This window comes from Setaria viridis, chromosome 6 (genome assembly GCF_005286985.2).
Source record: "Setaria viridis chromosome 6, Setaria_viridis_v4.0, whole genome shotgun sequence".
Classification (NCBI taxonomy): domain Eukaryota; kingdom Viridiplantae; phylum Streptophyta; class Magnoliopsida; order Poales; family Poaceae; genus Setaria; species Setaria viridis.
In genome coordinates this window covers 22,365,883-22,494,120 of record NC_048268.2, presented here as the reverse complement: position 1 = coordinate 22,494,120, position 128,238 = coordinate 22,365,883, and the positions used below count along the sequence as shown (strand labels likewise).

At 45.7% G+C, this 128,238-nt stretch overlaps 5 protein-coding genes, 1 long non-coding RNA gene and 1 pseudogene across 7 annotated transcripts; 4 read left to right on the top strand and 3 right to left on the bottom strand.

The window, feature by feature from the left end:
* Window positions 1–15,209: 15,209 nt before the first annotated feature.
* On the top strand, window positions 15,210–15,533 carry LOC117861815 (uncharacterized). The gene has a single exon (XM_034745345.1). The coding sequence runs from the start codon at window positions 15,210–15,212 to the stop codon at window positions 15,531–15,533; it is 324 nt and encodes a 107-aa protein (XP_034601236.1).
* Window positions 15,534–47,776: 32,243 nt separating this feature from the next.
* On the top strand, window positions 47,777–51,547 carry LOC117862266 (uncharacterized). The gene is made up of 9 exons (XM_034745799.2): window positions 47,777–48,085; window positions 48,167–48,244; window positions 48,776–49,309; window positions 49,427–49,529; window positions 49,878–49,978; window positions 50,089–50,263; window positions 50,558–50,728; window positions 50,821–50,921; window positions 51,054–51,547. Exons 1-9 carry the CDS (start codon window positions 47,816–47,818, stop codon window positions 51,105–51,107), a joined length of 1,587 nt encoding a protein of 528 aa, XP_034601690.1. The 5' UTR covers window positions 47,777–47,815; the 3' UTR covers window positions 51,108–51,547.
* Window positions 51,548–69,504: 17,957 nt separating this feature from the next.
* Window positions 69,505–74,144, top strand: LOC117861089 (lipid phosphate phosphatase 2). Its single transcript, XM_034744572.2, has 10 exons — window positions 69,505–69,774; window positions 69,932–70,058; window positions 70,168–70,238; window positions 71,462–71,683; window positions 71,790–71,877; window positions 71,958–72,067; window positions 72,173–72,266; window positions 73,206–73,394; window positions 73,497–73,556; window positions 73,643–74,144. The coding sequence occupies exons 4-10, from the start codon at window positions 71,468–71,470 to the stop codon at window positions 73,813–73,815; spliced, it is 930 nt and encodes a 309-aa protein (XP_034600463.1). The 5' UTR covers window positions 69,505–69,774; window positions 69,932–70,058; window positions 70,168–70,238; window positions 71,462–71,467; the 3' UTR covers window positions 73,816–74,144.
* A 3,516-nt stretch (window positions 74,145–77,660) lies between these two features.
* On the bottom strand, window positions 77,661–81,609 carry LOC117860443 (uncharacterized). Of its 2 annotated transcripts, XM_034743734.2 has the most exons (10): window positions 81,211–81,609; window positions 81,049–81,095; window positions 80,861–80,963; window positions 80,544–80,630; window positions 79,615–79,698; window positions 79,388–79,441; window positions 78,266–78,346; window positions 78,094–78,139; window positions 77,916–78,001; window positions 77,661–77,816 (listed from the first exon to the last, which is right to left on the bottom strand). In XM_034743734.2, exons 1-9 carry the CDS (start codon window positions 81,451–81,453, stop codon window positions 77,949–77,951), a joined length of 798 nt encoding a protein of 265 aa, XP_034599625.1. In that variant the 5' UTR covers window positions 81,454–81,609; the 3' UTR covers window positions 77,661–77,816; window positions 77,916–77,948. The 2 variants fall into 2 exon arrangements, with proteins under 2 accessions (XP_034599625.1, XP_034599624.1); XM_034743733.2 differs by having other exon boundaries at window positions 77,661–78,001; window positions 81,211–81,606.
* Window positions 81,610–81,926: 317 nt separating this feature from the next.
* LOC117860445 (uncharacterized) lies at window positions 81,927–102,851 on the top strand. Its single transcript, XR_004641493.2, has 5 exons — window positions 81,927–82,176; window positions 84,857–84,976; window positions 89,461–89,964; window positions 90,385–102,077; window positions 102,498–102,851. It is a non-coding gene; the product is annotated as an uncharacterized lncRNA (long non-coding RNA).
* Window positions 102,852–111,739: 8,888 nt separating this feature from the next.
* LOC140223212 (uncharacterized) lies at window positions 111,740–112,240 on the bottom strand. Its single transcript, XM_072294751.1, has one exon. The coding sequence runs from the start codon at window positions 112,238–112,240 to the stop codon at window positions 111,740–111,742; it is 501 nt and encodes a 166-aa protein (XP_072150852.1).
* Window positions 112,241–119,878: 7,638 nt separating this feature from the next.
* On the bottom strand, window positions 119,879–127,135 carry LOC117861814 (uncharacterized; annotated as a pseudogene).
* Window positions 127,136–128,238: the final 1,103 nt, after the last annotated feature.

The window sequence follows — 128,238 nt, the reverse complement described above, 5'->3', positions numbered from 1 at the left end:
GGTTTCTACTGATTCTTCTGTAGTTCTATTGGTTGCTAGCTCTTGGATATCAGGAAGTGGTGAATTTGCTTGCTATAGCCAACCAAATTCAGGGTGTTAGTAGAAACAAGAGTAAGTGAACAAGAATATACCTCTGAAGCTGATGGAGATCCAGTTGGTGATACAATGGTCTTCTTCCTTTTCTTCCTGCTCAGTAGCTTGGATGACGGATTGTGCTTACCTATCACGAGAGCCTTGGGTAGATCAAATACTTGGGGGGCATCGGCTCCTAGGATTGGTTCTGATGTGGGAGGAGCATAAGCAATCGGCTTACCATTTAAGCTCACGAGGGGAGTCTCGGTGTCATTTTCCTGGAAAATTTGGATGATGTCATAAAGTCAAAGAAAAAGAATGTAAGGGTGAAATGTGCCAAAATAGTTACCTCTCCTTCAGATGGTACATAATCAGGGAAAAGCCTCTTGCAATAGTGATCCACTGCTTTGTTCATCAAATGACTTTTCCATTCATTCCACCATTGGTTGAAGGATTCATATGATATTTCAGTACCAATCCAGTTTTGCAGTTCAAATGAAGGCAACAATGAAATCAGTGTAGTCAAGCTTTCATATTTTGAACTGTTGGTGACTATGTCCCTTGCTTTCACTTTATCAATAAAAAATAGATAGATTGGGACTTGACCGAATCCAAGTTGACGAGCAAGGGCTGATGGATGATAGAATTCATAAGAAGGTATATGAGATTGGCCATTAGCAAAGCCAGTCTAGAGGATACAAGGAACTACATATGTTTTGAAAGACAGTCTGAACAGTTCAGTTGTGCAAGACTTTGAAAAAATGGAGTTCTCCGGAAATTTGAACTGGTCAATATCTGCATATGCGCACCAGGTTGTAGCGTTTTCTCCAAAGCCACAGTAAAAGAGTTTATAGAATTGAGCTACTTCTGGTGCCGATAGTGGACAACCTGTAATTCTTGACAATGCTTCTCCATAAGATTCACATCGGCGCTAAGATTCTTCTTCTTCTTTGGTGTAGTCATTAGGGAAAGTGCATGAAAAGAGATTTATTCCTTGGCCTTTAGCTATGTAAACAGTAAGCCAGAGCTAAATAAACCACCATGGGCTGCCAGTCCCGATGACTTCGGCAACTCTCAGTTTGATGAATGTCTAGTGCATCAGGCGATATACGGATCCAGGCAGAAATTTTCCAAGAGGAAGTTTTTTGCTCTTAGATAATATTTCTGCAAACACCAGCTGTTGGGCCGATAGTGGGTCTACAAAACACAAATATCTCCAGCCACATGTTTAGAAAAAGGGCATGTTCTTCATCAGTAACTGAATTAGTTGCATTACTATAAGAGAAGATGTAACCAGTCCAACTATTCATATTTTTTGATTTGACCTTATGGGAAGGTCTGATCCTTAGGTGAAGGGGTCAATTGGAGTGGTGATATCAAGACCTGTTAGCATAAACAGAATTAGCAGAGTTAGAAACATTGGGATGTGATTGAACAGGAACACATTCATAGCATCAAACCAGAAATATGCTTCGGTTGCTACTAAAGGCTCGTTCTTTTCCATCTCAGCTAAAGAGAGTGAGGGATATGGGTACGCCATGGGTCCCTACCGATCAGGATATTAGCCGGACCTGACAAGTGGGCCTGCCCGACTAGGGTGTGCGGGCCGAGGACATGAAGTTACTTGGAGTACACGTCAAAGACAACTAGACATTCCAAACTGCCCGGATATCATGGAACACGTATTGTAGTCCGACTCAGATTACCTTCCATGTAACTACCGAGTAGATTAGATTCAAACTGACTTGTAACCCTATGTCATCAGCCTATATAAGGCGGGCAAGGGCGCCTCCCAAGGGCATCCCATTGCATCAAATCTCTCAAGCAATACAAGCCACCAAGCATACAAGATGTAGGGTGTTACTCTCCGGATGTCCGAACCTGTCTAGAACCCTCGTGTCCCCTGTGTTCTAGCAATCACCTTGGAGTTCTTGGTTTCACAGTTACCTCCACCTACAAATCAACCACTTGGGTAACCTCCTGGTGGACTGTTGGGCTTATAAATCTGACAGTTGGCACGTAGGGGTGATTGTGAGATCCTCCTAGCGACCTCGATGGGATCCTGCCCTAGCGTTGTTTTTCCTGAGAGCATGAAGGATTACCTCACCAACCCAATCCAGATTTGCTTCAGGACCGTGCCGGCGAACTCCGATCCTGCAGCTTCTTTCGTCGACTCGGCACCCGCCATGTAACACCCCGTCCTCCAAAGCCGCATCGCCCAACCCTTCCGAGGGGCGGGCACGCGTACACATAGCACCCTGCTTACACTTTCGTCCTCGCTTCGTGTAAAAGGGTTAACCCGAAGGTGCTATGGCTGGTTGACGAAGGCTTATAAGTTGCCTCCACCCTTGCTAAACTAGCAATGTGGTACTAAACATGCGCACCTACGCTAATGGGCCACACTGAGCCAACCAAATTGGGCCGGGTGTCACATTCACCCCCCCTCAAAGAACCCGACGTCCTCGTCGGTCCAACTCACCCATGCATGGGAAAATGTCCAGGAACGTTCCCTTTAAGCGCACGACCGTACGTCCAGTGCCGGCGCAATATGCCATGCCGTGTGTCCCATCTCAGGCCCACACGCGCCATGCGCCATATGCCCGCACACTGACCCGTACGCGCAACCGCGAGGGTCGGCTCTGATACCATTTGTAACACCCCGTCCTCCAAAGCCGCACCGCCCAACCCTTCCGAGGGGCGGGCACGTGTACACATAGCACCCTGCTTACACTTTCGTCCTCACTTCGTGTAAAAGGGTTAACCCGAAGGTGCTATGGCTGGTTGACGAAGGCTTATAAGTTGCCTCCACCCTTGCTAAACTAGCAATGTGGTACTAAACATGCGCACCTACTCTAATGGGCCACACTGGGCCAACCAAATTGGGCCGGGTGTCACACGCCACCAGCTTGGCGTCCGTTGGATCTACTCCAGCAGAGCGAAACCTCCACCCAAGGATCATCTGTTGGGATACGTGGTAGGCTACGCTAGCGTAAAACAAAATTTTCTACCGCGTAAACTAGGAAAACTGTCGTATATGGATCACGGGATTATCACTCGACGCACTGGTGTGGAAGATGTAGAATCACATCGGGGCAGCGAAGTCGATCAGCGTAGTCGAACACGTAGTCGATCACGTCGATGTCGAGCAACTCCTCAACAGCTCGTCCATGTGTAGCAAGGTCGTCCTCCTGCCACGGCTCGTCGTGGCTCGTCGCCGGCTCGTCCAAGTGCTGCAGGTGTAACACCTCCAAGGTATCCACACGTGCAGGGAGGAAGCATCGCAAGTGAGACTGCTAGGTCCACGAGTTGCAACAAGGTGAGGGCATGGGAGGCGCGGTAGATGTGTTTCTAGCCAAAGGGATGAAACCCTAGGGCGCCCCACCCCTCTATTTATAGAGGTTCCTTATGGGCCTCTGGGTCCGAGGCCCATTAGTACTTCTAAACCTGATCCAACTCAAATGATATCCGAATTGGGCTTCCGGCCCCTTAAGTGTGTGACCCTATGGGTTTGGATACGTATAGACATGGCCCGAGTACTCCTACTAGGCCCAATAGTTGGTAGCGGCCTCTAGCAAGACGTGCCAACTCCTATACGCACACGAAGATCATATCAGACGAACCGTCACAACATCACGTACATGTTATTCCCTTTGCCTCACGATATTTGTTCTAGCGTCAAGCCGACCGCTCTTTCTCGATCCTGTGATTCGGAATCCCTTTGTAGGTTAACTCTTAACCGTACGTAGCATCACCATGCATTTCCGGATTTGATCACTCGAGGGGTCCAGAGATATCACTCTCAATCAGAGAGGGGCAAATCCCATCTTGATTTACCATGACTCATAGCATGCTTCCTGATAAACCCGAAAGCTACCTTTTTAACTACCCTATTACGGTGTAGCGTTTGATAGCCCCTAAGTAAGTTGATCCACATCTTGAGTATATGCGACAATCTCAGGTCTAAGGACAAAGCGTACATGTTGCGTAAAGAGAGAACTACTTCTCATGTTGGGTCAGTCCTAGCACATGTCTCTACATATACCTACATTATTAGTTTGACATCTCCATGTCCATGACTTGTGAAACATAGTCATCAACTAATACATGTACTAGTCTAATATTCATGTGTGTCCTCACATGAACTCTGACTAGGGACAACTTTAGAATAACCATATAAGTAAAGAGTTTCACGTACAATTCACACAATTGCAAATCAATTCAAGTAGCCTTTAATGGATATTCAAGGAACACAATATAAAACATGGATACAAATGGAATATCATCATCTCTATGATTGCCTCTAGGGCATACCTCCAACATCATCATGCTGCTTGCCCAGCAGGTCGGCAATCTCTCTCTCTCTCTCTCTCTCTCTCTCTCTCTCCGAGAGGGTTCCAGATCTACTTACTATCGCTGCTAGCCCACCCATGCCCTCCGACATGATCACGGGGCTAGATCGCATCAGCAACACTATTGCTGAGCGCATAGATCTATCCGAGGTGGAGCTACACTCAACAAGGTCGATGCAGAGTCCGTCCCGCGTCCCCTTTGGTTTGCGAAACTCAGGTGTCGTGTTCTCCGCCAAGCTCGACCAGGCTTTCCAGATCCAATCTGGAGACCCGCTCGAACCCACCTAGTTTCTGGACTGTGGTGAATTCCAGGTGCCCTGCATCGTCGTGACACCAAACCCCTGTTGAAGCAATGATGAGAGCAACTCTTCCATGCCAGATCGTGAAACCTTCATGGTCTCCGCCGACGAGCCACCCAGGGATGGCGAAACTTCTTCTCAGGAAGGAGACTGCAGCGCCAGGAACCAGAACCGTGCGGCACGGTGCCAACAGGAGCAAGCTAACATCCAGCAGCAACCCGCTGCTAACGCGGAGGTAGCAGGCGACCAGCACCAACCATCGCGCGATGATGGCAGCAACGTCGACCAAGGTCGTGCCCGGAACAGATGTAGGCGCCCTGCACATGCCCGCTATCTACTAGCCGACCTCGAGGAGGCCGGTCACAATGTCTTCATGACACCCCAGGCCAATCTAGGGGCTGCAGTTGCTGACCCAGAAAACCTTCCAGACTCAGACCAAATCCGGCAGATCCGAGCGCGTCTTCAAGTCACCAACACCCAGATCGAGGAGCGGGCCCATAGCCGATTCGCACAGTCTCGGTCCACAGCTACCCGGCACTCTCGAAGCCGGTCCGGCAGATCCGACTACCGCCGAGGCGACCGTGTGGGATGTCGGCTAGAGCCAGTCCGCGAAGAAAATGTGGAGCAGAATGCCAACCCACCCGCCAACAACAACACCAATAATAACAACCACGACAACCGCCACCACGGCAGGAGAGGAGACCACGAGGACTGCGGCCAATCAGGTCGGCAACGTGATCTCCATGAAGAATTGCACGACCTACGTCACTACCGCGACCTCAACAACTACCACAATGAGCATGAAGAAGTCAAGCTCCAGCGCCGCGCAGAGTACGATCGCGACTACAACACTCCTGGGCACAACCGCAACATAGAACGCGAGGACCGCTGCCGCTAGGAAGATGAGATGCGCCGTCGTGCCGACTACGATCACATGTACAGTGCCCTCATAGACGCCTATGACCCGCCCAGGTGCAACAATGGTAGATGTCCCAGGGCTCCATCTGTCGAGTACTAGCTCGACGACGATGAAGACACAGTGATCGATGGCTTCACCGCCTTCACCCCACGCCTCAGGGCTGTCAATTGGTCGGCCGCATTCAAGCCGACCATCAATGAAATGTATGATGGTCGCTCCGACCCCACCATCTGGCTCAAGACATACAGTATCGCAGTGAAAGCTACCAATGGCACCTACGACCAAATGTCAGCCTACTTCCTGGTGGTGATGGGTCCCGTGTTGGGATACGAGGTAGGCTACGCTAGCGCAAATCAAAATTTTCTACCGCGTATAACCAGGAAGAACTGCCGTATAAGGATCACGGGATTACCACTCGACGCACTACTGGTGCGGAAGATGTAGATATGCGTCGGTGCAGAGAAGACGATCACGTAGTCGTATGTAGTCGATCACGTCCAGCAGCTCCGCAGCAGCTCGTCCACGTGCACAGCAAGATCGCCTCCGGTGCCGCGGCTCGTCGTCGGCTCGTCGTGGCTCGTCGGCGGCTCGTCGATGGCTCGTCCAAGTGCTGCAGGCGCAACACCTCCAAGGTATCCACACGTGCAGGGAAGAAGCGTCGCAAGCCGGACTGCTAGATCCGCGAGTTGCAACAGGCGAGGGCGTGGGAGGCGTGGCAAGTGTGTTCAGCTAAAAGGTGTGAAACCCTAGGGCGCCCCCACCCCTCTATTTATAGGGGTTCCTGATGGGCCTCTGGATCCGAGGCCCATTAGTACTCCTAAACCTAATCCAACTCGGATCAGATCCGAATTGGGCGTCCAGCCCCTTAAGTGTGTGACCCTATGGGTTCGGATACGTATAGACATGGCCCGAGTACTCCTACTCGGCCCAATAGTCGGTAGCGGCCTCTAGCAAGACGTGCCAACTCCTATACGCATACGAAGATCATATCAGACGAACCATCACAACATAATATACATGCTATTCCCTTTGCCTCACGATATTTGGTCTAGCTTCAAGCCGACCGCTCTTTCTCGATCCTGTGATTCGGAATCCCTTTGTAGGTTAACTCTTAACCGTACGTAGCATGGCCATGCATTTTCGGATCCGATCACTCGAGGGGCCCAGAGATATCACTCTCAATTAGAGAGGGGCAAATCCCATCTTGATTGACCATGTCTCATAGCATGCTTCTTGACAAACCCGAAAGCTACCTTTATAACTACCCTGTTACGGCGTAGCGTTTGATAGCCCCTAAGTAGGTCAATCCACATCTAGAATACATGCGACAATCTCAGGTCTAAGGACAAAGCGTATATGTTGTTTAAAGAGAGAACTACTTCTCGTGTTGGGTCAGTCCTAACACATGTCTCCACATGTGTCCACATTATTAGTTCAACATCTCCATGTCCATGACTTGTGAAACATAGTCATCAACTAATACATGTGCTAGTCTAATATTCATGTGTGTCCTCACATGAACTCCGACTAGGGACAACTTTAGAATAACCATACAAGTAAAGAGTTTCACATACAATTCACATAATTGCAAATCAATTCAAGTAGCCTTTAATGGATATTCAATGAACATAATATATACAAATCATGGATACAAATGGAATATCATCATCTCCATGATTGCCTCTAGGGCATACCTCCAATAGTCTCCCACTTGCACTAGAGTCAATCTAGAAGGCACCTAATACCCATAGCTCTTACATGCGCATCATGCTTAGCCTGCGGGAGTGGTTTTGTCAACGGATCAGAAATGTTCAGATCCGTGTGTATTTTGCATATCTTGATCTCACCCCGGTTAACGAAGTCTCGAATGAGATGAAATCGCCGCATTACGTGTTTGTTCTTCTGGTGGTTCCTTGGCTCCTTTGCTTGCGCAATTGCCCCATTGTTATCACAGTAGAGATTCAATGGGCTGGACGCATTCGGGAACACACCAAGCTCAATGAGGAAATTCCTTATCCAAACACCTTCCTTCGCGGCTTCCGAAGCCGCGATGTACTCGGCTTCTGTCGTAGAATCGGCCACCGTCTCCTGCTTGGAACTCTTCCAACTAACAGCACCACCATTCAGCGTGAACACAAATCCTGATTGTGACTTTGAATCATCTCTGTCGGTTTGGAAACTAGCATCGGTGTAACCTGTTACAACGAGCTCCTCCTGACCTCCATAGATGAGGAACATATCTTTAGTCCTTCTCAAGTACTTAAGAATGTTTTTCACCGCTGTCCAGTGACTCTCACCTGGATCAGATTGGTGTCTGCTTGTCATACTTAGCGCATATGAAACATCTGGGCGAGTACTTATCATTGCATACATGATAGATCCAATAGCCGAGGCATATGGCACTCTACTCATGCGATCCCGCTCATCAGCAGTCGAAGGACACTGAGTCTTGCTGAGATGTATGCCATGTGACATAGGCAAGAACCCTTTCTTTGCCTCTTCCATGCTGAACCGCTTCAACACTTTGTCAATGTAAGTATCTTGGCTTAAACCTATAAGCCTTCTCGATCTATCTCTATAGATCTTAATGCCCAGAATATATGCCGCCTCCCCTAAGTCCTTCATCGAAAAACTATTTTTCAGTGAAGTCTTTACGGACTCAAGCATAGGAATGTTATTTCCAATCAGTAATATGTCATCCACATATAAGATTAGAAATACTACAGAGCTCCCACTAACCTTCTTGTAAACACAAGACTCTTCTTCGTTCTTGGTGAAGTCAAACCCTTTGACCACTTCATCAAAACGAATGTTCCAACTCCTAGATGCTTGCTTCAATCCATAAATGGATCTCTGAAGCTTGCATACCTTTCCAGCATTTTTCGGATCGACAAAACCCTCGGGCTGTATCATATACACGTCCTCAGCTAGGTTTCCATTCAGGAAAGCTGTCTTGACATCCATCTGCCATATCTCATAATCGAAATATGCAGCTATAGCTAGAATAATCCGAATGGACTTAAGCATCACTACGGGCGAGAAGGTCTCGTCGTAGTCAACTCCTTGAACTTGTCGAAAACCTTTTGCGACAAGTCGTGCTTTGTAGATGTGAACATTTCCATCCATGTCCTTTTTCTTCTTATAGATCCACTTGCACTCTATGGCTTTAACACCATCAGGCGGGTCAACCAAGTTCCAAACTTGATTGTCTCCCATGGACTCTATTTCGGATTGCATGGCACTCTGCCATTTTTCGGAGTCTGGGTCCATCATTGCTTCTGCATATGTCGCAGGCTCATCATTGTCCAACAATAATATTTCTCGCATTTCGCGGAGCCTTGCCGACCTTCGTGGTTGTGGCGGTGCTTCTCTTGCCATGGGTATCTCAACTTGTTCTGCTACGTTAGCATCACTCATTGATTCTTGCCCGATTGGCTCATCTTGAATTTCTTCAAGATGCACTGTCTTTCCACTCTTTTCTCCTTTGAGAAACTCTTTCTCTAGGAAAACCCCGTTCCGAGCGACAAACACTTTGCCTTCTGATCGGTTGTAGAAATAATATCCCAAAGTTTCCTTTGGATATCCCACGAAAATGCACTTATCCGACTTGGGTGTGATCTTGTCCGACTGAAGTCGCTTGACAAACACTTCACATCCCCAAATCTTTAGAAAAGACAAACTAGGAACCTTTCCAGTCCATATCTCATATGGTGTCTTAACTACGGATTTAGATGGTACCCTATTTAGTGTGAAAGCTGCTGTTTCTAGAGCGTATCCCCAAAATGACAACGGTAGGTCCGACTGGCTCATCATTGATCGAACCATGTCTAACAAAGTTCGATTACGTCGCTCGGACACACCGTTTCTCTGAGGTGTTCCAGGCGGCGTAAGTTGTGGAACAATTCCGCAACTCTTTAGATGATTGCTAAACTCATGGCTCAAATACTCGCCTCCACGATCAGATCGCAAGGCCTTAATTTTCTTGCCACACTGATTTTCAACTTCATTCTGAAATTCCTTGAACTTTTCAAAGGTTTCAGACTTGTGCCTCATCAAGTAGACATAGCCATATCTACTAAAATCATCAGTGAAAGTTATGAAGTATTGGAATCCTCCTCTAGCCGTCGTGCTCATTGGTCCGCATACATCACTATGTACGAGTTCCAACAAGTCTACTGCCCTCTCAGGAAATCCTGTGAAAGGCGTCTTAGTCATCTTGCCTAGCAAGCAAGCCTCACATGTTTCGTATGATTCAAAATCAAACGAAGTTAGAAGTCCATCAGAATGGAGCTTCTTCATGCGCTTTTCACTTATATGACCCAAACGACAATGCCACAAGTAGGTAGGACTCAAATCATTAGGCCGAGGCCTTTTAGCACTTACATTACAGACAGGTGAACCATCAAGATTTAAAACAAATAATCCATTCACAATGGGTGCAAAAGCCATAAACATATTATTCTTAGAGATCACACAACCATTGTTTTCACTCGCAAATGAATAACCATCCTTCATCAAACATGAAGGAGATAAAATGTTTCGACTTAAACTAGGAACAAAATAACAATTATTCAACTCCATAATAAATCCTGACGGGAGGTGGAGTTGCATCGTCCCGACGGTCAAAGCAGCAACTCTTGCATTATTGCCCACGCGGAAATCAACTTCTCCTCTTTCCACGCTTCTACTTCTTATCATTCCCTGCATCGAATTGCAAATATGAGCAACCGATCCGGTATCAAATACCCAAGAATTAATAACTGTATCAGCGAGAAATATGTTGTCTATAACATTAACAACAAGCGTACCTGAGGTAGAAGTACTCTTACTTCCGCCGTTCTTCAACGAAGCTAGGTACTGCTTGCAGTTTCTCTTCCAGTGACCAAGTTCATGACAGTAAAAGCACTCTTTATCTGGAGCAGGTCCAGCTTTAGCCTTGGGCGGTGGGTTTGGCTTGGACGTTCCAGCCTTGCCCTTCTTCTTCCAAGAATTGCCCTTCTTCTTAAAAGTAGGCTTGTTCTGTACAGCCATCACATGGCTGGTACTAGCGCTTTTCTTAATGTCTACCTCTGCTGTCTTGAGCATACCACACAGCTCATTCAGACCCTTCTCCGTCCCATGCATATGGTAGTTCGAGATGAAGTTCCCATAGCTAGGCGGAAGAGATGAGAGAATGAAGTCAGTGGCCAACTCTTTGCCCATTGGGAAGCCCAGCTTCTCCAATCGCTGAGTGTAACCAACCATCTTGATTACATGTGGTCCTACTGCTGCGCCTTCTGCTAACTTGCACTCCAGAAAGGCTTTGGACACATTGAACCTTTCGGTCCTAGCCTGTGTCTGGAACATGTCCTTGAGCGCCACGATCATATCGTAAGCCTCATGATTTGTTTCGAACTGCATCTGCAGCTCGGGTTCCATGCAAGCAAGCATAAGGCAGCTTACCTCAAGATTAGCATCAAATGCCTTCTTGTAAGCAGCCTTAACGGCAGCAGATGCATCATCAGCAGGTACTGGTGGTAGTGGGGTGTCTAGAACATCTTCCTTTTTCTCAGCCCTGAGAACAATTCTCAGGTTACGGATCCAATCCGAGTAGTTTGTTCCATTCAACTTGTCCTTCTCAAGGACCGAACGCAAAGCAAACGATGCGGTGGTGTTGCTAGGTGCCATTTAATCTACAACAAAAGTAATGCAAAATACACTAAGACAAACGTATCCATGATAGAGCAAATTACATTAAACTATTTTAACAGAATCTACTCCCACTAAAATCAATATCCCTCTATTGAAACTTAGTGATTCAGGATCCACAACTAACAAGTCTACTAGTGAGCTTTAGCATCACCGCTAGCAAACGAGGTAGATCGGTAAGCAACTTTTGCTAATCATATCACATATGACTCCTGTTGTTGGGTGACATCTCTATGTCTCGGCGCCCAACCTTTATGCCCCAAGGTCCTTAACCGTTAAGATAACCTCGTTAAGCAAACCAACCCTTATGCGTGTAAGTGTCCGACACAAACCCGTCTAGTCAAGGAAAACTAGTGGCACCCTAATTTCATAGACCCACCACTAATTGTACAAGACATGGGACGGTGCAAGTTTTAGTTGGGAGGGCATACTAACTTAAACTTTGTGAGGGATCGTTCTACTTCTAACATCACAGCATGCAGAAAGTAAAACATAAAACAGAATAGCATTCACACAGCTTGTGACACAGTATGGCCCGTTTTCATATGGTGATCTCCATCTCCATAGAACCTGTTCACCATGGTGATCTCCATCTCCATGTTCCATGTGCGCCATCCTTCTGGTGATGAGTCCTCCAAGAACTAGAGCATGCTATTACGCCTAATAGCTAGTCTAGTAAAGAATCTAGTAATGAAGATTACATAGTTGCTTGGATCATCACAGATTGGTACGCAGACCATTAAATACAATAAAGTGACAACACATATGGCTCCTGCCGTGTTGCCGTACGCGCGACACGCAGGTCACGAATGAGTTACACACATGCATCACATACACAAGGGGGCCATACTGATCACAAGATACATACATACATCCTGCAAAACAGAGTTAGGCGTCCTAACGTTCCAAACTTCGGAGGCCCGAAACTCCATCTTCCAAGCCGAATTTGGGAAATCTAATTTCGCCGAAAACGGCAAAGCCGTTGAAATTCACGTGTAACTTTTTCTGTAGATCAATTTTCGTATAGAAATCGCCCCGATCCGAGATCATACCGAAAAGTTACGGCTGATTTACCGAAGCATGCGCATACGGCAAAATCCCGACCCCGGCAGTAGATCCCATCTACCATTGCACATCTAATGCGCCTGGCGTATGACCCTGGATCTCGATTCGACCAATCATATTGATCTTCCCTCACTGCAACTGGGTTTACGTGTATCACTTAACTCCGATGGCGGAAACCGACCGGTAGGAGTATGTCGTTACACTACCATTGCAGCAAGGGCACGAAATCAGGACATAGATCAAACAGAGAACTCGCATATCTCCATATGCACACATCCCGAATCCAAAACTAAGCAGCTACGGCTCTGATACCACTGTTGGGATACGAGGTAGGCTACGCTAGCGCAAATCAAAATTTTCTACCGCGTATAACCAGGAAGAACTGCCGTATAAGGATCACGGGATTACCACTCGACGCACTACTGGTGCGGAAGATGTAGATATGCGTCGGTGCAGAGAAGACGATCACGTAGTCGTACGTAGTCGATCACGTCCAGCAGCTCCGCAGCAGCTCGTCCACGTGCACAGCAAGATCGCCTCCGGTGCCGCGGCTCGTCGTCGGCTCGTCGTGGCTCGTCGGCGGCTCGTCGATGGCTTGTCCAAGTGCTGCAGGCGCAACACCTCCAAGGTATCCACACGTGCAGGGAAGAAGCGTCGCAAGCCGGACTGCTAGATCCGCGAGTTGCAACAGGCGAGGGCGTGGGAGGCGCGGCAAGTGTGTTCAGCTAAAAGGTGTGAAACCCTAGGGCGCCCCCACCCCTCTATTTATAGGGGTTCCTGATGGGCCTCTGGATCCGAGGCCCATTAGTACTCCTAAACCTAATCCAACTCGGATCAGATCCGAATTGGGCTTCCAGCCCCTTAAGTGTGTGACCCTATGGGTTCGGATACGTATAGACATGGCCCGAGTACTCCTACTCGGCCCAATAGTCGGTAGCGGCCTCTAGCAAGACGTGCCAACTCCTATACGCATACGAAGATCATATCAGACGAACCATCACAACATAATATACATGCTATTCCCTTTGCCTCACGATATTTGGTCTAGCTTCAAGCCGACCGCTCTTTCTCGATCCTGTGATTCGGAATCCCTTTGTAGGTTAACTCTTAACCGTACGTAGCATGGCCATGCATTTTCGGATCCGATCACTCGAGGGGCCCAGAGATATCACTCTCAATTAGAGAGGGGCAAATCCCATCTTGATTGACCATGTCTCATAGCATGCTTCTTGACAAACCCGAAAGCTACCTTTATAACTACCCTGTTACGGCGTAGCGTTTGATAGCCCCTAAGTAGGTCAATCCACATCTAGAATACATGCGACAATCTCAGGTCTAAGGACAAAGCGTATATGTTGTTTAAAGAGAGAACTACTTCTTGTGTTGGGTCAGTCCTAACACATGTCTCCACATGTGTCCACATTATTAGTTCAACATCTCCATGTCCATGACTTGTGAAACATAGTCATCAACTAATACATGTGCTAGTCTAATATTCATGTGTGTCCTCACATGAACTCCGACTAGGGACAAATTTAGAATAACCATACAAGTAAAGAGTTTCACATACAATTCACATAATTGCAAATCAATTCAAGTAGCCTTTAATGGATATTCAATGAACATAATATATACAAATCATGGATACAAATGGAATATCATCATCTCCATGATTGCCTCTAGGGCATACCTCCAATATCCCGCTCTGCTCCTGTGGCTGGAGAACCTTCCTCCAAACAGCATCGACAGTTGGAGTCAGCTCGCTAGAGCTTTCACCCAGAATTACCGGGCTACCTACAACAGGCCTGGCAATATGGAGGAACTCGGCCAAGTTCGTCAGAGGACGGGCAAAACTATCCGGGAGTACGCCAACCTCTTCTTCGAGAACCGCAACAAGCTGGCCGGTGTTGAGGACCGTGACATCATTATGTACTTCCGCTCCGGTCTGATGGACCGCACCATGTTCTGCAAGATGTATGAGGCTGCCCCAAAGACGGTCGGGCAGATGATGGAAGTTGTCAACAAGCAGGCAGACATAGAGGAGACGGCAAAAGTACAATTCCAAGGCATCAAGCATCGCCCGAGCAATGACTATGATTAGCCGATCCATGATGAACATCAAGCACGTCCAGAGTCCCGACTTCGAAAAAGGGCCACCTGAGGTCCTCATTGCTGAAGGCGATCCCACTTGGCTGACCACCTTCCTCCAGAAAGAGTTTGACAAAACCCTCAGTGCTCCGTGCCCCTTCCACAAGGACGCGCACCATAATCTTCGGATTGCACAATCCTTAAGAAAGAGCTCAACACCCGGGTGGAGTGTGACGACCCTGGTCAAATCTTTCGAGTTAATCTTAATCCGAGTCCCTAATCCCACTGACTCAGCTTCCCTGAGCTTAAGTGCTCAACCTCCAGTTCCGCCGCGATGACTGCGATAACCTTGACAACCAGCACTGTGAGGAGCACCGCAACCAGCCCAACCTAGATGCCCATCGACCCGACGCTGACCAGAATGGCGAGTTCCAGCGATCGGAGCAACAAGTCAACATCATCATGCGTGGCCCCAACGCCTACTGCAGCATCCGCAAGAGGAAACTGCATGAGTGAGAGGTGCACTTTGTCTCCATACGGCCAGTGCAGTATCTGCGCTGGTCTGAGCTTTCCGTAACCTTCTCGAGGGAAGATCATTAGGTCCACATCGTAGATCCCGGGTCCTACCCGCTGGTAGTCTGCCCAACCATAGATCGGGCCCTACTCCCCAAGGTGCTGATCGATGGTGGCAGTGGCCTCAATATCATCTTCACCAAGACATTAAAGCACATGGACTTCAACTTCTTGCGGCTCCAGCCTTGTGAAGGACCCTTCTACGGCATTGTCCCTGGCAAAGGGTCCTACTCGATTGGTCGAGTTTTTTTGACAGTCACCTTTGGCACACAGGCTAACTACCGCAAGGAGTACCTCACATTTGATGTGGTGAACTTCAAGACTTCCACTCATGCCATCCTTGGTAGGCCCATGTTGGTGAGGTTTATGGTGATCCTGCATCACACCTACCTCATCCTCAAGATGCTGGCTCCAAACGGAGTCCTCTCCATCTATGACGACATTGAAATGTCTTACAAGTGTGATACCAAGATAGTTTAGCTTGCGGAAGCCCTGGAGTACTTAGCAAAGGCCATCGCCATGGTAGTCGAGGCCTAGAAGATGGACAAGGACCAGCTCATGATCCCAGAAATAGAGCCGACACCCACGGTGCTGCAGCCCGACCCAAAGGTCAAGAAGATCTGCCTCGGCTTGGAAGACCCGACCAAGACGGCCCTCATAGGGGCCGACCTCTCAGAGAAATAGGAACTCGCGCTCACAAGTTTCTTCTGGGAAAACTCAGGCATATTCGCATGGAAGCCACCAATATGCCTGATGTCTCGAGGGAGCTGGCTGAGCACTCCTTGGACTTGAGCAAGACTGCACGGCCGGTCAAACAGAAACTTTGCCGCTTTGCCCAAGATCGCAAGGAGGCCATTAGGGTAGAATTAAATAACCTCCTAGCTGCCAGATTCACCCGTGAATATAAACATTCCAACTGGTTAGCAAATACAGTTCTTGTAAGAAAGAAAACCGGTGAATGGAGAATGTGTATTGATTACACTGACCTCAACAAGCACTACCCTAAGGACCCTTCCCTCTTCCATGTGTCGACCAAGTCGTAGACTCTACGGTGAGGAGCATCCTACTCTGCTTACTCGACTACTACTCGGGCTATCACCAAATCTCCCTTGATCCTGTCAACCAAGACAAGACGGTGTTCATAACGTCCTTCGACATCTACTGCTACAACACCATGACCTTTGGGTTGAAAAACACCGGTGCCACCTACAAGAAGGCAATCCAGGGTTGCCTTACAACATAGCTACACAGGAATGTCGAGGCATACGTTGATGATGTAGTTGTGTAGACCAAGGATGAGGAAAGCTTCATAGCAGACCTCGCGGAGACCTTCAGCTTACCGCTGGAAACTCAACCCGGGCAAGTGTGTCTTCGGTGTCCCGTCTGGAAAGCTCCTAGGCTTCATGGTCAGCCAGCACAGCATCGAGGCCAACCTCATCAAGGTGAACGCAATCAGAAACATGGAGAAACCATCCAACAAAAAGGGCATCATGAAGCTTGCCGGTATGATGGTGGCCCTCAGCCGCTTCATCAGTAAACTTGGAGAAAAAGGCTTGCCCTTCTTCAAGCTGCTCAAAAAGGCAGATGAGTTCGAGTGGGATGACAAGGCCAGCAAGGCACTCGAAGAGCTCAAGGCTTTCCTCATCACTCCTCCCCCGTCCTGACGGTCCCGGCCGACCAAAAAACACTGTACCTCTACATCTCTGCAATGACGCATGTTGTCAGCGCCGTGCTAGCTGTGGAGCTCCAAGCCCGGCCATACTCACATGGTGCAGGGACCGGTGTACTACATCAGCGAGATCCTCAGTGACTCCAAGATCCACTACACGCAGGTTTTGAAATTGCTCTACGCAGTTCTGATCTCGTCAAGAAAGCTGCGCCATTACTTCCAGGCACACAAAATCCGAGTGGTGTCCTTATACCCAATTGTTGAAATCCTCCACAACAGGGATGTAAACGGTTGAGTTGTCAAGTGTTCTGTGGAGCTTGGCGAGTTTGACCTTGATTTTTTTCCCACATCATGTGATCAAGTCGCAGGTCCTGGCCAACTTCATGGCCGAATGGACGGAGATCCAGAAGCCGTCCTCCCTAGAGAGGCCAGAACACTAGACTATGTACTTTGACGGTGCCCTAAACCTTGAAGGAGCCGGCGTGGGGGTCCTCTTCATATCCCCAAAGGTGAGCAGCTCAAGTACGTGCTCCAGATATACTACAAAGCCACCAACAACGGCGCTGAGTATGAAGCTCTCATCCACGGCCTCCGTATCACCGTCTCCTTCGGAATCAAGCGCATTATTGATTATGGCGACACCAAGGTTGTCATTGAGCAAGTCAACAAGAACTGGGACTGCTCCAATGAGTCAATGGATGCTTTCTGCAAGGAAATTCGCAAACTTGAGGCCCACTTTGATGGTCTTTAGTTCCACTATATCCCCAGGGACCATAACGTCGCCACCGATATCCTGTCCAAGCTAGGCTCTAAACATGCGCACGTTCTAGCTAGCGTAATCGTACAAGATCTTTGGAAACCTTTCATCAAGGTCCTGGACCCGAACCAGGTCAGCGACACCAGCGCTCAGACTCCGGCCAACCCAGCCAATGCTGATGTCATGATGATCGAGGTAAAAGAAGGCTGGTGTGCCCCATTCATAGCCTTGATCACCGACTAGATATCAGCAGAAGACAAGGTAGAGCATAAAAAATTAGCTCGGCGGAGTGCAAACTACGTCGTCATTAGCAGGGAGCTCTACAGGAAAGTTACATCCACAGGCATTCTGATGAAGTGCATTCTGCGTAGCGAGGGCCTCAACCTGCTGCATGAGATTCACTTGGGAACGTTCAGCAACCACGCCACTCGGGCACTTGGTCGGCAAAGCCTTCTGCTCTGGTTTTTACTGGCCAACAACGGTAGCCAATGCAAAGGAGCTCGTCCAATGGTGCAAAGGGTGTCAATTTTTCTCCAAGCAGCAACATCTACCGGCTCAGGCTCTGCGCACCATCCTACCATCCTGACCCTTCGTATGCTGGGGGCTAGACATGGTCGGACCCTTCAAGACTGCTCCGGGCAGCTACACACATATCTTCTTGGCAGTTGATAAATTCACCAAGTGGATTGAGGTCAAGGCTGTCAACAGCATCGAGTTGGCTAAAGCCGCTCAGTTCATGGAGGAAATTACATACCACTTTGGAGTGCCGAACAGGATCATCACCAACCTTGGCAAGCAGTTCATAGGCTCCGTGTTCTGGGATTTCTACCAAGACAACCTTATCGATGTGTACTACTCCTCAGTAGCGCACTCGTGCTACAAAGGTCAAGTCGAACGTGCGAATGGGATGGTCTTCCAGTCCCTCAAGTCATGCATCTTCGATGCATCCAAGTACGCCACCAAGTGGCTACGCGAGCTACCCCATATCATCTAGAGCCTACGAACTTAGAAGAGCCGGGCTACTGGCTACATTCCTTCTTCATGGTGTACGTCTTCGAGGCTGCCCTGCCATCCGACGTGGCCTTTGGTGCCCCACGCATCCAGTACTATGAGGAAGGCGAGGTAGAAACAAGTCAGTAAGTCGATGTCGACAGCCTTGAAGAGCATCGTGTGGTGGCCCTCATCCAGCATGCACGCCATGAGCTGCAAATACGGCGCTACCACGATCGGAACGTCAAGGAACGCTCCTTCAACATTGGTGATTTGGTGCTTCACCAGGTCCAGTCCACCAAAGACATCCACAAGTTGGCCACCCCCTGGGAGGGCCCCTTCATCATCAAAGAAGTCATTTAGCCAGGCACCTATCAACTCCAATGGGCGAATGGCTCCGACGTCCCCAATTCGTGGAACATCGAGCATCTACGATATTTCTACCCTTAGATCTAAAAGCTATGTACTCTATTATCCCCTTATATTGAATATATAAAACTCTATTGTTCTTTGAGTACCTACTGCCTTACTATTCCTTCTACCCGAGCTGTTCCTGACGCTCGAGGGCTGTCCGACCTGTTCAACAGCCCGCTCACTCTAAAGCTCGGTGGCTACCCCCAGGCGCCGACTTCTGGGTCATGCATCCTTCTCCTCTCCATCTCAAGGCAATATGACTAACTCGTGTGGTTGGCATCCCAGCTCGCGAAACCTAGACAACTTTGCGTTCACCCCTCCTACAAGCTCGAGATCCGGTCTCAGCAGGGTGCTGGTGAGGCAAGGCTAGGCGCTTAGTGGCTGCAAGCCTCAGCTACACATTGTCCTGTCATATACAGCAAAGGAGGGATGGAGCTGCTTTTTTTCACATATGATTAAGTCCATTACATCACATGTTTCATCATGCAGAATAATACAACTTAAGGTTTCCTTTTACAAGTCCAAATCATTTACAATATTTTCTACCACATCTTGGTATTGGTCCGCCAGCTTGGGAAGCAAGTCCTCATTGAAGTCGGCCACAACTCCTATTGTAGCATGCTCCAAGGGCAGCCGCAGGAAGTGTGTCGCCAATAGAGCGAAGGCGTTCTTGATGCATTCCACCGCAGTGTCCTTCAGCAACGTCTTGAGCCGACCAAGTGCAGCCTTCAGACGGTCAAGCAGTGGTGTTGGTGCAGTCAGGTCGGCCTCTGGTTGTACCATGTCCATTACATAGCTAGCCACCTTGCGTAGATCCTCTAGCTCTATTTCCAACTCTGCAATCACATGTTGCTCATGTTGAAGATTACTCACAACAACCTCTAAGCAGCGCTCGGTTTCCTTGCGTGCGTTGGCTTCATAGGCCAGCTTCTGTGATACTACATACTCACGATTGACCACTATATCATGCTCATGCTGAAGGCACGCATTGGAGTCCTCGCACTCCTTGAGGTGCTGCTGGAGTCTCAGCTCCCTCCTCACGGCATCTGCTTACCCAAACAAGTCTACATCAGCACCAAGATTACAAGGACAAAACTGAGTGAACAGGTTGGCGCAACATACCTCCCAAGTGTTCGGTTAGCACTTCTTTCTCAACGGCGTGATCCAGGTCCTTGCGTAGGAGCTGCTCGACGGCCTCCTTCCTAGCCTTCCTGAGCTCAGCCTCAAGACACTCTACTTTCAAGTGATAGTGCTCGGCCCGCCGAGTCGCTTTCACCCTCTTCTGCGCGCATGCGGCTAGACCTTGTTTTACATTTCAACATCCAGAGTCCTGCAAAGAAACTAGACTTCAAACACAAGTTGGGCAGCATACTTAAAAAAACTAGCTCGCCGACGTCCAAGGATGCCTGCCGCAGCCGGGTAAGGTCTTACTCGTCCTGCACCGCGTCCCCTGCTAAATTCGCATCAGAGTAGTCCTCAGCGTCAGAATCATCTTCATGGAGTACACCGAGGTCCGCATCCTCGGCAGACCTCTCTGGCGGCAGGTCATCCCTAGGCAGCTCCTCCTGTTGGGGATTGGCTCTAGCCCCCTCATCAGCAACCTACTCGACCTTAGGGTCGACCATGGCAATGTCTGTAGCCTCACTGCCGGCCTCATCTTTTTGTGGCGCTGGAGGTGGCACAACTTCTCCAGTGCGATCCTCTTTGTTAGCTCCAGCCTCCGTAGGCGGCGGATGCTCCACAGTGCAACCGCTCGTCGCCTCGGTCCGAGCCGAGCAATTGGTCAGTTGCGCGCTGGCCTCCTCATGTAGCACGACAGTCCTGCATTGTTGGTGACCATAGTAAACTTGGCGAGATAGGCAGCAACAACATCCACAGGACAGACAGTACATAAGTAGATTGTACTTACAGGGTGCTTTTGTTCTTCGCCCGGTACTTGGGGCGCTATGGTGGTGGTGGTGCTGACGTATCTTCGCTAGACCCACCGCGGATCTTCGCTTTTAGCACCTCCTTGACACGTGACGCGTCAGCCATGGTGGTTTCTTGGAGTTCCGACTTCTTCTTCTTCATAGGCGAGCTTGGCATGTCAGATTCCTTGTCCGCTTCACTGGCTGACTTGGCCACGGAGGTCATGCTCAGGGTGGCTTTCTCCTTCCCCTTCCCCTTCTTTCTGGCCATCTTCCTCTTCATGAAGCTCAGCTTCTGCAATTTGGAGGCGGGCTGCTTGCGCACGGCTTGCCGTGTCTGACGTCCAACCGGCTAAGAGCCTTGGGCCTAGCTGACCTCTTTTGTCACGCCTTCATCTGACCCAATGGACGAGTCAGACTCCCACTGTAGGTCGGTGGGCGACACGTTGGGCTCATCAGTCAGGCGGATCTTGGGTCCTCATTGCTCGACCCCTCCAGCCATCATTGCTGGTGGAAAAGAATATAAATACGTCGTCCTTGTCAATTCACAGATGCATTCAAAAACATCACACAAGGACATGCAGTACGCAAAATCAATGCCATTGACAATCTTACCAGATTGGATAGCGGCCTCTTCAGCGAATAAGCTTTGGGGCAGCTTCTGTTCGGACACCCGGTTGACAATCTCTTCCTTGGGTACCTTGCACTGGACCTCCTGGGTCGGGTCCTTTATCCTTGAATATTCATATGCCGGGTGCACTCGGTATTTGATCGGTTGGATCAGTCTTTTGCTGAAGTTAATACTAATAGCCCTAGTTGTCATTCCTCGTGATATTAGGTCGGCGATCTTTGCCAGCAGCTCATTCACCTAGACTTGCTCTTCTGAAGTCGGCTGATTTGACCACTCGGGCATGACCACTGGTCCGTATCTTGTACGCGGTGGCAACTTAGAATGCTGATTGGCAATGATGAACCATTCTTTATGCCAACCTTTGTTGGAATCCTTTAGTTGTAGATTAAAATATTCTTGTACCTTCTTCGGCCACAACAAAAAACCACAACCCCCGATGACTTGCTGTTGTTTTCCCTTGTTGGCCACAATCATCAGTTGATACAGATAATGCCACAGATCGAAATACGGGGGGATTCCAAGATACACCTGGCACAGGTGGATAAAGGTAGCAATATCAAGAATGGAGTTGGGATTCAGATGTACCAACTCAATCCGATAGTAGTACAGAAGACCCTGGAAGAAGTCTTCGCATGGGATCCCAAACCCGCGCTCGAAGAATAGTGCGAAGACCACCGTCTCCATCTTGTCCTCCAATGGGAACTCCAGGCCGCCGGTCAAATTCCAGTCCAGCAGCACCTACCGCCCAAGGAGGCCCCGGTCGACGAGTGCCTGGATGCGATTCTGGGTCATCACTGACTTCATCCACACCATTGTCGAATCTGGAATGTTTGCCTGCGCCATTTCTTTAATCCCCAAGCTGGCAGATTTAGATCTGATGGTGGCTAGGGTTTTGATGCGCATGCGGTGGTGCGGCGGCTCGGGCGGTGGTGGCGCAGCAGCTCGAGCAACGGCAACCGAATGCACGCAAGCAGAATGGGACTTACGGTGGTAAGGCCTAGGGTTTGCGAGCGCGGAGCTCAATGGACTATTGCGGCGGCGCTGTGAGTGTTTTAGATGGAAGTGAAACGACACTGTTGTGGTGAAACCACCCAAATTAACTTGGCTAAAATGCACTTAAGTCACCTGACATGCCATCATGCACTTTAAGCAAGTCAACTCGGTCGTCCGTCGGATTTCATCCGATAAACCACTTACACAGGATCGAGAAGCATAGCTCACATGAAGGTGAGTAGCACAAAGGTTACAACATTCCCATCACATTAACATAGTTCAACATTTATTACATCAGAGTTTCCGAAATTCAAACAAGCTTGCAAGGTTCAACCAGACGAAGCAAACAAGCGGAAGCTAAACGACGATACACGATATCATGATGAAGCCGATCATGACATCAATAATCCCTGCCCTCGCTGTCCGAGGAGGGATCCCACTCGACTGTCCAGCCCGGAGGGAGCTAGGTAGGCCAAGTGGTGCCAGCAGCCAAACTATTAACACCACTTGAAAAGTTAAGCCACAACAAGGCTGAGCAACTAATACTTAGCAAGACTGACCCGACATGTGATAACTACTCCACCAAAACCTAAACATGCAAGGCTTTTTGGCTTTGGGTTTGGTTTGCCAAAAGTGTCTATAGTCGGTCCTTACTTTTAATATTTTAGCTCAAGTTCTACGTTCTTTAACCAGTCTAGATTAGCAACTTATACTAAGAAAGCATAGTTTCCAAACAATTAAAGAACAACCATCAAGATTAATATCATCATCATGTTCCATCTTTACTCAGTGCAGAATAGCGATCAAGCAATCTCAAACTGTGAGAGACAGACGAATCGATTCGAATTTATTAACTATGCATGGCAAACCTAATCTCACGACATCCGCGCACCACGAAGGGTCGCTTCATTTGTTAGCCGTCCCCATCGATCCCCAGGCACGTGTCAGGGCCAAACTTCCCTTGGCATGCAATGCTCGACAGTCCTGACCTCTTGCTGCACTGTGACCGCACTTGCACCCACATGATGCACCATGGGAACCTCGTTCCAGGGACAGCAGGAGTATAAGCCACACCCCAGTTCAATCAGGTACTAGGCTTCCCTATCCCATACTAGGTATGAGATTAGTACTTTCAAACACTTGATCACAAATGCCGACACATTTCAACCTTAGTCCATTTTTATTTTAGACAGACGGGGCAATCCACCAATCACCAAAACAGTTCACAAGGTCCTGCCCCGCCCATCGTCCTTATGGTTGTAACATAAGTAAATAAACAAGTCCTATAACTCATGAGCGACAAGAAATCACTCGACTTTTACCGCGCCCTATTAAGCATTGCATCTATGAGACTTATTATGCTAGTGTTCAGATCAGAAGGGTGCTAAGTTCATGCATCTAAGGTGTCATTCAACTCCTATAAACGTAAATGCATAATCATAAGCATCAACATATTGCATAGTTTAAAAATAGGGAAGCATGCTCCAGGGCTTGCCTTCAGGAAAGGTTAGCGGTTCCTTGAGGTCTTGATCTAGCTCGGGCTCGCCCTCCAATTGATGAAGTTCCATAGCAGGTTCTTCCTCCAGTGCAGGGTGGAGCTCGTAGGTTCCGTCGGTGAGATTAGCTTCTACACGACATGCACATGCAGGAGTTTAGTTTCAACCAGACGCAAACACAAACAATGCACGGCATGGATTACAGTAGAAAGGAAGTTGCCTATAGGCCACATTCACCACAGAGTGGGATTTATCTATTTAGCACTTTTCTTCTATTTACTATGATTTAAAAGGCCTAAACAAGGGATAAAACCATAAGATATTATTTACAATAGTAACATGAGCAAACTTATTTTTGTAAGAAACTAGACAGAACAAGGATTCTAACAAAAGTGATTTGGTATTTTTCTGATTTTTCCTCGATTTAAGATGCAACTTCCAAGTTCTTGTCGATTCAAAATGAGTTACAAGTGTCGGGTCAGGGAAAACTTACTATCTAACCCTTAGACTTAAGGAATAACTGTACCGGGATCCTCAGATTTAACACAGAGAAGTCCTCGGAATTTACACAGATACCCTCGGTCAAAAGAAAAAGACACAACCGAGCTCTCGGGTGAGGCGGACAACACTCGGGTGAGGTGGACAGGGTCGGGCGAGGCGGACAGGGGTCGGCAGCTCACCTTCGGTCCTACGGATGAGGTCTTGGGGTCCTACGGAATGGCGAAAGGCGGTAAGCTTCGGGCGGCGGTGCTCCGGCGGCGGTGGTGCTTCTCGTGGACAACAAGCAAGCTCTAGAGCTGTGCGAGAGGACGGTGAAGCGGTTGGTGGTGTCGGCCAAGCATGGGGTCGGGCAGAAAAGGGAGCTCACCGAGAGCTCAGGCGGCGGCGAGTGCGGTGGAGAAGAACATAGCAGGTATTGCAGCAAAGGCGGTGATCGCGAGGGGACTCCGGTAAGAGGCTTTGGTACCTTTTTATAGATGCGCGGAAGTGTTCGGAGGAAGGAAACGAGCTCGAGCGAGCGAGACAATAAGATCGAGGGAGAAGGAAATGCTCTGTCGCGGTGGCGATTGGTCGGCGCCTCCATTGGCCGGAGAAGCGGAGCTCCGGGGACAGGATCCCCCAGGCATTGGGCAAGGAAGATAGCGTCAGGCAAGCACGGTTTTGCTGGGCGGGAGGATTGGGGAGGTTGAGCGTGTGTCTGGTCACATCAAGCGCCGGATTGGGGGCGGCGGCTCGGCCGGTGTCCAGCGGTAGCGTGGCATGCGAGGGGAAGGAAGACGCGGGCGCTGGTTGGGCGAGCGGGCAAAGGCGTGGGACGACGGCGGTGTGGCGGCTTTTCCGGGTGAGCGGGCAAAGCCCTGGTTGGCGGGCGTGGATGCGCAGTAGGGGCAAAGGATGTGCTCGGCCGGCGATTGGCCAGCACGACGCTCGCCCCGTCTTGTCGTGGCCGCGGGTTGGGCGTCGAGGCTCCCGTCCTGTCGCTCCCCCGCCAGGGATAGGGCGCCGGCGAGCTGCCGGTGGACGGCGGCCATGCAGCGGGCGACACGCGGGCGAACATGCCTGGGCGCGCTGGCGTTGAGGCAAGGTCGGGCAGCGCACGCTATCGACATTGGGGGGCCTACTCCTCGCGATTTTCAAACTAAACATTCGAAAACCCCTTAAGCAAACTTGTAGTACTGTGGTTGTAGTTCAAATTTATTAAAAGTCTGACTTGAGGTTAGATAGGAAATTGTGAGATAACAGGTTGCAAAGTTGAAGAAAAATTTGAATTCCAGGACTTAGGTTGTTTGCAGGGTTTTATAACACTCCTGTTTTGATTCTTGTTTTTGACCTTCTCCCTCTTTGAATTAGCCAAAGTGTCTTTAACAAAAGTTGTTTGAAATTAAAAGCTTTACAACTCTTATTTGGGAAAAAGATTTAAGTTTGTATATAAAAACTCAAGTTTTAAATTTAACTCCAAAAAGAGCTTTTTAGGGTCAAAAAGGACATTTTACCTCTTTTGCTTAGTGATTAACAACTTGCTTAGGTTTAAGTACACCTAATTAAGATAGAGTTGTTACAACTGTGACCCCTTGAACTTTTGAGGGGGGTGATGGCGTAACTTACAGATAAAATTTGAGGGCCTCCCGTTATTGCGACGCAATGTGTCCGACAAAATATGCGGGTCTTCTGTTAACGCGGCATGCGTGGGACGGAATCTACGGGTTATCCATTACAATTTCAACAACGTGGCTTTGCAACCCCGCCAGTCCTCGTCCTTAGGGGCTGGGTGCCTATTTCAGGTCGGCGTGCCTCCGCGGCCCCGCCAGTCCTTATCCTTGGGGGCTGGGTGCCTATTTCAGGTCCGCATGCCTCCACGGCCCCGCCAGTCGTTGTCCTCGGGGGATGGGCACCTATTTCAGGTCAGCATGCCTCCACGGCCCTGCCAGTCCTCATCCTTGGGGGCTGGGCACCTATTTCTAGTCGGTGTGCCTCCATGGCTCTATTAGTCCTCGTCCTCAGGGGTTGGGCACCCATTTCTAGTCGGCGTACCTCCGTGGCTCTACTAGTCCTCGTCCTCGGGAGCTGGACACCTATTTTTAGTTGGTGTGCCTCCGTGGCTCCATCAGTCCTTGTCCTCAGGGGTTAGATGTCCTATTTTCAAGATGGTGTGCCTTCGTGGCCCTATAAGTCCCCTCAATCGGACGTAGGGGCATATATTTTCTTATATACAACCATATTCCCTGGAATGATTCCTTGCGATACATGTTACAAATGCCTGTGGCAATTCTAAGATAGTTGATATCCAGGATACCGGTTAAGAAGATACAATACATAAAAAGTTACACGGAACACCTAATGGTGTGCTCAAGAAGGTGGCGGGGTTCATGATACAGCCTCACCACGAGGATTCTTCTAGCATCATTATCTCCTGACTTCATCGAAGAGACTGCAAAGGGAAGGAGCATCCTAGTTTTTCTCACGAGAATTCTTCTGGCATCATGCTTCTGGGCGGGTGCCACTCCTATCAAAGACTACAAGCTTCCAGCCTACGAGTGCTATTATTTGGGCCATGGCTTTTCACTCCGAATGCTGATCTATTTATAGCCTGGTTGCTCGTTTACAGCTAAGGTGCTACAGTAGGTTTGTGAGGGTTCATGCCAAGATTCTCCCGATAAGGTTGCATAGTTTTCACGTGATGCTTGGCCTGACCTCCATAAAGGCCGACAGGAATCTTGCAGTTGCTCAGGTGGCGCAGTATTTGTGGACAAGGCATCTTTGTCATGTCCCCATCATTGCTCCAGTCCTTATCCTCAAAGAGATGGGCACGTACTTTTGGTCGGCGGGCCTCCATGGTTGTGCCTATCCTTGTGCTCGGGCACTAGGATCTACTTCAGGGATCAACTTTTTTATTCTGTGAGCATTGGACCGATTATCCTAATCGCTTCAATGCTCGGGGGCTACTCCTATAGAGTGCATCTTGCGACGCCCTCCATATCCTTCACTTTGACTTGTTGGATGCCTGACCTCCATCAACTCGGCACTCATCTTTGCTCTGCGCGTTGGCTCTGCGTTCGCTCAGATTTTCTTCTTTTTTGAGCACTACACAGCCTCTCCGTCACCATGACGCCATCGTAGCTTCAACTGACTTCATTTCAAGCTTCACTATAATGACCTCAAGTTCCTATTGGCCTACACATCGCTCGGGAGCTTGAGGGATATGGGTACCCCATGGGTCCCTACCGACTAGGATACTGGCTGGACCTGACAAGTGGGCCCGCCTGACCAGGGCGTGTGGGCCAAGGACAAGATATTAATTGGAGTACACATTAGGACAACTAGACAGTTCAAATCTCCCCGGATATCATGGAACACATATTGTAGTCCGACTCAGATTACCTTCCATGTAACTACCGAGTAGATTAGATTCAAACTGACTTGTAAACCTAAGTCGTCAGCCTATATAAGGCGGCCAAGGGCGCCTCCCGAGGGCATCCCATTGCATCAAATCTCTCAAGCAATACAAGCCACCAAGCATACAAGATGTAGGGTGTTACTCTCTGGAGGCCCGAACCTGTCTAAAACCTTCGTGTCCCTTGTGCTCTAACAATCACCTTCGAGTTCTTGGTTTCACAATTGCCTCCACCTACAAATCAATCACTTGGGTAACCCCTTGGTGGACTGCGGGGCTTATAAATCCGACAAAGAGTCTAATGCAGTGGCTGATTTGGAAATCCTCCCAATTTGCTTTCTTTTCGTCTAGCATGCGAAGGTACCAGTTTCTCCAACCAGAGATTTTGCTTGGCCATGAGCAAAAAGTACCTTTCCAGTCGGATAATCTCATCATGGCCTGTTTAAAGGGGATCCTCAAAGTCTCGGTGTTGATAAAATCTATTGGATCCTCGCTACCCATGGGTCCTAGGAAGTAGGTTGATTGGACATCAGCTCTAGGGATCAATAGATTGTTCCTAAGTTCCTAAGGGGGGCAAGGATAAAAAAGGAATGAGGGTTCATTGCACAGTAACTAGATCGGGTCTAGAGAAGTAAAGGATGGTGAAGATGCTTGGTACATGTGGAATGGAAGACATTGTCGCCATTGATGATCTGGAGCATCTTGAAACTGGAGCTTGACAGTGATGGATCGATGAAGTAGTCACCAGGCGTGTGAAGGGGAAAGATTCAATTTTTGGCTGTGGTGACGAAAAGCTTCTATCGGCTTGGTGAAGAAGATAAAAGGGACCAGAGCGGTTATATAATGATCTTTGCAGGGTGAGTCCTAAAAAAGGGAAATCCTATCATAAAATTCGAAAGAAGAGATCATGATTGCGGCAACGACTCTTTTTAGTTTTGGAAAGATATTGGCTCAGAACCTATGATAAGAGAAGAGAATTTTGGAATGTAATATTATATTCTAATATTTGAGAGCATGTAATGACACCGGTTTTTGACTAGAGTCAACCGCTGTGGATAATATTTTGATAGCCGATGAACAACAGAAAAAGAGACCATTGGTGACTTCACGTTGATCAAGATAAGCCATGGGAGGCTAAGGTTCCAGAAGCCAATAGAAGACTGGAGAAAGACCAATCTGAAGCGAAATCGACTCCACCAAATAAGGGAAAGCGTGGAGACATACCTTAGGTAGTTTTTAGAAATAGCTGTAATAGTCATATAGTAATCGACTAGGATGTTAGCATGCTCCAGGGTATGAATATAAACCCATGAGCTTTGTAATGAATAATCATTAATCAACCAATACAACCTTTCGACGCCACGCTGCCAAAACTCTAGGAGTAGGAGTAGAGTAGATTCAACGAGTTCCTTCCTACGCGCACGGCTGCATCAATTTCGATCTCAGGTGAGCTTGTAAGTACCATCACCCGATCATCATGGCCTCTATCAAAACTTTCTAAGGTAAGTCTTTTAATCTGATATTTGGTTGTGTGGCTAGTTATCGAGTTATCTTAGATTGCAAGTAGAACTTTCTAGGCTTTATCCAATATTCTGCTTGTCTTCGACGGTTGCTCACAGTTATCGAATGGCTTAGATCTGGTTAGGTTGTCTTTATTGGCTCCCTTGCCTTATTTAAACGTTCATAGTTATTAGATTGTATCAGCTGGTAGATCTTGCATGCTTTTACTGCTTTATATATGCTAGGTCTGATAGATCTTTACCCCTACCCCTCGTATTGCTAACCATCGGGCCTTTGACTTGAGCACGCTACTGTCTAGAGCCGGTGCTTCATCCGGGTCTTATCTGTTTCTCTCAGAAGCATGGTGACGTCATTGAGTTGATAGGGGTGCATACGAGGCCTCGCTGTCATGAGCTTGTCTGACTAAGTTAGTAAGCTGAAATTAATGCCCTCTCACCGTGTTACCTTGTCTAAGTTCAATGTAACACCTCTAGTGTTAGCATAGTAATTAGGAGCTAATCATATGTATAATCATGGTCATTAGCATATTTATGTGTGCATTTTGGTGTGATTCGACTTATGTGAGCTTTGTTGCACTAATGATGTGTTTACCTTTGAAACCATAATTAGAGGAGGAATTAAGCTAACTAGTACTTTAATATTAATGAAAATGATGAAATGTGAAAATATTATATTCTGCTCAATAATAGTTAAGGATGTCAAACAAACCAAGAACCAATCTTAAAGATGTTTTGAAAGTGCTGATTAATTCAATTTTACCCTGTTTGACCAACCATTAAAAATTACTTTTCAAAACACTTGACATTTGACCAACATGAAAGCTACAGTATGGAGTGTGTATTTTCATCTAGGTATATTGTGGTTGTATGAAAACTTTGTTTAAATGTTCAAAACTTTGGTCAAAATCCAGTCAAACCACTGTTTCAGCCTTCATCCGAAAAACTAAGTCCTGATTTCAGCCCAAACATGCTGCGAGGCTATTTTGATTTCTCAAAATTTTGTATAAGAACTTCCAAAAGTTTCTTTATGAAACTTGTTGTTCTATGCCAAAAAGTGCATGCAGAACAAGTTTGGTGGGTTTCAACAACTTTTGGGTTTCAAATCCACGTTCAAACTTGCCTAAACATTCATTTTGAACTTCTAGATGTGTTGTGAAAAACAAGGTTTTTCCACAGTTTGGGCCCTTTTATCTCACAAACCGTTGAGTTCAAGGACTATCACCCTCACTGAATCTTGTTGAGAATTGCATAAGCTGAAACTCTTATATAGGGCTTTGGGGTAGTTTATGCACGAGAATTGCGAGTTTTTGGTGTTTGAAACAGTCGGGCACGTTTCTGCACTTAGCTGTTTTTGGGCGACGACCTCAACGGTTAGTTGCTCGTGGCCGACCGGCCAGAACAGTCACGCCACGTCGTCGCCGGCGTACGGCCTCGCCCCACTCACGCCAACCCGCGCCCGCGTCGCCTGCTGAGCCCTGCAGCGCCGTGCCTCCCCCCGCTTGCGCTAACCCCTACCGCCTTGCCTACAGCGCGCCGCGCAGCTCAGTGCTCCCGCTCTACGCCCCCGGCCCTTAAACTCGCCCAGCCTCCTCACTTCTCCTCCCCACCACACTCCACCATTGCTAGAGGGTTTTACCTGTGTGCCATTATGAAAGTTGGGTCTAACCTCCGTGCCCCTAAAAAGTTCGTCGACACCTGTATGCCCAAGTGCAACTTGGTTTGTCCCTCCATGCCATTCCGTCCCTATTCCGTTCGGTTTTGGCCGTTTGAGAGCTCTTACAAGCAGGCCCAGGCAGCGAAAATGTCCATTCTACCCTTTGTCCATTGGATCTGATACACTGGAATTATATAGTAAGTGGCTACTACATCTCTACTGGCCAAAAGAGGGGCCAAAGTGGGGCGAGCCGATCAAGACAAGGCAGTTCTTGCACTGGCCAAAAGCTTCACTGGAATTGTACTTCTTGAGCGTGTCGATGCAGTTCTTGCACTGGACGTCCGATTTGGGCGCCTTGGAGTAGCCATCGCGGGAGGAGACGGCGTCGGCGACCTCCTACCACTGCGGGTGGCGGAGGCTGCTGCGGCCGAGAGCGACGAACCGCTCCCCCCAGGCGTCGATGAGCGCGGAGGTGGCGCCCTCGCTCCACGAGTCCTCCCTCCCGCCGCCACCCCCCGCCCCCACCCCCACCCCCTCCGCCGGTAGTGGCGTACAGGGATGCCGCGGTCCGGTGGATCGGGAGCGCGACCGCGTAGCCGCCCCCCGACGGCATGGAGGCAACGGTGATGGGGTCGGCGACGGGGAGCGCGGCGGAGGGCGGGCCCCCCAGGGAGGAGGCTGGCGCCGGGGAGGCGTCGGGTGACACATCGTCGTCATCCATGGCGGAGGATCAAAGCAAATTCGGCGGCGAGATGAGCGATCGGATGCGATCTGGTTTGGGTAGGGTTGGTTTCGGTGGTGCGGCAGTGCCGGCGGCGTGGGGTTGTCGTGCTTTGAGGGGGATCCGGCTGGGACTCAGCACGGCAAGGGCAGCGCGGGGCGCGTTGGCTTGGGCCAGGCCGGGAGGATGGGCCGGCGTAGGTTAGGGTCTCTTTAGTACCAACTCTCTTTAGTTCAACAGACCTCCTTTGCCTAAGGGAATTTGAGTCCATTCTCAGTGCAGTTAACCACCGTTAGCAGAAAATATGGACCGAATGGCATGGAGGGACAAACCAAGTTGCACTTGGGCATACAGGTATCGATGAACTTTTTAGGGACACGGAGGTTAGACTCAACTTTCATAATGGCACACAGGTAAAACCCTCCCATTGCTAAGTCATCAAGCCGCCTCTGTCACCGGTGTCGTAGGACATGCTCCGGCCACCTCCACACAACTCCACCTTGCCCAAGCCTTCGCCACCTCTTCAGCTAGCTCCTCACACTTCCCCCACCGCTGGTCGTGTCTCCACCGATCGGGAATCCAGAGTTTCCCCATCTGCCATGACCAGCCAAGCTGAGCCCCTCCACCGTCCCTCCACCTCCAACCAATCACCCACACCTCCACCTAGCCAACCCTCCCAGCTCCCTCCACGACTTGTCCCCACCGTGCGCCGTCCACCAAACCGCCTGAAATCCCCGTTTCCCTTGCCGCTCGAGCTCCTCCGCCGCTACACCCACCTCACCAATGACTCCTATCCTCCGGCCACCATATTCGCTAAGTAACTCCACAAAATGAACGTAGCCACGTAGGTGAGGTTCTGGTGCTCATGCTTGCACCAATTCTTAGGTTTAGAGGAGTTTCCACGCTTAACCCCGGAGCACGCCGCCGGTTCCCGTCGCCGCCCGTGGCACCCATGGCTAGGGTTTGGAAATCGGAGAGATGAGACGGAGGGTAGGTGTGCTAGATGGTGGGGAAGATGTTGGGGTACTCATCGACGTGGGGGAAGCCGCTACCGCACTGGCGTGGCCTCGCCGCCACCATCCACTATGGGCGCGTAGGAGCACCTGAGGAGGAAGAAGGAGTGAGGGGCATGGGTGTGAAGTGAAAATAACTTTAGGGGGTATCCAAAAATGTTCAGGGTTTAAGCGCTAAGTGGGAAAGTTTCAAGGGGCCTAAGCGCTAGATCCAGGGGGCTAGTTGTAAAGTAAAGGGCTGCTCTGTTAGGGAAGAATGTTCCTAGGGGTCTCGGTGTAATAGTATTTTAGTTATTCCTCTTTTAAATCAGCTGAAATTTTAAAATGTGTATAAAATCGCATAAAACCGATAAAAATACAAAATATAATTTTTTCGGCTTCTGAGTCAGTATAGTTTCATATAAAAATGACTTTATGCATGTCTCTATTGCAGATCTTGCTTTATAATTTATCATGTGAAAACCAGTTTAATGCTTAAAGCAATGTGTATTGTTCCAAAAATACTGAAATTGGTTTTGTTAGCTTCCTGGTGTTGTGTATTTTATAGATCTGCAACTTGAACTCATAGTACATGTAGTTTTAATACAGTTTTAGAGTTACTTTCTAAATTGCTAGCTGAGTCTTGTTAAAAGCATATCAAAATATAAAAACTATAAATGCAAAGTGAACTTGGTTAGTTTTCTGATGTGTTTTATCTAGGAAAAATACTAGTTTGTTTCACATGTACACTTCTGTTGCTCAATAAAATGCATGTTGTTAAATGCCAATTAATTAGAATAAATAGCTTCCTTACTCTAAAAATTCTGGAAAATTCACAGTAGGATAGATTTGTGTTAAAAACTAATCTGTCAAGTTTGAAGCACCATAAGACAAGTATAGAAAAAATTTATGCTTTGTTTCTTTTTTCTTCAGTTTAATAGTAATAGGTTGTTAATAATTTTTCCAGTAGTCAAATCATTCTAAATTTTTGGTAGTAGGATGTTGATCTATTATGTTTGCTTCTAGAAAAGTTTCAATACCAGAACGCATGTCTTGAATTATTTTTGAATTATCCTACGTCATATAGCTTTTAATATGTTGGAAATAATCCCTAATAGAGTAGTAGCATAAACTTTGGCTGGTTGCTGCAGTAATACACTTGTTGTATGATTCAGTTGCTGCATCCCTAACATTTCATTGCATTCTTGCATTCATATAGAGCCAGTAGCAGAAGGAGCGGTGTACGAGCTAGTCGTTGAGGAGCCGTAGCAGCAGGAACAACCAGAAGCCCAGGCCCAAGGCCTTGTGAATGCTAACCTTAATGCTTAGGAAGGCAAGCCCTGGAGCATAACCCTTACTTTCAAAACTATGCATTGCCATGTTTTACTTAAGTATTGTGCATTTATGTTTCTGGGAGTTGTATGAAACCTTAGATGCATGCTCCCTAGGCTTCCCTAGTTTATACTAGTATGGGTAGGTCGATAGCACTGCCATGCTAATAGGACCAGTAGAAGTCGAGTGATTTCCTATCACTTGCGATAATAGGATCTTTTGACACTTAAGATGGCTCCTGGAAAATGGTTGACATGGAAATGATTGGAGACTGCGCGGGGCCGGGTTTGTTGGATGATCGTAATGTTATTGTATTGGTGGTTGCCCCATCCGTGTCATTTGAGGACCGTACCGTTGTGGCACACTGATCGGGGATTGAACACTACTAATCACATGCTGGGAGAAGGAGGTAGTCGAAACCGGTAAACCTAGTACCTTCATGCGTGAAAGTAGATTGAGATTGATATCGTACCTTTGTCGAGTACTAGACTGGAATCCATGGCTGGCCCTCTGAGGTACTGGTGGATTCTTGAAACTCATGGATGACCCTGGGAGATATCTATCGGTGGGGACTAGTATTTGAGGAGCTGTGAGGCAGTTCAAATGCTAGCGTTCGCGAATGGGACCGTTGCCATGTGCCGACGGGGCAGCAGCCCGTTTGATGGCATATATCATGTGATTAGGTATACCTTGCAAGGGATAAAATCGAATCGATTCGTCGTGACTCGCGGACATGAGAACCTTGATCTTTCTGTCTCATCATAGTAAGAAGTGGAACTTGTGGATGAGGAAATGAATATTAATGATGGTTATTATTGTTGCTTATCTAATCAGTTGTTTTTCCACACTAAATTGTTGTGTTTATGCAAATCTAGAGAATAGCTTCTATCATATAAAACTTGGCTAAAATATTGAAACCAAGGACCCACTCTTAGTTGCTCTTTGGCAAAAAAAAAACCCAGCAGCTAAAAAGCCTTGCATGCTAGGAGTCGACTAACTATATACCATAGTCGGGGTAAGCCTTGCAAAGTATTAGTATACTCAAGATTTGTTGCTTAAATATTTTTTAGGAGATGAGATTGTAGACTTTTGTCCTTGCTGCTACAAGTTCATTTGTCAGGATGATGACGGATGGGTTGTTGCCAAGCCCGACGCTTGATCACTTGTTGATCTCGGATTTCACATTGTGGGCAAAGTGTGGAGTTCTCATTCTAGCTCTTGTATCGTAGATGTTGATCTTTATTGTATGTCAAAATTTAATTTTATAACCCACCACTTGGCACCTAAAATAACCCCATATTCATATATGTGTTGTATTTTGGATCATATTACAAAATCACAGGAAATACGACATAAATGAAGGATTTTTCTATAAGTTGGATTTGGACCTAGACTTTGGACAACACAAGTCTACATGAGAAGGACGAGGAATAGTGGAGACCAAAAGAGGGTAGGCCAATCGGCACAGGACCCATAGGCTGATCGGCCTAGACCAATTCACCATCCAAATGCGTCCACGTTTGATGAACCATCATTTTATGTAGTGATTTGTCAAGTCAATCTCGTGGTCAAGCTAAGGGAAACCCAAGATTGGAAGGTCAGAAGGCCTCCAGAAGCAGGAGATATTGCATGAAGCATATCTCCCTCGTTCTGACTCCTATTGGGGCGAATTTAGTATCTAAATTGCATGGCTCAAAAAGATCTATAACTTTCGTATAGAAAGTTTTGGCGTTTGAGGCTGGGAAGGTGGCGAAATCACCTAGGCCGATTGGCCTGGCCTGTTTCTAGCACCGATCGATGTGCCCTTCGCTGCACGGCACTTGTGATCTATAAATATGCCCAATTTTCATCAGCACACGGAATCCATCCCTCAGAACTCAACGAAACCAAGGGCATTCATCAAAGGGAGCTGAGGATCGTCGCAAGTCTTCGGAGTTGTCTATTAGATGGCTTAGGCCAAACCCTACCCATCATGGTCGTCCCCACGTGGCGAAGCCATGGTGGAGTTCAGGAGCCAAGCCTTGTATTCATCAGGACCTATGTACACATGACGGTGATCTACTATGATGCATGCTTATTCTCATATGTCTAGCTAGCATATGTTCTTAGTAGGATTAGTTGTAATTATGGTGATTAGTCTATATCTTCTGGATACATCTTAGTAGTGCATAGGAAGTCGGTGTAATTACCCTTACGTGGTGACAGCATGTAGGAGGGAAAAGGCCGAACAATTGCGTAATGTTGAGTAGGATCAATGGTGAGTATTGTGGGAGTCATTTGAGGTAAATGTTTAGGAAACCAAGGCGTCAACATGCACTTCGTAGTTGCAACCATGAGAAAGTAGGCCGCTTGCGAGCCGCCGTTCTAAGAGATGACTCTTTATCAAGGTGCTACATAGGTTGGTTACTGCTTTGGCTGGAACTACAACGAGAAGATGATAGGCTCTCGCTATCCTTGGTGGTGTTATATCACATATATCTGTGGATATGATCTACCCTTATTCATGATATCAATCCTTACATCAAGGTTACACTTCATATGCAATCTATACTTCATGTTAGGATTAGATCCATTAGATTTGATGGAAAACCCTAGCCAGTTCGTTGCCAATCCATGGATTGATAAACGTTGCGTGGAATAATCTGAGGGAAAAGCTATGATGATCTGTTATCGGGGATCGGCAACTCGAACCATGGGGCGATCTATCTCGAACTAACCCTAATTTTTTTATTGCATATACCCTGTTTTTCTTGTTTGCATCCTTGAAAGTAGGTAAATACTAGACACCAGATGATCGATTCACTCCGATAAGATGATAACAACATCGAGCTTAGCTCTTTAGCAGTAGGTGCTAACTTTGTTAGTGGCCCAGAATCTGCTATTGGGTCCACATCAATGAAGATGATACAAATGATGATAAACAAGGTGCATCGCCATGTCAATTAATTTTTAAGACTAATGTTTCTTGGAGATTTGTTTGTTCAAGTAACACGTGTTGGAAGCAACCATGTCAAGCAAAGAGGGATGATTGGTGGGTCTCTCTGCACAGAAGGTGATGATTTGGAGTTGATCAAGACCAGAGGTAACAAGACTAGAAGCACCATGACACTACCAATCTTCTCCAGTGGGATGCTTAAGAGCTTCTAATTGAGTGATGCAATCAAGGAAAAAAACTACACAGATCATCAACACAAAGCGCAGGAGCCTCCTCTCATCCCAGCACCTAGGCCAAAGCAATAATTATGGAGAAGACATATCATTGCCACCATGCTACTAGCAGATGCAGCAATGGTGATCACCTTGAAGCTAAAGGATGTGTGACATAATGCCCCAAAGACCACAAGATCAAGATCATCAACATCTCCGGATCAATTCACGAGAAGCTATTTTTGTCATCAAGATTTTTACTCAACCTCAAGAAAACAACATAATTTTTATTGTATATTCAGAATCCCCATGAAGTCTATGTTCCAACGAATCAAGAATCAAGGAAATCGGAGACTCCTACAAACAGTTATGGCCAAATCATCGAACGTCGTGCATCCTAAAATCAGTTCTTGACAGCACGCAATGCTGAAATAAAATGGGCATAACTCTCTCATTTGAACTCTATTTTAGATGAATAACCACTCGTTGGAAAGGTAATTTCAAAAAGTTTTCAACAGAGCTATATTTGACATTTGTTCTGTTCTGGACGCAAAGGAAATCCATCAAGCAAAGGCAGCAGCAAGGGGATGAGAACAAGACGGAGGAGATGAAGATGACAACAATGAAGAGGAGCTTGGGCAATGCTTTCATCAAGCATACATGATCAAATTCAGAAGCTTAGAACAAAATAAAAACCTCCAGAGCATTAACACATGAAGACACAAGCAGGCAACACGCAACACATGAATATGTTAGAAGCGAACCACGAAAGATTACAAAACATGACATCAAGCTGCAGGGCACTTTGGATTCTCGTGCAAAGGACCATGGCTTCGCATTAACATGAGCAAGGTGAGGAGTCTAGCTATATGACTATAACTAAAGCGCTTTGCGGGAGGCAACCCGTCTTTTTATTTATTTTCTAAATTAAGATGCCGGTCTATATTATGCTCTTTAATCGAAACCATCAAGTAATATTGTACCATTGCTCTAACAAATTCTGCAACCACATGTTGTATACTTTAAATTATATTGAGGGAGCACTTTGTTATTTGATCTTGGAAAACTTGTAAACCCTTTTTGTGTGACGTTAGTGTTAAGAATCTTTTTCTTTGTGTCTTTTTAGAGAGAAATATGAAGCACCTTTGATTCTAAACTTGTGGCTAGTTAATTTAGGCTAACTTTTGTTTGATTTAGACCACCATCATATCATTTTGTTTTCCTTATTGCATTGCATTGCATGTTTTGTTTTTTTATAACCTTGTGTTAAAACCCTTTTCCACCTAAGCCTTCCTATCAACCTCGCTGAAAACCAGAGCCAATAGAGCTAGGGTTAACTTGTGTTGATCAGTTTGTCGCACCATTCAGATCGGCCAAGTCTATTTTTATCCTCTATTCTAACTAAATATTTTGACAAGCCCACCTAATACCTTTAGCCATCCTAAAACCTTAGGTTTTGTTTTTCATAAAAAAATACCCCTAGCTTTTCTTTTTAGTTTGAAATCACCTTAGATAGAATTTCTATACCTGATTTATCTCTTCAAAATTCTTGTTTTAAGCCAAAAATATAGGATTCCTTTGAACCTACTCTAAGCCTTGTTAGTTTGGTTGTTGGGACTTTTTGATGAATGATTTTCTTGTTGACTTTGCTTGACTTCTTATAAAGAGGACAACCTTGCTTTGTCATTCTAAGCAATTCTTTTTGACTCAACTAATTGCAGAACAACATCGATAGTCCTTTCGACTTTGCTAGCTCCTATTTTTGCTAACCCTTTTGCATGTGCATTTGTATTTGTTCCATCATTCATGTGTTAACTTGGCTTATTCCTAGAACTTTATGATGAATACTTTCATATCTATGTTAATGCTTGCGTGGCATTTTCCTTTTCCAATCTTGTGTAAACATGGTGTTTAGACATGATTTTGGACCTTCATCATTCAGTTTGATAAACCTTGCAAGCTATTCACATTATCTCTGTATTGCATTGGTTGGTTTATGAGCTTTACATTGCGCTTTATTTTTCCTATGCTGTAAAGAGTTATTGATCTTGGGATAAGCATGGTGTTTGACCTTGATTAATAATTTTTTTATGGCTATGGAGAATTTCAGCAACCTAGTTGTGAGCATGGTGTGTAGAACTTGGTGTAAGCATTGTTTTTGTTTATGTTCCTACCTATCATTTGCATTCACGCTTGCATGCACGTACACTCATTAGGTTTTTGTTTTTATTTTACTGAATTAGCTATGCCACACATTAAAGTCTTTGGGATGTTGTTGGTGATTGCTTCTACTCCCGATAGTCACCCCAGAGGTAGTTTGTGCACTTGAATTGTTTTGCAGGCATGACGAAGAACTTTCATGAAAAGAAACCAGAAGACATTGCCGGATAATAAAGGCAACAAAAGTGAAGAAGCATAAAGACAAGCTCCGGATGTGGAGCACAAGGATTTCAACAATCATAAAATGCTCAATCTTCTTCTTCCATGCCTAGCACAATGCTAAGCATGGGGGAGGACTTGGTGGACAAAGATAAAAAGGATATATGGAATACAAGGATCACGGTCGCTAGAAGATGCTCATTTTTCTTCTTCCATGCTAAGCATAATGCTTAAGCATGGTGGAGGCAATGCTACACTTCATTACAAACATCGAAAGGATGGTAAATTCTTCCTCAACCTTCTCTTTATCCATCTCTTTCTAAGTGCCTGTGTACATAAGCCTTCAACCATAGACTCAATGCAACCTTTGTATACTCTCGATAATAACATGGCTACTAGGAGTACAACCTAGTTTTTGTTTTCAATAAATCATGATCACCATCACCTTGTGCTCACCACGATGTTAATAATTTTGGTATAATCTTTCTTATGGAAAAATGATGAATGTTGCCGCTTTGTTTTACCTACACAATGTTGTATATGACTTGACTAATTGCTCTCTGTTTAATGAAGTTAAATTGATTAAAACCGACTCTTTTAATTGTGGAGGTTAAACGAATAAATTCTAGACCCACAAACTCTATGTTGCTCTTTGATTTAAGTTTTCTGATGACCTGATAACTTGATTTGTTTTTATTTGAAATTAATTCATATGCTATCTACATTTGTGAATCTCTTGCAAAGTTCTACCTACCAGAGCCTATATACATGCATGATCTTTCATGATGAAACCTTTAGATTGCAAAATTATATCTTAATGAGTTGGATTAAAATTGATTTCTGTGGTATGAGACTTAGAAGCTGGCCATCTCCTTTGTGTAAACCTTTTTCTTGCTAGCCTTTCTATCCATGCATTGTGAGTTTCTGCATAGGAAATTTCGCAAATCTCGCTAGGCATCCAACCTAAATCCAAATTATCATTTTTGTGACTACCTCCTTCACACAACCTATTATTGAGTATGGAAAAATATTTCGACAAGGATCCAGAAGATATATCAGTACCTTTTCAAGAAAATAATATTTGGAGGCGTCTACCAGTTTGTAGAATAAAAAATAGAAGGAAATAGAGGCCAGGAGGGGCCAGGCCGATCGGCCTGGACACCCTCAGGACGATCGGCGTGGGTGGTTTTCCCCCTGGACCCTCTGAATTTAGGCGTGGATGATCCTCTAGAGGAATAAAATAATTTCTGATGAAGATTGAAGATTTTAGTACTTACCTCAGTAGCTTATCTTTCTTTTTCTTTCATGCTCAAGGACGAGCATTATCTAAGCATGGGGATGAGTCATCGCATTATCTCTGACTACTGCTGAGTAAAATATTATGTTGAAAGAAGTTTTGAGGAGCAAAAAGAAAAAATGAGGAAAAAAAGAAAGAAGAAAGAAAAGAAAAAGGAATGAAAAATAAAAAATAAAGGAGAAAAGGTATAAAATGCTCCTCAGTTCTTTGAGCCTAATTAAAGTTCCTAGTGCTCTCAAGATTAAGAATTGATCCATACTCATTCTCCAACCATGTGCAATCCGATTATGAGAACTTAATTTGTGTCTCGTGATCACCCTTTGCCCTTGCACATGTCCACTATCTAAATGTGTGTGTTTCATCCCTTTCCCTCTCCAACATTTATTTTTCATGGCCTTTTTGACAAGTCTCAGTAATCACAATACAAATCTCTCTTAGTATGACAATATTTCAGATATACCATTTTGCTAGGATTGTTTCTACCTACCAAGCTCCACATAAGCCTTCCACTTTCATATATAAGTAGGACAGGTTGAAAATAATCTAGTATAGGCTTGAGTGACTTCATAACATGAGTGTTTCCATGAGCTTTTGCAAGAGAATCTCACTTATGTTGGATTTGCATCTTTTTGAAAAACTCTTCACGATGGAACAAGGTAAAGGTCTGAAGTTCACTTAAGTTCAAGAGCATTGTATTTATTTTATTGTGGCATGTTCTTTATTGCTAATCTATCTTCCATGATGAAAAATAGTCGGCCACAACTTGAACTTTAAATGCTAAATACTTGAGAGAGCAATGTGTCTTGTTATGTATAATTTAGTGCAGGGATGACATTGAAGAGCAATGCTAATTTCTTGATTAAGCAAATATTCTGGACTTACTTGAGGACGAGCAAGGTTTAAGCATGGGGGGATTATTGACACTCGTTATCTACACATTTTTAGTGCCATTTGAATAGTATTTTCATGCATATTCTTATACTAACCCGCCACTTGGCACCTGAAATAACCCCATATTCGCATATGTGTTGTGTTTTGAACCATATTGCCAAATCATAGAAAATATGACATAAATGAAGGGTTTTTCTACAAGTTGGATTTGGACTTGGACTTTGGACAACACAAGAAGTCTACACGAGAAGGATGAGGACCAGTGGAGATCAAAAGAGGGTAGTCCGATCGGCCTAGGACCCATAGGCCGATCGGCCTGGACCAATTCACCATCCAAATGCATCCACATTCGATGAACCATCATTCCAGATGACTTAGAGGTGAAGTATGTGGTAATTTTGGCAAGTCAATCTCATGGTCAAGCTAAGGGAAACCCAAGATTGGAAGGTCAGAAGGCCAGCAGATGTTGCATGAAACATATCTCCCTCGTTTGGACTCTGATTGGGGCGAATTTGGTGTCTAAATTGCATGGCTCAAAAATATGTACAACTTTCGTATAGAAAGTTTTGGAGTTTGAGGCCGGGAAGGTGGCAAAATCATCTAGGCCAATCGGTTTGGCCCGTTTCTAGCCCTGATCGATGTGCCCTTCACCCCATGGCACCTCTGGACTATAAATATGCCCAATTTTTATCGGCACACAGAGTCCATCCACCAGAGTTCAACAAAACTAAGAGAATTCACCAAAGGGAGCTGAGGACCGTTGCAAGTCTTTGGAGTTGTCTAGGAGATGGCTTAGGCCAAACCTTAGCCTCCATGGTCGTCCTTGCACGGGGAAGCCGTGGTGGAGTTCAGGATCCAAGCCTTGTATTCATTAGGGTCTATGTACACATGATGGTGATATCAATCTAATCTTGTACTTTGATCTACTATGATGCATGCTTATTCTCGTATGTCTAGCTAGCATATGTTATTAGTAAGATTAGATGTAATCGTGGTGATTAGTCTATATCTTGCGGATACATCTTAGGAAGTCGGTGTGATTACCCTTGCGTGGTGACAACATGTGGATGAAAAAGGCCGAACGATTGCATAGTGTTGAGTAGGATTGATGGCGAGTACTGTGGGAGTAGAGTCGTTTGAGGTAAAGCTTTGGAAAAACGGAGGCATCAACACGCACCTCGCAGTGGCTACCATGAGAAAGTAGGCCGCTTGCGAGCCGCCGTTCTAAGAGATGACTCTTTATCAAGGTGCTACATAAGTTGGTTACCGCTTTGGCTGGAACTATGACAAGAAGATGATAGGCTCTCAGTATCCTTGGTGGTGTTATATCATATATATCTGTGGATGTGATCTACCCTTATTCATGATATCAATCCTTACATCAAGGTTACACTTCATATGCAATCTATGCTTCATGTTAGGATTAGATCCGTTAGATTATATGGAAAACCCTAGCCAGTTCGTTATCGATCTACGGATCGATAAACCTTGCATGGAATAATCTGAGGGATAAGCTATGATGATCTGTGCACTTATGGTTCACAAATTGGTGCGCTAGCTGTCGTCAACAATGAGCTCTTTTGTGGTGTGTGCTATCCGACTTATGGCATGTATATATGATTGTGTGTGTGCTGTCCAGGAGAAGAATAGCTAGTAGATTGAACTTATGGCGTGTACATTTGAGGATCGCTTTTGTGATGAGGGCTGTCTTGGGAAATTATATTGTGGTGTAATCTTACTAGATGTTGGATTTGTTAAAATCTGTGTTATGGTTGTGTCACCATTATTTATCCATCACTTTTCATTTGGGATTTCTATTTGACATACATTTGTGTTATGTAGATGACCTCTTCTTCGAGCGGCGATGATGATGAGTCGGTGGAGAAATCTTCTTCAAGTGGTGAAGATGAATTTAACAGGAATGTAGTGAGTCAGTTGGAGCTTGTGCAATATTTTGGAGCTGTGTCTTGCATGTTTGGTATGTACTATGAATCTGCTTTCATGAACAAAACTTAGAAGGTTAAGACTGGTCTTTCTAGATATGAGTAGGTCATGACAACACTTAGAAATCCAATGGCCTGCTACAACATATTTAGAATGAGTAGGGAAATTTTTCATAGGCTGCATGATGTGTTAGTGTCATCATACGGACTGAAGTCATCAAAAAGATGAGCTCCATTGAGTCATTGGCCATGTTTTTGTGGATCATTGAAGCACCACAATCATTGAGACAAGCTAAAAATCATTTTGAGCGGTCGATCGAGATGGTTAGTAGGAAATTTGAACAAGTCTTGGATAGTGTGTTCAGGCTCACTGCTAATGTTATAAAACCTACAGATCCTCAATTCAGAATAGTGCATCCTAGATTGCAGAGTCCTTATTTCTCACCTCACTTTGATAATTGCATTGGAGCAATAGACGGAACACACATCCCATTTGTTGTTCCAGCATCAAAGGTGCTTCAACATGTTGGTCAACATGGTTACTCGAGTCAAAATGTATTAGGTATTTGTGACTTTGACATGAGATTCATGTTTGCGGTTGCGGGATGGCCGGGGTCTATACATGACATGAGGGTTTTTAGCGATACCATAAACAAATATGGTGATAAATTCCCTCATCTGCCGCAAGGTAAATAGGCATGTTATTGAACTGTGGCATAAATATTGGTTATGTGTTCTAAGTGTGCAATTTTATTTATTATTAGGAAAATTTTATCCTGAGGACTTGGGTTACCCTAATCGACCAGGTTATCTTGCACCTTACAAGGGAATGAAGTATCATTTGCCGAAATTTCAATAAAGCCTAAGGCTAAGAGATAAAAAAGAGGTATTCAATTACTTGCAATCATCCCGGCGCAATGTCATTGAGCGGTCTTTTGGAGTATTGAAGATGAAATAGCAGATTTTGTTAGACTTGCCAAGTTATCCGATGAATAAGCGAAGCAAAATAATACTCACTTCCATGGCTCTGCATAATTTCATTCGAAAAAGTAATATGAGGGATCAAGACTTCGATATGTGTGACCAAGATGAGTACATACCAATGCTGGCGGCATCTTCTTCTCAAGCAAGTGGTGATATGAATCATTTAGGTGATGAGGATGTCGACATGAATGCATTTCGAGATGCTATAGCATCTTGCCCGAATTGATAGTATTAGGATTCAAGAGTTTCACATGATAATCATTACTATTTTTCTACTTGATCAACAACCTTTATCTATTGCTGCAGTAGTTATTATTATTATTATTATTGAATTTTCATTTATTATTAACTACAAAATGAAACCCCACGCTGATCTCACATCTCATTCGTTACTTCCATCCTGCCACCTTTCCCTTCCTAAGATTAGTCTCAGTGTACAGTTTAATTACACCATTACCAAGATTGTGAACTAGATAACTGTACCTTTTGAGTGTCATGGGGATGAAACTCTCCCTTCTCTCTCTTTATAAAGAACTTGCCAAGTTAGGAAAATTGCCGATGTAGCATGAAATTTAATGCCCATAAAACTCTCCATGAAACTTTCACTGAGACTAGCCTAACGACCAACCACTCCAACATGACATTAGTAATAATTTGCACTTCCATAAAATATAGAAGGAGCTCTATTCCTCCTAGGCCCTCGCGTCGCTCCCCCCGCAGGCGACACGAGCGGCACCCTAGCCGCCACCGCCAACCCCTCCCCTCCCCCCCCCCCCCGCCTCTCGTGCCCACCTCGTCGCTGCTGAAGGGGGTCGCTGGAAGCTCGTGCGGCTCCCGAGGACAACGGCGGTGGGGAAAATCGGCCGGTGCAGGTCTCGTGCGCTGGGCAGGACGGCGCAAGGAGGCCATGGCCGGGCAATGCGCCGGAGCGGCGAAAGCCTGGATCCGGCCCTACCGTGGGTGGATCCGGCTTTCCCGCCCCTCGATCCGCCACCCCCGTCCCATTCCGGCAAGCAATGGGCAGCATGGAGAGAGGACGCGCGATGGCGGCGGTACTCCGGGTCGAGGACGGCGGGCGCAATGGCGACAGCCGGCGCGCGGTGTGAGGCTGCGCGCAGCAGCGGCTGCCGGCACGGGGCGATGTGGGCGCACGTGAGGCAGTGGAGGCGAACAGGCCGGCGGCTTTCCAGTGAGGGCGTTGGCCGGGCTACCCCTAGGGCATGATGCTATGGCCTGCGGAGCTGCCGGTGGTCCGGCAAGGGCGCCGGCTAGTGTATCAGCCACGGGGCGAGCGACGTGGTGGCCACAGGACAGCAGTAGAGAGCGAGACGGTGGCCCAGCGGGGAGAGGTGCTACAGGCGGTGACAACCATGCCCGGCAACAGCTGCGTGCAAGCCAACGATGAGGTGAGGCATCGCAGTGGTGCAACCGAGAGGGTCTACGCGCGGCGCGAGGAGGCACAGCGGCGGCGCCATCCTGAGAGGGCTTCCATGGTTGCGGTCCTGGGAATGCGGGGCTGGGGACGTGCAGTGGTAGGGATGGGATGCTCCGGGCGAAAGCCTTTGCCGGTGATCTTGCTGGTGGCAATGGCGGCGGCGTCCTAGGGCGTCGTTCTCCCCGTTGAGGGCGCCATCTTGGAGCTCCATCCCTGCTACACGGGGTTCTCTAGGTGAAAATCCTGTCCGGATTCTGGATGAGTGATGGTGGCGCCACCGGCATCATCCCCTCCTTGGAGACGTTGTTTCTAGAGACCCAACTCGGCCATGACGTTGCTCGTGACAACGACCAAGGGAAGCCATAGCCGGTGGCGGCACAAGACGAGATGGTGCAAGATGGCGAGCTTTATGGGGGTTGCTAAGCTCACGTGGAGGCGATCGTAGTTCTGGTGGCGATCAGGGTTATCGCATTGTTGTCGGTTGGCTGCTTGCAGCGTACTGCGGCGATTGGCGTTGCTTGGCAACTATCAGTGCGGCGTGGGACTGTGTCGGAGGACGGCACTTGCAGCAACGGCACCGTGGGATGACTAGGTTTGCAGCGGACTACAGTGGTTGGTTCAGCTTTGCTGGACTACTCCGATGTGGTACATCATCGGAAGATGGCACCAACGAATTCTTCGGCTACTGCCTTGGCGGCGAAGGCTATGTGCGCGGGTGGAGCAACAAGGTGAAGTCGGCCTGTGGTGGCGGTTTGGTAGTTCGATGGGGACCTTGGGAAGTGGGGCAGATTTGCCCTCCATTCTGATGGCGACACTAGAAACGGATCCGTGGCATGGAGTACTGTGGCGGACGTGGTGAGGCCCCCGCGCGCGGTGTTTTCTTCAAGGCGACAAGAGCGAGGTAGAGTCGAACGACGAGTGTGGTGAGGCTCCCGCGTGTTTGTGTTTTCGTGCTGACGACTGCAAGGCAGCCTGCGAGAGGTCCGAATCTGATGGTATCACTCTATTAGATGGAGTATGGTGTTGCAGTGGTACTACGCCGAAGGATCCCGCATGGTGGTGGCCTTCTTGGTGCGGTGTGGTATGCTTTCTTTTAGGTCCCTATCAACACGGTCACATCGGTTGGTTTTGGCGACTACATGAGAGTGAGATTGTTGGAGGGCGCTACGATAAGGCTTTCGATACAGTTATCGTTGTCAAGTGGAGTTGTGCGGCTGCGTTGAGGTCCCAATCCAACCGGTCGTATTTGGCGGTTTTGAGTTGAGTGTTACCCGCATTGATGTTTCAATCCCACAGGCGGAGTATAGTCTGTTTTTTTCTTTTCTTTTTCATTTTCCTACTTAAGCCTCCTAGGGCTAAGTCTTGTATTTTTCTACTATATCAATAAAAACTCACATTGTCTTGCACTTTCAACTCAATTTTTTTTTTTGATAAAGATGCTTCCAACTCAATTGGTAGTGCTAACCGCCTGACCCCAAACTTCTTGCAAGAAACAGTTGATTCGAATTTTCTTTATAAAGAAAAAAAAGGTTACGTAAGAGTAAATATGATTTGATTTAAAAAAACCAATAGTTATGAATACTCTATTTTATTTCTTTATCGAAAAAAAGGAATTACGTAGAGTATTTGATTTTTGACCAAAGCAATTCTGTTCCAAGCGACCATAAAAGGCCACCTTGAAAAAAGGACACGGAAGGTCCAAAACGGCAACGCGAGCTATGATTCTCCAGCCAATCCCCGCCACCCTCGCCGGCGGCGCCACTCGCCGGAGCTCCGGCGAAGCCCCCTTCGCCCCTCGCCTCCCCCGCCGCGTCCTCGCTCCAATCCGCGCCGACTCACCCCCGATCTCCGTCTCGTCGTCCGCCTCCTCGGCCGCCCCCTCGCGGCCGCCCAAGCCGCCTGTCTGCACCGCCGACGAGCTCCACTACGCTCCCGTCGGCGGCGCCGGGTGGCGCCTCGCGCTCTGGCGGTACAGGCCTCCCCGCAATGTATGTGCTGTCTCGGCTGGTTCCATTTGGTTTGTGAAAGAGCCGTGTCTGATTTGATTTGGCTCGCTTGTGTGCGTGCAGGCTCCTGTCAGGAATCACCCGTTGATGCTGCTGTCCGGGGTCGGCACGAACGCCATCGGATTCGATCTCTCCCCCGGGGTGAGTAGGGACTCCCTACTTTCCTGTTCCTCTTGAAATGAAACTTGTGTGATTGTGGTTAGAAACTTGAAATGTGATCTGCAGTGTTGTGTAGCTTATGTTCCGGGAATTTGATTTCGGAGAAGGAGGTGTAATGTTGTGCGATCAAAGTTAGTTTTGCTTTGGAGTTCTGTTGGGGCTAGTGAATCCAGAAGCAGTTTTTGCTTTGGAGTTTTGTTGGGACTAGTGAATTCAGGAGCAGTTTCTTTGATGGGGCTAGTGAATGCAGGTTGCATACTTTTCATCTTTCAGCTCTTCCATTACCATAAACTCGAATCTGCATCTGACCAGCTATAGCCATGCGTCCCTGCATCATCCACTTCTACACATATGGTTGTTAATGTTCATGCTCATGCACTTCCGAATTCGTTCACTCCCTTTGTCATTCACGTGTTGCCACAATTGCACTCTCATTGTATTCCTCAACATGTTATTAAAAAGACTGGTGTTATCTAGCTTGTCCTTTACCTTGCTCTATTGATTTCCCTTCAGGCTTCATTTGCCCGTCACATGTCTAGTCAAGGATTTGATACATGGATAGTTGAAGTAAGAGGTGCTGGTCTGAGTATACGTGAATATGAAAATTCTGCTGCATCTGGCTCGGTCACTTTTCAGGATGCCTCTGGTAGTATTCAGCCTCTTGATAAACAGGGTGCATTTGAGGCTGCTTCCCTTCAGAGTTCTAGTGGCTATGCTAGTGATTGTGATGACCTTGGAATAGTTGCTTTGGATGAACCACCTTTACTCGCAGAGCTTTCAAATTTTTTTGATCGAATCTCGAAGCTTATGGAAGAAGCTGCTACAAATGGAAATTTCCACGAGATCACAGAAAAAGTTTCTGTTCTCTCAGAAATGGTAGAGAGCTCTACCATTATTGGTCCAGTGAGAGAAGAAAGTCTACGTCTTTTGAAGAATTTTCAGGACCAGTTGGATTCATGGGAGCGCTTTGTATCAACACAGATGGATCTAACTTCTGAATATAATTGGGACTTCGACCATTACCTGGAGGAGGATATACCTGCTGCGGTGGGTGGACATGATCTATTCAAAATTGTTACTTCAAATTGCAGGCAGATCTTGTAGCTGTTAGTGTAATAATTATTTTTTCGTGAAATATATCAAGTTTACCACCTATTTGTACAGGTGGAATACATTAGACAACACAGCAAAACAAAAGATGGGAAGTTGCTTGCAATTGGACATTCAATGGGCGGAATTTTACTATATGCAATGCTTTCGAGATCTGGTGAGACACTGATACTGCTTTCTGTTTGAGCTTTCATGCAGCCCCCTGCCCCCTTCTCTTTTTTCCCTTTTCTTCTACACAGAATATAAATGAGAGCCAAATCTTCACTTGACTTATCAAATGTGTAGTGCCATTTGATTAACAGCGGCTAGTAAGTATGTTTTGTAATAACAGCATTTGAACAACTTATAGATCCCGGCCTTTCAGAACTTCAGATCCTTTTATATGCTAAAATGCAAGTTCAAGCTGTCTGTTTGTTGAGAATTATCATAATTCTTTAGAGCTTACTGCCTTTCAATAGCTGATTCTTTAGTACCATATCTTATTTGATTTTCCCCTATCTTCAAGGTTTTGAAGGAGTTCCGTCAAATTTAGCTGCAATTGTTACTTTGGCTTCTTCTGTTGACTATACAACATCCAATTCATCGCTGAAGCTGTTACTGCCTCTTGTGAGTAAAACAAACTGACAGCTTGAGATGATTTTTATGAGCATCTATATCTAATCGATTCCTTCAATATTTTTCATCAATAAATATAGACTGATGAGTTTGTTTGTCAGGCTCATCCTGCACAGGCTCTTAATGTTCCTGCGGTCCCATTGGGTACATTGTTGGCAGCAGCATATCCGTGGGCATCTGGTCCACCATATCTTTTTTCCTGGCTTAATCCTCAAATATCAGCTCAGGACATGATGCACCCAGAGCTGTTGTCTAAGCTTGTTTTCAACAACTTTTGTAAGTAGTCTTTCGTTACACACTGACACTGTGTTGTCTTGATGTAATGGTATATATCTATTATCTACCTGTTCTGCTCTCTTGCATTAATGCAAGCTGTGGTTCTATACAATTAGTTGTGTATTCGCTCCATGTTTAAATATATGTGTGAACTAATTAACTTGTTCTAAACGTCATATATCTAGAAAGGAGTTAGTACTATTTCTGATAGTTACTACATTATGCATCACTGCTATTTTGGATCTACAAAGATGTGTATGTTCATAGAAGTTGATATTATCATACAATCTGCAGGTACAGTGCCTGCAAAGGTTGTACTGCAACTCACGACTGCTTTTAGGGAAGGTGGACTATGCAATCGAAATGGAACCTTCTCGTACAAGGATCATTTGCGAGAGTGCCAGACCCCTGTCCTGGCATTGGCTGGAGATAAAGACCTCATCTGCCCTCCAGAAGCTGTTTACGGTAGGGAGTGCATTGCTTCCATCTCCTGCTAGCTCAATTCCTTTCCGTGCAGATTGCTAATTTCAGTTTGGTCTCTGATTCCCATTTGTTAGAAACTGCAAAACTCATTCCGAAGCACAAGGTGAAGTATAGGGTGTTTGGAAAGCCACAGGGCCCACATTATGCACATTATGATTTGGTCGGAGGTCGACTGGTATGTATTCTGTCTCCTGACAAGTGACACCTAGCATGAGGTGTTCACATTGAATGTGCCACCTTTTATGAGATCGATCTTTGCATCATGATTTCGTTATATCAGCAATGATACCATTCCTGTTTTACACAGGCGATCGATGAAGTCTACCCATGCATCATAGAATTCCTCTCTCGCCATGACTAGTGGTTGATTTGGTTATATTATGCTAACACTGAGTAACATACGAGTATACGACAACATGTTCATCTCAGAAGGTTTTTAAGTTGGGCTGAACAATCTTTTCCATCGCCGCCTCAATGCATGACCAGAAAAATAGGTAAATGTCCGCGATCATATGATGTATCACTGTAAACATGCTACTGTATATCAGTTAGTACTTCTCACTTCCTTTTTGAGGAGAAGTTAGTGCTAATCTTGTTGTGAAGAAAAGGTAGAAAATATACTGTAGGTTACATGTACTCCGAACAAGAAGCTGTAGCTTAGGTCGCAGAAACTGTATCATACAGGGCTTCTGACGATGTAACCTTTTGTCTGTGTCAGGTGGATACCCTTGTTGACATGTAAGTGTAAACAAAAAAATGTACATTTATGTTGTATCATTTGGGAATTAAATATTTAAGTAACGACCTTGTGCCTTGAATTTGAGAAAATAGCAATGTGATTTAAGATAAAGGATATACTTCCAGTCTCTTGCATAATCTGATACATATGGCCGCGACGGTTATAGATACCCAGGTACCCTCATGGAGGCCCCAGCCGACCACTAATGGGCCGGACTGACTTGACGAAGAAGGTAGAAGATAAGTCCAGCTAGGGCTTCCCGCATGTTGTAATCCGACTAAATCTCATCTATAGGAATTGGCTAGGGGTCCTACCATGTAACCCTAACCCTCGGACTATAAAAGGGGAGGTAGGGGTACCTCTCGGAGAGGAACGGATCCCATCGCTCAACATAACAACCAACACCCGAGCGCAGGGTGCAATATAATCCTCCAAATAGGACGTAGGGTACTACGCTACACTGAAGGTCCGAACTTGTATAAATCTCTATGTTTTGTACCTTGCGTTATCATCAAGTTCATAGTCTTGCAATCCTCTCTGCCCACAAATCAACCATCTGGGTACCCCTTGGTCGACGGCCGGTCACTAAATTTGACAGTTGGTGTGCCAGGTAGGGGTGATCGTGAAGTCCTCCTCAGCGAATTTGATGGCAATCATTCAAAATTCGGATGAGTCGTTCTCTTATCAGGTCAATCTGGTTTTTGAGAAGCTATCGACCTTTTATTTCGGACCTGTACGGGGCAAACAGCTGCCACCAACACGCTCTCTGTCATCATAGTTGCTGCTCTAGCTGTACTCATCTACACCAAAACTGCCGCCGGCCATGATTCCATCTGCATCGGTTTGACAAGCACGCGAAGGGTGCGGGTGGATTCCTATATCCCTGCTTCCTGACGTTGACTCCACGTTTGCCTCTACAAGAGGTATATGTGAACAAGGAAATAATTTTTCTATTATTTTTCTTCTTCCTATCATATATCTGATTTGAAGTACTCCTTCGTGTGATTGGTCGATATTGGTTCTAAGGGGGTGTTTGGCAGGGAGGGGCTAAATTTTATCCCCTGTCACATCGGATGTTTGGACACTAATTAGGAGTATTAAATATAGTCTAATTATAAAACTAATTGCACAACCCTAGGCTAAATCGCGAGACGAATCCATTAAGCCTAATTGGTTCATGATTTGACAATGTAGTGCTACAGTAACCATTCGCTAATGATGGATTAATTAGGCTTAATAGATTCGTCTCGCGATTTAGCCTAGGGGTTCTGCTATTAGTTTTATAATTAGCTCATATTTAATCCTCCTAATTAGCATCCGAATGTGTGATGTGAAGGGCTAAAGTTTAGCCTCTGACATCCAAACGCCCCCTAATACGTTATTTATCTCACCTGATGCATATGCATGATCTTCCGTAATCCGTACGGCTAACTTGCCGAGCACCCAACGACAGATTGTGTGGGTCGGAGCTCATGTGAGTCTGCTGCGCTCGGTGGCAGCTTTACGAGCCAACCAACAACGCCACGCACTGCTTACAGTCAATGTCGCCAACTACTTCAACCACTCAGACCGGCATGATAGTTGGGACGAATCCCAACTAGTTTGCTTCATCGAGGGCTGATTGCCGACCACAACAACTAAGATAACGCTCGTGGGCTTCTAAGCCCAAACGCAAAGACCAACCCACTGGTTCTCCGACTCGATCATGAATCAAGCTAAGTCTTATTTACAATTAAATTTTATGGTTTCCGTATATCTACATACGCCTCGGCTCCTCCATGTCTCCGTGACTTACTCCGACCACCTCGGCTCCTCTGTCTCTGTGACTTTCGCCGACCACCTTGGTCGCACCCTGACTGCTTATACAGCTTGGTCCGTCCACTACACGAGCAGTCGGGGGCTACACCCCACGGGTGCCCAGCTCATGCTGGTGCTTTTCCGCACAGTTCCGACTGCTTTGCGGCTTGTCCGTCCCTCTTAACGGTTGCTAAAGTACTCGGGTAGCATACGCCTTAATCCGTGAAGCCTGACCCTCATGTGTCGCTTCCTACTAAGAACACTCGAGTCCGCTCGGCAACACCCCGGCAGGGTCAAGTGCCTGAACGTAACGGGCTAACTACTCGGGGAAATTATCTGGCTACAAGAGTAGGATACGCAAGAGACAACGAATCAAACTTCCGATTTATTCAATCATTAAATATTCTACATTATGCTACATAATGTTTGCATTGTCTTTTTATAGCTCAGAAACTACTCAGCGCGCCTCCTTGCTGCTCGGCCGACCTCTCTGGCTTGGGTGCGGGAGGCGACACGATGTGCTTCTCCTAGGCTCGGGATCAAGTGCGAGAGGCGACTTGGCGAGCCTCCTGCTGCTCGGCCGACCTCTCTGGGGCGGGAGGCGATTCGGCGTGCTTCCTTGACTCGGCTGGCTCCTAGCCTGAGGGGCTGGATGCCATAGGCGACTCGGTGTGCCTCCTGCCACCAGGCCGACCTCCCAGGCTTCGGAGGCTCGGTGTGGGAGGCGACTCGGCGTGCCTCCGTGACTTCGCCAGTCCTCACACTTGGGGGGCTGGGCGCAGCGTGCCTCTGTGGCTCCTCTAGTCCTCGCACTCGGGGGCTCGGAGGCTGGGCGTAGGATATCACTTTGACGTGTGTCCATGGTGTTTCTGTGACGACCGGCCCCAAATCTTCCCAGTTAATCTTAATCCTAGCCCCTGATCATCTGTCTAGTTTTCCGCGCCTAAGTCGAGTGTTCAACCTTCCGACCGGTCCCGACCCCTGAGACCCGACCCCTCCCCGCTTCGATCCAGTTTCGACCCCGCCAAAACCAGCCCACCGTCGGATCCTTCTAAGTCTTTCCCGAACATCCGTTCTATCTGACCGGTGGACCCGCGAGATCTTTTTCCCCCAGATCTTCCGCGACAGGCGCACTCGAGTTGCATGCCCGCTTAAGAGTCTCCCCGCCGCATGGCTCATCTTCTCCGACGCCCACCGCTCAGCCTCGTCTCTGACCCGCGACCGAATGGATTCTCGCGCCCCCTTCCCCAATGGCAGCGGAAGCCCCTCTGCAACCTTTCTGCAACGCCTTGCCTCCCGCGCCCATCATCACACCGCCAGATCCCGGCCGCAGAGCCCGACGTCGCCCGTCTTTTCCGTCACTTCGAACACAGTCGCGCCGCCTGGTCTTCGCTACCCGATGATTCCTCCTTCGCCAACCCCAACCACGGCAGCAATAGCTCCTTTCCCCGCCCTGTCAGAAGTCGCCCGACAATCTGTTGCTCCTCGCTCGCCCGCGCGCCCGCGGCTGCCTGTCTTTTCACCTGTGCACCCTCGATTCTAGCGCCGTTAACCCGGTCGCTTCCATCAAATCTACCGCACGACGACGCTCGCCTCCGCCAAATCTCAACCACCGGCATACCCGCTCCTACGCCGCCCTGACGCCAGAGCCCAATGACCGCTGGCGTCATCCCCGAAGTCCTGCACCACCGCCCTCGTCGCTCAATCGCCGCCCCGGCAGAGCACTCCATTGCTTCTCCCCTTCTCTCTCCCGCGCCGCTTCCCTTCTCCCTTCCCAGCCGCTATAAAAGGGAATGCGCGAGCCCGCCGGATTTCCCTCCGCCATTGCTGCCTTCCGCCATTTCTCTTGCTCCCTGCTCAAGCTCCCAGCACCACACCCTAAGTCCTTGAGGAACTCTCCTCTCAGCTCCACTCCGTTTTCCCCAAGCCACCCAGCCGCTTGCTCCTCCGTGCTGCGTAAAAGCTCACTTGTGATCCACAAGAAGCACCGCCGCCACCGGAGCACTGTCGGACTTAGCCGTTGTTCAAAGCCTTAATCCCTCCACCCAAGTCTGCTTCTTCCCGACCCCAAGCTTTTTTCCTTGTAGGAAGAAGGTAAGCTGCCGACCCCAGTCTGCTCCGCCTGACCCCGGTTCCATCTCGCCCGACCCTATCTGTTCCGCCGACCCTTATCCGCATCGCCCGAGGGCTCGGCTGTGATCTTTTTCTTCAACCCGAGGGTGTATGTGTAAAACTTAGGAACCCTTCAGCGCTTGCGTCTGAGGATCCCTAGTATACCACATCCTCTAGTTCAAGGATCAGATCATAAGTTCCCTTCCAACCCTTACCTCTTGATCTCCACGAGCTCCCTTGAACCTCCCCACCCTCCTGCTCTTTGTCGCGAGTTTCTGGGCTCAGACTTGCAAGTGTTGCTGTTAAAATAACCGTCTATGCTAACTCTTGCATTGCATTCGTGTAGAGCTGCGCCTCGCCGACGGCTTCTACGAGCTACACCCGGTGCCAGAAGACGACGGTGTAGCGGAGCTCCTGCCCCCAGAAGCCGAAGCCACCCCCGAAGTCGAACAGTTCTCTTCCTCCTTGCTTGAAGGCAAGCCCCGGTTGCATGCAAACCCTGCATTGTTTTCCAAACTTGCGCATGCCTTCCTTAAAACATGCTTGTGCATTTACGTATAGGAGTTGTTTGAAACCCTAGATGCATGACTTAGCTTCCCATGATTGAACACTAGCTGTTGGACCAAGTAGTTGCTTTGCTTAAATAGGGGATGGTAAAAGCCGAGTGATTCCTTGTCACTCGCGAGTTGTAGGAGTTGGATGTTTACTTTCTGTTACAACTATAAGGACGATGGACGGGGCAGGGTTTTGGGTAACTCTTTGGTGGTCGGATGATCGCCCCGTCTGTCTATAAAAACTTGCTAAGGCCCGACAGTGGTGGTGTTCGTGATCAAGTGTTTGAAAGTACTAACCTCATACTTAGTATGGGATGAGGAAGCCGAGTACCGGATTGAACCTAGACGTGAGCGGTCGCCCCATTGTTCTTGGAACGGAGTTTCCCCTACTGGTTGTCGCACGTGGTGGCAAGTGTGGTCACAGAACGGCAGAGGCCGGGTCTGTGGAACCTTGCACCAAAGGAAATGGGCCCGACACGGGTTAGGGGATTGATGGGGAAGGCCGACACAGGAAGCGACCTCCGGGTGCGCGGATGTCGTGAGGTTAGGTTCACCATGCATGGTTAAAGAACTCGAATCGATTCGTCTGCCTCTCACAGTTTGAGATTGTTTGATCGCTATGTCACCCTGAGTAAATGAGGAATCTGATGATGACATGGTTTTGTTGATATATACATATCTTGTTTTGGTTCTATGATTGCTTAGAATAGGTTGCAAAACCTAGACCGGTTAATGAACTTAGAACTGGAGCTAAAACTTGAAAATAGTGTTTTCCTTAGCGCTTTTGGCAAACAAACCCTCAGCCAAAAAGCCCTGCATGTCTAGAAGTGTGGAGTAGTTTTACTCCTATCGGTTAAGTCTTGTTGAGCTTAGTAGCTCAGCCTTGTTGTGGCTCCTGTTTTTCAGGTGAAGTTGCTGCCCCCGACCCTTCTCCTGCTGGCACTTGGCCGCCCCAGCTCCCTCCGGGTTAGACGGTCGAGTGGGATCCCTCCTCGGACGGCGAGGAGAGGGATCAGTGATGTCCCGGCTGGCCTCACCAGGGATGTCTGACCCCGACGATTGCTTCCGCTAGTGTTTTACCTTCTGTTGTTTTTCTAAAAATCCTGTAAAACTCTGATGTTTATTTCGTAACTAAGCTAAGTGGTTAAGTTGTTAACTCGGTGAACTTGTTGTGCTCTCTGGAACCGCTCACCTTCATGTGAGTCTGCTAAAAAGGTCCTGTTCAAGTGGTTAAATCGGAGGAAATCCGACGGCCCTTCGTGTTTACTCCGCTTAAGCATGAGCGTCGCGTATCAGGCGGCTAAATCATGTTTAACCAAGTAGATCCGAAGTGGATCCGCCACAGCTGGTACCAGAGCGGTTTAGCAGTACAGAGAACACAACAAGCCCTAACACTTCTTTGAAAAGATAAAAATTGCAAGAAACTTTTTGAAAAATCTCGTATGATCGTTAAGGATGACTTTAGTGCGAGAGGCCCTAGGGGATTTTGGGGTTGTTTCAGGTGGCTAATATTTTGCTTGGTTATCTTGCTAACCCTTCTAGCACTTTAGATAACCCTTCTAGCACTTTGCCACGTCTATCATACGTGTGCCGAGTTCCGCATCACGAGTATGCGAAGGTTGATAGGGAGTTCTATTCAAAGGGCCCTATCATCATGGTTGTTTTCGCCCACATCTATCACACGTGCGCAGGTTCCGTATGTAATCCATACGAAGGTTGGTATGGTTCGATTCCAACGAACCTAACAACACGGTTGTTCGCCACGTATATCACACGTGTGCTGATTCCGTATCGCGAGTATGCGAAGGGTTATACGGTTCCATTCCAAGGGAACCTATTTCCACGGTTAAGTGCTGTCCATGCAGCCTTAAACGCATGGGTGCCGTTCCTATAGTGAGCGGTAATGTTTGGGAACGCTTTCATGGGTGCTGGAACGAAAGGTTCGTGTGTTGGTGTTTTCTGCAGGTACACTAACCACGTTCGTTTAGGAGACGTTGCTAGAACCGACTAGCTATTATAGGGAGAGACGTACTTGTTGCCTTGTCACCGGCACTGACCGCGTAAGACCCAGGTTTCGGGCAGTTGTTTTGGTTAAGAGTAAGGTAGGCCGTGCATGCGTCATAACCAGAAATCTGTAAAGTCTCTTCTTAAAGCAACCTTGCTCGGAAGAGCTCTTTCTCGGTTCTAAGGATATCTAGTTTCTTCCAGTTGCTCTCGGTTAAAGCCGAATGCTTCTCTATCCGACCCCTGACCCTTGGAGTCTATCTCACGTGGTTTTGGTTTCTTGGTTCCAGATGGCCGTCCCCGGGCATGTTTTATTTGGAGCGGATGGTACTTTCCAGTCCACCTGTCTGCATTTCGAGGGCTTCCCGCGATTTTGTGGGACACGTTGAAATGGTTTGGGTACTAGTCCCCACCATTGTACGCCGGACGACTATATCTGGAGCAGTGTATCCAGACGTGCCATGTACAGGTGGTGGTACCTCCTCCCCCTGTGCGGCCAGACTGGCCCTCCTTCGGTATATTAGCCTACGGCCTTGCTCCGGAGGACACTTGGGAGTTTGCCGCTCTCCAGCTTTCTCACCCAGTTTTGCCAGCTGCATCCCCTGGAGATCACACTAGACCCTATCGGCATGTTCCCCGCCAGGAACCGGCTGGACTCGGCATGGCTCGACCGCGTCGGGAATATTGAGGTGCTAGCCACCACGTACGCCATGGTCACCATCTCCACCAACGTCAGATGCATGGCAGCCCTCTATCGGCTGATCGAGCTTCAAGGGAGAGCTATGACCATCTTTGCTCGGACCGCAGCGGATGCTCACGGGTACCTCCAGTCAGCTAGGAGAGATATGGTAGGCCAAACCTACCAGCTTATCCAACGGGGCATTCAGATACACGACATGCAAGACCGGATCTCCGAGCTCGAGGGAGAAGTCGCCGACCTCATGGACGGCATGATCGAGCTGTCGGAGGAGAAGATGGAAATAGAGATGGAGCTGGCGGTTGCCAATGCTCACTTGGAGGAGCATCAAGCTGAGCTCGACGATATGCATGCCCTCAACATGCAGCTCGAAGCTCAAGAGGACCCCGAGGAGGATGAGGGAGCGTCCAGTATGGACATCGAAGAAGATGGCGCCCCTTCTCCTACTCATAGTGTCCATTTGTAGATTTAGAGTTACCAGGGATTCATTATTTGTTGTACTCCTCGACAGCCTAAATTTTGGAAAGGATTGTAATAGGTTAGCCTTGAGTCGAGTACTCCCTGTGTTGGAACACCGCTGTATATGAAGTCAATTCATGAGTCTAGCCTCTAACTCTTGTAAAGTGTTGGAATGATTAGACTAAGTGAGTTGAGCCGTGATCACCGCGCCATTTTCTCTGAGTCTGTTCAAGTTGGCCGACCGCGGTTCGCGAGATCGGGTGCGCCGACCTTTCGGGGCAGTTTCCACCTCGCCCGACCCCTTTTTAGTGTGGATCGTTGCCGACCCTTTTTCTCGGGAGGATCGCCTAGCCCGACCCCTTGGCTTAAGTTGGATTCTAGGAGTCTGGGTAGGATATGATTCGCCCGGAGTTGAGTACAAGGCTAAGATAAACGCTATCTAACGTGAGGATGAGAAAAGTATATCTCCCCTATGAGGACGTGTGTTGCATTATCAGCAAGAGTCGCATTGGAGAATTTAACTTATATGTTCCATTGTTGAATTTAATGGAATGCTAACTCTTGCAGATGGCGCATCGCACCAGATCTGGTTCTGTACCCGGCAGCAGCGAACAGCGATAGGATCTTCCCCCACCCCCGCCCTCATCTCCACTAGAAGCAATCCTAGCAACTCAAACCGAGCTGCTAAGGCATCTTGTACAAGGACAACAGCAGCAGCCCCATGGTGGAAGGGCTCAGCAGCAGTCGCATGTGGCTCACTATGAGGACTTTTTGGGGACACAACCCCCTTTGTTTCAGAAGACACAAGAACCGCTCGATGCTGACGCCTGGGTTCGTACGATCGAATCCAAGTTCGAGCTTCTCACCGCCCCATGCCCCGACCATAACAAGGCTCGGTTCGCAGCTCAACAGCTGCGTGGCTCCGCACAGCTCTGGTGGGACCACTACCATGCCATGCGGCCGGCTGGCCATGTGGTCAGCTAGAACGAATTCAAGACCGCGTTTAAAGCGCATCACATCCCGGAAGGTCTCTTGGAGCGCAAGCTCAACGAGTTCCTGGCCCTTACCCAGGGAACCCGAGATGTGCTGCACTACGCTCAAGCTTTCAACGACCTGTGCCATTATGCCGGCTACCATACGGACACGGATGAAAAGAAGCAGGACAGATTCCGCCGAGGACTGAGCTTGGAGCTCAGAGAAAGGTTGAACCCCATCAAGGTAGACACCTACAACGAGTTGGTCAATCTGGCCATCTCTCAAGAGGATTGCATTCAAGCCCTCAAGGCCGACCAGAAGAGGAAGGCCTCCATGGCGTTTCCGAGCCAGCCAACCCGAAAGTTCCGGATGGTTCCTCCACAAGCCCCCGGCCGACCCCAGCAATCAGGAAGGTGGATTGCCCGACCCCCACCAGCAGCAGCGCCCCGTTTTCCCGGCTTCCAACCACAGGTGCCCCGGCCGACCCCACCAGCACCACCCCGCCCTGCAGCTAGTAGCTGCTGTTTCACCTGCGGCAATGAAGGGCATTTTGCTAAGGACTGCCCTAGGAACAAGAATCAGCAGCAAAGCCAGAACCCCATGGAAAACAGAGGAAGAAGGCCCAAGGTGCAAGTTCAACAAGGCCGACTCAACTACACCAGCTTGACCGAGCTTCCCGAAGGTGCGCCAGTAATGATGGGTACTTTCCTTGTTTTAAATCAAGCTGTTATTGTGTTGTTTGATTCGGAAGCCTCTCATAGCTTTATCGGGAGTAAGGCTAGAGAAAGATGTGAGCTGGATGTCGGTCACACTAAGGACTCTTATGTGATCGCCACTCCGGGAGGGAAGATAGCATCGGATCAGATCGTTACTCTTGTACCTCTCCAGCTAGGCCCAACCCTTTTCAAGGAAAACCTTATCATCCTTGACCTAGAAGGCATAGATGTCATCCTCGGTATGGATTGGATGGCCAGACATCAAGTGGTTCTAGATACAGCCGCCTGAACTCTCTACATCAACTCACCCTTCTATGGCAGTTCTACCTTATCCTTGAAGCATCTTAATTCTGCACTTCCTTGTGCATACCCTCTATCGGGAGCCCGTCTAGAAAGCCTCCCTGTTGTCTGTGAGTACCCTGACATGTTCCCCGAAGACTTGCCTGGTATGCCACATGATAGAGAGGTGGAGTTTTCCATAGAGTTGATCCCTGACACCGCACCGATATCTAAGAGACCCTATCGGATGCCACCTGCTGAGTTGGCCGAGTTGAAGACCCAGTTGCATGATCTGTTGGAAAAAGGCTTCATTCGACCGAGCATATCACCTTGGGGTTGCCCCGCCCTGTTTGTGAAGAAAAAGGATGGCAGTCTACGCATGTGTGTGGACTACCGACCCATCAATGCTGTGACCATCAAGAACAAGTACCCACTGCCACGCATTGATGTCTTGTTTGATCAGTTATCTGGGGCAAAAGTGTTCTCCAAGATCGATCTTCGTTCAGATTATCACCAAATCAAGATCCGACCCTGCGACATACCTAAGACAGCCTTCTCCACAAGGTATGGACTATACGAGTACCTGGTCATGTCCTTTGGACTCACCAATGCACCCGCCTATTTCATGTACCTCATGAACTCGGTGTTCATGCCCGAGCTGGACAAGTTTGTAGTGGTGTTCATTGATGATATCCTAGTGTACTCAAAGAGCGAAGAAGAACATGCCAATCATCTTCATGTAGTTCTCCAACGGCTGAAAGATCACCAACTCTATGCCAAGTTCTCCAAGTGTGAGTTTTGGTTAGATAGTGTCAAGTTTTTGGGACACACTATCTCCAAGGATGGTATAGCCGTCGATCCCAGTAAGGTACAGGAAGTTATGGAATGGAAGCCTCCTGCCTCAGTGCACCAGATCAGAAGTTTCCTTGGACTGGCAGGCTACTATCGGCGCTTCATACCGGATTTCTCTAAGATAGCTAAGCCCATGACTGAGTTGTTGAAGAAAGAAGTCAGATTCGTGTGGAACAACAAGTGCGAAGCAGCCTTCAAGACCCTGAAGCACCTGCTGACCACAGCCCCAGTTTTGGCTCAGCCCGACCCTTCTAGGCCGTTTGATGTGTACTGTGACGCTTCTGGCACTGGACTTGGGTGTGTTCTTATGCAAGACAACCGAGTCATTGTCTATGCCTCACGAGCATTACGACCTCATGAGCTGAGCTCCCAATCCACGACCTTGAGCTAGCAGCAGTGATACATGCCTTAAAGATATGGAGACACTATCTGATGGGCACCCACTGTAACGTCTATACCGACCACAAGAGCCTCAAGTACATCTTCACTCAAGCCGACCTCAACATGCGCCAAAGAAGATGGTTAGAGTTGATAAAAGACTATGACTTAGAAGTTCACTATCATCCAGGCAAAGCCAATGTGGTGGCCGATGCTCTTAGTCGGAAGAACCGTTGCAACTGCTTGTTGGTAACAGCTTTCACCGAGACTCTGTGTCATGAGATGGGAAAACTCAAATTGGAGATTATTCCCCATGGAACCCTCGGCCACATCACCCTTGACTCAGTTTTGGAAGACCAAATCCGGTCAACACAAGTGAAGGATGAGGAAATAAAGCGGATCATCAGGAAGATCTCATTAAAGGATGAAGGATATAAGCAATTCCGGCAAGACGAAACTAGAGGCGTATATTATGGGAACCGACTGGTTGTACCAGCCGACCCCAAACTGAGGAAGCAGATCTTAGACGAAGCTCATCTCTCCAAGTTCTCAATCCATCCTGGCAGCAATAAGATGTACCATGATCTCCGTCAAACCTTTTGGTGGAGTGGAATGAAGCCGGAAATAGCCCGGTATGTTTTAGAATGTGACACTTGTCAACGTGTCAAAGCCAGCCATCTCAAGGTAGCGGGTACCCTGCAGCCCCTACCTATTCCCTCTTGGAAATGGGAAGACATCAGCATGGACTTCATAGTTGGACTGCCCCTTACATCACAGCGATATGATTCCATCTGGGTTATAGTGGACCGCCTGACCAAGACCGCCCACTTCCTTCCTGTCCGCACCACCCACACAGTCAAGCAGTATGCAGAGTTATACCTCGACCGCATAGTTTCCCTACACGGCGTACCCAAGACCATCATCTCTGATCGAGGAGTTCAATTTGTGGCACGCTTCTGGGAACAGCTACAAGCATCCATGGGCACCAAGCTCATCCGTAGCTCAACATATCATACTCAAACCGATGGCCAAACCGAGAGAGTCAACCAGATCCTCGAAGACATGTTGAGAGCTTGTGTCATCCACTATGACAAGAATTGGGACAAGTGCCTACCCTTGGCAGAGTTCTCCTACAACAACAGCTACTAGGCCAGTTTGAAGATGGCACCGTTTGAAGCCTTGTATGGTCGGAGATGTCGGACACCCTTGAACTGGTCCCAAGCAGGAGAAAGACAGGTCTATGGCCCTGACTTAGTGGCAGAAGCCGAAGAGCAAGTAGGGGTAATTCAAGCCAATCTCAAGGCTGCCCAATCTCGACAAAAGAGTTATTCCGACAGGCGAAGAAGGCCCCTACAGTTTGACCTTGGTGATCATGTGTATCTTCGAGTCTCCCCGACCAAAGGAGTACAACGGTTTGGAGTGAAAGGCAAGTTGGCTCCCCGCTACATTGGCCCTTATGAGATTGTGGAGATCTGTGGACCCGTTGCTTACCGGATCCAACTCCCAGAACAGATGTCGGCCATACACGATGTTTTTCATGTGTCTCAACTAAAGAAATGTGTTCAAGTTCCAACCGAGATCTTAGAGCAAGAGCAGCTTCAGATCGAGCCCGACCTGACCTACACCGAGTACCCAGACTGAGTTCTTGATCAGAAAGAGAGGCACACCCGGCGCCAAATGGTCAAAATGTACAAGATCCTCTGGAGAAACCACACCGAAGATGAAGCAACATGGGAAACAGACGAGTATCTGAACAAGCACTTCCCAGGCTTTCTATCTCATCAAGGAGGTAAGAACGGCACACCCCCTTTGATACCTGAATCTCGGGACAAGATTCTTTTAAGAGGGGTAGGCTGTGACGACCGGTCCCAAATCTTCCCAGTTAATCTTAATCCTAGCCCCTGATCATCTGTCTAGTTTTCCGCGCCTAAGTCGAGTGTTCAACCTTCCGACCGGTCCCGACCCCTTAGACCCGACCCCTCCCCGCTTCGCTCCGGTTCCGACCCCGCCAAAACCAGCCCACCGTCGGATCCTTCTAAGTCTTTCCCGAACGTCCGTTCTATCTGACCGGTGGACCCGCGAGATCTTTTTCCCCCAGATCTTCCGCGACAGGCGCACTCGAGTTGCATGCCCGCTTCAGAGTCTCCCCGCCGCATGGCTCATCTTCTCCGACGCCCGCCGCTCAGCCTCGTCTCTGACCCGCGACCGAATGGATTCTCGCGCCCCCTTCCCCAATGGCAGCGGAAGCCCCTCTGCAACCTTTCTGCAACGCCTCGCCTCCCGCGCCCATCATCACACCGCTAGATCCCGGCCGCAGAGCCCGACGTCACCCGTCTTTTCCGTCACTTCGAACACAGTCGCGCCGCCTGGTCTTTGCTACCCGACGATTCCTCCTTCGCCAACCCCGACCACGGCAGCGACAGCTTCTTTCCCCGCCCTGTCAGAAGCCGCCCGACAATCTGTTGCTCCGCGCTTGCCCGCGCGCCCGCAGCTGCCTGTCTTTTCACCTGTGCGCCCTCGATTCTAGCGCCGTTAACCCGGTCGCTTCCATCAAATCTACCGCACGACGACGCCCGCCTCCGCCAAATCTCAACCACCGGCATACCCGCTCCTGCGCTGCCCTGACGCCAGAGCCCAATGACCGCTGGCGTCATCCCCGAAGTCCTGCACCACCGCCCTCGTCGCTCAATCGCTGCCCCGGCAGAGCACTCCATTGCTTCTCCCCTTCTCTCTCCCGCGCCGCTTCCCTTCTCCCTTCCCAGCCACTATAAAAGGGAATGCGCGAGCCCGCCGGAGTTCCCTCCGCCATTGCTGCCTTCCGCCATTTCTCTTGCTCCCTGCTCAAGCTCCCAGCACCACACCCTAAGTCCTTGAGGAACTCTCCTCTCAGCTCCACTCTGTTTTCCCCAAGCCACCCAGCCGCTTGCTCCCCCGTGCTGCGTAAAAGCTCACTTGTGATCCACAAGAAGCACCGCCGCCGCCGGAGCACTGCCGGACTTAGCCGTTGTTCAAAGCCTTAATCCCTCCGCCCAAGTCTGCTTCTTCCCGACCCCAAGCTTTCCTAGTAGGAAGAAGGTAAGCTGCCGACCCCAGTCTGCTCCGCCCGACCCCGGTTTCGTCTCGCCCGACCCTATCTGTTCCGCCGACCCTTATCCGCCTCGCCCGAGGGCTCGGCTGTGATCTTTTTCTTCAACCCGAGGGTGTATGTGTAAAACTTAGGAACCCTTCAGCGCTTGCGTCTGAGGATCCCTAGTATACCACATCCTCTAGTTCAAGGATCAGATCATAAGTTCCCTTCCAACCCTTACCTCTTGATCTCCACCAGCTCCCTTGAACCTCCCCACCCTCCTGCTCTTTGTCGCAAGTTTCTGGGCTCAGACTTGCAAGTGTTGCTGTTGAAATAACCGTCTATGCTAACTCTTGCATTGCATTCGTGTAGAGCTGCGCCTCGCCGACGGTTTCTACGAGCTACACCCAGCGCCAGAAGACGACGGTGTAGCGGAGCTCCTGCCCCCAGAAGCCGAAGCCGCCCCCGAAGTCGAACAGTTCTCTTCCTCCTTGCTTGAAGGCAAGCCCCGGTTGCATGCAAACCCTGCATTGTTTTCCAAACTTGCGCATGCCTTCCTTAAAACATGCTTGTGCATTTACGTATAGGAGTTGTTTGAAACCCTAGATGCATGACTTAGCTTCCCATGATTGAACACTAGCTGTTGGACCAAGTAGCTGCTTTGCTTAACTAGGGGACGGTAAAAGCCGAGTGATTCCCTGTCACTCGCGAGTTGTAGGAGTTGGATGTTTACTTTCTGTTACAACTATAAGGACGATGGACGGGGCAGGGTTTTGGGTAACTCTTTGGTGGTCGGATGATCGCCCCGTCTGTCTATAAAAACTTGCTAAGGCCCGACAGTGGTGGTGTTCGTGATCAAGTGTTTGAAAGTACTAACCTCATACTTAGTATGGGATGAGGAAGCCGAGTACCGGATTGAACCTAGACGTGAGCGGTCGCCCCATTGTTCTTGGAACGGAGTTTCCCCTACTGGTTGTCGCACGTGGTGGCAAGTGTGGTCACAGAACGGCAGAGGCCGGGTCTGTGGAACCTTGCACCAAAGGAAATGGGCCCGACACGGGTTAGGGGATTGATGGGGAAGGCCGACACAGGAAGCGACCTCCGGGTGCGCGGATGTCGTGAGGTTAGGTTCACCATGCATGGTTAAAGAACTCGAATCGATTCGTCTGCCTCTCACAGTTTGAGATTGCTTGATCGCTATGTCACCTTGAGTAAATGAGGAATCTGATGATGACATGGTTTTGTTGATATATACATATCTTGTTTTGGTGCTATGATTGCTTAGAATAGGTTGCAAAACCTAGACCGGTTAATGAACTTAGAACTGGAGCTAAAACTTGAAAATAGTGTTTTCCTTAGCGCTTTTGGCAAACAAACCCTTAGCCAAAAAGCCCTGCATGTCTAGAAGTGTGGAGTAGTTTTACTCCTGTCGGTTAAGTCTTGTTGAGCTTAGTAGCTCAGCCTTGTTGTGGCTCCTGTTTTTCAGGTGAAGTTGCTACCCCCGACCCTTCTCCTGCTGGCACTTGGCTGCCCCAGCTCCCTCCGGGTTGGACGGTAGAGTGGGATCCCTCCTCGGACGGCGAGAAGAGGGATCAGTGATGTCCCGGCTGGCCTCACCAGGGATGTCCGACCCCGACGATTGCTTCCGCTAGTGTTTTACCTTCTGTTGTTTTTCTGAAAATCCTGTAAAACTCTTATGTTTATTTCGTAACTAAGCTAAGTGGTTAAGTTGTTAACTCGGTGGACTTGTTGTACTCTCTGGAACCGCTCACCTTCGTGTGAGTCTGCTAAAAAGGTCCTGTTCAAGTGGTTAAATCGGAGGAAATCCGACGGCCCTTCGTGTTTACTCCGCTTAAGCATGAGCGTCGCGTATCAGGCGGCTAAATCATGTTTAACAGATCCGAAGTGGATCCGTCACAGTTTCACAAGACAAAGACTACAAGATCAAGGATTGTTCTTTGAGCACTGTGCAGCCTTTCGCCAACCAGACGACGAAAGCACTCGGGCGAAGCTTATCCAACTCGGCATTCGTGTCGGGCTGCCGTTCAACTCCACACCGCTCGGGGGCTTGACGGTTATAGATAGCCAAGTACCCTCATGGAGGGTCCAGCCGACCACTGATGGGCCGGCCTGACTTGATGAAGAAGGCCGAAGATAGAGTCCAGTTAGGGCTCCTCACGTGTTGTAATCCGACTAGATCTCATCTATAGTAACTAACTAGGGTCCTGCCATTTAACCCTACCCCTCGGAGTATATAAGGGGAGCTAGGGGTACCCCTAGGAGGGGAACCGATCCAATCCTTCAACATAACAACCAACACCCGAGGTAGGACGCAATACAATTCTCCAAACAGGACGTAGGGTATTACGCTACACTAGCGAACCGAACCTGTATAAATCTCTGTATTTTATGCCTTGTGTTAGCATCAAATTTATGGTCTTGCGATCCTCTCTGCCCACAAATTAACCATCTGGTACCTCTAGGTGGACTGCCGGTCACTAAATCCAACAAACCGTTGGTCCCTGGAGCAGTCAAAAGGCTTTATAGACTTTATGGATGTTTATTTGCCTGCAAAGCATTGTGCAATATGGTGACTAGCGGTGCTTAGGCTTTTGTTTTTATCTTTCTCCCCATAGAATGACGATGGTGCCCAGCCGCAGCCACAGCTTTGGAAAGTCGGGAATAATGAGTCTGATCTCCTTTTTCGCTTTGATATTCCGGTTGGCAAGACTATGAGCTGAGATCCATCCAAGTTACCTGCTGGCCTACCCGAAAGAGAAGGAGTGGCAACGTGCCCGCGTCGTGTCATGTGCGCTGTTGGCCAGCTCATCATGCCGGGACCATTGCCGGATGATGCATTTGTCTGGTCTCTGAAAGCACATGCTCTTCAAGTGATTCCAGTTGGTGGTTGACACCTCACCGTGTTTAACTGGAGTGATACAGGAATTACGATTATCATGTACGGACATCCTCGTGATTCCCTAGGAAGCCTGTTATAAGTCAAAGAGTGTCAAACAGCATACCTAAAAACATATCTCAACTTGGACTTCTCTCCTAATAAGCCATGGATTCACATAGAGGATGCTGACAATTGTCACTCACCATCTGCACAAAGTAAGGAAATGGAGCAGTAGTTGTTGAACAGAGCTACTCCAAAAGCCCCCTTATATTACCCCTAAATCTTATTTTGGAAGAAAAATACAAGAACTTAGGCTTCAACAAGTCCTTGTTGTTTCCGAAAAAATATAGCGATGCTAAAAACTCCCCGTCGCCCCGCATATTTTCACGTCGAATGCGCCTCCCCAATCACCCCCACCGCTCGCATATTCCTTCCCACCAATTTTTTTAGCAGTGGAGCGGTAGAAGAGCGTGCCCCGCACCGCGCTCAACACCTCTGTAGCGCCTCCCAGCGAGCTGCTCCAACAGCATCCAGTCCATAGCTGCCTCCTGCTTCTTCCTCTGTCTCTATCTACTGGGGTCACGTCGCGTTCGTTCCTGGCTGCTTGCTTGCGTGTGCGAGCGTGGTGTTGTTGTTCAGCTGGGTGAGTGAGAGGTCGCCGGTGGCTGGAGCTCAGGGATCCGTGAGGCTCGTGGTCACTTAACGGTGGGCTTTGTCTTCCAAGTACACTGCCGTGTCTTCTCCTCCAGCGTGGTGGGCTGCGGAGCCCAGCAGCTCCTCCACAACGAGGAGGCGCGTTTCAGTGGCAAGCTGGGCGAGTGAGGTGGGGAGGACGCCGGGAGCAAGACTGTGTGGAGGTGGCTGAGCCTCACCACGTTCATGGCGGCCCAGCTGAGGATATTGAAGAATTTATTATTAAGGATGTGCTGTAGTATGACATGATTTTGGGGAAAGAAATTTTTAGTAGAATCCTCAATACATAGTTTTGGGAATTTTTTTTTAATGGAGTTACTCTAAACTTGAACTTTTCTGTCAAGCCATGAATTTACAAAGTACTTTACTTTTATAGAGGGCCGTTGTGTTTCGATTGGTCTGCGAAAAGGACTTGCTACTGAAACGGAGCACGCTACAACTTTCGCCCCCTACCTATCTCAATCTTCCAAACATCAGCAAAGAAAGCCAGCGGTGCAGTCTTCAACCCCGCTTGACCCAAATTGTCGGTAACAGAGCCGGCGACGAAACGGGAACAGCTTTTCCGGCTAATCCGATTATCCGCGAGATGGGCCGGCGCCCACTCCACCGTCCATCCGACGGCTGGGATCACGACAGAGCGAGGCCATCCATCTCCTCCCGTCGGCCGTCATCGCTAGTGTCTCGTCCACTGCCATCTCCTATCTCCAGCGGCGGTGGTGGCCTAGTGTGAGCCCAGGCTCCCCAGCCGCGCACAACTCCGGCGGCCGACGGCCAGATATTCGAGGAACCCGTCCCGTTCCGTTGCAGGTCCGCCCCGCAAGAACACGCGCTCGCCCTCTTTTCACTTATCCCTTCCTCTTTTCTTTTGCTTTTTATTAAAATAAAGTTGCCTTTGGAAGATTCTTGTGCCGCGAGCCCGATTGAGTTCTTTTCTTTTCGTTATATTTGAAATGATGAAGTACAGATACCCAGATTGCGGCGGTGAGAGACAAGGTCTTGGCCTTTGCCTTCTGTTCCGGCGGAATCCGTTCGGGACCGCCTCGCTCGGCTGCTCGCGACGGCGGCGGCGGCGGATTCCCTGATTCGGAGTGGTAAGTGTGTTTCAGGAGACTCTGAGCGTTGGAGTTCTCCACTCCCGTTGCTGTAACATTCTTTGCGGCTGCGTTCTTTCGCTGATTAAATGAGATACTTTTTGGGCAGTTCTTGCGTCGCGGCCGAGGTGTCCGGGAATCGATCTGAATCAGCGCCTTATCAGTGAGGAAAAGGGAGGAGTGAGTTCTTAAGCTCTCCATATTTCTGTTTCTCTTGTGCTCAGGAGTATGTCCTTGCGGTACAAAAATTAGGTTTAAATGTTGCTAAGTGGGGAATGTTTTCATTTTTTCCCTGAATGAGAAATGCTTACGAGCTTAATATGATTAGATTAGATGCCTAAGGTTGCAAAGGAGGAAATTTTTGGACCCTGCGTTTCAGTAAAAAATCATTGTCTAGTTTAGAGGGAATTGGCAGCTGGTGTCAACCAGTGTACTGCTATTGATCTTCAAGCTTTTGTGCTTCTACAGTCTCATTTTTTCTGGAGTTACTAGTCACTAATTGCTTCTACGCAATAGGATCTGTTCACAAATTTTAATTACAGTGATAGAGTTAGCATTTTTCTGCTTCGGCACAATGGAAGTTCCGACCCTCTTGTTCCCTCGATTGACATTTTTTGCACTTTATAGCTGCCGAGCAGACTTACACATGCAATGCCTCAGTTTTGTGGTAGTTAAGTCAATCCCAAAGCGGGTGATTGTTTTGAATTTATGGTTCTTTCAAACACCACCTAGTTTGCCTGAAGCTTTTATCATATTTTTTATGCATAAACAATTAAATGGATTACTTCGCCCTGAGTTGCAAGAAATAGTACTTGTATTGCTTCCACCAATAGCCCTTCAAGTTACATTGGCTATGTACCATGCCGCATATTCTGTTGAAGGGGAAGCTATCCAATGCTTGAACCATGAAAGTGTGGTTGCCACTTGCCACTACCTCAAGTTAGACGTAGTCCTATTTCTAATAAACTTAAAATGGACAGATGCATATTACCGCTAGATATTCTTAAAAACATTCTCTTTCCTGACCTTGCCCTTGCTATGATTATATTGGACTTCATAGTTGTGTGGCAGTTTCTGTGATTGTTTCTTTCAAATCTATATGATGCCATTGAACTGATTTTCTGACTGCTACTAACTTGTAAGTTTGGTTCTTTTCGATTCATTGTAAATGTTTACAGGGTTTCTGTTATCGGATGTTAAAAAGCTTTATGGAATAAATTTTTATTGCTTTCGTAACATTGAAAACTAGCAAGCTTTAGACAGCATGAGAATTCAATCTACCTGGAGATGTTTGACGATTCCCTTCTTGTTTCATTTGCACACTCCTAACATATGACATATATAATCCATGTGTACTTTTATTTGCTCACTGTGAAGTTCTTTCTTTTGCTCTTCCATTTTAGGGGAGAATGGCTGATATCCAGCTAGGATGCCACACTATAAGGTCCCATGGTCCCAAAGTGGCAAGATTACATATGTATGACTGGATCATACTTCTCTGTCTTGCTGTCCTGGATGGACTGTTAAACATAATTGAGCCTTTTCACCGCTTTGTTGGACGGGATATGATGGCTGACTTGCGCTATCCTCTAAAGGGCAACACAATTCCATTTTGGGCTGTTCCAGTATGTTCTTGCTTTACTTCACATTTTCTTATGACTTCATGTATCAATTTAATTGTGTGCTATGCACAATTTGTTTCTCAAGCGTCTAGCTTTTTCTTGATTACAGCTTATTGCAATAGTGCTACCCTGGGTTGTCTTTGCTGGAATTTACTTTAAAAAGAAAAATGTCTATGATTTACACCATGGCATACTAGGTACTTTTCACTCTCAGTATTTTAATATTGAGTTATTCAGTGGCACCATCATTTTGTGCTGAACTATAAAATTTGTACAGGGATTTTATATTCAGTGCTTATAACTGCTGTGATTACTGATGCAATTAAGGATGGTGTTGGCCGCCCTCGCCCAGACTTCTTTTGGCGTTGTTTCCCTGACGGCATACCTGTAAAGTTCTTCCACCAATGCCTTTTTTTCGCATATGAAGAATTCATTCCTATTGACATGCTTTCAAACCACATGTAGTCACCAAGTCCTATGTTTGTTTTCTAGAATTATGATAATGTCACCACTGATGTCATTTGTCATGGAGAAAAGAGTGTCATCAAAGAAGGTCACAAGAGCTTCCCAAGTGGACATTCTTCATGTAAGAAACTAAATGACCTGGTACATTATGTCCATTATGTTCCTAGTGACAGTTTGTAGCTTGTGACTAATTTGTTCATTGGTCCACTATTTTGGCATGCAGTTATCATAACTGTCTGATTTCAGGCAATTATTGTGATTGTTTGTATACATCACTTGCTCTTCTGAATCCTTGTACTAGTCAATCAGTTTACTTTAGTCCTTGTTTATTCTATTGCATTAGCCAATAATTTGTTCTGTTGGTTCACTCCTATATAAGAATTTCGGGGTGAGTCGATCATTGAAAAAAGACAGACTTCATTTATGTAATATCAAGTCTTTTTATTAAATACGTTCTAGTGTAGTTTCATCCTTTTCTAGAGGAAAGGTAACACTTAAATAGTACCAGTATGCTAATAAGAAATGAGAAATAAGCATACAGCTAGTCAGAGTAAGGATTAAAAAGGCAAAGTTCAATGTTTTCATGCAGTGCTGACACAATTGTTGTCTACATGAATACCTCTAGCCTGAATATGCTGTTATATTATAACTAAAGCTTTCCTTTAATTGGATAAGATCCTTTGATTTCTGCCCTTTCATGTTATGTATGCACTTAGAATGATTTAGCTACTGTGCATTTGGAATTGCTGTTCTTTTCTTGCTAATGTCTGACAATCAGATGATTATCCTTTTCATCATCCCTGTCACACATTAGACATTACACAATTTCCATGGCATGACTGGCAATATGAACGATACATATTAGCAACATATGGTTTCAGCACATTTTCGAGCATGGATCACCTACTGAGCAGGTTGTTTACCATTTCATAATCTCAATAGTCATTGCAGCTTTGAGAATTTCTATTTGGTTACCCTATTAGCTATAATATGGTATTCCCCCTATTGTTTCAGCAGATGACCTGATGAACCTGTTCCTACCCTCTCTCATCTTCTGCAGGGTCTTTTGCTGGTCTAGGTTTTCTTGCGTGGTACTTGGCTGGCAAACTTAAAGCTTTTGATCGCAAAGGTCATATTGCAAAACTGTGCCTAGTATTTCTGCCTCTCCTTGTTGCGTCTCTTGTTGCAGTTTCTCGGGTTGATGATTACTGGCATCACTGGCAAGATGTGTTTGCAGGAGGCATCTTAGGTTTGCTACTTTGATATATTTTTTGTATTCAACATTTATAATACCTTCACACTCAGAAGTCCTACGGGGAGTGCAAGTCTAAATCTTCTTTCTTCTTTTCAGGTCTTACAGTTGCTTCATTCTGTTACCTGCAGTTCTTCCCGTATCCCTTTGACAATGATGGTACCTATATATATATATATGCTGATGAGATTCTGGACTTCTGTCAGTATACTTTACCAAGTGTTTATTTTCCTATGCATTTGCAGCTATATGGCCTCATGCATACTTCCAACAGCTAGCTGAAACGCACAGCAACGGTAATGCAAACTCATTCGAAGTAAGACCTGCGGAGCTTGAAGATGAAGAAGGTCATGGCGGCATTGCCTTGAGAGACACCAGCCCTATCTTGGAGTCAATGGAGTCTGGCAGGAGACCGTGAAGCATTGCACTGCAAGCATCTCCAAGGTTCTAATCCTTCCGTTCTTTATGAGTTTGAATTCTGGAAGCATGGCGACTTGGCAAGTTGCATGGTTGTAAAGAGTGTGTGGAGTTATGTCTACCACCTTCCTTGATCATTGACTTGGCTGTTTCTTGTGATAGTGCACGGGCCTTAATACCATGGCATAATAGCTGTTGCGGTTAGATGTAAATGACAGTGAATGTTTATGTTTTCAGTGACAATGTGAATAGCTGGTGTTGGACGTTTGGTGTAGTTTGTAGTCAACGTTTCCCTTTGGTTGTAAATGAAATCGATGGATGGCGTGCGAATGGTTGCAAAGTGCTTCAGAAATTAGTAATTCTCCAATTCTGAAATATTTCCGCCATTTGAGATCCAGCGATGTCCTCATTTTAGCGGATTCATCTAAACCTGTCTTGTTTCTGTACAGACCTATGAGTTATAGGTTAGTTCATCTGTTTTAGCACTTCTTGAGTACTAAGATCTGTAAGAATTAGGATTTGTCACATGGAGTTTTTTTTCTTCTTTTGCTTAAGGGCCCTTGGCCATTTTTACTTATAGCATAATGGCACCCCTTTTCTTTTTTTTGCAAAAGGTCATAATGACATTTTGTATAATTATGCATAAAAGGTTCACTTTGTTACTATTGATTGTTTTCGTCTATTGAAAATGTCTGGTTTGGGCGTGCTGTTTATACGAATTAAACCCTAGTGGTGCGTTTGGTTGGAGATAATTGGTGAGAGGGAACGAGAGTTTAGAGATGAGAGTAGGAATACGGGTTTTAATGGGTCATCATAGGAATAGGAATTTTAGGATGGATTAATAAGGAGGTAAAATGACCTCGATTGTCCCTATTTATTAGCCATATCTTATGCTAATTGGCTGCTGCATGCCCACGTGCACATATGTCAAATTAAGTAGAACGACTTATTTTTTGGGATAAATTTTGAATCGCAGAATGATTTGTTTTTTTTGGACGAAAAGAGTAGTTTGCTACTGTAAATCTGTAATGTGATGTCAGACTATATTATTTGATTTAAACTGGCCAACGAAACCCTCTGTGGTTGGGATGCAAGATACAACTTTCAGGGTGAATTCAGTTTCCGAACAAATTCTCCTTTTTTATGAGCTTTGAGAGAGCCTAGAGACTTGCTGTGCAGTGACCGACAGACAGTAACATTCGTTGTTACCCTGGGCTTCACATCGATGAACTTTGCCATTGTGGGGAATGGGCAGCTGTAGCTGTAATGCTGCAAACATGCTCCAAAAATTTTCGCGAGTTCCAACAGTACAGCGCATGAACCATCTGAGATCTAATGCAACGTAGAAAGCCTTACGAGATCTCCTAGCAAAAGAACAGTCTCCACTAAAATTCTAAAATAGTACTGTTAATGATGCCTTCTCGTCTAATAATTAAGCATATACTGCTCTGGGATCTACACATCAATTTAGCTTCAAAAACGTACATACATGCCGAGCTGCAATTGAGCTAGCCAGCTTTATCTCCCAAAATGTACATACACGCCTATCCTGAACTAAATGGACCAGCTGAAGTAGTGATCCACTGCAAAAGAATACAAAGAGAGCCAGAGAGTGAGGAGACTGAAAATCAGGCTACCTCATCAAGAACTGCTAACCACACATGGAGAGGCCTAGCTAATTGTGCGACGGATTGGACCTGCTCTTGGGCATCTTCTTCAAGCTCTCGAACACCGTCGCTGGTGCCTTGAAGAACCGGCTGAGCCCGCTCAGAGGCGTCGAGCAAGAGCTTGCGTCGCGGCATTGCGTTGACAGAAGCCTCCTACTCCTCATGACAAAGTGTTGTTGTTGCTGGGGAGATGGCGAGGCACAGACAAGGAAGACGAAGAGAAGGATCAGTAGAGCCGAAAGGATGGTGGCCACAAGTGCCTTGGCACTGGGAGGCCTCATGGTGTTGTTTCCTTTAATTGTGATGAGAGGAGATGAAGAGAAGTGAGGGGCTGGAATATTATGTGTGGGGTATAGTACTTATAGCTTGTGATCTGAGGCATCTTCTCGTCGATCTCATTCATATTCTCATGTGAATGTCGTATGTGTTTGCCTTGACCATCAAGTAGCATATGCAACTAGAAAAATTAAAAAGTTTTAGCTAGCTCCTGATATGATTGGGACGCGGTATAATTACAGCTTTGAGTCCTGATGGTTTTGTCAAAAGCTAAACGAGTTAGCCTTTCCTAGGCCACAAGGGATCGAGTGATGAGATCAAAAGTGCAACAAGGACAACTAGACGGTAGTTGTAAAGGCTAATGAGACAGTTGAGCTGAATAGTTTAACACTAGGGGTGAGAAGGATGGAAACTGGTCATGCTTCCACATGAGAGCTCTGAGCGAACAGCACGGCAATTGTACCACATGGATCGTGGATTCATGCATGACTACCAGCGAGGCTCGCCGCGCGCGCCGCGGCGGCACCGCAAACCAACCCGGCGTGCGCGTCCGGTCGGGGAAGCAGGAGGAGGAAGATCTGGGAGCGTGCTGCCGCGCCGTGCACGCACTACCATGCACGTGACGGTGACGAGCAAGAACATGCCTTCGCCAACAGGCTCACGCACTATACTACTATAGCCATCTGAATGTGTGATTTTTGTCAAAATTTAGAAGCTTGGATCATGTATGTCGAAATGGTTTCTAAAATCTGGATAGTTAATTCCTTTTCTATTGTAAAGTGACATTATTTGGAGAAATTATTTTTCTTTCCCCCATGAACATTTCATTCTGCTTGTAGATGTGCTTGTTATTTGGTTTTGTCCCAATTATGGATCACCTGTTTGTATAAATCTTGACGTGGATCTCCTATGACACATCGTCATCACTAAAACCCGATTCGGATCAGACCATGAAGCTGCTAATAATGCTGCAAGCACAAGAGAGCAGATGTGGCTGACTGGTCATAAGATTCCTCATTTGACCATCATGTATGTAGTAGCGATCACAACCTATCTAATCTCCCTTTGTAGCCTAGGCACGTACACACCACAAAAGCTGGTGCTCGTCATGGATGCATGTGGCTTGAGAGAGCCACACATGAGTGAGCGGAAGCTGCACGATAACTGCGGGCACTGCTCACATGACCCATTGGTTTGTAGTTTGTACCTCTACAAAGTATCTTCCATTCTGCTGCATGTGCAGTTCTTATTTTCGGAAGGTGGAAGTGTCAGATTGTCAGTCTGCATCAGTAGATGCACGCCTGCTAATTAACTTATACTGTCATGCTTTGCAGTGAGCATAAAAACCATGCAGGGCCCTGACATCCTTCCTGTAATGTAAACCTGCACCGGATTCACCTGAATATTCAGCTTCTAGAGCTGGGGCCAAGAATCATGGGTTCTAGATACAACACAGCAAACAAACTTTCACCTGATTGTCGTCTCGTCTGGTAATATTTGTCATCTGCACTGTCAGTAATCTGGCCTACCAGAAGAAGGATCTACTGTTGTTAGTGCTCAGTGTTGCCTAGATCCAGATCCTGAAATGGATTTATTACTCTTCTGTGGTCCTCAGATCTGTTGCAGCAATTCTCTATATTATTCACTGGTGTGTCGATCATTCGATGAAATGTTTCACTCCTCTGCATGTGGATGCAGGAGAGATGAATGAGCCACAACACATGGTGAAGTGCAGAATTATGTATGCTACACCAGTGAAGAACTTTACAAAACTCCAGTGTCAAGAAACGATGTCTGAACTGAATATTTCCAAATGCTCTGCTACTGCCTTCCGCACAAGTGCCCACACACACACACACAAAAAAAAAAAACCAACGTTATTGAAACTTCCTGAAGAGTTCCATGAAGAAAGGGGCTAAATACCTTTCAACTATATGGACAGCATTCCCAATCAAGTTCATTTACATCTATGTTACAATAGCTTTTTCTTTGCACATGCCCATGGAGTGTATGAAAGTGGTAGGTCGCAGTCAAGAGTCACAACCAATAGCTATCAAAGCTGAGAAGCCAAAAATAAAAAAGAAGGGTAAAATATGACACTATTAACATCATATATGCAAATATCAGTGGATCAAAGAAAGAGAAGAAATAATTCTACTTTTGCATTTGAGGGAATTCCCAAAGTTCGTTTCTAAGTGCTCTCTGAGATAAGACGAACTTCATATAGATCATCACCACCTTTTCCTGCATTTGTACAATAATGTTGAAAAATGGGTGAAATAGAGTATACAGACTTGATAGTATTCTGGAGCAATACAAAAATTAACAAAACTTACCAATTTCCGCCTTAATCCCAGGTCCAAAAAAGGAGGTGAATTTTGCCTGCAGACAAATAAGTGCAAGGAATCAATGCCTGCAGATCCAAACTGCTTCTAATATTTCTATACTTTACACAGCGTCAGTATTGTTTTGTACTTCAGGCCAGGTATATAAAGGAGGCAGTTTCACCTGTCTCTTCTCAAAATCAGACAGCTCCAATGCTTTGGCTTCAAATACGAGTACTAAACTATATTTCCCATCCTCAGTTACCTGCATCCAAATAATCATGTGAATCCTGTAATACAGAAATGCACCAAAAGAATTGAGCTGGCCATTTGGTAAATAAATATCGTTGGACTGAAAGAACAGAAGATGGCAATCAGAAAACTAATCCTTTGGAATGTCCAAAGGTATAGGGATGACAGCAAAGACTGTTTTTAAAAAATGGAACTGTCAGCAAAGACTGTTTTTTTAATGGAACTGTCTAAATTTTCCTCATGTCGGTAACGAGACATAGAAGCATTATATTCATGGAACATTGATAAAGGACGTTGATTAACCTGTAGCAACTATATTTTCGAATTATATAAAGCACTGACCTTATTAACCTTTACCAAATTATCATTTTTCATTCACTAGATAGAAAGAAAAACCATGTGAAGAAGATGCCCCCCTGGTTTTGTCTTAAGACAGGGGGAGTACTGAACACTTTGAGTTACTTACAAGATCTGTGAGCACCTAGATTTGAGCCCCTCTCAATTGGATGTTCTATCATTTATCTGGTAGCAGAGAATCAACTGTGGCATTTATGGCTTGTTTCAAAAACGAAAGGAAGGTTTAGTTAAGTTTTTTTGAGAAACCATGATCCCTCTTAAGTTCCACCTAAATCATGGTATTCGTGTCCTTATATGAATTTTATGCATCTTTGATATTCACAATTATGTTGAGTGACCACTCAAAGAAGTAGCAGTTGATTGGTTACAGTACCAGACCACTAAAAGTTAATGATCTTTTATAGGAACATATTTTCGTCATTGAATTTTGGTTGAAGTAACTGCATGAATTGTTTCAGTAAAACTCTATAACGATACCAATGTCATGTCCACAATGATTTGCACCACGCAAATTATGTGCAGAGTCTGAAGTCATCTTGTACTATGTATAGTTGATAAATTCCAGGACTCATAGATTTTACTCAACTCTTAAAAAACAGTGCATAATACAGAACCCAAAATAAAATATGTGATTCACAATTTCCAATATATGGAGAATGCTACTCCACAGAATAAAACAAACAGACAGTGAACTTACTTCTTCTCGAATTTTTTGTAATATAGGTGCACTACGTCTAGGAATGCCACCACCCTGTCATTTAGGGGGAAAAAAGAAGGCATAAGAGAAAGCAACAAATGTCCTTACCATGGAGAGAGACATTTTGTAAGACAGTACCGATGACCATTAGCTGAATTTGAAAATAGTCTGATATGAATAATGTAAAACCATGTTAATTCATGAAAACGGATAGAATGAAGAATTACCAAACCATATTGAAAGATTCGCTGTAGCGCTTCATCCAGATGCTGCTCATCACCATATCTAAAACGAGTTACATCACTCCTGACCTAGGGATGAGCAATGATGTCAGAATAACAAATGGCACTGTAGAAATTTGCTGCTATGTGATTGTATGCTTGATCCTTGTAAGCTATTTTGTCAGTTTAGGTCACTCGACTTTTTTCCATGCAAATGCATGACAATATTACCTTAACCAAAAGGCCAAGTTCAGGCTTGAGTGCAAGAACTTAAAAAGTACCTCACTATTAGCTCAAAAGCATGTGCTGAACAATTGTGATAATTCCTAATTAGTATGATTAAGCATGTATAGAAACTTAATCAATGGTCCAAGCTACTAAAGTGTGTTGCATCAGAATCAAATAGATCATCAAGCTCATGTTATAGTAACCATCTGGGATTGTGGTTATTAGGAGGTAGGCTTAAGTGATATTGTGATGTGAAAATTTTGTGAATTTCACTTATATCAGTCTATTGCATCATGATGTCACTAAATAAGTGACAATCGCAGGTTTTTGAAAAGTTAAAATTAACCAAGGAGTCAATTATTCTTCTTTGTTAAATCCTACATGTAGATTGCTAGAAATTAACTAAGAATCTCAGTTTTACGCATTTCTATTTTAATCCCCAAGACCGAAATGTGTGACATCATGCGGCATTATGATAGTATAAACAGCAGGTGGGGTTGAAATAGTGTCAGTTTCTTTTCCCATGTCCACACTAAGTAGAATACCTCTTTTTCGTACAAATTTCAAGTTCATCTCATGTTTGAAATTCCGCCTTCAGCAAATTGCTGGTTATATAGCTCAATTTTACTTTACATGAAAATATAATGGAATACAAACAGCCCACATCATACTAAATAGTCATGTTTGATCGTATGAACAAAGATTACCTGCTTCAGAATAGGGGTGGCATACTTTTCTCTTAAAGCAAAAGCATCAGCGTAGGTTATGCAGGGCACTGGTTTCAATTCTGCATACTGCATATAGAAAATTCAGAATGAAAACTCAGCAAAGAAACCATGCACCTTTCAACCTAAATTACTAAAGAATTTTGACTCAATTGAGATTGTTGGTGCATACTGCTTCTCAAGACTTAATTTGAAGCACGAAACATCGAGGCACATAATTTAGAGAAGAAACAGGATCGTCCCTAAAGATGTTATCCAGTAATGTCTTGTACATGTACATATATAGGGAGAGTTCTTACCTTCAAGGCCATGCCGATGATTGTGAGAGGAAACCCGTAGGTTAGCAGCAGGGCTGACCACTCCGAGCCGGGAAGCAGATTGAAATACGAGCCGAACCCATACCTGGGATGCAAGCACACTTAATCTCCATGACAGAGCATTCTGAATCTTTTAGACTGATATAAGATTGGAAAAATTCAGAACTCACGACAGAAGCGAGATCCCAACTCCCAGCCCAATCACACCGAAGGACACCTGCAAATGACAAGCGATTCAGCACTAGAGGACACGATTGCTCGGTGTGACAACTGACAACAGCCAAGGCGCAGCGACCTTGTTCCAAGAAGCAAGAGATAGCCGGCCTGCGCACCTTGGCGAGGGAGAATTCGTCGTCCGGGATGACAGCCTTGCCGGTCGAGGCGCCGGATGGCTGCGCAGCGGGCGCCGCGGCAGGAGGTGACGACGGCTCCGCCGCCCGTACGGGCGCGACTGCGCGCCCCGGCCGGCGTGGCAGAAGGGACAAGGAAACACAGGTCGCCCGGCGGCGAGGGGAGGCCGGCGCCGGGAGCGCGGCGAGCGCCCTGACCGCGTGCGCCGCGCACTGCACAGACATCTCTTCCTTGCTCTGTTTCTTCACCGCGCGTCACTGCAGTACTGAAGCGATTCTTAAGGGTGCTTGCTGCAAAATAAGTGTGTTTTTTGGATGGGGACGAACGGGAGGAGCACGAGGAGGGAGGCGGTGGTGGGCTGGTGGCTGGGATTTTGGCGCGTGTGAGGGAAGAAACGAGTGGATCACCCGCAAACGAACGGACGCCAGAAATAAAATCCGAGCCCCCTCCTGTGTCCTGCCTAGCTGTGTCCTGCCTAGCCCTGCAAATGGTTTGGGCTCGAATAGCTTTAATGGTCTGAGTTTTGCTGTGGACTTACTTAGGTTGCGTGCTAATGGGCCGACTCTGTTAAAAACATTAACTTAGTTTGGGCTCCAGCTCGTTAGCAATTTGGAACGGTGTGAGGAGCGGATAGCTACAATTTAATTTTTTTAACTGGTTTCTAACTGTGGATTGTGTCGCGGTTTCCTCAGATGGGCCGCCTATAGAGACTATGCTAACCCCTCGCAGCCTCGCCTCGCCTCCCTTTCCCCGCCGCCGTAGCCACGCCTCCACATCCACCTCGCCCACGCCGCCGCAAAGCCTCCACCTCGCTCACCCGCAGGCAACACCAAGGCATGCCTCCTCTCCATCCCGTCTCCTTAGACACGGGCACCTCCACGTCGGCCGCCTCCTTCGCATCCGCCACGACGCCTCCACCTCGTCTTCCCCCCTCGGCAGCTAGTCTTGTGAGTTCATCCCCCGTCATCCTCTCGATCTCGTATTGCCTAAGGTTTGTACCTCATGCCCGCGATGTGGGTTCTTGGGTGTTCTTGCGCTCTTCCCGTCTTTGTACCTACCAAATCATCAAGCCATCAGAGATGTATGGTAAAAAGAATTTTCCAGCAGCTTAGTTTTGGCAGTTAAATTAAGTACAGTAAGTGGACTTTTTCCTAGAAGTAGTAATGTTACCATTTATGTTAAAAAGGGAAAATCATAGGTTATATTTTCCAATTGAAATGTTTGGTTAGCTAGACTTAATCTTGCGAGACTGATCTACACATTTTAGATCTGAATATCCAACCACACTCTTTTTGGTTGGCAACCTCTAAGCATTTTTCTTCTCCAGAGATAGTGATGTAGTCTACCAACTTAATTATGCAGCATCGAGGCTATAGGAGTAGCTCACTAGAATGTGAACTAATCACTATAACTAAATGCATTTAGAGTAGTTGTATTCCACTACTGTCAGAGTAGTCTGCCAACTTTTGTAGTACATACTAGCACTAGAGATGTGCTATTCAATTAATAGCGCATAGAAGTTCTTATATGTTCAGGAATAGAGCTAATGGAATGACAGCACTGGTTCTTTTTTGCAAAGCCCTTTTACTCCCTGTTGGTCTACTAAATTGTTCTGTCCTTCATCATGTTCTCTCTTTTTTATATATACCTAAATGTTGTTCCTTGATTTTATTAGATAGAATAAATAAAAATGCAAAAACCTAAAATAAGATTTCTTATATGTTGTTGAACCTGCTTTCTTACATAGTGATTTTATTTTCTAGCCTGTTACCTTAACATTTCTGAAAACACATCTGAAAGATCTGATGATTCTCATTAAACAAAAACACATGCTAAAAGGTCCAAGGTTGGGAAACATTTTGAGCAGAATCTAGGAGTTGATGATGGTTTTAAAGCTGTGTGCGAGTTGATGATGGTTTTAAAGGTTTATAGTAACATTGAAGAAACCTATAGAAAACTTTATGTTTGTCCCTAAGCTTTTCACTGAGCGTATGATTGAGTTTGTCATACATGCTGATATAGGGCGACAAACTATTCACAATGATTGTCTAAAAAAGTATCAGAGAATGAAGCAAGATCTTTAGAATGAACTTCAAAGCCTAGACTACCGTGTGTGTCTAACGTCAGATTTGTGGACATTGATAAAAAACTTAGGCTACATATTATAACAGCTCATCTTATCACTTCTGACTTCAAGATAAAGAAGAAGATAATAAGAAGGTGAAGTATCCACACACAGGCTTTGCCATTGAAGAAGCACTTGTGAGTGGCCTAACCAAATGGGGCATACGAAACAAGTTGTTTACTCTAACAATGGATAATGCTAGTAACAACAATAGCGCATGGGAGGAGTTGGTGTTTCTAGAAGCATGAGTTGATGTTTGAGGGTGCACATTTGTATGTAAGATGTTGTGCACATATTGTGAATATTTTGGTTCAGGATGGCATGAAGATTATTCATGAGGGGATAAAGAAGATTCAGGAGCTCTCAAAGCATATTAACTCTTTACCATCACAAATAAAAGATTTTAATGTAATTGCATTGGTGAATGGTCTTCCTACAAAATGTGGTATTCCTCTTGACATACCCAACCTTTGGAATTTCACCTTCAGAATGTTTGGAGGAATAAAGTACAATGTGGTCCTTAATAGCTATGCAAATCAAGATATTGAAATTTCCCCAAATGAAGAAGAGTGGAGCAAATCTGAATCAATCTATAGGTTTCTTAAAACCTTTGAAGAGGCTACAAAGGTAGTATCAGCTGATAGGAAACCAACTTCACACAAGTTCTTGCCTTTGGTTCTTTTGATTCAGGATGCCTTGGATGACCCTGCTTGCCAAACGAGTGTGGCGCTACAAAACTTGGCTGCAGCCATGAAGATCAAGTTTGCAAAGTATTGGGGTATAGATTTTGATGAGTCAAATCAGACTACTCCTTGCAAAAAATAAAAAGGATTATGATGTCAACTTTGGAATTGTTATTGCCACAATGTTAGATCCGAGGGGAGCATAATAGTTGGAGTTCTTCTATCAAAAGATTTGTATGAATATAGATCGGATTCATACAAGTGTCAATGTTGCTCTAGGTTGGATGAAGAAATACTTTATGGAGTATGAGCAATGTGTGAGGAGAGGTGGTGCATAATCTATGACATATTCAAGTGAGGGCATTAGTGTTGCGGGCTCAATGATGCTTGTGAAATAGTAGATAGGACAAGAATTTGCAAATTTCAAGTCAAGTTGGAGAAAGACTCGGGTACCAAAGTCTAAATTCGACATGTACTTTGAAGAAGATTATGTGGAGGATATGAAAACTTTCACATTTTGGCATGGTGGAAGGCACATGCTGAGAAGTTCCTAATCTTATCAACCATGACACATGATTTTCTCGCCATTCGTCTTACCACTGTGTATTCCGAATCCGCCTTTAGTCTTGGAGGTAGGATTCTTGGGAAGTCAAAAAGTTCACTAACTCTGGAGATGTTAGAAGCCTTTGTGTGTAGGAAAGATTGGTTATTTAAGGAAAAAGATGTATACAATGGTATAAGGGTTGTTTGCATAACTTTCTTATTTCATTGTTATATGATGTTTTTCAAATAATGACCATACTAACATTTGCATTGTAGGGCAAGATCTTGGTGAAGATCAGTCTACCAATACCTTGGTCAGGTACAAGTATTTCATCTCCAGCTCAAGGTCCCAGTCAAAGTTGAGGCACTCTTAGGAAATGTTGATCCTCATGTAAGGTATGCGTCAATTCATCATGTCTTCATGCTCATGTATGCTTGCGATACAATACTAAGAACAAACTCCAATCTTTGTGTATACAGTTTGAACCTCTGTAAGTTGTTATATTAACATTTATTATTTTTAGTTTCCCTGAATATGGATGTGTTTACAATCTTTAGATGTAATAGAGGCAACTTTAGTAACATCCTGCAACTTATCATAGGGAGCTGTGAAATAACCATTGTCTATCCTCATAGGAAATCTTCTTAAGCTGTTCTAGACTAGTATTTGCATTTCAACTATATGAGTTTCAGTATTCCACTCATCGACATTATGATTCTTTTCTATCTTTGTAGTGATGCTTTATGATTTTTAATAAAATCATTTAATGCTTAACCCAAAATATTGATTTATTTTCTTCGGTTTATTTTTGTGATGATGAGTTAAGGCTAGCATCTGTTGTGAATTCTTCTCCTACTTAGTGCATATTAACTAGAATTCTTACTTTGATAGTGAATGAGATGTGGAAACTACTAGAACTATATAGTGGATGCTACCAGATTCAACAAGCTATTAGAAGCAGTTGATCTGTCCATATGGACCAGCTTAATTGACTTCTTCATGTTGTTTGCACGTTTTGAATGATTTGAAAAGTTCATTGGCCAGTTTTCTTCTTGTGTTGCTATCTATAGAACTTTCAGAACCTTGGATAGAACCCACACCCATAGTAGAGTCTACAAGTTTTATTTATTAACTTTTGCACAATTTGTGGAAAATTAAACAAGGGATCAGGAGAATATATTCACCATACTAAACATAACGGGTAACAATTTGTGGGCTGCTAATACAGTACAAATTTCTGAGTTTGCAGCTGATCAGATTATAATACAAAGAGATGATGTTGACCACACACAATACTCCACATTATAATCTTACAGTTGTTAAGTTTATATGAATTGTACACAAATGATAAAATATAACAGAAACACATATGTCCATATCTTTTCTTTGACGGACCGGTAGGGGAGCCTACAATTGTCCATATCCAAATAAGATTGTTAGATAGTAGGATATATATAATCCTGTAATAGAGTTCTATCCCATGTTTATTCATCATCCTCATCAGCTCATAAAATGTAGCTACGAAGGCTAGGCACGTCTACAAATCTGATATTATTGGTGATATAAGCTACAACCCTTCCATCAAGTAACTTTCATAAAATATTTCCCTCCTTTTGCAACAAGTTTGGAACTTAAAAATAAAAAAATAAAACAATAATACATCAAAAAAGGTTGATTGGACATTGACAATGGAAGGTTCACAATAATCGTTGCACCTTGAATGTTACAACTCTTTAAGACTCTCGATGCAACAAGATGATCAATAGAAAAATCATCAACTATGAGAATACAAAAAGTGTCCATGATACTCTCTATTTTTTTATTTATGGAATGCTAATAGAACACCATTTTATAAGTTTGCTAACTAGTTTGTGATACAAAGGCATGATGTGGACCACACATAATACTTAATAGCCACATTATAGTCTCATAGAAATTCAAATGGATTGCACACAAATGATAAAATATAATAAAAACACAACTAGCCACATATAAATGATGATTGTTAGATCACATGAGATATAACTTAATAGTAGACTTCCATTACACCATTTTTATTCATCACCCTCATCAGCTCATCAAATGTAGTTAAGAAGGTTAGACACATTTGCAGCTTTGACAAGTTTGATGATATAAGTTGCAAATCTTCCTTCAAGGTACTTCCATACAAAACATGCATATACAAAAACTGAATACATCGGTAACAATTCTATAACTAATATATTAATTGAATATTTTCATACAGTTTGCCCATAATCACCATAGGGATGTGACTAAGCTTGGATGATTATGAGTGAAGAAATAAAATTTCATTACTAGTTTAATGGAAAAAACATATAATGTTTAAAATAGACATAGTATTTATACTATATCTAAAGTTGCATCTAATTGAAATAGAAAAAACATTGATGAAAATATTACATAAGAATATGATTACAAATGGAAAGTTCATAGTAATCATTGCACCTTGATGGTTACAACTCGTCAAGATTCTCGATGCAACAAAATTATCAACAAAAGAGTCATCAACTACGAGAACATGAGAAGTGGCCATGATACTCTTTGTTTTTTTATTTATGGGCCGCTCATACAAGACTACTTTTTGAGTTTACTAACCACTTTGTGATACAAAGGCAGGATGAGCCACACACAATATGTAAGAGACAAATTATAGGCTCGTAGAAGTCAAATGGATTGTAAACAAATAATAAAATATAACATAATGGGGAGTTCAGAGTAAACATTGCACCTTGAATGTTACAACTCTTTAAGACTCTCGTGCAACAATATGACCAATAGAAGAGCCATCAACTACGAGAACATGAGGACTGGCCATCATTCTATTTGTTTTTTTATTTATGGGCCACTCATACAACAATACATTTTGAGTTTACTAACCACTTTGTAATAAAAAGGCATGATGTGGACCATACACAATACGTAATATCCAAATTATATTCTCATAGAAGTTCAAATTGATTGCAAACGAATTATAAAATATAACACAATGGAAAGTTCATAGTAAACATTGCACCTTGAATGTTACAACACTTTAAGACTCTCGATGCAACAAGATGATCAATAGAAGAGTCATCAACTACTAGAACATGAGGAGTGACGACTATACTCTCTATTTTTATATTTATGGGCCACTAATACAACACTACTTTCTAAGTTTGATAACCACTTTGAGATAATAAACATTTTGTGGACCACACACAATGCTTACTAGGCACATTATAATCTCAATGAAGTTCAAATAGATTGCACACAAATGATAAAATAAAACGCAACCACACATATCCACATCTTAATGACTATTTCTAGATGACGGGAAATATAACCTAGTAACATAGTTCCATTATCCTGTCTTTATTCATCACCCTCACCTGCTCATCAAATATAGCTAACAAGGCTAGGCACATCTACAACTTTGACAAGTTTGATGATAAGCTGCAACCCGTACAAAATAAGCATATACAAAATCAAAAATACTTAGATAATAATTTCATAATTAATCCATGTATTGATGTTTTTATATTCAGTTTTTATCCTTTCAGGGGCATCATCAGCACACCTAATCACCAAGGATGTGGTTAATCATGGATGAATTTTGAGTGTAAAAACAAATTTCCTTAGTAGTTTCAATGGAAAAAATAAAATATATATTTTAAAATAAAGGTACCACTTGTATTATATCTCAAGTTGCTTGAGATTGGAATATGAAAAACATTAACAATAATATTACATAAGAACATAAGTCCAATTACGTTATCTCTCCATTGCAATGAATGTGAAACTTCAAAATAAATCTTGAAGAGCAATACATCAGAAAAGGTTAATTGTTGATTGCAAATGGAAAGTTCATAGTAATCATTTCACCTTGAATGTTACAAATCTTTAAGACTTTCATACAACAAGATGGTCAACAGTAGAGTCATGAATTACGAGAACATGAGGAGTGACCATGATACTCTATGTTTTGTTATTTATGGGCCGCTCCTACTACACTATTTTCTGAGTGTTCTAACCACTTTATGATACAATTGCAGCATGTGGACTACTTAACAGGAAAGTTATAATCTTACAAAAGTTCAAATGGATTGCACACAAATGATAAAATATAACAGAACCATACATGGACACATCTTAATGACTATTGTTAGATTATAGAAAATATAATTTAATAGCATAGTTCCATAATTCTATCTCTATTCATAACCCTCATCAGCTCATCAAATGTAGCTATGAAGGCTAGGCACATATGCAGCCTTGACAAGTTTGGTGATATAAGCTGCAACCCCTCCATTAATGCACTTTCATACAAAACATGCAATACTTATATAACAGTTCTACAACTAATCCATGAATTGAAGCGAAAGGGCCTCAAGCCTAGTGGTTAGAGCAGCTGATTAGTATCCAGCAGGCCATGGTGCAACTTCCTAGGAGCGAATTAAACAGGTTTGGAATAAAAAAATTATACTAAAAAAATAGGTAGGGGTTTCCCCTATTGACTTCGGTAAAAAAAGCAAAGATTGATTGTTGATTGCGAATGGAAAGTTCATACTTGTCATTTCACCTTCAATGTTACAACTCTTTAAAACTCTTGATGCAACAAGATGATCAACAGAAGAGTCATCAACTACAAGAACATGAGGAGTAGACATGATACTCTATTTTTTTTGTTTATAGACTGCTTATACAACACTACTTTTTGAATTTGCTAACCACTTTGTGATACAAAGGCATGATGTGGACCATACACAACACTTATTAGGCACATTATAATCTTAGTGAAGTTCAAATGGATTGCTCACAAATGATAAAATATAACTGAACCACAAATGGCCACATTTTAATGAATATTTGTTGACGCCAGATTTTGACACGTATGGAATCGGCGTCAAGAAGGGTGAGAATCAGCTGATGCGGCGAGGCAAGGAGGTCACGATTGGGAATCGGCCGATTGGTGCTACAGTTAGAGATCGGCCGATTGGTGCTGCAATGTTTCGGCGAAGGGAGTTGATAGAAATCGACCGATCGATAGGCTGGAGTAGTTGGGCCAATATGGGCTCAAAATGGATTACGAAGATAAAAGGGGTCGGCCCATAGGAACACAACAATCAACTCCGATACGAATCACACTTGTAAATATTCATTTTCGTTTAAAATTAGAGATAGAATCCTAGTCGGTTAAGAGATTGGTTGTAACAGGCTATAAATAGCCGCCTTCATAGATCTGTAATCATCATCAAATCAATACAACAACCTACTATTTCCTCGCACTTTACTTTCAAGCAGGTGACTTCGCCAATACTTTTCTTCTTTTCACGAGTTCGTACGGGTTGGCGGGGCTGCATCAACTTGATCTCCGACCGATTCTGTAAGTTCCGTTTATCGAGTAATATCTAAGCTTTAACTTCGGGCGTATCACTGTCGTTTCGTTTAGATTTATTCATCAGTTATCGATATTCACTAGAATTTTAGGTTTTACTTGTTGTTCTAGTTTTATCACCAGTTATCCAGCTTGGAATTAGGGCTTTCGGCTTACTTATATTTTATCGCTTAACCTGCCACTTTCCACATAGCCGATTAAGACCTGTTCCTAGTGTTGCTACTGTAGCGTTGTTTAGTTTACTCTAGCAGTTTTCTTTATCAACATTGCCCGGTAATCGGCTGTATTATAGCTGATTTCATTATTACAGCAAATCGGCCGATTCGCTGATAAGCTCTCTCGAGATTAGAACCTTAGCCGATCGCAACCTCTGGGATCTGACACGTTTCTTTCCTTGCCAATCAACAGGTCAGATTGGCTGGCACGCCGTGCGAACCGCACCAGGGCGATCACCTGAACAGGAGTTAAGCAGATTCTCCCGGGTCGTGTGTCCGACGCTAGAGATTCAATCGGCTGATTTCCAGCGTCAACACACTTTTGGCACGCCCGGTGTAACGAATACAACTGCTACCATGTCGAAAGCTACCGAAATCTCTGAAGATAACGTCATCGAGGTGACGGAAGCAGACCTCAAGGATGACCAGAAGGAAGAACTGGAGAAACAAATAGCACACTACCGAAAGACATGCTTACAATCCTTCAGTCGTACCAGGAGCGGGGAAACTATCAGAAAAGCTCCTTTTCCAACTCTCCGCCAGATTACAATCGCCGAGGACTCGGGCAAGATGTCCAGATGGTTCAACAGTCTGTCTACCAAGCTTTCATCGATCAATCCCCGGTGATAACTAATACGGTATACAATGCCGTCATCAGCTCCCTGGCCAATGGTGTGTCTCAAGGATACCAGGGGCCAGCATACGCACCACCTATCACAGCCCCGGTCAGGAATTCTCCAAATTCACCCTACTCAGCTCCTCAGCCGATTCAAGGTCAGCCTGGAGGATCTAGTGCTCCTTCGTCATCGACGCATCTGGGATACAACGGCGCACCATATCTTCAGCCCCATGCGCCGCCTCAACCCATTCAGATTTCTTCCGCGCAATCATCTTCGCTAAATTCAGCGTCTTGGGGGGCACCATCGGCGTCGGTCGGCCAAGATCAATCAGCTGTCTATGGAAGCTCTCCGATCCAGGCACCATTCCAATCGGTCGTATGGCCGATGGTCTCCGAGTATCAGCCAGTCGCGCCGGAGATGGGCAGGGGGGCAGTAACAACGGAAGCGCTTTGGGGCACTGCGCCGATTGTACTATATGACGAAACGGCCGGTTCACTGAGACAACCGATGCCAACTACACAGCCGTCCGCGTCGCAACAGGCGCTGCATGCTTTCATCCACCACCCGGTCATCCCACCGCCAATCTACCAACACGTGCCGATTCCCCAGCCGATAGTTCATCAAAAACAAGCATATTGGACGGCACACATAGCAGAGGTGATTCAAGAGCAATTCGGTTTAAAGTCGAAGGTGCAAACCTACACATACAGAACGCCGTACCCGCCTACCTATGACTTACTGCTGTTTCCCCATCGGTACAAAGTTCTCGATTTCACCAAGTTTTCAGGGCTTGATGATACCTCAACTGTGGAACACGTAAACAGATTCATCATCCAATGTGAGGAGGCAGCTGCACAAGATGCTCTACAGGTACGCCTCTTCTCGTCATCCCTGTCCGGGTCGGCCTTCCAATGGTTTACTACACTGCCACCCAACTCCATAATTACATTTGCCGACTTGGAGAAGCAGTTCAACAAATACTTCTACGCGGGGGTACATGAGATGAAGCTTTCAGACTTAACCAGCCTGAGACAGAGGAGTGATGAGCCGGTGTCCACATACGTGTAGAGGTTCAGGGAGATCAGAAACAAATGCTACACCCTAGTCCTAACCGACGCACAATTGGCCGATATAGCCTTCCAGGGTCTCTTGCCTCACATCAAAGAAAAATATGCTTCACAGGAGTTTGAGAGCCTGAGCTAAATCGTACATCGACTGTCCGCCCAGGAAGTACGCCCCTTTGATCCACGGAGGAATTTCCAGAAGAAGGTGGCGTACTTAGAAGGGGCTGAGTCCGAAGAAGAAACAGAAATTGGCCTGGCGGAATGGGTCAAAGGGAAGAAGCCGATATCATGCCCATTTGGAAAGAAGGAGCCAGAGGCATTCGGTTTCGACACATCAAAGGCCGATAAAATCTTCGATCTCCTCCTCCAGGAAGGACAAATCAAGCTCTCACCATACCATACGATCCCGTCGGCCGAGCAGCTAAAGAAGATGAAATATTGCAAGTGGCATAATGCCACCTCCCATGATACGAACGAATGCAAGATCTTCCGACAACAAATACAATCGGCCATCGAGCAGGGCTGGCTCAAATTCGATGTCCCGACAAAGCCAGTAAAGCTGATGAAGATCGATCAGCATCCCTTCCCCACCAACATGGTTGATACAGGAACTCACTCTAAACCAAGGTGCTAACATCTGAATCGGCTAAAAAGAGCGGCGCCGTAGATTCCAAAAATCAAGCAGTGCCCGAAGACGTCAAGGGGAAACGACGGATGGAGGATGAAGGCGAAGGATCGGGAGAACCACGCAGGCCCATCACCTCCCAATTTCTGCTTAACAAGTATCAACGGCAACAAGAAAGTTCAAGATTCCGGGAAGAGATGATGCGACGACATGAAGATCACTGGCGATGCCCGTTCTTCATCCACTACTGGGAGAGTAACCTTAGGTTGCCGTCGGCCGATAATTGCCCTAAGTGCAACAGCCCGTATCGCAACAACCGGCCATTCAGAAGATCTTGCTCCAGAGATGGAAGGCCAGAGCCGATCAGCAGAAACTGGCGCGAGCAAGAGGACCAGCGCCCTTCAGTGCGTGATCGGCTGGGGGGCAGAAGTGACCGATACGACCGGTTGGAAGACAGGCATGAGCGAAACGATAGGCTGGGGGGCAGATTCGATCGGCGCGACCAACCAGAGGCCAGGACCAATCGGTACAACCAACCAGAAGACAGAGTCAGCGCTCACGACCGGCTAGAAGAGATGGCTGATGCTCGGGTATCAGACGAGAACCCCTTGGGATGCGAACCAGAATGGGAACGCGCCAAACCATCAGCTAAACCAGTAAACCCCAGGTGGTGCCCTGACGGATTGACTAAATCTCAAAAATGAAGAATCCAACATCTCCGCCAATGGGAACAACAGGAAGAAGAGCAACAACAGATGATGGACAAGAACACCGACAGGCCTCGGGTTTGGCACCCCAAAAGAAACGACAGGGAAGACGACGACAACCAAGAATCGGCAGCCGATGTCAGCATGGTTTTCATTCTGCCGATGGAATTCATGACTCCCTCCGACCGACATAACATGTCGGCGATAGAAGAACAGATGGCGCAATTGGCTTTGGAGCCGATGACAGCCACATTCGAGAAACTCGAGGACGAAAAACGGCAACACCTCAAGGCATTATTCCTCAAAGGACATGTCAACGGCTGACCCGTCACTAGATTACTAGTAGATGGAGGAGCTGCTGTCAACATCATGCCATACACCATGTTCCGGAAGCTAGGAAAAAGTGATGATGATCTGACCAAGATGGACATGATGCTCAAAGACTTCGAAGGCAACGTGTCCCCCTCCCGTGGCGCGCTCTGCGTCGACCTCACCATCGGCAGTAAGACCCTTCCCACCACTTTCTTTATTATTAATGGCAAAGGGTCCTACAACATGCTACTCAGCCGAGATTGGATACACGCAAATTGCTGCATCCCGTCTATAATGCACCAATACCTCATGCAGTGGGTCGGCGATAACATCGAAGTGGTCACCGCCGATTCCGCGTACAGCGTCGCGGCGGCCGATACACAGCAATGGAGCTGCGAGAACATCAAGTGCATATCCAGGAGAATTTGGGACACTGATTTCCTGAAGGTGTCCGATTTTGGTCTACAGCCGATCCGAGCAGTCGGCTTCGAAGATTCAGATTAAATGGATTAGTTCGTCCGGGAAGACGGGAAGCTAGGGCACGGGTTCACGTCGGCCGATTCATTAGAGATGATAGATTTAGGCGATGGCACCAAGCCGAGGCCGACGTACATTAGTGCTAATTTGGATCCGGAATACAAATGTAAATTGACAGATTTATTGAAAGAGTTTAAACATTGCTTTGCCTGGGAATACCATGAAATGCCCGGATTAGACCGGTCTATTGTCGAACACCGGTTGCCTATAAAGCCGGGATATCGGCCATATCAGCAGCCTGCACGATGATGTAATCCCAAAATCTTACCTGATATAAAGGCCGAAATCACATGGCTGATTGAAGCGAAATTTATTCGGAAATGCCGTTATGCCGAATGGATCTCCAACATCGTGCCCATATACAAGAAGATCGGAAAGCTACGCGTGTGCATTGACTTCAGGAACCTTAATCAAGCTACGCCAATGGACGGATATCCGATGCCGACGGCCGATGTGTTAATAGACGCCGCCGCGGGTCACAAAGTCATTAGTTTCATGGATGGAAATGCCGGATACAATCAAATACTAATGGCCGAAGAGGACATATCGAAAAAAGCTTTCAGGTGCCCAGGTCACCTCGGATTGTTCGAATGGGTGGTAATGACTTTCGGTTTGAAGAACGCCGGCGCCACGTATCAATGAACCATGAATTACATATTCTACAAACTTATCGGCATACTTGTAGAAATTTACATCGACGACGTCGTGGTCAAATCAAAAGGACACCAGGAACATCTGGCCGATTTGCGGCAAGTGTTGGAATGCACAAGAAGGCATGGGTTAAAAATGAATCCGAACAAATGTGCTTTCGGCGTATCCGCCGGACAATTCTTGGGTTTCATGGTTCATGAGCGTGGGATAGAGATCAACCGAAAGACTATAGCGGCTATCAATAAAGTCATGGCCCCGCAGAATAAAAGCGAGTTGCAATCCTTGATCGGCAAGGTCAATTTCATCAGAAGATTCATATCCAACCTGTCCGGATGTATCTAGGCCTTCACACCGTTATTAAAATTAAAACCTGACCAAGAATTCGTGTGGGGAGAAGAGCAATGCAAAGCTCTAGAAGACATCAAGCAGTACTTGGCCTCGCCTCCCGTGTTGGTCCCACCACAAACTGGTAAGCTGTTCAAGCTGTATTTATCGGCCGACGAGCGAGCTATCGGGTCAGCGTTAATCCAGGAGTTTGAGGGAAAGGAACAGGTGATATATTATGTTAGCAGAAGACTTTTGGATGCCGAAACAAGATATCCCCCGGTAGAGCGGCTATGCTTATGTCTTTACTTCTCATGCACCAAGCTCAGGCACTACTTATTATCGGCAGAATGCATAGTCGTATGCAAGGACGACGTAGTGAAGTACATGCTGTCATTGCCAATTTTGAAAGGGCGGATCGGAAAGTGGATTTTGGCTTTATCGGAGTTTGATCTACGATACAAATCGGCAAAAGCCATCAAAGGTCAGGTTATGGCCGATTTCGTCGCCCAGCACTGCGGACCAGAAATCGCCGTCGTGGAACCAGTACCGTGGACCTGATATTTCGATGGCTCGTCATGTGGGGCCGGATCGGGAATCGACATTGTTCTCATATCGTCTCGGGGGGCAAGTTATGATTTCTCTCTGCCGATAGAAGCATCCGCCACCAATAACCAGGCGGAGTACCAGGCCGTCCTAAAAGGGTTACAATTGCTAAGAGAGATTAAGGCCGACACCGTTGAGATTTTTGGAGATTCCATGCTCATCGTGGACCAATTGACAGGAAGATCCGAGTGCAAGGATGACGTGTTAAGGATTTATTATGAAGATTGCCTCCAGCTTCTCAAAGAATTCAAATCCGCGGTTATTGAGCATATCCCCAGGGATTATAATCAAGAGGCCAACAGGCTTGCCCAGCACGCGTCCGGGTATCGGCCGATTCAAGGCGCCATGGTTTTGGAACTCGCAGCCGACGACTAGCGAAATGAGATCGTCGATTATTTAAAAGACCTGTCTAAGAAAGTGGATCGGCGAATACGATTTCAGGCCACAAAATATGTGTTACTGGAAAATGACTTGTTCTATCGGACGATTGATGGTGTTCTACTCAAATGCCTAGGGATGGAGGAGGCGAAGACCCTGATGGGAGAAATCCACAAAGGGGAATGTGGAGCCCACCAATCGGCGCATAAGATGAAATGGATGATTAGGAATAATAGGTATTATTAACCGGCAATCCTTGAGGATTGTTTCAAATATTATAAAGGATGTCAAGATTGTCAAAAATATGGGAACGTGCAACACGGGCCCGTATCGGCTATGAATCCAATTATCAAGCCATGGCCATTCAGAGGTTGGGGAATAAGCCTCATCGGACAAATTTATCCTCCATCAAGTAAAGGACATAAATTCATTCTGGTAGCCACAGATTATTTCACCAAATGGGTGGAGGCAATTCCATTAAAGGCCTAACGTCGGCCGCTATGGTCGATTTCGTGAGGGACCATATTGTCTATCGTTTCGGCATCCCTCAGACTATCACAACCGATCAAGGGACGATGTTCACGTCGGGAGAGTTCGAGGAGTTCACGGCCGATATGGGGATCAAGCTGCTAAATTCCTCTCTGTATTATGCTCAGGCTAATAGCCAGGCCGAATCTTCCAATAAGGGGATAATTAAGTTGATCAAGAGGAAGATTGAGGAACAACCCAAAAATGGCACTTATGTCTAACCGAAGCTCTATGGGCATACAGGATGGCCTACCACGGAGCTACTAAGGTGTCCCCTTATTAACTGGTGTACGGTCATGAGGCGGTATTGCCGTGGGAGTTGAGAACAGGATCAAGACATACGTCGCTTCAAGATCAGCTGACGGCCGATGATTACTCCTCGCTCATGAAGAGGGAACTCGACGATTTGGTGGGTCAGCGTTTGAGAGCCTTGATCAGTATCGAGGAAAACAAAAAGAAAGTGGCCAGATGGTATGACAAGAAGGTCAAAGTCAAGCAGTTCTCCCAAGGAGATTTGGTATGGAAGTTAGTGCTGCCGATTGGATCTAAAGATCCTAAATTCGGTAAATGGTCTCCCACTTGGGAAGGTCCGTATAGAATCGGCCGATGCGCTCCGGGAAATACATACATTCTGGAGACAATCGAAGGAGAAGAATTTACTAGGGCATTGAACGGGAGGTACTTGAAAAGATACTACCCCAGTATATGGGTCGATGCATAAAAATCATTATGAGGCATGGCAGGATAGAACGGTTGTTTCCTGGATAATCATGTAGCTGATGCGGAAAAAGGAATCGCCTAAAGGAGAAAAATAATCGTTCAAATCAGCCGATTTATCATTCGGTACGGACGATGAGTTACACGGCTGACGCGGTACAAGTCGCCCTTAGAACAAAAATACTCAACTGCGTTTCTTCTTGAGTTCCCTCTCAATCCGACCTAATTCTATCAGGAGGCGGGTGCTTCGTTCTTCCACATCTCTCATCACGGCTTCCACCTCAACCTGGCGAGGAAGGGGATGGCTTCGATCCAACACCGGGCGAGATGTCCCCGCCACGGCATTTTCTAAAAGTTAGGACGAGTTAAAGGAATCAAACTGAAATAAGCGGAGACGGATCTCATACCTGATTGACAGAAGAGGAGGAGAAAGAGGAAGACGAAGAAGACATGACTCCAAATGTTCCAATAAAATGTAATCGGGGAGAAAGGAATCAAGTGGAGCAAGTATTCTTGAGGGAAAAACCAGGGCCGGTATTTATAAGAAGTGAAAGGGCGGGGGTTTGGTAAGACACGTCCCGTCAAAGTAAAAGGGGTAATAAATAAGAGGGCGCCACGAAGGACGGTCAAAAGGCATTAATGTTCTTACAAAACGGCCAGTACTTTTACAGATCATCCCAGAAGGGCGTTGATGGCCGCGATCGCTCGACGCCTGATCTGATCGGCCGAGTCTAAGACTCGCTGGTCATCCTCCGCCGACCCTGGGACTTCTAACATATGGCAGTGAAGTCCGAGGGCCTCGTGGGCAGATGCTGTCTCTCCTGCTTCAAATCGGCGATTACGGAGGGAAGTTCCTGAAGCTTCTTCTCTTCAATGGCTATCTCCTTGGTTACTTGCTCCATCTCCTTGGAAAGTTCTGCTCTTCGGCGCTTGAGACGATCTATCGTACCGACGAGTCCGGGACGGAAGTTCTCGAGGAAGTGAATCCGATGGTGTACCTCCTAGGCCCGATGCTTATACGAGTCCTCCTCCTCACGAGTCTTGGCCAGCTTGGCGCGATCGGCCATGTGATGCAGGGCCCTGAAGACCGGGATCCGCATCGATTCAATATAAGAGGCGGGTGCTAAGGCTTCTTCTGCTTCCTCTGGGACTCGGCCGCTAACGTCACCAAAGAGCTGCCGAATCGGCGAAGCATCCTCCACCAATTGGCCGATGTCTTCTTGGAGAAGGGACCGTATACTTTCAAGCTTAGCACGGACGTCATCGGGGACAGAGCTCAAAGTGACTTGACGAGAGGCGACTTCCTCGTCATCAGAGAGCGCGACCGCAAATGAGAAGAGGCTATTATTGGGAGTATCCTGTTCCTGCAAAATGATAAATAGAAGGAAAGTAAGTCAACCGATGGTGGTAGCAAATCGGCCAATGCGGGTTGAGTGACTTCTTACTTCTTTAAAGCAGATCTCTTCCATCTGCGTTTGCAGAATCGCTACTCTCGACTCAGGGGCTGGTGCAATTGGCTCATCAGAAGAAGAGGATTCGACAACGATCGGCGTTCTGCTCAGGCCGACCTCTTGAGGGACTTCTCTGACAGGTGGCTGGTCGGATAACATAGGTAATGTGCCGATGACCTGCGTCAAGATGGGTAAGGTCATGATTCAAATATTAAAGAATTGAATTGAGAGATCATGTACCTCGACGGAAGGGGGCACTGGTATTTCAACTTCTGCTTGGGGCATCGCCGTTTGCTGTGGATCTTCTGGAGCAGTCTGTGCGACCTAATATAGGAAAGGTAAGTATTGAAATAACGACCAGGAGAGATCAGATGACGAGTTTTACCTGAATGGCTTCCACCAATAATGACGCGGCAGCCGCTCCAGCTTCTGTAGCAGCTTGGAGGTCAACTTCTTCAGCGATCGGGAGGGTCGGCACAATCAAAGTTTCCGCCGATACAGCCGCGGGTGGATCGGCCGATTTTGTGCGGGCTCGCACCCGGTGACTGGTTTTCTTGATGATCTTCTTCTGCGCTTGTTTCGCCCAGCCGGCTATGTCATCAACAGAGGGGGCGTGATAGCCGATGAGGGGAAATTCCGTGTATGGATAACGGTCCTCTATCGGCCAGCCACTCCGACTACGTTTTCGGGGAGCACGACTCTCAGACTGAAAAAATAATAAGAATCAGTATATAAAAAGAGAAGTTGAAAATCGGCTAAAGAGAGAGCGATACCTCGGCATTCGGGTCGATGTTGTTGGGATCCAGGAGATTGCAATATATCGCCGCAGAAGCGCAGAATAGATGTTGTTTCCATTTGGCCCACCATAGCTTGAACTGCTGAATGGCGAAAGGGGCCACTATCCAATCGGCCAGGTCTATGGTGCTGGAGTTTGGGATCCGATCATGTAGCCGACTGTAGTCGAGACCTTTGGTGAGATCCTCTCTGAATTTTGCTCGACCGGCGAAGTATGCATAAATCGGCAGTTGACCTAAGCCGAATTGCCGTGCTGCAACAGAAGGGTTGTAAAACTCATAAGTGGGGGCGTCCTTCCCCGAAAAGGAATTCGCCGGCAGGATCCCCGGCTTGATCAACTCATCTGTGAGGTCCTCATCAAATTTGCTAGTGGCCGAGTCAAAACAGGAGGGGAGCTCGAAGAGTGGTTCCTCCCTTTGATAAGGGAACCAGCTGGTTGCGTCTTCGCTGAAGCCATTGTAGAAGCATCTGAAATATTCGGCCACCTTGGTAGGAGAATATGAGCAACCAGAGAAGGCCGATGCCGCTTCACCGAAGGAAGTGCACCGGCGTCGTACAGTGGGGTTCTCTGCCGATTCGATGTCGGGAGATATCATGTACTCCACTCGCTGTTGGGAGATCTTGCTCATGTACAGGTTGAGCCACAAGTTGATGAACCACCAGGGTCCACCTGGATTTCCAATCGGCTCCCCTTTGGATAGCTTGATGTTGATCTAGTGCAACATATGATAAACTGATCCCAATAAATGCTTTCCAAGAGGAACAGAAGCCCCTATCGATAGCACCTCGGCCAGAGCCTGTGTGTTAGTGGATGGACCGGCTGCCCTTCCGCAAAAGAGGTGTTTCTCTAGCCACATCATCAAGAAGGCCGCATGCTCCCTTTCTGCGACTGTCCCGACCCTCCTGTTGCACTTGATGAATCCTTTCTACCCGCCGATTCCTTTCATCTCCAACTGATGGGACGTTTTGGCCAGGTAACGAAAAGGAGTATCAGGGGAGGAAATATTGAGGCCCGGTCAACATGACCACATCGGCCAAGGTGGGAGTCATAGGCCCATGTCTGAAGAGAAACGCATTGAGAGCGTCGGACCAAAAGTAGGAGGCCGCTATTACTAAGGGCTCATTCCTTTCCATTTGGGACAAAGACAGATCGATGCACTGGTCGATTTTGTGCTCGTCCCATTGAACTCTCTTGGAGGCGGCTATCCGTTGGTACCATTCCCTCCAACCAACGGTTTCATTCGACCATGATCTGAAAGTGCCTGACCAGTGGTCTAGGTCCATGGTTGATTGCTGAATGGAATTCTATGGGTTTCCAAATTGATCAAGTTAGTTGGATCTGGGTTTACCATGGGACCAAGGCAGATAAGACCGGGGGTTTTGGTAAGGCGAATGGTAATCTGGTGTCTAACCGCCTAAAAAAGGAAAAAGGGGGCGGAAGTAAGAATGGATCTAAGGTAAATACATTGGTATTCAAGAAAGAAAAGTTTCGGTAAAAACCTCCGGGATGAAGCTCATCGTGGTTGGCAGGATCGCCGGCGAAGCTACGGGTGCTGAAGCCGTTGGTGGGACCTCCATCGAAGCTCCCACTCCCGCCGATGGAGCTCCCGCTCCTGCCGATGGAGCCGCCGCTGGTGGAGCCGTCTCTGGGGCTTCGGATGTTGGTGAAGTGCCTGAGGGTGTCGCCATTGGGGAAGCGAGATGGAATGTAGATGGAAGGAGATGCCGGAGGGAAAGATTGGAGGCTAAGGAAGACGCCGGAGGAAGAAGGAGATCAGTGCGCCAAAGAAGGAAGATGTGAGCTCGTGAAAAGAAGTACAGGACGTGCTGATATTTAAGGGTGGTCTGAGAAGGGGTAAAAGCGGGATTTTTACCGTGCCGGCGGTTCGATTTTTTCGGGAGGAGTGGTTGTCGTGGGCGTCCGTTTCGAAAAGATTGCAATCATTAGGCTGAACACTGTGAAACGGAAGGGCATTTTCAATGCGTTTGTTTCGGAAGGGAAGTTGAAAGGAATTTCGAAGTAAAGATTATATTTTACTCCGAAACTGGGGGGCATGTGTTGATGCCAGATTTTGACACGTATGGAATCGGCATCAAGAAGGGTGAGAATCAGCTGATGCGGCGAGGCACGGAGGTCACGATTGGGAATCGGCCGATTGGTGCTACAGTTGGAGATCGGCCGATTGGTGCTGCAATGTTTCGGCGAAGGGAGTTGATAGAAATCGGCCGATCGAGAGGCTGGAGTAGTTGGGCCAATATGGGCTCAAAATAGATTATGAAGATAAAATGGGTCGGCCCATAGGAACACAACAATCAACTCCGATACGGATCACACTTGTAAATATTCGTTTTGGTTTAAAATTAGAGATAGAATCCTAGTCGGTTAAGAGATTGGTTGTAACAGGCTATAAATAGCCTTCCATAGATCTGTAATCATCATCAAATCAATACAACAACCTACTATTTCCTCGCACTTTACTTTCAAGCAGGCGACTTCGCCAATACTTTTCTTCTTTTCACGAGTTCGTATGGGTTGGCGGGGCTGCATCAACTTGATCTCCGGCCGATTCTGTAAGTTCCGTTTATCGAGCAATATCTAAGCTTTAACTTCGGGCGCATCGCTGTCGTTTCGTTTATATTTATTCATCAGTTATCGATATTCACTAAAATTTTAGGTTTTACCTGTTGTTCTAGTTTTATCACCAGTTATCCAGCTTGGAATAAGGGCTTTTGGCTTACTTATATTTTATCGCTTAACATGCCGCTTTCCACATAGCCGATTAAGACCTGTTCCTAGTGTTGCTACTGTAGCGTTGTTTAGTTTATTCTAGCAGTTTTCTTTATCAACGTTGCCTGGTAATCGGCTGTATTATAGCTGATTTCTTTATTACAGCAAATCGGCCGATTCGCTGATAAGCTCTCTCGAGATCGGAACCTTAGCCGATCGCAACCTCTGGGATCTGACACGTTTCTTTCCTTGCCAATCAACAGGTCAGATTGGCTGGCACGCCGCGTGAACCGCACCAGGGCGATCACCCGAACAGGAGTTAAGCAGATTCTCCCGGGTCGTGTGTCCGACGCTAGAGATTCAATCGGCTGATTTCCAGCGTCAACAATATTGTTAGATGACACGAAATGTAATATAACCTAGGAGCATAGTTCCATTATCTCGTCTTTATTCATCACCCTCATCAGCTCATCAAATGTAGCTAATAAGATGGCTGGGCACATCTGCACCTTTGATAGGCTTGATGATATAAAATGCAGATATGCGTAGCCTTTAACTGTCATATCTTGCAATATGACAGGCAAGCATAAAATAAAATCTTGTGGCTATATTGACAATATCTTTATAGCATCCACAATTAGTAGCTGTACTTACAATAGAAAATAATGTACGTATGAGTCAGTGTGTAGGCATACAGCGCATGGTGCGTGTGGATCCAGGATGGAACACATAGAATGGCATATAACCCAACATTACATGTATGGATGGGCACAAAATGAGATTTTTATGAACATCTACCCATGAGTCGTGGGTGAGTCATTTGACATACAAGGATGTTTGCATTCCTTGATATGGCCTAGACCCTAGTGACCTTTGAGTGTTGCGTGCACATTGATCTAGAACAACATTATTAGTTGAGAAAGGTAGAACCAAGTTATAAGCCTTTGTCCTCTAATTAGAGCACATTCGGGTAACCTTCTTATAATTAGCAAGGACAAAGGTACATGAGGTGCGAGGTGTATGTGGACGTAGGAAGGGTTGGGTGGTGTGGCTTTGGAGGTCATGGCATTACACCATGCTTGCAAATGCGTGAAAAGCCATTGGACATTTTTTTTCATAACTCTCAATGAATCCTTAATGATAATGGGTGCCTTGTTCTAACTACAAAATTGATTTAATGTCTGTTTGTATTTTTTCAGTGTGTTTTGCTATTTAAAATTGATGGATATGGAACATGCATGTGCCTTTTCAATATAGATTTTCTTTGAATATTTCTTGAAGTCCTTCAAATAGGCTATGTCTTAAGTAAAGATGGTAGTCAAATTGGCATATAACATAAGTGGTAATTAGATCAGATCACAAGGATGTACTATCAAAATTGTAACTTTGTGGGAGTAAGTTCATTGATTACACGAAAATTAGGAATGTATGTACCAAGGTCAAATGTTGAAAAAAGTGACCAATATCAGTTATTGGGGCATATTGTGTAGAAGAGAAAGATGATTAGCTAGGATTGCCTCAAACAAAATGCACATAGGAATGGTTGCTCCATGGAGCGAACTCGACATACACTGGTAGAGAATTGGCCTTTAGTCCCGGTTGGTAAGGTGCAAATCTCCCGAAAATTCATCCTGGGACTAAAGACCCCCCTTTTATCCCGGTTGGTAATACCAATCGGGATAAAATGGGTCACCACGGCAGGCGTTGCAAAAAAAAAAGAAATCCTAGGAGCCTCCCTTTTTCTTCACAAGTCACGCGATTTTTCACGCGAAATATGCGCGTGCGCGCTGCGTGGGATTCGAACCCACAACCTCCAGCCTCGCGCGTAGCTTCCTTGCCATCCCACCTGCACAGCACATCTGACTATATAGGGGATGCAATCCTTTTGTATTAACTCGTGGGGGACCCTTATCCCGGTTGGAAACACCAACCGAGATAAAAGATCCCCTTTTATCCCGGTTGGTATTACAAACGGGGATAAAAGGGTTCGAGGGATTTAGTCCTCTTTCAGCCACCCCGTTGCCCGTTGGGGATCCTTTTATCCTGGTTTGAAACACCAACCGGGATAAAAGACCTCTTTTATCTCGAGCCTTTTATCCCGGTCTGTAATACCAACCGGGATAAAAGGGGGGTCTTTTATCTTGGTTGGTGTTTCAAACTGGGATAAAAGGCCTCTCAGGGTCTTTTTTTCCACTAGCCTTTGCAACCGGGATAAAAGGTCCCGGTTGGTGAGCCCCTCACCAGTGACCGAGCTTTAGTCCCGGTTGGTGAACCTTTTGTCCGGGCTAACTTTAAACCGGGATAAAATGGAATGTATGGAAGGTGAATTCTCTACTAGTGTATAAGCCGATGAATAAATGTGTTGGATAAATTGGTGGACTAACACAACAGAAGCAATGTCATCAGATCATCAAAAGGTTCAATTCTTGTATGCGACGGATAAATGAGTTTGAGCTTAGCTTGAAGTGAAGAAAAAGACTATCACTAGCATTGTACCTTCGATGAAAAAATACTACAACAAAACCCTCACATAAAGACACTTTTGTATAGATATTTTATTATTTGTCCTTATAAATATGTCACAATGTATTATAAAGATACTTTTGTGGCAATTTAGAAAGTGTCACACATATTGAGACACTACTTGAGGCATTTTCAACCATAGAGACATTTTCTTAAGTCACTTTGTAAATTGTCAATATAGATTACTATGGACATCTTTGAGACACTTTAAATTTGGACCTTACCCCATAAAGATAGAGATTGTGTCATTTAACTTAATATCTTGAGACACTATATAGACTATTGAGGCACTATAATGAACTACTCATAATAATTATAATAAGTAAATACGCAACAATTGGTGTGAGGTTGAGTTGGTTAGTAGGTTGAGTATTATGCAATGTAGTATGAGGTATGGTCTTGAGTTCAAAGACCCATCACTAAAAAATTACCATATTTTTTCAATATATTTCTAGTGCAGGCAGAGGATAGAGACACAATATAGTGTCATTACAAGTTGTCTTAGAGAACATAAGGACACTAAAAAAGTGTCTCTTCATTCAAAGAGATATTGCCTATAGTGGCACTTTTATGACATATTGGAAAATGGCTCTATAACCGTGTAGAGATAACAAAAAATATCTCTAGAAGATAAAAATAGTGTCTCTACGTGTGAAGTTGTGTTGTAGTGAAATAATGTCCATAAGAAGGATGACCGCATTATTTGACACACTGTCGATTGAATGTGTCGAAGCTTTGGACATGATGGGATCCAATAGTTATCGAAAAAAGGTGTACATCGGATGATCTGATGCCTACCAAATTGTGATCATCAGATCATCCGATTCTCACTGAGTTTTCTAGCCATCGAAGCAACAACTTCTTTTATTTGTTGTGCTATATATACTCCCTCTACTCACCCATTTCGAGTGGTTGGAGTGTGTGTTCAAGTCCATTGGAGTGCAAGACACATCAAGAGCACATTCAAGCCACCAAAGTTGTAAAGTGATTATCCAAGGTGGTTAGCACAATGTTAGAGTGTGATTAGTGCTATATTAGGCCAAGGGTAAGAATGAGCAAGATCTTGCGGCCTTGTGTTTGTTTCTTGAGTGGACCAACCTTGTAACTTTATGCGCTGATACTTTAGGGCCTTGGTGGCTCGTCACCATTTCTTCTACCATCCTGATTAATGTGGAGCAGAAATTACGATAGTGTTTGTGGGGGTGGGGGGATGACTTCGTGGAGAAGCTACATAATGGAGATGATGTTAAGGTGTCAAGGTGACCTGAAGAGAGGGAGGTGAGCCTTACCTTGGTGGCAAGCCCAAGACCTTGACTAGTAGAGAGTTAATGACCGAGAGTATATCCTTGGTGGAGCTCTAACCTAGAGTAGCGGTGGTATTTGCCTACGAATACCATGAGGTAAATTACTCGTGCCGAGTTTACATCATCGTTAACCTATTCCTTTATATTTCCGCATTTCATAATTGCATGTTGAGTGCATTCCATTTCTTAGAGTAGTTTTTGTTAGGATTGGCGATATGTTGCAAAACTCTTTTGTTGGTGCGTGCAAACACTATTTGAGTCATAGTTGTACATCTATATAGCATGATCTAACTTATGTTATGTGCAAAGTAGTGTAGGCTATAGGTTAGCGTTTTAATTGCTTAATTCACCCACTTCCTTAGGCCATACGAGCATCCATTTTTCTAATAATAAAATCAATCATTCCTCCATTTTTGTTTGGTTCTACAAGTAGTGGGTAATGATTTAGGGGCGGTAGGGAAAATTTGTAGTTAGGGACGGTGGAGATACAGGAGGCGATTATTATTTAGAGCCGGCACGTACGGGTACCTCCTCCCCTGCCGGTTGTGTATTTAGCAGGATACTCAATCCCCCTATCATGTAAGATTACTCAATCCCTATCAGTATGTAAGATTACTGTATGCAAGCCAGTAGGAACTTAAGAGTTAGTTGTGATGTAGTCATGTAGTTCTACATTATTGTAACTTGTAAGTGATTATTCAATGGCAGGAACAGATTTCGAGCTTCTCCGCCTTATAGTCACCTGGTAAAATAGTTCTTCACGACATGGGAATCTCAAATTTTCAGGTCTAGTATTTCAGAGCAAAAGATCGATGGGTAGTTTGACGTCAGAAAGGTGCTGTCCAATACAAACCGGAAAAGGAAAACTGAGATAAAGAAAGGGACAAGTTTGACGTTTCCTGAAACAATCTACGAAGCAGCAGGTTGATCTTTGATCCATACTTCTGCTGAGACTACCTAATATGATTCTCTCCTGCATGGTGGATCAATACTCTTTATGCATTATTACTGGAAGCATGGTGGAGTAGACAGAGACAGCCTGCCGTTAAAGAAGTGCTAGGACTCAAACCCGGGCCGGTACTGAATCTGCCAATATCTCTCAGTCACGGCAACAGAAGAGCCTGACGATGCACCACCTGATGATGCACAGCCTAGCTCGGCACTCCTTGAGAGCTTCGATCGACCGTCTGCTCCCTTTGCTCCTCCTATTCCCCCTTCCTGCCCCCATGTCTTCCTATATGCAGGATGCCAGGATTACAGCTAGACAATGGAGATGGTGATGCTCAACCAGTTCCTTCCTTCCGTTCCTCTGATCTGGATATTGTGCTATATATACAGCCATACGGTACGGATGCTGCAGCTAGCCGTCGTCACGGAAGGTGGGTGGGTAGCTGAGGAGACAGTGTCCTGGTCCGTGATACGACCTGTGTTGTTCTCATCCACAGAGGAGCAACAAGATCTTGCATTGCAGAGGAGCCACATTGAAACGGGTACCAGCGGTTCATTTAACCTGGCTCAATGGCTCCGACACACGACCCGTACCAAACGTACGGGGCCATGCGTCCACGGTATTGGTCGCAAGATTCATCCGTACCCGACAGCAGCGACGGTTCTTCTTGGATGACGATGCAGATCGTATCAACAGAATCAGTGTCAGGTCTACAGCTTTTGGGAGTGCACTTGCAGCTGTATGTGTTTATTAATCTTTTTGGGGATACTTTCAGCCTGTGCCGGCGTTGCTGCTGCCGTGGTTTTGATCGTGTCGGTGGTTGCGGAGGAAGGAGATGATATCTTGTTGTCTCCTTGGCCGGGTCGATCTGAGCGGGTGCTCAACTGCTTATCATGCTGATCATGTGCACGTCCCATAATTGGAGCCTATCACGTGCTTCTGTGAATCATTTGTGTCTCTATCTCTTAATTAACGATGGGTGGTGGCTTCTGTCCTTTTTGCAATTACTAGGAAGAAGCACAAACATACGCTACAACATATGCAATGCAAGCAGCACGCCATACCACACTCATAAAAACAATATTTGTGTTTTCATTTAGGAGTGGAAAATGGATAAGAGTTATCTGAATTGTCCGTATTATCCGCTAAGGATTAAATATGGATATCAGTATCCATTTTCATTTATAAAATGGATACTATGTTTCTGAGTTATTTGCTTTTCATCACTTTTTAGTATCATAAATTGTATTTGAAACACAAATGCAGATGTGAACAGGTATCTGACGTTATCCGCATTTGAAAAGAATAAAGTACGTGCTAATGCTATGATCTGACTTCTAGACTTGACTTTGTCTTCTTGATAATTATTTGGAACTATATATCAAAATAGCTTAAATTTAACTTTGAATACCTTTAGCTAACATGGCTAATAATATATAGTTTAACTTTTAAATATCCCGCATTTGACTATTAAATGTACAAAATATTAAAAAGTTGTCTAATTATTGCAAATTATTTTGGATTTTCCTCGCTGACTAATTATAACTATTTAATTGTTCACAGAATTTATTTTGAATTATAATTTGTATTACTAACTGAAGCAGATATGAATACAACCATGTGCTCGGCTACACCAAGCTTTTCCCAGCACCATTGTTGATCATATCTCTCACTGCATTGAAGTAGAAAAAAAAAAGAATGGACGGGATGTTGCCTCCTCTCTTTGTTTCACTTCACAAGTAGACGAAGGACCAACTAATGTATATTCCCTCCATCCATAAAGACTGTTCGTTTAACAAAATTTAGACAAGATAGTGGCAATACTAAAAGTTCAAAATACCCCTAATAACTCTTTTAATCGGACGGATTACCGAGTAGAATTCATTATGCATGCATACTTGCAGTAATTGTCGGACCTGCTATTAGCCTCCCTTATTTAGCAAGTCTGGCTCAAGCATTGATGGTGGGAGTAAATGATCAATCTGTTAACTGGGCTAGAAGGTATTATGAGGACCTTTGTTGGATGGTCTGAAATTTATGTAAACACTCTTTTGTGGGATAAGTTTTGGAAGCTAAACAAACAATCTCTTTTTTTTTAGGATGGAGGGAGTATGCCATAACTAATTCCCAAAAAGACCACCTAGTTGCTCCATCCAAATGTATAGTCGGTCTCAATGACGTTATCAACTTTGTGTGACGGTGCGAGCCAAGGGCGATCCTGGGCGTGGCGTATATTTGAGCATGAATGCCTGATGGCTCACCCGCCATGAGGATCATGGAGTTCTCCAGCTAGCATCCATAGGGATTCACATTACGTACTGCCGATTATTTTCGTACGTTCAATGGCGGAATTACCAAAATTCCGTTCAAAATAAGATACCATCCGAAACTATGTTCTTCAATGTCAAACACGCTGCAAAATTTTCCTTTGGAGAGGAACACCGAACAAGAACCACTACTAGAGAACTCACCTTCCATCCAACTCTTTTTTATCTCAGTTGACTTTGGACCCAGGACTAAAAGACCTTTAGTCCCGGGTCAAAAATGAGCCGCCGAAAGCCACCGATGGGGGAGCTTTATTCCTTGTTGGAAAGACCAACCGGGACTAAAGCCCCCCTTTAGTCCCGGTTGTAATGGCTATTGGGCTGAAAAAAATCTGGCGGGGCGTTTTGTCCCAGTTGGAAACACCAACTAGGACTAAATCTTTAGTCCCAGTTGGAATTACCCACTAGTAGAAAACTGAGTATTAGTCCCGGTTGGAAGAGTACAAATCTCTCGAAAAACTATCCAGGATAAAGCAATCAAGACAAAAGGGGGTCTGTTTTATCCCGGGTCCCTCAACCGGGACTAAATGGGTTGCCACGCCAGGCGCGGTACAGGCCCCCTTTTATCCCAGTTAGTAATACCAACCAGGATAAATAGTTTTGCAAAAAAATAAATAAATAATCCCCAAGGGGTCCCAGGGAGGCCCCCAACACGCGCACGTCGCAAGCTACAAGTCACGCGACTTTCATACGAAATATGCGCGTGCGCGGTTCGTGGGATTCAAACCCACGACCTCAAGCCTCGCGCGTAGCTTCCTTGCTATCCCACCTACACATCACATCTGACTATATAGGGGATCCAATCCTTTTATACTAGGGAACTCTTTTATCCCGGTTGGAAACACCAACCGGGATAAAAGACCCCCTTTTATTCTGGTTGGTATTACAAACCGGGATAAAAAGATCTGAAGGATTTAGTTCTGCCCTAGCCACACGTGGGGGACCCTTTTATCCCAGTTGGAAACACCAACCGGGATAAAAGACCCCCTTTTATCCCAGTTGGTATTACACACCGGGATAAAAGGGTCCGAGGGCTTTAGTTCTTTTTCAGCCACCCGTGAGGGACCCTTTTATCCCGGTTAGAGTTTAGTTTCCAACCGAGATAAAAGACCTCATTTTATCCCGGTTGGTGTCGTGAGCTTTAGTCCTGAGTGGTAACACCAACCGGGATTAAAAGGGTGACCTTTAGTCCTGGTTATTCTTACCACCCGAGATAAAGGGTCCCCCACGGGTAGCTGATTTTTTCATCCGGGACTGAAGGGTCTCCCACGGGTGGCTGATTTTTGAACCGCAACAAAAGGTGACTTTTAGTTCCGGTTGCAAATACCAACCGGAAGTAAAGCTCCGCGCACCCCATTTTATACTGGACCTACTTTAAATCGGGATTAAAAGGCGGCGCATCGAAAGTCAGTTCTCTACTAGTGACCAACCGGGACTAAAGGGGGCTCTTTAGTCCCGGTTGGATTTTCCTACCGGGACTAAAGCGCTCTCTCTCCACCGGTGGTAGGCAGTGCTTCCTGCTTATCTTCTCCTAGCGCAGACCTCCTCTCCCTTAATTTCTCCTCGCGTAGGCGTTTTCTCTTCTTCCTATCTTCTCTCCTCCTCCTCTCCTATCTTCTTCCTATCTTCCAGGCGGAGCGGCGGGCCAGTGTGGGCGAGCGAGCGGAGGCAGGTGGGCGCGGGCAGGCGGCGGGCCGGCGCAGGCGAGCAGGCGAGCACGGGCGAGCGGCAGGCTGACATGTGCGAGCGGGCGGGGCGCGGCCTTTTTTTATTTTTTTTGAAACCTTTTTATCCGGACTAGTTTTACCAACCGGAATTAAAGTGGGTCAGGACCCCTTTGAATCAAATGGTTAGTCCCGGTTGAATTTTCGGGATATATGACCCTTATCAACTGGGACTAAAGGTGCGTTTTCCAGCAGCGAACGCATCTAATTTATCCCTGGAGCACTTCTAAAGTCCAGAAAAGCATATTATATTTGTTCCGTGGAATTTGTTTTATGTTTTCAGAAGACTCTGTTAAGCCCTGAGTTTCGGCACCAAGGCAACAGAAAATCAGATTGGCATCATCCATATTTGAAAAAAAAATGAAATGAAAATCAGATAGGTGTTGAAATTGACAAAATAATAAGAACTAGATGCTTGCCGAATCAAATCAGCGTCCCATTAGCGTCTAATGAAATCGAATACCAACTGCACAATGAAATTAAATTTTACTGACCATGAGTATTTTTTTAAGCAACCAACGGGGGGCAAGGAGCCCACCTGAACTTTGTATTCCACCATTTCAAGCAGCCATTTTCGGGCGTGGCGCGGTGCCCATTAGAAGAACACAGGGGGGGGGGGGGGGGGGGGGGGGGGGGGAGCCGTAAGCTAATTTACATTCAGAAGAGACTGACAGCAGGATCTCAAGGGCTCGACGACGTCCAGGCGACGGGGAGCGCAGGATGCCAAAGAGCAACATGGGCGAGCAGATGGCGCACCATTTCATCGGTCGATTGACAGGCGTTGTCGAAGATTTTCTTGTTCCGTGCCTTCCACAACACCCAGGCCACCACGAGCGCTCCAGTGTGAGCGACCGCCGGCGGCAGCCCGGAGAGGAGCCCACTGACTGACTCAACAGCCTCCCTTGCCGATGACGGTGGGGCACGCCCGGGGAGGAGGCGCGCCCAGAAGGGGATCAGGCGCGGGCAAGCGGCGAAGAGATAGTCCTCCGTTTCGGACGTGCCGGCGCAGAACGGGCAGTCCGGGGCATCAAGGGCGCCGTGGCGATGGAGCAGCGCCCGCGTACGAGCGCGGCCGTGGCGAAGGACCCAGAAGAAGATCCAGACTTTCTTGGGGGCGTAGCAATCCCAGTTGATGACGGTCATTCCAATCTCCTCAAGCTGCAATGCACACAAGGTTGCCATCGTAGTCACATTCCACAATCCATCGTGTTGTGCACTTATTCATTTTGCAACTAGGGCCCGTTTGCCGTTGGCAAAGAAGGGGATTGCTTGTGCTAAGTTCTAGGCATTTGGATGCCAAACCCCTTTCAATGTTTCTCATTGTCTCTTTGGTCGCGTGACATAATTCCACATGCACGCTTACTCCTGTCAGTGCAGATGTTAAGGTAAATATATAAGTGTATGTCAGCAACATTCAACAAAATACAAGGAGAATGTGAAACTCAATCGCATCCAGCAGAGAAATTTTATTTCAGAATGGGAAGAGAAGAAAAACCATCTTAAAACACAGATTCCGCAGGCTCACTCCCGACCCATCTTATTATTATTACCGATACACCAGAGAACACACACATGATTCAAGAACCTTATTTGATTGTACGTTGTGGCGCGCACCGTGCTCGTCTTATCAGATTGGAACTGTTAGAGAATGAAGAACTCCCGTAGGGAGTGGAAGGATGAAAATAATTCTCTTCTGTATTGATTATTGAGTCACTGTTACATCTATACACGATCATCCCTTCTGAAAGGGTGTGGTCCTTTCGTGAAGGGGTGTGGTCCCTTCGGAGTAATTACATAATTATCTCTTAATTACATACTTTAAGTAATTGATCACTAATTAGTGATTCACAACACTCCCCTTTGATCAATTGCTTCATGTAATCTTATAAACATTGTTTGTATAGCTCCTTCAAAAATCCTGTGGGAAAAATGTAAGGAGTGTATATATATGTCATAGGAAAAATTCCCTTTAAACCCCTTAGGGAAAATATAGGAGAAAATGTTATATGACATATGTGTTTGTTTTGATTATCATATGGGAAAAACTCCTCGAAAAGCCTATGGGAAAAATATTGAGGAGAAACCCACTTGTATGTCCATATGCCATTAAAACTCCTTTAAAACCTAGTGGGAAAATAAAAGGAGAAAATGATATGGCATATTTAGATTATTGTCTCATTTCAAACTCATACGAGAAAAACCTTGAAAGGAAAACTCATAAGTTTGAAGATCAATAATATTATGATCTGAGGATCATATTTGAATAACCTTCCCCAAAACCCAATGGGAAAATATGAGAAGGAATTCTATGTCTTTAATATCTTCTTAAAGAGAAAACAGAGGATATGACATATAATATGTCTTGAATACCACCTTTAGAAATCCCGATGGGAAAATAGGTGATATGACATATATTCTTGTATTGATATTGCCTCATTAAAACCTTCTATGAGAAACCTTTGTGAGGAAAACTCATATAGGAAAAAGAGTACAATATGATGATAGGTTAGGGAGTCTCCCCCTGAGCCTTGCAAAATTTGAAGTTGTTACTCACCACTTACCATGAACACCATTCTACGATGTAGTGGTTGATAAGTACGTTAGTGAGTATATATTGCAAGATGTTTATTCCCATAAACATTTTGAGCAATATGATATTGCTATTTCATCCAAGCAATACAAGTTGCATTATCATTTATGGATAATGTTAGTGATTAGATGCAATCACATTTTATCATTCATCGAAGTCATACACATATACATGTGATGCTTTAGAATGATAGATGAAAGTTATCATAAGAATCCATTTTGATAACTCACGTGAAAACTTTATTATCAATATCAGTCTATGATCTGGCAGTGTGGGGATTAGTAAGCCAATACCATTTGTTGGCACTACGTGTATCATCCCAGGGTCTAAATGGATAGTAATCCATCTTTAGGGATTAAATGACCACAAGTGTTGATGGATATGCTTGTCCAATATTATTTAAATATTTGTACGGTATCAATTGAATATCGATAAACTGATATATATGTCTAACTTGCAAACTTAAACATAATTTGGTTTTACCCAAATTTCCATCTCAAATTCTGTCATAAAATGATTGCATGTTTGTTTATGTGTGTTGAGATGATGGAAAATCCAATTCAGGATTTATTTGTGAACACACATATGCAATCATTGTGATTGGAGTAATTCTTCTGTGGAAGATACTCTCTTAGTCAGTTATACCACAATCAACTTGACTATTTCAAGCCATTTAGTGACTTGAGTTATACACAATATATGTTGTCTATCAAAGTTATTTGATCTGCCAATGATTAAATATAGGGACATAATTTTCACATATACCACGATGGTATGTTGCTCGGTCTCTGCATGAAACCATTGCTACAATATCTCATTATATCACCACCTTGCTTTCATAAAGAATGCATTTGTGATAACATGTATTACTGCGGTAAATACATCTCACCAGTGAATGAGAGAAATACTCCATAATTGCCACCTTTAATTTGACCCAATTTGAGTGTTGATACACTCTACTTAGGACTTTTGGTCTGGATCCAGTTTAAGGTGTATAGCAATTTTGAGGGGCATATGTCGACAATTTGTAGTCTTTGTATAATTGATTCAATGGAACCAATAGAGCATGTGAAATATTCACCCTTTAAAACTCTTATCTCATTTCCCACGATGATAGAGTTAGGGTGTTCCAATGACCCAGTGCCTGAATTTATGTGCGCATGTACTAGGCTTTTGAATGTTGAACATTCATAGGCTTTGGATTTCAATATCCATAAAGTGTCTAACAACATGCATGATGTTAATTTGCATTTACTATCTTGGAGGATGTCTCCCCCTATTTCCATCCCTAGTGACCATACTTCTCCCCCTCTTATTTTAAATTGAGAGTCGAGTGATCTTGTTAGATCAACACTCTTTCTAGCACACTAATTGTAGGGATTGGATATGATGACACTTTTGATATGTAAATATATTTGGCAGACTATTTGTAATGTTTAGAAATATAAGATGTTCTGAACTATTGATTCAGACATTCTTTGCTATGTACGTGGATGTGAGGATTGAATATGTATAATATTCATTTTGGATTCCTGGCATTCTATGTATGGTATTAATCTCCCCCTAATGCCTGGAATTATCCTCAAAGTGTTATCAACATACGGGCTTGTGTGTAAATCCTCATATGAGACCTAAGATATTATATGAATGACGGATAAGAATACCCTTTTTGGTCCATAATGCCCATGATGTATGTTGCGGTGGTGATATTGGTATGTGTAAAACATAACCAATAACGCAGATGGGAAATATTTGGCTGCGGCCAAGTTTCCACGTACCAACTGCAACGGAGGGAGCCGCATGATTGCAGTTTTATGAATTTAGATTATACGGTGTGTAAGTCCGCATATTACCAATTTGATGTTGATAAATTGAATTCTATTTGTTGATCATGCAAATAAGATATCTCGATAAGAGATTCAGTTAAGCCATAATTGATATGGACATATGGTACTTAATGATATAGTTCCCAAAACCAAATAGTTCCATATGAATGGATGTGATCCTTATGATCAGTAAGGATACATGGGAGACTATTTGCATATGCATGCATGAGCACTTTAGAGTGCCCATATAGTCCATAAATGGCTTAATATGGCCAGCATATCTTGAATGCATTCAAGAAACTTAGTGGCTCATTTTTTGGAATTTTAAAGTAAGAGGATCTTAAAATTAATTCCCTTGTGACACATGCGGTGCACAAAATCTGAGGATTTTGGGAGTGCATGCTATGACCAACATAATTGATAATAATTTTTCTTATCATTCGTGAGTTAGAATGATCAAGGCTATCATACCAATTCTTGATGTAATCAAGATTGAAAAATTATTTCAACATGTCATATGGGATTGATGTATATACATATAACATACCCCAGATGCTATGAAAGGAATATTTAATTTCCATGTCCATTGTACCAAGTTGAGTGCTGATATTTCATCATTATTCTTGGTAATAGGTTTCGATATGAAACCATACAAAATGGATACCATGAAAACATATTTGGGTATTTGTAGAATACATGAGTGCATCTACAATTAATAATTGAATACCCATAATGAGAGTGTATCTCTCTCATAATTGTCATAGTGGTGATCCACTTAATGAAATTCCTTTTCTTTCTAGTTTGATCCCAAATGAATACCATGTACGAGGTACATGATATTAATGATGGACAATATACTACACATAGTAGTATAATATTGAACTAATGATGATAATTCAAGGGATAATATGGAGACTTTTTGAGATCTCATGTTTGAAATGAGTTTCAAATTTATCCCCATGAATTCGCTTGCCTCCGAAGAAGTGGAGGTATTGTTGAACTAAATATTTAATTTGGAAATAATTTGTACATGAGATATATAACCACACTTTAGACAAACATGAGATTTGTCATTCTGGTCACTTTTAAAGAAAGTGACATTTTATGTATGAGATCCATTGTGTTATAAATTCCATGAACTGAAAGTTCTATTCTTTGTTGATAACTCTAATGAGAGTTCAAACAATAAATGGATCTTGCTCCTTTGGATACTCAGATTTGTAAAATCTGACTGGAGGAAATGTAGTAGCACACAAAGGTGCATATGTGGTAATTTCAACAATGGATTGGGTACTTTGATTAGGGGAGAATAATGGTGGCATTGAAGCCTTGAGTCTCCTAATGATATCGTTGATATCAAGTCCCAATGATGGAGAGTAAATCCCATCCAATGCGAATTCAAAAAATCCATTTTGGAAACATTAGTCATGTCCTACATGAGTAGATTATGTATTTAAATTTACTCGAGGTGTAAATTATATAGCATGAATATATTGTTGTGCAAAATTTAATCAAGTTGATACTTGATTACAAGTGAACTATTCTATGATTGACAAGCGACATAAGTCGTTGCACATGTTGTGCACTCCATTCTTGTGAGAATGGATGATCTTATGATCATTGCCAAAACATAGTCTTATGTATATATGATACAAGATAGTCAGTTAAATATTTTGCACTTTTCTGCTATTTTATTTAAGCAAAAGTCGATGCTTAAATTTAAATTCAAGATGATTCTTGAATTATTTGATGCAAGGTCTTGTATATTCAAAATGCATTTTGAATTACAAGTAGTATGCACCTTATATTTGTTACATGATGAAATTACTGTTATTATCGAGTGTGACTCAACCATCATGTGCTAGTGAGTTAACACATCACAAAGTAATCACCTGAATGGTGTAAACTTTGAAGTAGTGAACGAGGAACTCGTTGCTGTAGGCATAGTTTGCATGATTGGAATAAATGCCTAGTGAGTTAACACATATGTGTTAGACTAGTAATATTAGGAGATCACATGAAGAGTAATCCCCATGTTGGTGTTTTCAGTATGAAAAAATAGTGAAGGCAAGTTGATACTTGCAACACAATTAAGGTATAGGACATGTTAATTCCTGCAGGAATAAATGACTTGATAGTCATATGCAAAGTTGTCCATTTATATGTAAATTGGATATACACTTTGAAGGTAATCATCATAAAGATGTAGACCTTTCAGTGATGAATAAAGCTGCCTAAAAGCACGGTCCCAGGGCAGATAAATTCTTAGAAAGAACTTATTGCACCTAGTGCCTAGGTCGCATCACCTTGTGTTATTCCAAAATCATATGTATAAACCTTAATTTTAATTTTGCTTGTATTTTCTACTTGATGTAGAATATTTATTATGCAAATAAAGTGCATATGTAAAATTGTTCTAAGCACCCATGAAGATCTGTGGATCATAATGATGCTTTATTACTGCGGTAGTTTTTTTATCCATAATACATAGGTGCTAATACCTGATGGTATTTCTAATGTGCATAACAACACATATATACAAGAACAATTTTATGCAAACATAAGTATGTAAAAAGATAAGCATGAGGGTTATCTAATGACTTGGAGGGGTCAAAATATCAGCCCTGCGGGCTTCATTTGCGCAAATTCGGCCTACGGGCCCAACTCGCGCGTGCAGCCCAGTAGCCCAACTTGCGCTCGCGCCGGCCTGCGGGCCTGCTCACGCATTGCTGGGCTTCAGGTGTCGGCGGGCCGCTGCAGCAACCTGTTTGGCCCGTCTGCGGACGGCCTGCCTAGGTTCGGCCTATTGGCCAGCCTGCCACGGCCCATTGGCCTGCCTTGGCCTGCCTGGCCCAGCATAAAGGAGCGGAGGGGGAGGGCGGTTAGGGTTCAGCTTCCCTCCCCCCCATCTCCTCGAGCCGCCGCTCTGTTCTCCGATTGCTCCATCGCCTTTGGTGCTGCCTGTTGACTGCACCACCCCGTCGCCGTCCCACTTGTGGCCGCACCCTTTGGCTGGCTCGGGTGCCGGCCGCAGGCCGCGCCTCCTTCGCCAGCTCTGGTGCCGGCCTGCAGGCAGTCGCCGCGGGTCGTGCCCCTTCGCCACCTCGGGCGGTTGGCCATGGCGTCGGCTACAGGCGAGCACCTCCGGCCTTACGGTGGCCTGAGCCACCTGCGGATGGTCTTCGTCGTCTTGAATCGCGCCGCCTGTGGGCGGGCACTGCCGGTTGAGCTGCCTGCGGGCGGGGACCTCCAGCTTGTAGATCTGCCTGCGGGCAGGTCTCGCCGGTTGGGGCCATCGGTGAGTGGCTGCCAGTGAAGCCGACTCGATCCGCCGGTGAGTACTTTCGCTCGATCTACTTCTCCTCCTCCTCCCCGATGCCCCCCAGGTTCGCCCGCTTGTGCCGGCCACCGGGCGTTGGCTGGCCTGTTAGTGGTTGGAGGAGAGACCCAGCATGGCTGGGTTCGAAGTGCCGCGCCGTATCCCTGGGCGGTGGTCCACGGCCGTGTTGCGGCCACGGTTGTTCAGTGCAGCGGGTGCCGTTGCATCCTTGGTCGCGGAGGTAGAGATTGGGGCACCATCTTCCTTGAAGAATGGTGGCGCCCCCCGTCGAGCCGCCGTTATCCCAATCACGAAGCTTGGGTGTGTCGCCTGGTGACCGTCGATGGCTGTTGGGCCGGCCTGAGGGCCAAAACCGGCGATGCCGGTCTCTGCCCTTGGTGCATTAGCGTCAGGGATAACCCCAACGCCTTCTATTCCAGTTCCAGGGCGACAAATGCGGACTATCATTGGACGGTGAGTCTGTTTCTGTTGTGGTGTCGGCGTTGGAAGCCTAAGCACTGGCATTGCTATGCGAGTGCGCTCTTATGAGGCACTTTCATTGCTTGTGGTCTTGTTTGATTGTGCAGGAACAGAAGGACCAGGACGATGGCCTGGATTGTGCGGATGACCACGAAGACCATGACGTCCACGGCGTCCTACAGAACCGCGTGTGGAGGACTCTTGCCGGTGGCCGCAAAGAGGAAGAACAAGGAAGCCATCTTCCAGTGCACAAAAATGAAGAACTTGGTCCATGTTTACCTCTGTGATGTCGAGGCCTTCGCGCCTCTGTTTCTTCTTATCCTTGCGTGCGTGAGGTTTGTGCCTATGTTGTTTGTGTCTTTTGCCCAGTAGAGGCTAGCGTGACTGATAACGTGTTAGAGAATGAAGAACTCCCGTAGGGAGTGGAAGGATGAAAATGATTCTCTTTTGTATTGATTATTGAGTCACTGTTACATTTATACAAGATGAGGGGGTGTGAAGGCATTCCTTCCGAAAGGGTGTGGCCCTTTCTGAAGGGGTGTGGTCCCTTCGGAGTAATTACATAATTATCTCTTAATTACATACTTTAAATAATTGATCACTAATTAGTGATGCACAACAGGAACAAATTTGCGCACGTAAATTCCAATCGCATCAAGATGATCCTTTGCACGCGCAACGAAGCCCACAAGGATTGCACTGCTTGGTACTGTAACGGTGAAGAGAGGCTGCCGTTCTGTTCCAAAGGGTCCGTAAGCTTGGAGATTGGTGACAAACATAATCGACGACACGACACTGCCATTAGTAGTGGCTTTAACATACTCTGAAGGTGCAAACTGGATCTGCAGGCGTAAGATGAGAAGGATAATTAATTACCTTTAACATCACATGGGCACTGCTATTAGTTACTGGTTACTATAGCTATTAGTTGATCACGGAAATGCAGACTGCAGATTCGACTCACTGTTGTAGAATTTCCACCAAGACCACCCCACGGACCTACTGACAGCTTCTGTCCTCTTCTATCAAAGAAGGTATAACCAAGGGCGTTAATGAGATCACCGCTGCGAATCGTCACACTTACAAGACGATGGGGTTCTTCTTCAATATTACAGGTGATACCTCCAATCCCACCCGAGTCCCATCATGGACACATGGGTCTGCAAATGAGAGGTAACGTAAAATGATGGGACAAAAAATGGGGTTATCCAAATAAACATTTACGCGATAGCGTGCAACCATCAATTCACAATGCTTGGGAGGTAATGTCTGTATATTGTATCACTGAATAGTGAATATATTAGCCAGGGAAGGAAATGAGTGAACTGCGGAAGGGCCATTAATTTCAGTGACGAAGGTGGCCACATTTGCAGTACTCATAGTAAATTAGCGAAAACAATGTGGAAAAAAACAGGCGAGCTAAAAATTCCCGAGTGTTTTTTCTTTGCCGAGTGTTTTATTTCGAACACTCGTCAAACAAGCTCTTTGCCGAGTGCCAAGCTAAAAACACTCGGTAAAGAAAAAACACTCGCCAAATCGGAACTTTGCCGAGTGTAAAAAAAAACACTCGGCAAACCCTCCTTTGCCGAGTGTCAAAAAAACACTTGGCAAAGAGGGGGGTTTGCCGAGTGTTTTTTGACACTCAGCAAAAAAATAATTTTTTTCCTCTTTTCACATTGAAATTTTTTCTACTCCCCACATACAACATGTGGTACTCCATGTTAAAATTTGGTACATTTTTTGATTTATTTGCTATATTTATTTAATTAATTGCATTTCAAGAAAATTTTTGCTATAAGTCAAATTTGAACTGCAAGTGATTCAAATTATGGAACAAAAGGAGTAGAAAAATGATATTCATGTTATTTAGCCCAATTTGAGACCTGACCCATGAAATGAAAAGAAATTCTGAACATCTTGTTCGGGAAACACGACCATGAACGTGTGGCAGTAGTATTTTTAAATTGTAAAAAAACAAGCAAAGTTTAAAAATCATGAGATTTGTCGTGATGTGATGATATAATACGTGGAGGCTGTGGAAAAAATTGAGAAGGTTTTGCACATTTCATCATGTACGATGTTTACAAACCGAAGCATCTCAGAAGAAAAATAGTAACTTTGAGATGGATTCGATAAGATTTAGAGTCGAAGTGACGGTCGAGTTTGGTTTGACTACAAAATTTTTTGTATAGTCAATAAAGAACATATATTGTTTCATGTGAAAATTTGGTATTTTTTTGAAACAGTTGGATATTTTTTAATTTTTTTTAAAAAAAACTTTGCCGAGTGTCCTAGGTTAGACACTCGGCAAAGAAACCCTTTACCGAGTGTCCACATAGGACACTTGGCGATTTTTTTCCCCGTACCAAGCCCGCCTCCCCTCACGCCACCCCCCTCAAGACACCCCACCCCCGCGCCTCCCCTCACGCCGCCCCCTCCTCCTCCCCTCACGCCACCCCTTCCCTCCTGCCGAACATCGCCTCCCTTCTTCCCTTCTCCCCCGGCGGGGGCCAGATCCGGGCGAGGATGGGAGGCAGCCCTCCCTCCCCCGGCAGCCGCCCCCTCCCCTTCAACTCGGCGATAGGTGGCGTGGCGGCGGGTGGCCCTCTCCCCTTCTCCTCGGCGGGTGGCCGGGCGCCCCCTCTGCTTCTCCCCGGTGACGCGCGGCCCGCCCCTCCCCTTCTCCCCGGCGAATGTGGCGGCGTGGTGGGCGGCGGACGTGGCGAGGCAGCGTGGTGGCGGGTGGCGGTGGTGGAGGCCGGTGGTGGTGGCTAGAAGTGGTGCCGGTGGTGGAGGCCGGTGGGCGGCGGCCGTGGCGTGGCGGCGTGGTGGGCGGCGGCTGTGGCGAGGCGGCGGTGGTGGAGGGCGGTGGTGGTGGCGACTGGCGTTTTTGGTTTTTTTATTTTTTTCAAAAAATATGTTTGCCGAGTGTTTTTTGGGCGAGTGCTCGACATAAAACACTCGGCAAAGTTAACTTTGCCAACTCAAAATTTGCCGTGTGCCGTTTGCTGAGTGTTACACTCGGCAAACGTTTCGTCGAGTGTTTTTTGCCCTTCGCCGAGTGCCCCGGCACTCGGCAATTTTCCTGTGTCCCGTAGTGACGAGCTGTTCAATGTTACAAACCGGGCATAGTCCTTCTAGAGTAATTTGATCAGCGTTCCTGCCAGGCTCTTTTACAATGTGCGTCGTGGTTATGACACCACTTGCCATAGCGAACCGTCCAGTCCCGCCCACGATAGCCCATCGACCTTGGTCCATGTGTACTCCTATTACCTCGAGTGTGGAATCACTGTACCTGGATCATTTAAAAAGATGTATCATCTGCCTAATAAGTAAAATGTGATGATGAATGGAGATTAATTTACGGCTGGGATTAACTCTAGCCAAACTTTGTGTCCGGACTAGCTTTGTATTTCCAAAGAAACGGTGTCACAGTTCTGGAGTACTCCCTCCGTCACATGAAAAGTGCAATTCTAATTTTTCTGAGACAGATTAGTGGTGGTGTGAAAAGACTCTAATATCCTTATTTGTTGGCCACATGTAGTAAGTTTTGGCATGCAAATCAGATCTGACCACTTAATTAGGCAGGTAGTTAGATCTATTTTCTAGAATTACACTCTTCTGTGGGATTTTTTCAAAAGATAGGATTTTCATGGGACGGAGGGAGTAGTGCAAAACCAAAACAAAAATATCTCTCCATTAGTGTTGCATTTAGTTCAATATGTGCAAGATTAGGATCAGATTCATACATGCATATGCAGAAAAGGAAAAAAAACAAACTAAATGCACAAAGTTTCTATAAGATTCAATCTTATTAGGGCATCTGAAATCCAATAAGAAAAGAAAGCTATAGCTAAGGCCCAGGGCATGGTAGATGGAGTATCTGTCTATCTACACCTATACTGATCACAAACTCTCTAGAAAATCCTGCGTTAATCAGAGAAAAAGAAAAACTCCTAACCGTCCATCTTTATATCAATGGTTCAGATCAAAATCACGAAATGTCCATCTCAAATACGGCAAGAAGCCCTCACCGCACCTCCAAATGTGGGTAAGTAGACAAAAAAAGGCAATCACATAGATGCTACGTCCATGTATGCATGCATCCCAACCGATTCATATTATAGGCAAGTAACATGGCAAAATAAACCAGGCTACATGCACACGCAAGAAGATATAATAATCTAAAGACAGCTAGCAAACATTAATCTTAGTTATGTTATTATGAGGTAGAATTTTTCTATTCAAGATGTCATAAACATCACGGGTATTCGGAAACAGTGAGATCAGGGCGCAGCGTGGCTAGGACGAGCAGATGCATGAGGCGCCTGTACGTGTGTCGCATAAGCACGCAGGCTCAATCGTGTGGAGAAGTTGATGCACATCTGGATAGATCGGACAGGACTGCTTCGCTTGATGATTCCCATGTCTTGCCTCGGCATACCTCGATCACCTTGCCTCTCTTTTCTTTTTGACATGTTTAAGCTTCGGTTAGTATTACATCATAATACATTGAGACCAGTACAGTCGTCATATATATTTCAAAGTTCAGTTACTGAAATTTATCCCCAACCCCCAAACCTTGTCAGATGTGGTTCAAATCAATTTAGAGCTTAAAAAGTTTGAAATTTAGACCAATTTTTATAGCATCAGTTGTGTCGATGTTGCCGCCAAGATCGAATAATCCAGGCACAAAAATTTGCTGAGGTGAGCATTGAATGTTAATTTGTGAATAGAAAATATTGTTTTGTATGTATTTATGAAACATTAAGAGCATCTTTACCACATTTGATTAACATAAATTTTCACAAAAAGACCTAGCACCAATCTGGTGACTGAATTTATAATAGCCTAGGTTCAGTCGCCAGATAAAGTAAATGTATAGTCTACATAACTTAGAAATCCATTAAACTCTGCAATTTATTATCACTTTTTTTTGGAAAAACAGGTACACTAATCTAACCTAGAAAGACCATGTATCCCAAGGGGCCAGGTTTATTTGGATGCATCTTGGGACCATGTAACGGAGAGCTGGGCAGGGCCAAGTAACAAGAATATGGAGAAGTTGATCACGAGTTCATACTTGAATGCAATGTTGGCTCCAGTCTTTAACCTTCACCGGTAGAAAAACAATATTCCATCCTCAACAAAAATCTCAGTTGTTTTTGATCCGGGACTAAAGACACCATGGAGACACTAAGAGCTTTAGTCCCTAATCCCGGTTGGTGTTACCAATCGGGACTAAATGGATCCCATGAGTTACTACAAAAGGATTGCATTCCCTACTCAGTCACATGTGTTGTGTAGGTGAGATGGTAAGGAAGCTATGCGCGAGGCACGAGGTTGAAAAATCGCGTGACTTGTGTCTTGGGGACGTGTGCGGGGAGTGGGGGGCTCCTAGAAATTTCTAATATTTTTTTAGCACAAAATCCTACCAACCGAGATATCTTTAGTATAGGATATCTTCAGTCCTAGTTGAAAGACCCGGGACTAAAGGCCGGGATCTTTAGTCCTGAATGATTAGTCCCGGTTGGACTTTCGAGACCTATGCGTCTCTCCAACAGGGACTAATGCTCAATTTTCTACGAGGACTTGAACTTAATGCATAAGAGCAGCTTTTAGACAACACACCATATTCACTGGAAGAAAATTATGAAATGTAACTGAGAAGTACAATTTAGGTTTCAAGACAATTAGGAAGGATCTAGCACTACGGGAGACGAGAGATTTGCCGAGTACCCCAGGCACTCGGCAAAGTCCTAAAAGCACTCGGCAACCACTTTGCCGAGTGTTGCACTCGGCAATCAACACTTGGCAAATATGTAGTGTTGGCAAATATGTTAACGGCAAGCACATTTTTGCCAAGTGTTTTTCTTCATGCACTCGGCAAAGCCTATGCCGAGTGCCAAAAAACACTCAGCAACATTTTTTGCAAAAAATAAAAAAACAACCACGGTCGGCACCACTGGCCGCCGCCATCATCGGCCGCCGCTGCCGCCCCACGCCGCCACCACTGCCCCCCCCCACCGGCCGCCGCTGCGCCCCACGCCACCACCACTGGCCCCCACTACCACCGGCCGCCGCTGCCGCCCCACGCTGCCATCACTATCCGCCACTACCGCCCCACGCACATGCCCGCCGCCGCAGAGCCTCCTCCCGTCGACCGGCTACCGCCGAGCCCCCTCCTCGAGCACACACCGCCGAGCCCAGATCTGGCCACCGGTGGGGAGAGGGAGGCGGAGGGACCTCGCCTGGCCGCCGGATCTCGCCCATCGGTAGGGAGAGGGAGAGGGCGGCGGGAGAAGGAGGGAAGGGAGGAGGGAGAAGGAGGCGGCCGAGCTCCGGCCGGATCTAGCTGCCGATGGGAAGAGGGAGGCGGAGGGACCTCGCCCGGCCGTCGGATCTCGCCTGCCGGTGGGGAGAGGGAAGGGCCCGGTCGCCGGATTTTGCCCACTAGTGGGGAGAGTGAAGGGGCGTCGGTGGCAGGGAGAGGGAGGTTGGGGAAGGAGGGGGCGCCGGTGTTGCGGAGGAAGGAGGGGGTGTCTGGGGAGGCGGAGGAATCGAGGGGGCGCGTCTGGGCGCTAGGTGGGGGGTGGGGTGCTGAATTAGATTTTTTTGATGTTTGCCGAGTGTCCCGATCTGGGACACTCGGCAAAGGTTTCTTTTTTCTGTTTTTCTTTAATTTTTTTTGCCAAGTGCGAAAAAACACTCGGCAAACTCTTTGTTTGCCGAGTGCTAAAAAGAAAACACTCGGCAAATCTTTTGTTTGCTGAGTGTAATTATTTTACCGAGTGTTTTTCACGAAACACTCGGCGAAGAGAGATTTGCCGAGTGGCCGAAGGAATATACTCGGCAAACAAAAAAACACTCGGCAAATGAGACGTTTCCAGTAGTGTAGATGTGAGCACTAAGGAACAGATTGTTGTTTCTTAATTAAAGATAAGTTCGTTGTGTTTAGATTCATGCTAGATTTTTGTAAGGCAGACTTATGATGCACAAGAAGTTAGGCTATAATAATGGACTCACACCTACACATGATATCCCTATGACTAAGTTTTGTTTGATTTCGATATTATTTATAAATGTATGTATTATTGTCTATACATTAATATTTTTAGTCATGCGCAAATGGACATGAGAAACCCATGGGAAATTCCCTAAGGCCCCGTTTGGATCCAAGGAATTGGAATCTATTTAATGAAGTAGGCTAATTTATGTTGGAATGTGGCATTCCACAACTTTCCAAAGTTTAGATATAAGCCTATCTTAAATTCATGGGGTGGGAGATGGAAATTGATTCTATAGATTATGGTTATTAGAATGGAATTCAATTCTTATAGCACGCTCTTAGACTCGCTTCTCTATAGTAGAAGTGCAGCATACAAGTATCTCTCCCATATCACCAACTATAATATACAACTATATTCCACATACAATTATATTAGCTTAATTAATTTGTGTCTAAATTATGATTATTAGGATGGAATTCAATTCCAATGATCCAAACGGGGCCTAAATGTTGTAAGTGATAATATAATAGCATTATAATCTAGCCCGTGCAAATGCACGGGTTGACGACTAGTATAACAAATAATTAAATTTGTGAACATTTGTACCTTTCATCCTCGAATACTATGGTGAAGGAAGGACGCCAGTCACCAGCATTGATATATATGCAGGCTCTGTCCACGGGCAACACACTTGGCACCGTCGGTAACCAGACCGTCGTATGTGGCCCAATTGTTGACAACAATATGTCCAAACCCATACCCCTGATCAAGGATGGTAGTTTGATTTAAGCCTTCCCCAGCACCGATGCGGTACATATACAAGTTACGGAAGGAGAACTTGGTGTAGTCCATGGGCGCGGCTACTTCTTGAGCTCAAAAGCAGGAGCCGGGCTAGCCATCAGGGGAAGAAATGATTGGCTTCTCAATCTATTCTTTGTGTGTCTGTCTCTCTAAAGGAACGGAAGCATTGAAGAGGTTGTTACAGATGCCTAGCTAGACTAAACAAAGAAAAATTTAATAAACAATAAAAAAAGTCATGGAAACATATAGGATAGTATTGGCAAATATTTATTGATTCAAATGAAATAAACCACCTGGTATCTTGAAAATATTTCTCTCCAGCCTTTGGTGCACTCTAAAATGTTTTTTTCCCTGATTGCAGTGCTCTCGTCTTCACAAGCACAAAAGACCAGCCAAATTCTCCTCTATTTATACACCAGAGGTCAAACATTTCACGTTTATGGGTTGAAACATGCAGCTCATCACTTATTAATGCATAGCGGTTCATATAGCCGTTTTGGTTAGGGCAGTCCCAATAGGATATTGATGGTAGTTTCTATACCTCTTAATTAAGCTGACAGCTCATAATTTGCTGATGTGGCAAAAGAGTTATTGAAGAGAGAGTACCCTTTCTCCGTAAGGGAACGACGTCCTCACACGAATCAACGCACGAAGAAACAATAGAAAATGCGTTGGGGAGAAACTACCGGTTTCTCTCCGGATCCGGTGCGCAGGCTGGGCGCCGTCGCGGCCGGGCGCCCTCTTCCACGCCCCATCTCCCCCGACCTCCCAGTTGCCCTCTCCCGCCCGCCCTCTCCCCCGACCTCCCCACCGCCGCCAGAAGCCCTCTCCCCCGACCTCACCGCTGCCGTGGCCGAGGCTCCTCCGCGCAGGTCGCAGTCACCGCCACGCTCGCGCTCTCGCCGCTGCCTCCTCCCCCGACGGTCTGCGCTCGCGTTCTCACAACAGGCTCACCCACCTCCCGCTGCCTTCTCCCCCGATGGCCGCCGACGACGCCGCGCCCCTGCCGGACGACACCCTGGGGCCTAGGTATACGCCGGTCTGCGCTCGCCTTCTCGGGCCTCCGCGCCTGGGACCTCCTCCCGCGCACAAGGAGCAGGCAAGGCGCGGGGGTAGCAGGTTCTGGCGCGCGTCCCTGTGCACCTGCTGAGCGT

Excerpts from the sequence above, each read along its gene's own strand:
- LOC117860443 (XM_034743734.2), bottom strand. The coding sequence starts at position 81,453 with ATGTCTGTGCAGTGCGCGGCGCACGCGGTCAGGGCGCTCGCCGCGCTC. Across the intron at positions 79,699-80,543 it reads CCACCCCTATTCTGAAGCAG|GTCAGGAGTGATGTAACTCG; the intron begins GTAATCTTTGTT and ends GCTCATCCCTAG. Across the intron at positions 78,347-79,387 it reads TACAAAAAATTCGAGAAGAA|GTAACTGAGGATGGGAAATA; the intron begins GTAAGTTCACTG and ends ATTTGGATGCAG.
- LOC117861089 (XM_034744572.2), top strand. The coding sequence starts at position 71,468 with ATGGCTGATATCCAGCTAGGATGCCACACTATAAGGTCCCATGGTCCC. Across the intron at positions 73,395-73,496 it reads GTTTGCAGGAGGCATCTTAG|GTCTTACAGTTGCTTCATTC; the intron begins GTTTGCTACTTT and ends TCTTCTTTTCAG. Across the intron at positions 73,557-73,642 it reads GTATCCCTTTGACAATGATG|CTATATGGCCTCATGCATAC; the intron begins GTACCTATATAT and ends ATGCATTTGCAG.
- LOC117862266 (XM_034745799.2), top strand. The coding sequence starts at position 47,816 with ATGATTCTCCAGCCAATCCCCGCCACCCTCGCCGGCGGCGCCACTCGC. Across the intron at positions 49,310-49,426 it reads AGGAGGATATACCTGCTGCG|GTGGAATACATTAGACAACA; the intron begins GTGGGTGGACAT and ends CTATTTGTACAG. Across the intron at positions 50,264-50,557 it reads GCTTGTTTTCAACAACTTTT|GTACAGTGCCTGCAAAGGTT; the intron begins GTAAGTAGTCTT and ends TACAATCTGCAG.
- LOC117861815 (XM_034745345.1), top strand. The coding sequence starts at position 15,210 with ATGGACTTCAACTTCTTGCGGCTCCAGCCTTGTGAAGGACCCTTCTAC.
- LOC140223212 (XM_072294751.1), bottom strand. The coding sequence starts at position 112,240 with ATGGCAACCTTGTGTGCATTGCAGCTTGAGGAGATTGGAATGACCGTC.